The sequence below is a fragment of the Artibeus jamaicensis genome, unplaced genomic scaffold (genome assembly GCF_021234435.1).
Source record: "Artibeus jamaicensis isolate MK-2021 breed Jamaican fruit bat unplaced genomic scaffold, CSHL_Jam_final contig_391, whole genome shotgun sequence".
NCBI lineage: Eukaryota > Metazoa > Chordata > Mammalia > Chiroptera > Phyllostomidae > Artibeus > Artibeus jamaicensis.
The window spans coordinates 32130210-32274388 of NW_026521814.1; the positions used below are offsets into that span (position 1 = coordinate 32130210).

At 41.0% G+C, this 144179-nt stretch overlaps 2 protein-coding genes and 1 pseudogene across 5 annotated transcripts; all 3 read left to right on the forward strand.

Annotated features, from left to right (window-relative positions):
- The first annotated feature begins 1024 nt into the window (after nucleotides 1-1024).
- Nucleotides 1025-42583, forward strand: SGO2 (shugoshin 2). 3 transcript variants are annotated; one of them, XM_053665235.1, is made up of 12 exons: nucleotides 1025-1135; nucleotides 7920-8087; nucleotides 8182-8266; nucleotides 8524-8570; nucleotides 9409-9543; nucleotides 11375-11550; nucleotides 12614-12691; nucleotides 18723-18808; nucleotides 22056-22303; nucleotides 23310-26180; nucleotides 28277-28427; nucleotides 41150-42583. In XM_053665235.1, the coding sequence occupies exons 4-12, from the start codon at nucleotides 8537-8539 to the stop codon at nucleotides 41163-41165; spliced, it is 3795 nt and encodes a 1264-aa protein (XP_053521210.1). In that variant the 5' UTR covers nucleotides 1025-1135; nucleotides 7920-8087; nucleotides 8182-8266; nucleotides 8524-8536; the 3' UTR covers nucleotides 41166-42583. The 3 variants fall into 3 exon arrangements, with proteins under 3 accessions (XP_053521210.1, XP_037023478.2, XP_037023480.2); XM_037167583.2 differs by lacking the exon at nucleotides 7920-8087; XM_037167585.2 differs by lacking the exons at nucleotides 7920-8087; nucleotides 8524-8570.
- Nucleotides 4067-4860, forward strand: LOC119065506 (40S ribosomal protein S3a-like; annotated as a pseudogene).
- A 1451-nt stretch (nucleotides 42584-44034) lies between the features above and the next one.
- On the forward strand, nucleotides 44035-113359 carry AOX1 (aldehyde oxidase 1). 2 transcript variants are annotated; one of them, XM_037167574.2, is made up of 35 exons: nucleotides 44035-44453; nucleotides 52302-52359; nucleotides 54219-54315; nucleotides 57272-57380; nucleotides 58891-59017; nucleotides 59341-59402; nucleotides 60300-60389; nucleotides 61107-61187; nucleotides 61762-61906; nucleotides 62605-62697; nucleotides 63483-63634; nucleotides 63820-63913; nucleotides 65744-65853; nucleotides 67244-67428; nucleotides 68380-68542; nucleotides 70120-70212; nucleotides 74444-74613; nucleotides 74925-75051; nucleotides 77789-77911; nucleotides 81606-81702; nucleotides 87505-87629; nucleotides 89324-89457; nucleotides 90341-90428; nucleotides 94467-94553; nucleotides 95378-95569; nucleotides 97250-97477; nucleotides 102177-102272; nucleotides 104120-104248; nucleotides 104925-104999; nucleotides 106890-106942; nucleotides 108180-108294; nucleotides 109934-109999; nucleotides 111030-111218; nucleotides 111708-111875; nucleotides 112804-113359. In XM_037167574.2, the coding sequence occupies exons 1-35, from the start codon at nucleotides 44409-44411 to the stop codon at nucleotides 112852-112854; spliced, it is 4017 nt and encodes a 1338-aa protein (XP_037023469.2). In that variant the 5' UTR covers nucleotides 44035-44408; the 3' UTR covers nucleotides 112855-113359. The 2 variants fall into 2 exon arrangements, with proteins under 2 accessions (XP_037023469.2, XP_037023470.2); XM_037167575.2 differs by lacking the exons at nucleotides 108180-108294; nucleotides 111708-111875; nucleotides 112804-113359 and having other exon boundaries at nucleotides 111030-111118.
- The last annotated feature ends 30820 nt before the right edge of the window (nucleotides 113360-144179 follow it).

Below are 144179 nucleotides of genomic sequence, written 5' to 3' on the forward strand. Positions count from 1 at the left end.
AAGTTTAGCGTGATGTGATAGGTGTGCTCAAAAATCACTCATCATGAAATGGGCTAATGTGTTGAAAAAGTCTTCAAAAAAATTCACTGAAGCCAATGCAGGCTCTCACAACAAGGCCAGCTGGTACACTGATGCAGATGGGTTCCTAGAACACTCACCTGGCAGCAGAACCTGTACTACAAGGAGCCGGCCGGCCCTCCAGAAGACAATCCGGAGTTGTTTTGGGTCCCGTCTGGTATATATACACAAACTACATACACATACATAAAATTTTTAACTTCTACCTCTGATTGCTCTGTCTCCCTTTTTCCATTTGTTTTGCTTTTGAAGTTATAGCTACAAAATAAGCTGGGAAGAAAGCAATATTAATGTACTTGAACAAAGGGATCTGTTGACTGCAACCATCATAGAAATATATTGGATGCTGTTATTAACCCCCATTTTACAAATGAGGAAACTACAAATAACATATTACACAGAACACATATTACATGTGTGCATCGCATTACATGCATGTGTAGTTTGGGTACAATGGAAAAAGCCATTCTTGTCTATTTAGCTGAAACAGACCGTTAATAACACCTAAATATTGATGAGATCCGTGATTTTGAACGAAACTTCATTGTTGCTTTTTCCCCCACAAAGTTAAAAGAAAAATGGAGTGAGCTTTTAAGTGAAAACGGTTTTGGCATCATAAGGCAAAGACACAAGAAATGGTAAGATGTGGGCGGGCAGTCTCACAGCTGTGTCACAAACAACAAAAACTTCTCAACCTACTTTAGGTGGCTGTCAAGCCTTTTAGACATCTGGTTGATGGAGGTGATTCCCTCAAGGGATCGTTTCCCTTTTCATCAGCCCATCAGAGGACCGCGCAAAGACCCATTTTGAACCCGCTGGGCTTCCCTTCCCCTAGGCTGGGTCCGCCGGGCATTCCTGGCCACGCCCCCACCCGGCCCGTGTTGTCCCGCCCTTTCCACCTCCCACTTCCTGGAAACGTCTCTTTCTTAAGACGCCTTCTTGGGACCTGATTGGCTTAGGTGGCAACCGCTAACGGCTTTGGAATTTAAACCCGAGCTTCGGCCGCGGGCGCGGAGCTTCGGGAGCTTGGTGGTGGTCCCACCACGCTGAGAAAGCGGTAAGTCCAGGAGCTGTGACTTTTGGTGTGGTGGTCCTCTGTCTGGCACCATCCGCGCCTTTCCTGGGCCGAACCTCCTGCGGTTGCCTTTCTGAGTCTTGGGTCGGCCGAGCCCCGCGCGACCCGCGGTCACGCCCACTCTCCGCCTTACGGCTTTCCAACCCGCGGCCTCAGGCCCGGAGCTGCGGCCTCGTTTGAGGGGTACCCATTTTGCATCTAAGTCGCAGCCTCTTGTCCCTGGGATTTGAACGTGCAGCGGCTGGCTGAAGGGGGTTAGCCGCCAGTTAGAAGGTCAGCTCCCAGAAGGAAGGGATTTCTGTCGCTGCGACTGCTCTACCGCCCGATTGTAGAACAGTACGTAGTTGTGAGCGCTCAATAAATATATGCTGAATGAACCTTAGAGGCCGCTTTACCTAAAGGAGCCCTGTCCTTCGAAGCGCTCGTTCAGAAGGGAGGCTAGCTGAAGGGCAGGAGCGATGGGAGTCTAGGAAGAACTAGAACTTGAACTGAGTCTTGCTGTACATACAGGTAGTATTTCTGTAGGGAATAGGGACAATGATTTTTGTGGATGAGGGATCCAATTCAGGAAGATTGGATGTGGAACTGAGTATTTCTGACTTACAGATAGCTGAGATGCTGGCCAAACAAGAGCTACAGAGTAATAGTAATTAGATGATGATAGTGAGTGTTGTCTGTTTGCCAGATCCAATACTAGGCACTGTATATATATTGGTCCATTTATTCCCCAGAATGATGTTCCCTTATTTTTATATAATTTTTTAAGTCTGGAAATCGAGACTTAGAGATATTAAGGTCACATAGCTATGAAATGTTGCAACTGAGACTCCAACATAGTCCAGCCACAATCTATAATACCTCAGTCTCTGTACGAGTTATTAATGTGCAAGGTGACAGGGCAGTGTTAAGGAAGGCTCACTGATTTCTGCCATGGGCATTTGAGTGGGTGAGTGATAGTGCCATTTATTGATTAAGGAACTAAGAACCAATTTATTGGGGTGGACTGTTAAGCTGTGGTTTCCTGAATAGTAAAATGAGATTTGATCTTTCTGACTGGGTTTTTTTGGAAATGGACTAGATTTCTCTGTTAGGATCTTTTTAAGGTGTGCAAATGCAGCAATTTGCAGAGAGTTTCTGTGTGTGCCTGTGTTCTACTATTTATAATGGATGGTGATCTTTGATTTTGCATAAAGTTTCTTTTGAGTCTTCACTAAGGAAAGTTCCAGGTTAATTTCTTCCCCTTTGAGAAATTTCTTGTAAAACAATCTTACCATTATTTACTTGATATTTTTCAACATCTGCTCAACACTTTCAAAGGAAACTGATTCCAATATTGGGAAGTTTTTACTATTAAAATCTTTTTTTTATCTATAGCCATTTCTTCAACAAATGTTTATTCTGTAAGCTGCTATGTGCTAGACACTCTACTAGGCATTGAGGGTATAGAAACAAACAAATTTAACAAAAATCTACCCTATTTTTGCGTGTATAATGCATTCCTGTGTATAGTACGCATCCACATTTTAGTACTAATATGCAATTTTCGTATAACTTGCATTATTCATGGGAATTGGTACCACCACCACATAATGAGCATCCTTATTTTTCCCTTAAAAATCTTGGCAAAAAAGTGTACATTATACACAACAAAATGCGGTATGCCTCATAGAACTTACCTTTTTGTAGGAGAAGACAGGCAATAAATTAAATAAGAAAATTGTGTAATTTTACTTTGGACATTAAGTCAATGATGAAAAAGAAAACAAGAAGTGAAATAGGGTCAGGTGAGCAATTTTAAATAGTTTGGTCTGGGAAGGCTCACGGAGAAAGTGACATTTGAGCAAAGACTTGAAATAAACAAATTATGTGATTATTTGAAAGAAGAGTGAGACAAAGGGAAAAAAGGAATACAAAGGTTCTGCAGTGGGAGCTTGCCAAGGTGGCCAGTGTGGCTGGAGCTTAGTGTGCAGAAGAAAAAGTTATAGAGGTCAGAGAGGTGCTGATGGAAAATTGGGGAATGGGAGAAGAAGCAAGTTGTGTAGTGCTTTACAGGCCATTGCAAGGGTTATGACACTCCCATGTGAGCCATGGCAGGGTTTTTTAACAGAGGAGTAAATGAATTTACTTAAGTTTTAAAAGGATCATTTCAGTAGAAATAGTGGAAAGTGGCTCTATGGCAATGTTGTGAAAGTCAGATCAGCATGGCTGATGATAGAGTAGATAGGGGATGTGAAAAAAGAGGTTTCTGACCTGAACAACTAGAAGGTTGGAGTTAGCCAGTAAGTGAGATTGAGAGAACACAGTCGAGTGGGTTTGGTTGAGGATGGGGGTTAATTAGGACTTGTTAAATTTGAGGTGCATATTAGCCATCCATGTTGGAGAGGAGGTGTAGGCAACTGGATTAAAAAGTCTGGAGTTGATTGGGGATATAAATTTGCAGTTATCAGCATTTAGATTTAAAAGCCAGGATACTGTATAATAGCCCCAAGAGTATATATGTAGATAGAAAATAGAAGAGACTCGAGGACTGAGCTCTGGGACACTGTAAAAGTAAGAGGTTCCAATAGCTGAAGAATAAGCAGCAGAAGAGACTTAGAAGAAGTGGTTAATAAGAAAGGAGAAAACACAGAAGAATGTGTTTTAGAAGCCAGCTGAAGAAAGTATTTCAAGGAGAGAAAGTTCTGATATTAAATACTGCATATAGATCAAGTGAAATGAGAAATGAACATTGACTAGTGTATTTGATTTAGCAACACAGCAATTTAATTATTTTAATGATCAATTTGTATATAGTAGTGGTGAAAGCAAAAACTTGTTTGAAGTGGATCAAGAGAATGGAAGGGAATGAACTGGAGAGAGCAAGACAACTTTTTAAAGGAGTTTTGTAGCCCTTTTGGCTCTCTGAGCAGCATCATGGTGGTGGGCAAGAACAAGCACCTGACAAAAGGTGACAAAAAAGGGAGCAAAGAAGGGAGAAAGTGGTTGATCCATTTTCTAAGAAAGATTGATATGATGTGAAATCACCAGCTAAGTTCAATATAAAAAATTTTGGAAAAACACTAGTCACGAGAACTCAAGAAACCAAAATCTCACTGGATGGTCTGAAGGGCTGTGTATTTGAAGTGGGCCTAGCTGATGTGCAGAATGATGAAGTTACATTTAGAAAATACGGGCTAATTACTGAGGATGCTCAGGGCAAAAACTGCCTGACTGATTTCCATGGCATGGATCTTACCCATGACAAAATGTGCTCCATGCTCAAAAAATGGCAGAATATGATTGAAGCTCATGTTGATATCAAGATTATTGATGGGTATTTGCTTCATCTGTTCTGTGTTGGTTTTACTAAAAAACACAGCAATCAGATTTGGAAGACCTCTTATTATGCTCAAGATCAACAGGTCCACCAAATACAGAAGATAATGATGGAAATCATGATTCGAGAGGTGCAGACAAATGACTTGAAAGAAGTGGTCAATAAATTGATCCCAGATAGCATTAGTACAGACATAGAAAAGGCTTGCCAATCTGTTTATCCACTTTATGATAGAAAAGTCAAAATGCTAAAGAAACCCAAGTCTGAATTGGGAAAACTCTTAGAGTTTCATGGTGAAGGTAACAGTTCTGGAGAAGCTACTGGGGAAAAGACAGGCACTAAAGTTGAACAACCTGGTGGATAGGAGCCCCCAGTGCAAGAATCTGTTTAAATTCAGATATTTAATGGTGACAAATAAACAGGCCTATTTGTGATAAAAATAAATAAAGGAGTTTTGTAGTAAAGGGATACAAATAGGACAGTAACATTCCAGAATCAAGAGATCACTTGTATTTTCTTAAATGTTTTATTTTCATGCATTTACACATGTCAGTCCTTTTTCTGGAATACCCTTTCTAATATTGATACCTGACAAAGTCTTTGTTTTTAAGACTTACTCATTCAACAAATATTAACTATGTTTATGTTATTTTACAGGCACTGTTCTATGATTTGAGCAACATATCAGTGAATAGGACAGAACTTATGGAGCTTAAAATGGGGAACTCAAACTCTAGTTAGGGAAGACAGACAATAATTAAATTCTATAGTATACTAGATAGTGATTTAAATGCTGTGGGAACCATCAAAACTCCCCATTCCCACAACCCTGTCTTGTTCGCTTAGTTTGTTTTTTAGATTCAATTTTTGATATGCATTCATTGCCATTTTATTTTTCATAGTTTTTTATCTTTTTCTTAAATAAGTCCCTTTAACATTTCATATAATAATGGTTTGATAATGATGACTCCTTTAGTTTTTTCTTGTTTGGGAAGCTCTTTATCTGCCCTTTGATTCTAAATGATATTTTTGCCGGGTAGAACAAAGGGCAGGTTGTAGGTGCCTGCTTTTCATGACTTTGAATACTTCTTGCCCATCCCTGCTAGCCTGCAAAGTTTCTTTTGAGAAATCAGACAGTCTTATGGGAACTCACCTGTAGGTAAATAACTCCTTTTCTCTTGTCGCTTTTAAGATTCTCTCTTTATCTTTAACCTTTGGCATTTTAGTTACGATGTGTCTTGGAGTGGGCCTCTTTGCAAATGTCTTGTTTGGGATTCTCTGTGCTTCCTAGACTTGCATGTCTATTTCCTTCACCAAATTAGGGAAGTTTTCTTTCATTATTTTTTCAAATAGATTTCCAATTTCTTGATGTTTCTCTTTTCCTTCTGGCAAACCTATGATGCGAATTATGGAACCCTTGAAGTTGTCCCAGAGCCTACTTACATTATCCTCAGTTTTTTGGATTTTTTTTCTTATTGTTGTTCTGATTGGTTGTCAGATCAGAGGTGGGAAAATAGGTGAAGATGTAAGGGGATTAAAAAGTACAAACTGGTAGTTACAGAATAGCCATGGGGATGTAAAATACAGTGTAGGAAATGGAGTAGCCAATGAGCTTATAGACATGACCCGTGGGCGTGAACAATGGTGTGGGGATTGCCTGAGGGGGTGTGGAGTACTGGGTGGAGGGGGACAATGGAGGAAAAATTGGAACAACCATAATAGCATACTCAATAAAATATAATTTAAAAAATAAATGTTATGAGGAGAAAATAGAGAAGTGGAAGAGTTATCAGATATTCTGAGGGAAGGAGCTACAATTTTGCATGGCCTCACTGAGAAGATGACTTTTGAACAAAGACTTGAGGGCGAAGAATGAATGAGCCATTTGTGTATCTGGAGGAAGAGGTTTCTCTGTAAAGAATAACCAGTACAAAGGACCTGAGGTTGAAGAATGCCTGACATATGCCAGAAGTAGGAAGGTCTTTGTGGCCAGTGTGTCCTGAAAGGAATGGGCTAAGGGAGAGAAGGAGGAGTTCAAAATTAGAGAAATAGGAAGAAGAGGAAATGGCAAAGGGATTTCTAGACCATTGTAAGGACTTTTTTTTTTTAACTCTGAGAGAAATGGGAACCATTGAGGAGTTTTAGACTGTGTAGTCCAATAAATACATGACAGTGAGGGCAAAGGTGAAAGTAAGGGGATAAGAGGCTATTGCCATAATTCAGGTGAGATATGTTAGTGCCTTGTTCTAAGTTGGTGGCATTGGAGGTACAGAAAAAGTGGTCAGATTCTGAATGTATTATGAAGGTAGATTGGGGTGTGAGATTTTTGGCCAGTGCAACTGGAAGGATGGAGTTGCCATTAACTGAAATGGGACAGCTCTGAGTGAAGCAGGTTTGGACAGTTTAAGTTTGCTATGCTTGGTTTACTTATCCAAATGGAATTGCAAGTAGACAACTGTGACTCCAGGGAAATTCAGGAAAGAGATCCAAACTGAGGATTTTTGAGTTCTTGGCCAGGTGTTTTAGCCATGACCGTGAAGTCCCTGAAGTCGCCAAAGGAGTGAGTGTAGATAAAGAAGCAATCCAAGGAGAGAACCTATTATAACTTGGGAGAATTTGTAAGAGACTGAAAAGGAGCAGCTGGTTAGGTAGGGAGAAAAAAACCCAGGAGTCTGGTGTCCTGTATGCTAAAGTTTTTGAGGAGGAAGAAGATATTAACCATATCAAATGCTGCTGATATATCAAGTTAGGTGAGGACTGAGAATTGACCATTAGATTCAGCAGTGTGAGAGTCACTAGAAAGTTTGGTGAAAGCAGTTTTGGTGGGGAAGTCAGAGTAAAAGCCTGAGTGAAGTAGGTTGGCAAGGGAACTGGAAATTGTGAGTATAGACTGTTCTTTCAAGGAGTTTTTGCTATAAAGGGCTACAGAGAAATGCAGTGGCAGTCTGAGGATGAAGCGGGAACAAGTGAGGGTTTTTTAAGATGAGGGAGTAGCAGGATGTCTGTATGTTGATAGGAATGATCCAGTGGAGAAGGAAAAAAATCGATAGAGGAGGGAGTTGTTGAAGTGATGCCTTTGAGGAGGCAGGAAGGCATGAGGTCCAGTATAGGGACCTCTGTCTAAGTAAGGCGAGCTTGGCCTTAGATGGAAGGACAGACAGATAGTTCACCCATCATAATGTGAGAGAGGACAAATGGACGAATACAGATGATGGGTTTTGAGATAGTCCTCTACAGGTTGCTTCAGTGCCCTTGGAGAGCAATAATGAGTAAGGATAAGAAGTTATCCGCTCTTAAGAGGAGTGACCCAGGAGAGTTGACATTGACAATAGCACTGATGGGTAAGGGGGGGTCTTGGAGACTAATAACATTACATTCAAGGCTAAGGATTTTTTTAGGGAAATAGGGAACGAATGGTCTCCAAGTATGAACTCGGTGCCATCCTTCCAGAGGGAGGGCTATGGGAGAAAAAAGAGCCACTGCCTGAAAGGACTGCGGAATCCACATCATCCTGGGAGAGGCTGGTTCACGAAGATGAGAGGACTGCTCAGGGAAGAGACTGAGGCTAGAGGTTTTGATCGATTGTGAGTTCCAGAGGACTTCACGAGTTGGGCAAGCGTGAGATATGGAGACTATTCATTTCCTATGACCGAGGTAAAAAAATTACCACAAACTGGGTGGCTTAAAACAACAAAAATTTATTTTCTCACAGTTCTGGAGGCCAGAAGTCCAAACTCGGTATCACTGAGCTGAAATCAAGGGGACTGTGGGCTGCATTCATTCCAGAAGCTCTAAAGGTGAATTCATTCCTTGCTTCTTTCAGCTGCTGATGGATGCCGGCAATCCTTGGCTTCTGGCCACATCACTCCAATCTCTGCCTCTTTCTTGTAAGGGCATCTACCACTGGGGGCATTTGGGCCTACCCAGATAATCCAGGATAATCTCCCCATCATTAAATCCTCCATCACATCTGTAAAGACCCCTTTTCTACATTAGATTTACAACCTGGATCAGGACCCATTGTCTTTAGCTGACCATTTTTTACCCACTGCAGGACCAAAGAAGGGATGTTCAGAGCTGGAGAAGGATTAGGTGAGGGAGGTAAGAGTGACCTGTTGGTCTGAGGGTTCCTGTGGTGATTGACAAGAGGGCAGAGTGAGATTAGTCCTGTGGACTCAGTAGGTAGTTCGTGGTGGAGAGGCTGAGTATTGGGGGTTGGCCAGTGCAAGTGACAGGGACTCTTCCAGATCTCTGCAGATGGAGGCAAGGGAGCTTGGGGAAGGCGATGGGGGCTCGGGGGTTGGTCTTGTCCAAGGACATGGCTCCACATCTGTTGTATTTTCTAAGTAAAATCTTTTCTGATCCTTTTTTTCCAGTTCAGGCAGTTAATCACTTTCTATACATTGTATATTATAGTCATTATTCTTGTCATAATGTGATTATCTTCATGTTTTCACTATTAGACTTTAAAGTCAAATGGACCATAACTCTAATAGACAAATAGAGGAATTTAAGATTTCCCGCCTTCTCCTCCAACCTCACCCCTGAAATATGATTAGGCATATCTCTAAGGTTACTCTTTGTACCTTGTATCAACCAGTGCCTGTACCCACATTGGATTATGCATTCTTAAACAACGGTTCCTCTTTTCTGTCCCCAGCCTAGTCTAGATCCTGGCATGTTGATATAATACAGGTTTAAATGGAAAAAAATAATTTACCTTTTTTGGATTCTACTTCAAACCATTTTTTATTACATTCATACTTTCAAATTTTATATGAAGGATTTTATAAATACTAATGTGTAGACAGATTATATGACTTGTCATGATTGTTATTTTTAGAATGTATCAGTTATACTTTTTTCCTTTATTAATCAATGCTATAACTACCTGCCTGCCTTCCTGCCTGCCTTCCTTCCTTTTCTTTTTTTTCTCCAGTGATGGAGTACCCAGTGACAGAAGGTGGATCACTTCCTTCCTCAGGAATTAAGAAACATGGGAAAGACAAAAGAATGTCAAAGACTGCTAAGTTGAATGTTTCTCTTGCCTCCAAAATCAAGACAAAAATAATAAGTAAGTGCCATTGGTTTTAAAGTATGCTCACATTTTTACTTTTCCCTGGAGAATTGATAGAGTATTTGGTACTTTATTTTATCAAGTACAGAAAATGACTAAATGACTTTTTGTGAACTTACACTTCCCCCCCTTTCAGTCCTTCCTATTACCTTCAGCTCTTTTTAGTTGAGTGGTTATGATGATTTGCCTTCGGTGGTGACACCTGAATTTTCAGCAGTGAGCCTGGTACAGTGTAAGGCAGTTAGTTACCTTCTGTACCGGAAGGACAGTACCAGTGTGACATTCCTGGAAAAGAGCTAATAAGTGGTAGATCTTTTTGGCATGCTATAGCGATGGGATGATGGGTAATCTAGAGGTCGTTGGCCCAGATAGGGTGCTGTAGTGTGTGATTTTATATAGCCAAAACTCATGATGAGGGCACTGAGCACTTTAAAGATGGAGTTTCATGGACTCTGGACTTAACATGTCAGAAGGGCAAAAAAATTTTTTAAAGAAAGTAAGAAAAAGAAAAGTAAAGAAATGGGGAAAACTCCCTAAGACAATTTTTTAAAACTTTTGAAAATTATTTCAGTGGTTCACACCCATCTTAGCAGGAGCAGGGAAGTGTTTTCCTGATGATAAAGCAGCTGCAGAGGGTAACTGCCTGGTGAAATAGCCAAACCTTCTGAGTTTCTTCAAATTAAAATGTTACTCCTACCGAGGTATCTAAGGCCATGTGGTATATTAGACCACCCCCTACGGTGGCTGTTTCCTGTTGTCTTGGTAGGACCTTCGCACACCCACTGTTATGAAGGAGTATACTGAGGCTGAGGACTGCAGCGGGAAAGCTATCGTCCTTTAGCTTATGGAAGCCCTCAACTGGTTCTAGTCTCTCCATTCGCTATGTCAGAGGGAGGTGCCTGTCTGAAACGACTGTCTCTGTGCCAGAGATAAAGTGCTTTTTTAGGACCCTGTTTTTTAGCTGCCTGGTCTTTCCCTGACTATTTTAAAAATATTATTACTTTTATAAACACTCTTACATACACTGTACTTTTATTCAGTGGCATGTGAATCAGTTATGAAAATAAGAAAATGCTCCAAGTGTACAAAAGGAGCACACTATAGTTAAGGTGAGATTTACCAAGGAATTCACATTACATTTTTTTGCTAAACATAGGAAGTATTTCTGATTTAAATTATGTTTACATAGGGCTTGCAAAGAGAGGGGGCCATGTTCAGATTGTAATGGATGCCCACATATAAGAGGTAGGATTTGAGATGGAGGCAAAGTGCCCCATAGGGTTTAGATGGTCTATCCAACATTATACTAAGTATGCTCCCTTTCACTAAAAGTTTTGAAAAATGGACTTTGGGAGATTTAACTAATTTGTTCAATTCTGGAGCCACAGAAACTGGCTTTAAATTTCTCAGATTGGCCACCCTAATTTCTATGGAACATTTCCAGTTAGAGTTGCAGGATCAGCCTCTGCATTCTACCTGCTAGTCAAAGGCAAAAAGGAAGGTAGGGTAGCAGGTATCAGAGATGCAGTTTTTGTGATTGATCTAATTATCTAGAGTGCTGCATCTATAGAAGAGTCCCCTTAAGCCTAACTCTGTATTCACAAACATTCTGCATTTCTCATAACTTTTACCTATCTATCTAGCTCTTATTTTCTTCACTTCCAAACTCTACATTTTTTTCAAAACTCCATCTGTATTGTCATTTTCTTCTAAACTTCAGTTAAAACTTATAAAGTGAAATGCATTTTGTCTAAAATGGTTTTATTAAGGAATGTGAAAATTTACTAAGGTATAAGTTCAACATTAACTATTAAAAATTTTTTTACAGACAATTCTTCTATTTTCAAAATATCTTTAAAGCACAACAACAGGGCACTAGCTCAGGCTCTTAGTAGAGAGAAAGAGAATTCTCGAAGAATTACAACTGAAAAGATGTTATTGCAAAAAGAAGTGGAAAAACTGAATTTTGAGAACACATTTCTTCGCCTAAAGCTAAATAATTTGGTATGGAAACTACATTGTGTTTGAATTCTAAATTATAACTAAAATCTTAACTGTATTATTATAGAAGCTCTAAAAAATGTTTTTCAGCACTCCAGTTGTGAAAAATTATTGAAAGAGCATACCATGTTCATGGGCAAACTGTAATAAAATCGGTGCTTAACGCTACATTCTAGATGTGTGGGTGCGGCTCCGCAGACCTGGATAATAAATCCCTTGATTAACCTTTGATTGCCTATCATAAGCAGAGCTTTGTGCATTAATACATGTTAACAAGATGGGCTCCTCCATCTTATTAAAATTCACTTCTCCAGTGAATTGAAAGGAAGGGCATTCCCAGAGTGTCTACATTCCTTTAGTCTCAGCATTTCGCTGGCTACAAACCAAAGAGAATGGAGGTTGTAGTCATTGCTTTTCCTTCCAATTTCCACCTCTGTCCATAGACAAGGCACTAAGATCCAGTAATTAGCTAGGCTGCAACTATACGACCAGCTCTAAAATTAGTAGAAATTAATTTAAAAATGCAAAAATGAACTATTACACTTGAGGGTTAAATTCCTGTGGCTGACAAACATATTATACTTGCCTTGTGATATGTATTATTATTATTATTAGAAGGTAGAAAAATGTTTGTAGAAAATTTATGATTGAGAGTTTAAAAGCATTCATAATGTGTGTGTGTGTGTATCTACTTAAACTATGTAGTATAGTACCTTTTTTGTTTTAATCTTTAGAGGGGAAGGGAAAGAGAGAGGGAGAGGAATATCAATGTATGGTTGCCTCTCCTATGTCCCCTGATGGGAACTGGTCTGCAACCCAGGCATGTGCCCTGACTGGGAATCGAACCGCAATTCTTTGATTCACAGGCCTGCGCTCAGTCCACTGAGCTACACGAGCCAGGGCTTATAGTACCTTTTAAGTCAGTGTGGTTTCAGTTTTGGCCCAGTGTTATCTCATTTATTTTCTAAGTCTTGTCAACTGATTATATTCATATTCATGAATGTATGGTATAATAAACTCCAAATCTTAATTGATTAAAGGGGTCTTTCTTTTTGTACTTACACAGAATAGGAAGCTAATAGAAATAGAAGCACACGTGAACAATAACTTGATAACTGCAATTGAAATGAGCACTCTTTCTGAGGTAAGAAAAAATACGTGTAAGTAGTGCGGTTTTTTAGCACTCCTGAGAATGATGGACGTTAGTTAAGTGGCATCAGGATTAGAGATGCATATCTTAAACTTTGTGCAAAGGAATGATGATAATATTAATATTAACCAGCTAACAGAACATTATCATTTGGTATAATTGCTTATTGAAACTTTCCTATAACAATTAGGTTTTGATTAAAAGTACCACAGGATTAGACAGCGCAGCAGAACATAATGACCCCTAAACACACTACAAAACATGAAAGACATTAGTAGAAAGGTATTATTTCAAGTTAGGAAATAATTTGTATTAGTAAAAAAAATGAACAGGCGGCTCTCCCTCTCAGGGAGCACACCGCTCCTTCCCCTTCCCTCCCTTCTTCCCCTTCCCTCCCTTCTTCCCCTGCCCTCCCTTCTGCCCCTGCCCTCCCTTCTGCCCCCTCCCTCCCTTCTTCCCCTGCCCTCCCTTCTTCCCCTGCCCTCCCTCCTTCCCCTGCCCTCCCCTCCCTCCCTTCCCCTTCCCTCCCTCCTTCCCCTTCCCTCCCTTCTTCCCCTGCCCTCCCTCCTTCCCCTGCCCTCCCTCCTTCCCCTTCCCTCCCTCCTTCCCCTTCCCTCCCTCCTTCCCCTGCCCTCCCTCCTTCCCCTGCCCTCCCTCCTTCCCCCTCCCTCCCTCCTTCCCCTGCCCTCCCTTCTTCCCCTCCCTCCCTTCTTCCCCTTCCCTCCTCTTCCCCCCTCCCCTTCCCCTCCCTCCCTTCTTCCCCTTCCCTCCCTTCTTCCCCTTCCCTCCCTTCCCCCTGCCTCCCTTTCCCCTCCCTCCCTTCTTCCCCTTCCCTCCCTCCTTCCCCTTCCCTCCCTCCTTCCCCTTCCCTCCCTTCTGCCCCTTCCCTCCCTCCTTCCCCCTTCCCTCCCTTCTTCCCCCTCCCTCCCTTCTCCCCCTCCCCCCTCCCTCCCCTTCCCTCCCTCCTTCCCCCTCCCTCCCTCCTTCCCCCTCCCTCCCTCCTTCCCCTTCCCTCCCTCCTTCCCCTGCCCTCCCTCCTTCCCCTGCCCTCCCTTCTGCCCCTTCCCTCCCTTCTTCCCCCTCCCTCCCTTCTTCCCCTTCCCTCCCTTCTTCCCCCCCTGCCGGGCGCATCACCTCAGCTTCTCTCTCCTGAGCTCCTGGGCCCTTCTTTTGTCCTGTAACTTGTTTCCAGAGTCCACACAGCCCAGCTGGTGCACTTGCAGCACCGTGGTACCTTTCTAAATAACCTTTCTCTTATAATTTGAAAAAAAGAAAGGGAAGATGGGCATAATTGAAAAACAATTAGGGAAAATATAGAGGAAGATCCTACTTTATACCATTCTCTAAAATAAATGCTAGATGGATTTAAATGTAAGAAAAGGAAACCATATAAAATGAGAATAAATTACAAATGAATTCACATTAGGTAGGAGAGGCCTTTCTGTACCCAGAAACATAGAAACCATAATGGAAGTTATTAATGGGTTTTTCTCAAAGAAATTTTTAGAAGCTAAAAATAGTAAAGACAAAAAGGTGTTACAGATGGGGAAAATTAAACATGTGCCAGATAAAGCATTAATATTAATAGTTTAAAAGCTTTTATAATCTAGCTTAAGGAAAATAAAATCAATAAAAAATCAGGAAGGGAGAAAGACCAAATGTTAATGAAATTAACTCAATTATCTAAATAAGGAAAATAATTTTTGAAGGAATAACTAATGAGAAGGCAAAATATATAATAGATAAATGAAGAAAGGTCAGTGAAGTATCAATTGTAGATAAATTTCTTGATAGCTTCTGGAGGCAGTTTGGTGCTTCAGAGGGTGGCTTGTATATGAGATTGCCTATTACATCACAGCTCTGCTACTTCCTAGTTCTGTGACCTTGTCCTCAAACTCTTTAAACCTCAGTGTCCTCATCTGCATGGTGTGAATAATGGAGAGTTAGTGTAAGAGTTAAATTTGGCTAGCATGTGTTCTGGCAATAGAATGAGTACAATAAATGTCAGCTCTCATTACTTTTAATTGTGTGTGTATTTTCCTGTATTTTCTAAATTTTCTGCAAATTACCCTTTTAAAAACTTATAAAAGCCATTTATAAATCTCTTAAATGCATAGTCTTTGCTATAAGAAGATGTGAACTCTTTCAACCTATGTAGTCAATGTTTAGCTCCTTTGTCAGAATTTTTTATAAAAACTAGCCAAAGAATAGGTATTTTATTGTGTAATGTAATCCACATTTGGATGAAGAAAGGATTTGTGGGAATGTCCCTGTGGAATAATGTTTACAGGAGGGGTAATTACTAGCCTCATAAGTTTGACACCTAGGACAGCCAGTGAGCAAAAGTGTTGTGCCTTACACATTTAGCACCTCCTAAGGAAAAGAGATACTTTTCACTCAGTGGGTGGGTAGAGGGAGTCAGGGAAAAAAGCAAGCTTTGTTTTTGCTAATCAGCTCGCAGGGCTGAATTGAATTGCCCTGAATAAATCACTAAGATTAGAGTCAGATATAGCACTGGGGAATGTCAAGTCCACAGATATTAACTTAGAGAGTAGGAGAAGGAAGCTAATTGGCAAGATATGGAAGGGTGGAGGGTCATACTATACACATCTGAAGGAACTTTGAAGAACAGAGAGCCAAAAAAACATTACTCAACTATTCATTATGAGTTATGTGATTTAAAGCTCCTTCCCTCCATTGTCTCTAAAAAACCTTTAGTAGAGTCAATGTTTCTAGTAAAGTCAGTGTTCTCAGAAGCTTTTTGTATGCTTCTCTTGGGAGAACTATAAGAAGGGCTGAGATCAGCATCCAGACTTAGGAAAAGTAAATAACAGAGGGTAAGTAAATGCAGAAGATGAAGGATGAAGAGACAACATATAACTCGGGTGTCTACTTTCTTGGACTTGTTGGATTTTTAAAAGATTTTATTATTTATTTTTAGAGAGGGGAAGGGAGGGAAAAATAGAAGGAGAGAAACATCAGTGTGTGGTTGCCTCTTGCATGCCCCCATCCAGGGACCTGACTGGAAATCAAACCTGTGACCTTTTGATTTGCAGGCTAGCACTCAATCCACTGAACCATACCAGCCAGGGCAGTGAGGTTTTTTTTTGAAGTTTTCTTTGCGTATAGTCTGTACGCATTCATAAAAGTGATACATATACTAAACTCATTTTAAAAATTTGTATCTTTTCCTCTACTCTGAAAAACTGACAAAAGAATTATTTTTTCTTTAAAGGTTTCATAGAATTTTTCTGTGAAACCATGTGGACCTGGATATTTCGTGGTGGAAGTGGTTGTCCTTTGTTAACTTTATTTCTTCTATGAATATTGGTTTGTTTAGGAAACCTCTTTTTATTCAATTATATTTCCTTAGAAAATTTTCTCTTCATCCATCTTTTCAAATTGATTTGCATAGAGTTGACCAAGTAATTTGTTTTCATTTCTTCTGTATTATATAATTACCCCAATTGACTAATTTTATGTATTTGGGTTTTTTTTAAATCAATCGTGGGACTTAATTTTGAGTTCTATTTTGATATCTCAAACTTATTTTTGCTTTTATCTTCAACAGTAAGTCCTTCTGCTTGTCTGTGGTTTATCTTATTGTTACCTTTCTCACTTTGAGGCAAATGCTTATTTGTTTTTCATTCTTTCGTACCTGTAGGTAAGGTGTCATTCCTCTTACAGTGCTCCCCGGATTTTTGTCTGTGTCTTTAGTGTGGAGAAGGTCGACTGTGCTGTGTCTGCATGTGCTTTTCTTTGAGCTTGTCTTTGGGAATTCACTCCCCTTGAATATGCAGGTGGATTTCTTTTGCCAAGTTCGGGGCATTTGCAGCACTGTTTCTCCAAAACACTTTGGCCTGCCCTCTTTGACATTATGTTTTTGTTATAGTCCCACAAATCTCTGATCCTCTGTTAATTTTTTCCCGTCTCTTATCTCTTGCTCAGACTGGGTACTTTTTATTGTTCTCTCTTCAAGTTCACAAACCCTCCCCCCTTCCCCACTCTCGTTCATGCCTTCTCTACTTTGCTGCTGAAATTTTACTTTATTCTAATTATATTTTAATTTAATTTATTTATTATAGTTTTTTAAAGTATTTTATTTCTTTTTTTTATCTTTAGAGAGAGGGGAAAGGAATGAGAAAGAGAGGGAGAGAAACAGCAATGTGTGGTTGCCTGACTGGGAATCGAACCGGTACCCTTTGGTTCGCAGCCCATGCTCAATCCAGTGAGCTACACCAGCCAGGGCTATTAATTATAGTCTTAAATTTCCATTCTGTTGTTCTTTACATTTCCCATTTATTTGCTAAGACTTTGTTTCTTTGCCAAGATGCCTCTTTTGTTGTTGTGAGCGTGTTAGTAGTTGCCTGTTGAGGCATTTTTATGATAACTGCTTTAAAATCCTTGTTATGTAATCCCAACATCTGTGCCACCTTGGTGCTGGTGTCTGTTGATTGCCGTTTTACATTCAAATTTAGATTGTTTTCCTAATTTGGTATGGTGAGTTATCTCTAATATATCTTGAACATTTTAGGTATGATGTTATGAGACTCCAGATCATATTTAAACCTCCGTTTCAGCAGGTTTCCTTTGACACTATGCCTGTGGTAAAGGGAAATGCCACCTGCTGCCAAGTGGGGGTCGAAGTTTAGGTTCCCTACTCAGTCTGTGTTGACACCTGGGCAGGAAGGGGTGTCTTCTAACTGAGGGGTGGGGCTAGGAAGTCAGGCTGGTACCAGCCAGTGCTTCAGGACGTTTATGGTCTCTGCTGACCCCAAGACTGGGGGACACTTGAAGGTGGAGGTTGTTACCATTGTAGAGTAGTGACAATCCTGGCGCTCTACTAGATCTAGTCTGTCACCACACTGGAGGATAAGGAGGGGGGCTCCTTGTTATTAAGAAACATGAGTGGAAGTTCAGAGTCCTCATGTGTTCTTCACTAATACTGCTGGGTGGGGTGGTGGGGGAGAGGTCTGGGCTCGTTGCCACCAGATACCCGAGCCCTCCCTTGGCCTTAGCTGGCAGTACCCCTGGTTTGGACAAAGGTTACTTTATGTATGGCCTGGTAAATGCAGATGCCTAAGGCTCTCCATCTGGCTCTTGCACCTATGTCAAAAGTTAATTGACCAATTATGTGTGGATCTATTTCTGAACTATTCCATTTCGCTGATCTATTTGTCTTTTTTATTTTTAAAATTTTGTATTTCAGTATATTTGTATGTTTTTATGCTAATACTATGTTGTCTCAATTACCACAACCCTTCAACTTTTTCTTCTATTTTGTAGTTATTTTAGCTACTCTAGGTCCTTTGCATTTCCATGTGAATTTAAAAATTAGCTTGTTGATTTGGTCATACTTGTTTCTATTGCAGCTTACCACTGCAATAAGAAAACAGGGTTATGTGTTGCCTAATTTTGTGATCCTTACTAAATAATTAAAACGTGTCCTGAAAACATCGAAAATTTAGCAAATATAGATAAACAAAAATTTTAAAGCTACATTAAAATTACCCAGACTTTGAATTTTAAAAGACCATTTAAAAATGTATATTATAAAAATCCAATAACATATGACATAGTACTTATGTAGACATGAGTGTATTTCATATACAGTTGACCTTTGAACAGTGTGGAGTGCAGGGTTTAGGGGTGCAAACCCCACTGTCAAAATCCATGTATCAGTTAAATTGGCCCTACGCCCAGCCACAAATTAAAAACACTGTATGTGTAGAGATGTCATATATATGTAGTTATACAAATGTGTATTTATTCATACACATAGGAGAAAGTTCAGGAGGTTGTATACCTAAATATTAGTGGCAATTATCTTTGAATGGCATGGTTAAGGATGAACTGTGTTTAACCTCATCACACTATTCTCACCAAGCTATTAAAGACTAATGTAAGATTTGTTTTATTACTATTGTTATTCTTGTATAATTGATGCTTTAATAACAAACATGATTTAATGAGATTCAAAGTTTTGTTCCTTTTCATTTTCTGTGGGTTTTTTTTTCCAAAATAGTTCCATCAGAGTCCTTTTGTACTGCCAGCCAGCAAGAATAAACATGTCAATAAACAGTGCAAGTCGATGCGTCTTCCATTTGCAAGGTAATTGCTTCAAAATTTGGTTAAATATTAACTTGCACACTTCTACCTAAGTTGTACTTTGAAAATTTTTAATTTGGTTTGCTTCCTTGAAAAATAGAAAAGCTTTTAAAAATAAATAATGAAAAATAAAAATAAAAATAAATAATAACATTGTACCAATAAAAAGAAATTGAAGACATAATATAATAGAGTTCAGTTTTACATTTTAAAATAAAATTCAGCTTTTCCATACATTCTAGAGGAGGAGGCACAGATGGACCTTTAGTTACATGAGTTTAAATTACATTGGCTCAGAGTACTTAAATTTGTATATAACACAATAATTTTTGTGTGTGTTATGTAATGTTTGAGTTTCATTAACTTGGAGTTGTCTACTAAGGTAGGAATCAGATGGATTGTAGTATCTTGCTCAGATAGTAAATCCAGGGCTCCAAGGAAACTTCCCCTCATTCAGTCACTAAGTTCATCCCTGGATCCTACCGCTCTATTTCTTTTCTTTCTTTTCCCTCCAGTCCACTGGCCTCATGTTTTCTGCTGGCTAAATCTGATAATTTTTTCTACATTTATTAACTTTCATACCGACCAAGCTTTAAAATTAATTTCATTGTTGTTCTTCTCTTGACTTTGATTAACTTGAGTATAAGCTGCATAGTAAACACCTTATTTCAAACTTGTCATGTTAAAGACAGTCTCTGAGGTCTATAGAGGTAAAATGACTCAATAAATTAATAGCACTGACCAATATCCTCTTCCTCTTAGTGTTCTTTTGGTTATGTCACTTAAAGGTTTATTGCTTTTATTTAAGTGCACAAGTAAATACATTTATATATGTTGAACGCTATTTGTTCCATAGTAGAAAAATTTTCTACGTACTACGTTGCTTTCTATTCTTTGTAATTTGTTTCATTGTTTTGCATATTACACTGTATTAGCACCACATTGCACCAATACCTTTTAATTGCTGAAAATAATATATTTTGCTGTCTTGTAGTTACTTTAATTCTTTTTCAAGAATATTTGGCTGTCATTATGCACATATCATTTGATAAAACACACAAATCAAGTGTCAACTTGCCCTCTGTAATACTGCATTGTACTTTTAAGTGTATTTTTGTTTTCAGTTACATATCTGTTTTCAATTACATACCTGTTAGACAAGTGCAAAAATCTTTATAGAGTGTGGTTAATTTTTATAAGTGAACACTGTCATACAACCAATACCTAGACCAAGAAACGAAATATTGCCAGTAGGACCTCAAATACCCTTTGGACTTTCTAGTCACTACTCACCACCCACTCAAGGATAATATTGCCCTGACTTCTACATCATAGATAATTAATTTTGCCTAGATTTTAACCTCATACAATGAAATCATACAGTATATATGAATTTTGTCTCTGGTTTCCTTTTCTCAGCATTGTGTTTGTGAGATTCATCTGTATCAGTGAATGTAGTCATCAATCAGTTGTTCTCATTGCTGTATAGTATTCCATTGAATGATTATACCATAACTTCTCCATCTTTCTGATGATGAGCATTTACTTTTTCTCTAGGTTTGGTCTATTACAAGTAGTGCTGCTATGTATATACCTTTTAAGAGGTATATACACATTTCTGTTGGATATGTACCTAGGAGAGAACTACTTTGTTTAAATGTAGTATTTGGCTTTAGAAGAAACTGCCAGTTTTCTAAAAGGTTTATACCAATTTACATTTCTAACAGCAATATATAAGAATTCCTCTTGCTCTGTACCTCTATTTGTTTTTGTCTGTTTTTTTCACTTTAGCCATTTTGGGGATGTCTACTGGTATTACATTGAGGTTTTCATTTCAATATTCCTGATAATTAGTGAATTTAAGCATCTGTTTATTTTTTATTAGATTGTTAAATGGGTTTTTTTTTAACTTTATTATAATATTTTTCCTTTCACATTTAGGTCTTCAGTCTACCTAGAATCGGGCATATTGTGAGGGAAGAGTCATAATATATTTTTTTCATGTGTAAATCTCATGGCCTTACCCCATTTGTTTAGAAAAGCTCGTCCTTTCCCTGCTTCATTGCAGTGTCATCTGGATCCCAAGTCTTGTGGCTGCATGTGTGTGCATGTTTCTAAACTCGCTGCTCTAACTCTTGGTATTTGATAGTGTGAATCTCCATTTTACTTATTTATGTTTTTGTTTATGAATATTTTCTTGCCTCTTTGCATTTCCATGTGAATTTTAGAATCAACTTGTTACTTCACATCATGCACATATACATCTACACATTCTCTTATGGAATTTTGATTGGGAGTAAAATACTCATATTAATGGAAAAAAAGAGAAAAGTAGTATCTTCTCAATAACACAGAAAAGGCATTTGATAAACTTCAATAGCCATTTTTGAAAAAACTTTCAGCAGACTAGGAGTACCAGGGTTAATCCAAAAAAGAAAATATGCAAAACCCAAGAGCAAGCATTTGAATAATGGGAACATGATAACAATTCCCTAAGTTTCTCCTAAAGCCAAATACTATATCTAAACCCAGTAATTCTACAACAGAACTGTGTACATACATTTCAGAAGGCTTATACATAGCAGCACTACTTTAATAGACCAATACTAGAAAATATCACTGTTATTTGGGTTCATTTGCTCGCCCCCTCATACTTTCTTTGATGTTACTATTTATTCTTTGAATTCAAGAAGGTAGTTTGTCAAATTGCCAGTTATTCATGTGGGTTTCTGTCCTTTCCAGCTCCCTCCCGTCCCCTCTCACACAGATTGAACTACTCTAGGAACATGGCTTGTTTATATGGATGTCTTTGCAAACAGCAAACTTCATTTCACACATAAATTTACAGATGATTATACTCGTTTGAAACCAGAGTAAGAGTTTTGAGTATCCCATAGAATTAACTGTAGGAAAACTACAGATATTATATATGAATATTTAAGAGTATATTTGAACTTTACTTAAACGTTTCATTATTATTATCCTAATAGCCCACCCAGTGTTTATATCAGTTATCCCCTTTTGGGGCCTCTGGGGCTATGAAGATAAGCATTCTTGTTTTACCCGAAGTTCTGCGCTATTAGATACTGTCTTCTTCATGCCACCTGTAATTGTCCTCATTGAACACAAAAAGGTACCAGAGGGGATTTGTGGCTGGATCTTAAATAAGTGGGATCTGCAAAGAACTGTCCACGTGGTTTTCTAAATAATGTTTGTAAAATACAAATTTTTCATTCCCACTTGCCTTTAGGGTTCCATTAACTTCAAATGATGACGATGATGATGATGATGATGAAGAAGAAGACAAAGAGAAAATGCAGTGTGACAACAACATTATATCAAGCATGTCATCTGATGTTCCTTCTTCAGTATCAACAAGGCAGTCTTTATCAACTCAGTATAATTTGGAATTGTTATGTCCTACAGAAAATAACCAAAATGTTTGTGATTTAGACAATTCAGAACATATTTCTTCCATTGTTGACATACTTCCCAAAGGTGAGATTTTTTTTTTTAATTTTATTTTGAGTGTCAGTATTTAAAATAGTTTACATTCATCAGATTTTCTTCTTGATGGCCATGGTATATAAACAGTTAATAAGTTAGATCTTTCATGTTTCAGATTTTGCTGACTTCTATTTTTATACTGCTGGTGAAAATTTTAATTTAAAAGTAAATATGCTGAGAAATGTCAGATCCACAGTGACCTGGTACTGTTACTCTGGAAGCAATATTTAGAAATGTATCAGCCTAAAGAGCTTTTCTTGGTATATTAGCTTATGAATCAAAAGATGCCATATTAGTTTCATATATTAGTTTTATTTTCTCCTGTTCATAGTTATGAAAATTGTGGGCCTAGATAGATGTAGTGCTTTTTCAAAATAATAACCAATTAGTGGTAAAGCAAAAACTTGAGTGTGCATAATGGTTGAATGAGAGAAAATGATGACACATTTTATTTACATGGTATTTCAAAATAATAATTGTGCGGTGTAGCCTGACATGTATTTGTCACAGATTTTCCAACTGGGATATGGAATTATAACTATATTAAATTTAGAGCTTGAGTTACTTTTCTATTTTAAAAATTTAATTTATTAAATTATATATAATTTACAGAAACTTAGCTGTCTGCTGATAGCCTTCTGACTGTAGTTCTTATCAGAGTTATCACTCTTACTCGGGGTCATTTGCTGGCCTCCTCCCACTTTAGAAATATATGTTAATGGCTCTCCTGTCAGCTCCACTCCACTCTATTGTGGGGGCCAAAGCAGAGTGAGTCCTCAGTGTATATTTTACACAGATACAAATGTGGAATGTGACTCGCGACTATTCTCATCATTTCTGTTTTATTTTCTATCAGCATAAATTCTTTATAAGTATCTGAACAGGATACATTGTTGGAAATCCTCTCCGTGAAACAGCTTGATTTCTAATCTAATTTATTTAAAATAATGAACCCATCATTACTTGTTTCTGAATTTTCTTTCCCGTTATTTTACAGAAAGCTATTCTCACTCAGACCAAAGTTCCAAGAGTTCCCTAATGGGTGAGATGAAAAATTCCCAGCCTATCAGCCACAGAAAGGAGAAGCAGTCTCTTAGTAACATAACTAAAAGGAAAAGGCATGCATCATTTCTGGAATCAAATAATCCTTCTTCAGATAATCCTTGTGTGACAGATTTAGATCAACAAGGGATTTCAAATGCAAAATTAAATTGGAATAATGAGATAAATGATCATACTAATGAAATGAATATTCAAATGCAAGGAAACACACAGTGCCTTCCTGACTCATCTGAGTCTGCCAGTGAGCCTACTCCACAGTGCATGAACCAAGTTCAGAGTCATGATGACTTTCAATGGCAGAAAACTGTGTATGATGCCGACATGGATTTAACTGCTAGTGAAGTAAGCCAAATTGTTACAGTTTCAAAAGGCACTAAAAATAAATGTAATAAAACATCGAATGACTGTGGAATCAAAACTTTTAGAAAAGTGAAAGATTCAAGCTCTGACAAAAAGAGAATAAGATCAAAGAAACAGATTAAAAATAGTTCAGAAATGAATATAGAGAAAAAGATTGAAAATAAACCAGAAAAAAGATCTGTTGGCCTGAATGGCAACAGGGATTCAGAAGATCCAAATTTTATCTTCCGTACTGAACAGTTGACTCAGTTGAATATACCGAGGACAATAAACCTTCACAATGACTTTGATCAAGATGACAAACAAAACACAGAGGATGGTGAGAAGAAAAGAGTACCTGCAACAGATGAGCAAGAGGAAACATGCTCTTTCTCCCAAAGTTCACATAAATTCCAGCAGGAAAGTAAGTTTAATACGGGTCAAAGTTCTCTAGCTTGTAATAAAAATAAAGCTTCTAGACAGACATTTGTGATTCATAAATTAGAAGAAGGTCACTTATTCCTAAATCAAAAGGATAAAGAAACCATTTCTGAAAACCTAGAAGTCACAGGTGAATTTCAAATAGCCAATCTCGCCACCAAACATAATGGAAATTTTTGTGATTTCGAGACCCAAAATATGTTGGATTTGAAAAAACATGTCATTGATACACAACCTGTTCAGCAAAATGAATCAAAAATAAATAAGCTTAGACAGAAAGTAAATCGGAAGACACAAATAATTTCTGAAATGGAACAAATATACAGGGATAAGGATAAAGATGAGCATGGCCCAGAAAAATGTAGCTTTTCCATCCAACCCCAAGAGGATAAAGAAATCATCTCTGGAAACCTAGAAAATCCAAGTGAGTTTCAAACACCTGCCCTTTCTACCAAAAATAGTGAAATCCTATATGATTATGAGACTCAAAATATTTTGAGGGTGAAAAAGCATGTCCAAGATATACAAACTGCTTGTCAAAATGAAACAAAAATAGATAAGAAGCTTAGGCAAAAGGTATGTCGGAGGACAAAAATAATTTCCGAAATCAACCAACTATATGAGCATAATGACAAAGACAGGCATGACCCAGAAAAGGGTAACTTGTTTTCTTTAATCCACAAAGATCAAGGGATCATTCCTGAAAACCTAGAGGACTCAGAGTTTCAGGTAGCTGATCCTTCCACCAGAGGTAATAGGAACCTCTGTGGTTATGAGACTGAAAACATGTTGGGGGAGAAAAAGCGTGTTATGAATATGCCACCTGCAAAGCAAAATGAATCAAAAATAAGTAAGAGGCTCAGGGATAAGGGAAGTCAGAAAACAGAAATAATTTTAGAAACAAGCCAAATAAATGAGTCTAATAACAAAGGTGTACATGACTCAGAGAAAGGTAACAACTTTTCCCTCACCCAAAAGGATAAAGAAAGTATTTCTGAAAACTCAGAAGTCACAAATGAATTTCAAACAGCTTATCTTTCTACCAAAGATAGTGGAAATTTATATTATGAGACCCCGAATATGTCAAATTTGAAAAACCATGTAACTGATATGCAACCTGCTCAGCAAAATGATTCAAAAACAAATAAGAAGCTTAGGCAGAAAGTGAATCGAAAGACACAAATAATTTCGGAAATGAACCAGATATACAGAGATAATGATGAAGAAGTGCATGGCCTAGAAAACTACACAAGAGATTGCAGTTTTAAAATGAGTGAGTCTAAACAGAGACTTGGATGCCAAGGTATTATCAGTGGATACTGTATTGAAATCAATAGTAATGAAAAAGAAAATTGTGAGCAAATTTTAAATCCTTATAAACAAGTTAAAAAGCGTGGGAAAAAATCATCAGGCAAGACAAAGGACATTTTGGCAGAAGGTAAAAACAAACCTATTTTTCAGTTAGAGTCTTTACAGACATCTCTCTCCTTAGAATCAGGTTTAAAATATGTTACTAATGAAACAGATTCTGATTCTGGAAACCAAATGGAAGCACCTAAAAATATAACTCTGAATAAAAAGAGAGATGACCCCTTTGCAGAAGTGCAAAAAGGAAAGTGCCAAGTGAAAAGAATAAGTAAAAAGACATCCCAGTCAAAGAAAAGGAAGACGTTCATAGCTCCTTCTCCAGATAGCCATGAAGTAATGCAGATATCTGACCCCAGTCAGAGAGTATCAGTTGAAACTGACCAAGCTGACGAGAGCAAAGAATTGGAAAATCAGAAAATTAAGCCAGACTTTTATCCAAAAGTGTTTAATTCTTTATCTCAGATATATTCACCCAACATACAAGATTCTTTCCTTAACAGTGTTCATGAGGGTTCAAGACCTTTGCATATTTCTTCTAGTAAAAATCTGAGAATGAAAGAAAATTTCACCCAGGATTGCTCGCCAGTCTTCCAAGTAAGTGATATACAGAAGACAACAGGGATAAAATTTAAAGTCACCGAGAGAACACAAATATCAGGTAGGCCAATACTTGAAGCAACCAAGCTTTAAAAGTGGGGTTTTTTTTTTTCACTTAACTAGTGAAGTATTACCTGTTATAATTGATATTTTTATGGAATTTAAAAACTGTTTAACTATAGCTTGATCTATAGAGAATATGAAGGAATTTAAATAAAGCTTAATATTTTGGAAAGAACAGTGAGACTGTCTTGAACACTTAACAACCTAAGAAACAGATTGGCCTTTCCCAATCTGTTTTTGTCATTAGGCAGATATTTTCCTTTTTCATATGTTTGAAGGAAGTTGAGTGTTTTAAATATATATAGTAAGGAATTGTGCTGGATTGATTTTATTGAAAACAATTGCAAGATTCCTTAGGCTGGGACTTTTATGACAGTATATATTTAATGTGATTAAAGGTGTTTATTCTAGTTGTTTTAGAGGATTAAAAATAAACAATACCAACTCCCTTTGTTCAGGGTACATGTATGTAAAAGTTACAAATACAGTGGTAAATGTTGGAAAGGCTTTAATGCAAGCACACGTGTTATGCCAAGGGATGTAATGGGAAGTAATTGTGACTGGAGGAGCCTGCAAAGACATTATAAAATAGGTAGCATCTTAGACCCTAAAGGATAGGTAGGATTTTTACCTTACTGTTTTCTTCTTATTTTCTCCCAGTTATTAATGCCATAACACTCAAGGCAGAAAATTTAAAGCAGAGAATCAGAAAATAGCAGGAAAAACAATCACCCAGAACAACTGCAGTCAACATTTTGGTTTATATGTACAGATTTTAAATCATACTCTGTAAAACATTATTTATCTCACATTTTTTCTTAACACTGGATCCTATGGGTATTCCTTTATTACTAGAAATTTTTGTAATGGGAGCCTAACATTTTACTATATGTGTGTAGAACACAGGGATTTTTCTCGTTTTATTTAAAAATTGCTGATATATATCCCTGTATAAGTTCAACGTGTAGAGCATGATGGTTTGATGTACACATGCTGTGAAATGATGACCACAATAGGTTCAGCGAGCATGCATCATCTCATATAGGGACAACCGAAGACAGAAGAAAAAAAAGTTTTCTCCCTGTGATAAGAACTCTTGGGGTTCACTCACTTAATAATTTTCCTGTATATCATATGGCAGTGTTAACTAGAGTCATCATGTTGTACGTTATACCCCTAGTACTTACTTATTTATTTTGTAACTAGAAGTTTGTACCTTTTGACGAATTTCCCCTCCTCTTAACCCCCCTGCCTCAGGTAGCCGTAAGTCTTACCTTGTTCTGTGAGTTTGATTGGTTTTTTGTTTGTTTTGTTGTAAGATTCCACATATAAGCGAGATCATACAATATTTGGTTTTCTCAGTTTGACTTATTTCACTTAGCATAGTATCTTTAAAGTCCATCTCTTGTCACAAATGGTAGGATTTCCTCTGTTTTTGTCTGGCCAAATAATACTTCATTGTTTTATATACCATGACTTGTCCCATTCATCCATCTATGGACACTTGGGCTGTTTCACGCCCTGGCTATTGTAAATAATGCTGTTATGAACATGAGGGTGCAGATATCCTTTCCAGTTAGAGGACACTAGGATTTTGATGGATAAGGCTATTCCGGGTAAAAGGAATTCTGAAGCAAAAGAAAAACAAAAGTTCAGAGTGACAGGACATGTTAGAGGACATGATCCATCTTTCGTTCTCTGTTCTGTGTGGTATCTACCTTTCACAGAGTGGCCAAGCGATGACACATGTCTAGTAAATGCAGTAATCCGTGCGGTTCTGTGAATAGAGTTAAACCATGAAGAATTTTTCTCAGCCAACATGATTTCAGAATTAAAATGTGGGCTCCTTTGACTGTTTCAAATTTTAAGTGTCTTTTTCTCATTATGGCTGGATAATAATTTACAAATAATTGATTGTAAATAATTGTAGTGATTTACAAATAATTATAGTGCTACTATTGTAATTAAAATTCTGACTTGATTATTGTTAAGTTTAAAAATTTGCTACCAGTGATTAGCATACCACTAAATGTCCCCTATCTATTTCTATATCTCTATGTTTATAAATATTCATGAAAATAATATTCTTTTCAGGTGGTAGAACACTACAGGACTTGACAAATACCAATTTTGTTTCAAAAAACACTATTAAATTTGAAAATAATTCAGAAGATCTGTCTGTAGAGCAGCCAAGCCGAAGAAGAAGGTGCACTCCTCTCCATTTCAAGGAGCCAAGTCTCAGAGAGTAAGTATTTCAATCATATTAAAGTAATCTTAGTGTGATATTATAAAATATATACTTAAAAAATCCTTCCTGAATTAGTATTTGAGCACTTCTGAGTATCAATAAAACATGTATTATTCACATGTAATAACCACAATGTAATCTGAGTAAGATTTGAAGAATGTCTTTTATTCTTTGAACAGTTTTTTCTGAAAGTGTTGCCTGTGATTTGCAAACCACTATATATGTTATTCTCATTTATATATTTTCTACCTTGTTCCCCAGAAGTGTTTTTCAAAGTGGTTTTTATGTCCTTTCACCCAACATATCTCAATGAAGAAAAAAAATAGTACTTCCTCCATTTACCCATCCCTCAGGTTCAGTGGTTATCAATATTTTGCCATATTTACTTCATTTATCTTTTTTTTCTTGTACCATTTTTAAAGCAAATATTGGGTCATTTGATTCCTAAAACAATTCTGTATATATCTCTAATGTGTTTTACTCAAAATTTTACTTTTTAAAAGAATTAATGAAGCAGCTTGGTTTCTAGAACCTAATCATTTGGGATGTATTTTCAGGAGGATAGAGAAAAATATTCTTAAATTTTCTTTTTCAATTGATTTTGTGTTTGCTTCTTCTATAAAATAAAAGATGTGATGGTTTTGACAGGTTTTTTAAAACAGTAGCCAGCACATGGTAGCAATACAAGAGAAGGTGAAAGAAAAACAAATGAAAAGTTTAATAAAGGACTGAGAGCTTTTTAAAAAAACAACTCATGAACTATGGTTTACCACAATTTCATCCATTTGAGGTATATACAATTCAGAGATTTTTAGTATATTTGCAGATATGCACAAGACCTCATATTACTTTGAGCACATCCTTACTTTCTGACCCATAAGATGTTCCAGGCACAGATATTTTTTTTTTGTTCTAGTCCCCAAATCAGGCACTTCTTCAAAGACGCTGATCTCTTTGATTGAATAATTTTGTTTAAAAAACAGAACCTGAGTCCTAGGTATACTCACTGCTTATATTTTGTTGTATTAGTTATCAAATGCTGCATGATATAGTATTATCATAAACCTAATACCTTTAAACAATATATATGTGTTATTGCTCCATTTCTGTGGGCCAGGAATCTGGACCTAGCTTAGTTGGGTTCTCTGATTGGTGTCTCACAAAGCTGAAGTCATGGTGTTGTTCATGCTGCTTCTCACCTGGAGGCTCTGTTGGAGGAATAATTTGCTTCTAAGGTCATGTGATTGTTGGCAGAATTCATTTCCTTGTAGTTTCATGACAGGGGGCCCCAGCTTCTTGCTGTGGGCTGAAGGCCACCACCAACTCCCAGAGGGCACCCTCAGCTCCTTGCCACATGGGCTTCCCAACATGGCCACTTACCCCAAGCTAGCTAGAGAGTATCTAGAACAAATCCTGTAGCAAGGTGGAGTCTTCTATAATAAACTGTAATTACAGAAGTGAGACATCTCATCACCTTTGCCACACTATATTGTTAGATGCAAATCACAGCTCCTGTCATATTCAAGGAGAGGGGATTATACAAGGGCAGGAATACTAATAGGCAGGGCTCATGGCAGGAGGAAGGTCCTCCTGAGAGTCTGCCTATTAGTGATAAACCTGGCTCTCATGATCTATAATATATTTACTTATTTGTTCTTTTTCTAGCATACACTATATAAAGTAGTTTCAAAATTGATAACCCATATTCCCGTGAGGAACATATTTACTACTAAATTATAACATTTAGGTATAGTTCTCTTTGTCTTAGGTTACTTCTTTTCTTACCAACCCTTTAAATGTAATTATGTTTATTCCTTTTGTAATGTAGGTACATATGTTATTGTTTACATTCCAATTTCCCCTCCCACATTGGAGTGACATTTACTGGGGTTACAAGTCAGAGCTATACAAAATGGTATAGGCAGAGAAGGATCAACTCCTTTCATCCCTGCTACCCCATTTCCACTTTCCTTTGCTTCTAACCTATTTCACCCACTCTTGTGGGTCACCAGTTTCTTTAGTTTCTGGTTTATTCTTTCTCTATTTCTTTTCCACAAATAATTAGATATACATATCAACATCCCTTTTTTTCTTACATAAAGGTAGTATGCTATTCTGTTGGGCTTCATATTTTTTAATTTTTTATATTTTTAAATATATTTTGATTACGCCATTACAGTTGTTCTATTCCCCCCTTCATTCCCCTCCACCCTGCACACCCCACCCCCACCATTCCCCCCCTTTAGTTTATGACCATGTGTCTCAAGTTCTTTAGATTCTATATTTCCCATACTATTCTTGCCCTCCTCCTATCTATTTTCTGCCTACCATCTACACTACTTATTCTCTGTACCTTCTCCCCCCTTCTCCTCTCACTCCCCTGTTGCTAACCCTCCATGTGATCTCCATTTCTATGGTTCCACTCCTGATCTAGCTGTCCACTTAGTTTTCTTTTGTTTTAGGTGTGGTTGTTAATAACTGTGAGTTTGCAGTCCTTTCACTGTTCATATTTTTTATCTTCTTTTTCTTAGATAAATCCCTTTAACATTTCATATAATAAGGGCTTGGTGATGATGAACTCCTTTAACTTGACCTTATCTGAGAAGTGCTTTATCTGCCCTTCCATTCTAAATGAAAGCTTTGCTGGATAGAGCAATCTTGGTTGTAGGTCTTTGGATTTCGTGACTTGGAATAATTCTTCCCAGCCCATTCTTGCCTGTAAGGTCTCTTTTGAGAAATCAGCTGACAGTCTGATGGGGACTCCTTTGTAGGTGACTGTCCCCTTATCTCTTGCTGCTTCTAGGATTCTCTCCTTCATTTTAATCTTGGTTAATGTAATTATGGTGTACCTTGGTGTGTTCCTTCTTTGGGACTCTGAGCTTCCTGGATCTCCTGGAAGTCTATTTCTTTTGACAGATTGGGGACGTTCTCTTTTATTATTTGTTCAAATAAGGTTTCCACTCGTGACCGTTCCTCTTCCCCTTCTGGTACCCCTATAATTCGGATGTTGGAATGTTTAAAGATGTCCTGGAGGTTCCTAAGCCTCTCCTCATTTTTTTGAATTCTTGTTTCTTCATTCTTTTCTTTTTTTAAATTTTTTTATTGATTATGCTGTTACAGTTGTTCTATTCCCCCCTTTCATTCCCCTCCACCCTACCCCCCCATCCCCACCATTACCCCCCCTTTAGTTTATGACCATGTGTCTCAAGTCCTTTAGATTCTATATTTCCCATGCTATTCTTGCCCCCCATCTATTTTCTATCTACTGTCTATGCTACTTATTTTCTGTACCTTCTCCCCCCTTCTCCTCCTCCCACTCCCCTGTTGCTAACCCTCCTTGAGATCTTCATTTCTATGTTTCCACTCCTGATCTAGCTGTCCTTTTAGTTTGCTTTTGTTTTAGGTGTGGTTGTTAATAACTGTGCGTTTGTTGTCCTTTCACTGTTCATGTTTCTTTAACTTCTTTTTCTTAGATAAGTCCCTTTAACATTTCATATAATAAGGGCTTGGTGATGATGAACTCCTTGAACTTGATCTTATCTGAGAAGCACTTTATCTGTCCTTCCATTCTAAATGAAAGTTTTGCTGGATAGAGCAATCTTGGTTGTAGGTCTTTGGTTTTCATGACTTGGAATACCTCTTTCCAGCCCCTTCTTGCCTGTAAGGTCTCTTTTGAGAAATCTGCTGACAGTCTGATGGGGACTTCTTTGTAGGTGACTGTCCCCTTAGCTCTTGCTGCTTCTAGGATTCTCTCCTTCATTTTAATCTTGGCTAATGTAATTATGATGTGCCTTGGTATGTTCCTTCTTGGGTCCAACTTCTTTGGGACTCTCTGAGCTTCCTGGATTTCCTGGAAGTCTATTTCCTTTGCCAGATTGGGGAAATTCTCCTTTATTATTTGTTCAAATAAGTTTTCCACTGGTGGCTGTGCCTTTCCCCCTTCTGGTACCCCTATAATTCGGATATTGGAGCGTTTAAAGATGTCCTGGAGGTTCCTAAGACTCTCCTCATTTCTTTGAATTCTTGCTTCTTGACTCTTTTCTGTTTGGCCATTATTTGCTTTCTTCTGGTCCACTCCATTGATTTGAGTCCCAGTTTCCTTTTCATTGCTATTGGTGTCCTGTGCAATTCCATTCATTTCAATTAGTTTCGCCTTCATATATTTGTCTAATTTGTGGCTATAATCAACCAGTTCTGTGAGGATCCTGATTTAAATTGTGCGTCTGAGAGTTTTGCTATTTCTTCATCGCTTAGATCTATGGGCTCTGGGGCTTTGAGATCTTCTTGCGCCATTTTTGGTCTGTTCACGCCCTTTAAGTGTGAGAAGCGGCGCCTTGGACTCCCAGGTCGCTGGGTTGTGGGGCTGTATGTGGGGGCGTGGTCAGAGCGGGGAAATGGCGACCCCCTCTGCTGTTTCTCACAGCTGGGTAAGGAGCAGCACCTTAGGTGGTTCACCTGGGCCACTCAGAGTCGCTGGGTTATGACGCTGTATGTGGAGGTGGGGTCAGAGCAGGGAAATGGCGGCGCCCTCCACGGCCGCTTGCCGCGGGGACCCGCCCGGCCCCGGTCCAACCGCCCACTCCCTCGCCTGTCCACCCTCGCACAAATGCGCGACCTCAGTCAACACGCAGCCCCGCTACCCCGTTGTCTCCCCCGCGGTCGCTCGCTCGCTCGCTCGCTCGGTCGCTCACTAGGTCCAACCCTGCGCCTGGATTCCGCGTGCCTGAGTTCATCTGACCGAGTCCTCCTGTGCAACCCCACTTCACCAGCCGCTGGTTTCGCCCCTTACCGGTCAGGCTGAAGAATTTGTTGTTAACGGACTTCCGAAAAGTTCAATTTTCCGTGTTCTGGCTGTGTTTTCTGTTGCTAATATTTAGTTGTCTCTAAATTTGGTTGTGTGAGAAGGCACGGCACATCCACCTATGCCTCCATCTTGGCGAAGTCTCTTCATTCTTTTCTGGTTGAGTGTTTCTTCCTTCTGGTCTACTCCATTGATTTGAGTCCCAGTTCCCTTCCCATCACTATTGGTTCCCTGTGCATTTCCTTTCATTTCACTTAGTTTAGCCTTCATTTGTTCATCTAATTTGCTACCAAAATCAACCAGTTCTGTGAGCATCTTGATCACCAGTGTTTTGAACTGTGCATCTGGTGGGTTGGCTATCTCTTGGTCTCTTAGAAGTATTGGCTCTGGGGCTTTGAGCTGTTCTTCTTCTTGAGCCATAATGTTTTGGTCTGTTCACACCTGTTATGTATGAGGGGTGGAGCTTTAGGTGTTCACCAGGGCAGGCGACCCAGTCGCTGGGTTGTGAGGCTATATGTGGGAGCAGGGTCAGAGAGGGACAATGGTGTTTGTTCTGCTCTGTGAGATTTTGGTCTCCTCTGCTGCTTCCCGCAAGCAAATTAGGCCCTTCTGGTACTAGTCCCCTGGTGTGTGGGCTTCTGCACCCTCCAGGACCCCGTGGGTCTCTCCAATGAACTCTCTGTGAGCCTGGGAGCCTCTCCTGACACCTCAACCCCCAAAAGTTTTTCCAATTGGTGCTTTTAGGCTTTAATTCCCATCACTGGGCCCCTGGTTTGCACGGTCTGTCTCACTGCTCTCTCCTTTGCCTGGTTTATCTGAGTGTGAATGTGTGACCAGGGTCAGCCAGCCACCTTGCATCCTCACTAGGTCCACCCGTTGCAATCCCACTCCTGGGATCTGCCAACTGACGCTTGGGCTCCTGGGTCAGTCTGGCCACTTTTTCCTGTGCAACCTCGCTCTGCGAACGCTTACTCTGCCCCTCTTACCAGTCTGGCTGAATGGTTCATTATTGTCCAACTTCTGTATAGTTCAATTTTCTGTCTGATTTGGTTGTGTTTTTATTACTAAATCTTTGTTGTCTTTAAACTTGGTTGTGTGAGGAGGCACAGTGTTTCCACCTATGCCTCCATCTTGGCCGGGGGTCCATATTTTTTATTTAACAGCTTGTTCTGGAAATCACTTCATATCAATTCATAGAGATTTTTCTCATTCTTTTTTACAGCCAAATAATGCTTAATTGTGTACAGATGTACTATAGTTTACTCAATCATTCTTATTTGTGCACATTTAGGTTTTTCTAATATTTTGCAATTATAAATAATGCTACATTGAATAATCTTGTGCAGGTATCTTTTCATATTCTTAGGGGTGTGTCTTCAGGGTCAATTCCTAAAAGTAGGATTGCAAAGATGAAAAATAAGCATATATGTAGTTTTGTTAGGCATCGCTACACTGCCCTCCAGAGGCTACTACCAAATTGTATTCCCACCACCTGTGTGTGGCCCTGTTTTTCCACAGTCTAATCAACAGAATGTGATATCATATTTTAATTTTTTTGCCAGTCTGATAGGCTGGCAAAAAATGGTAAGAAATGGTATCTCAGTGTTTTATTTACATTTCTCTGTAAGTGAGTTTAAATCTTTTTCTTGTGCTTTGGGGCCATTGTGTCATTTTTCGGTCTGTTCATATTTTTTTCCTATTTTTAATTGGTTTTTTGATCTTTGTCCCTCATTTATTAGGAATTCCATATATATTAGTGTTATTAGCCCTTGTGCTGTGTATAGCCAGTATTTTTTAAGTTATAAATTATCTTCTGACTTGTTTCTTAATTATGTAAATTTTTTACTTTTTTATTTTTTTAATATATTTTATTGATTATGCTATTACAGTTGTCCCATTTCCCCTCCTTTATTCCCCTCCACCCTGCACACCCCCTCCCATCTGCATTCCCCCCCTTTAGTTCATGTCCATGGGTCATACATATAAATTCTTTGGCTTCTACATTTCCTATACTATTCTTAACCTCCCCCTGTCTATTTTCTACCATTTATGCTACTTATTCTCTGTACCTTTTACTCCCTCTTCCCCTCCTTCTCTCCCTCTGATAACCCTCCATGTGATCTCTTTCTGTGATTCTGTTCCTGTTCTAGTTGTTTTCTTTGTTTGTTTGTTTGTTTGTTTAGGTTCAATTGTTAATAGCTGTGAGTCTGTTGTCCACCCACTAGATGTCAGTAGCACATGCCCATATCTAACAGTCGAAAATGTCTCTGTACATTACACAGTGTTATCTGGAGGGCAAATTGAAAAGCAGTGCTCTAGCTTGTTGGTATTTTTATTGTGATTGCATTGAATTTATCCATTAATTTAGAGAGAACTAACATTTCTGTATTGAATTGTGCCATATAAGAACAGGAATTATCTTTCTACTTGATTCAAGTCTTCTTTTGTATCTTTTAGAAATGTTTTGAAGTTTTCCTCAATAGGTTTTACACATTTCTTGTTGAATTTATGCATAGGTATTCAGTCTTCCTTGTTTCTTTTGTAAATGGATGTGTAAATTGGACGTGTAAATCATGCTCAGTGTTTGTTGTTTGTGGGTATGAAGGCTGTTGAGTTCTGTTTAAGTTTATAACTTGCTCCTTAACTAACTTCTTTTATTCCCTATGTCATTGATTCTCTGTAGTTTTCTAGGCATACTATAATATCATTTGAGAAGAGAATTTTAATTCTTCTTTACCTGTTCATATGCCTCTAATTGATTTCTCTTCCCTAATTGCATTGGCTAATACCTCAAGTACAGTGTTGAATAGTTGAAGAAATAGTGGGCATTCTTGTCTTGTTCTTGACTTGAATAGAAATATTTCTACTGTCTCATTAAAATACTAGCTTTAATATTAAGGTACATATATGTAATTTATCATATGAAGAAAGTATTCCTCAATGTCTGTTGAGTCTGAATCATGAATGAATGTTGAATTCTGTCAAAGGCTTTTTCAACATCACTGAAAAAATACATATGCTTTATTTCCTTAGATTTATTAACATGATATATAATGATACATTTTCTAATATTGAACCAACCTTGCATTTCTGGAATAAATCTCACTTGGTTATGATATATGTTTCTTATAATGTGATATGGATTTGCTTTTGTAACTGTGCTTTGAGCACATGGAATATTCCCTTCAGAGTGTAGAGTTTGATATATATCCATGAGATTTACCCTATTAGCCTTGGCTGAGTAGCTCAGTTGGTTACAATGTCATCCCAATACGCAACACCAAGGTTGCAGGTTCCATCCCCAGTCAGGATACATATAAGAATCAATCAATGAATGCATAAATATGTAGAACAAAAAAATCGATATCTCTCATCAATTAAAAAAATTAAAATTAAAAGAAAGATTTACCCTACTGATTATGTTGTTTTGATCTTCTATCTCCTTTTTTTGTCTACTTTATCTGTCTTGTACTAAGAGTAGTTAGTATATTAACTACTAAGAGTACTAAGAGTATATTAAAATCTATTACTGTGTTTCTATCTGTCTTCATGAATCTCCTATAGTTTTTGCTTCATAAACATAGTTGCTCTGCTATTTGGTATATAAATACCATAATTAGTTTATATTCATTGTAGACTATGCCATTTGCTAGTAAAATGTCCTCTGTTATGTTGTTAAATTTGATATAATTAATTAAATTATATCAAATTACCCAAGGCAATGGTATCATATTGGCTCTGAAGAGGGGTATAGAGAAGGGAAAGAGAACTTCTCTTTAGCTCCCCATTTACATCAAATGCCTTATGTGACACCATATGTATGTCTCTCATCCCAAAAACATATATAAAGAATAAATATAACAACACTTCTTGCAACATTATATACTAGGTTTTCATGAGGTCTCTCCAGAAAAAGTCCAACCATTGTTAATATAACGAGAACAGTTTGCATGACATTGATGCAGCCTGGCAGCCAAGGACAGTGGACTGCAATGCACATACCTAACTATACTTAATCTGAGGGGGTGGCAGATACTATTAAGTGAGCATGCGTACTGTGTGGCCATCACATTCAAAATGACTGAGCAAGTACAGCAGTGAATCTGCATCAAATTCTGCATTACGCTTGAACATTCCTCCTTGGAAACTATTTGGATGATTCAAAAGCCCTCAGCTATGGGCAGCTGGTGTTTGGCAGCTTCATCACAACCACACACCCGTTCATGCATCACATCTCGTGTAGAATTTTGGGTGCAATAAATGACCCAGGTTACCCTGCCCCCCTACAGTCCAGATTTAGTGCCTAATGACTTCTGGCTCTTTCCCAAAACTGAAATCACCTTTGAAAGAGAAGAGATTTCAGACCATCAGTGAGATTCATGAAAATACAACAGAGCAGCTGCTGGTGATTGGGAGAAGTGCGTGAGGTTCCAAGGTGCCTACTTTGAAGGGGGTCATTGTCCTAAGTACAATGTTTCTTGTATCTTGTATCTTCTTCAATAAATGTCTATTTTTCATATTACATGGCTGGATACTTTCAGACAGACCTTGTAGATTAACCCTCTTGCTGAAAAAGTAAAATTACTGAAAAAAATATTAAACAAAAAAATTAAAATCCCCAAATGCATCTATTAACTAGTAGGGAAGTTAAAAAGCTCAGATTAGCAACTGAATGAGGGTTGGAAGCCAGAAAGGTAAGTGGAGCCTGAAACTGGTTTTTGTCTGAAGGCCTTTGCCTAAGCATTGGATTTACGGACTGAGGGGGTGGGGACAGAAGGCAGATTCTAGGGTTTAGCTAAAATGAAGAGTCTGTAGTTGATCTCCTTTCGTAAAATTGAGCTACTCTCAAATAGAAAAGCAAACTAAAAATAACCTTCCTACCAACTTTTTTAAGCCCTTGGAAATAACTCTGGTGTTGAATGGAAAAGCAAAAGAAATCTTCTGAGAATTCATAAACAAAATCAAACCCTCATTTATTGCAGCTGTAATTTATAATATCTGGAACTCACAAAAAAACACAAGCTGAGAATTTAATATTAGCCCATGATTTGTAGTGCCCCCTGTTGTCTGTTAGAAGCAAATGCAAATATTTTATAGAGGAGCCTCCCACCCCCATCTCAGTCCACAACACATTTTCCACAGGTAAAGTTGCGAGGAAAATGAAACAGCTAGCTCACAGCGAAAAGCACTCAAGGGAACAAGACACCAGCAAAAGCAACTAATAGCAAAATCAGATGCAGAATATATATATAATAGGAATGTTCAGGGTAAAAACTAAAATCTTTCCCACTAAGATAAGGAACAACACAAGTTTGTCCATTTTCACCACTTCTATTCTAGACACAGCAGTCAGACAAGAAAAGGAAATAAAAGGCATCCAAATTAGAAAAGAGAAAACAAAACTGTTATTGTTTATGATGACATGATAGTGTACATAGAAAATCCTATAGACTCCACAAAAAAAACTGTTCGACCTAATAAATGAATTTGGCAAAACAGCGGGATACAAAGTCAATATTCAGAAATCCAAGGCATTTTTGTATACCAACAATGAAACATCAGAAACAGAAATCAGGAAAAAATCACATTTGATATAGCAACAAGAAAAATAAAATACCTAGCAATAAACCTAACCAAGAAGGTAAGAGACCAGTGCTCAGAAAACTACACAACACTGAAGGAAGACACAAACAAATAGGAACATATACCGTGTTCATGGATCGGAAGAATTAACATCAAAATGTCCATACTACCCAAAGCAATTTATAGATTCAATGCAATACCTATTGAAGTACCAGTGGCATATTTCACAGATATAGAACAAGCACTTCAAAAATTTCTATGGAACCATAAATGACCTCAAATAGCTGCTGCAATTTTGAGAAAGAAGAGCAAAGTAGGAGGGATCACAATACCTGATATCAAACTGTGTTACAAGACCACTGTTAATCAGAACAGCCTGGTACTGGCATAAGAACAGACACATAGACCAATGGGACAGAACAGAGAGCCCAGAAATAAACCCAAGTTTCTATAGCCAATTAATATTCGACAAAGGGGGCAGCAACATAAAATGGACTAAAAATAGCCTCTTCAACAAATGGTGTTGGGAGAGCTGGACAGCTGCATGCAAAAAAAATGAAACTCAAGCACCAACTTACACCATACACCAAAATAAATTCAAGGTGGATAAAAGATGTAAATATAAGTCATGACACCATTAAAGTCCTAGAGGAGAACATAGACAGGAAAATCTCAGATATTCCACGCAGCAGTATTTTCACTGATATGTCCCCTAAAGCAAGGGACATAAAGGAAAGAATAAACAAATGGGATCTCATCAAAATAAAAATCTGCATGGCTAAAGAAAGCAGTATTAAAATGAAAAGAGAACCAACCGTATAAGAAAACATTTGCCAGTGATACCTCGGACAAGGGCTTGATCTCCAAAATATATAAAGAACTCACATGACTCCACTCTGAAAAGACAAGCAGCCCAATTAAAAAATGGACAAAGGACTTGAACAGGAGGACATACAGAGGGTCCAGAGACATATGAAAAGATGCTCAGTATCACTGGCTATCAGAAACATGCAAATTAAAACCACAATGAGATACCACTTCACACTGTTCAGAATGGCCATCATAAACAGAGCAACAAACAACATGTTGGAGAGGTTGTGGAGAAAAGGGAACCCTAGTGCACTGTTGGTGGGATTGCAGACTGGTACAACCATTATGGAAAACAGTATGGAATTTCCTCAGAAAACTAAAACTGAAACTGCCTTTTGACCCAGCAGTTCTACTGCTGGGCTTATATCCTAAGAACTCTGAAACACCAATCCAAAAGAACCTATGCACCCCTATGTTCATAGCAGCACAATTTATAATAGCCAAGTGCTGGAAGCAATCTAAGTGCCCATCAGTAAATGAATGAATCAAAAACTATAGTACATTTACATAATGGAATTCTATGCAGCAGAAAGAAAGAAGGAGCTCCTACCCTTTGTGACAGCCTGGATGGAACTGGAGAGCATTATGCTAAGTGAAATAAGCCAGGTGGTGAAAGACAAATACCATATGGTCTCACCTTTAACAGGAGCCTAATAAACCAAATAAGCAAGCAAAATATAGCCAAAGACACTGAAATTGAGAACAGGTTGACAGTGACCAGAGGAGAGAGTGGAGGGGGTTATAGGGGAAAAGGGTGAAGGGTTTACAGGAACAAAGGACGTGTGGACAATAACAAGTGGGGGAACAGGGGAGGGGGAGGTGGGGAGGGCTGGGGTAGTGGGTGGTGGGAGGAAAAGGTAGAAAACTGTACTTAAGCAACAATAAAAATGTTAAAAAATAAAAAGATTTACGTAAGTACAAATGGAAAAAAGAATGTTCAATTTTTCAGTAAAGGAAAGGCTTGAAAATAAGTAAAGGTATTTAGTGAAGAAAGTTACATAAATGCATCTACAGAATGATTCTATTGCTATAAAGATCAAACACACATTGTACAGGTGGTTAAAACTAAAGAAAAGAAAGCAAGGGAATCATTAACACAATATAGGACAGTGGTTTCTTGGAGGATAAGAGGGCTGTAATCAGAAATGTGCTGATATTTCTTAACTTAGGTGCTGTATACTTCAGGATTTTTTAATAGCTTTAAAATTATACATTTTTATATATTGTATATGCTAAAGCTTATAGTTAAAAGGAAACTTGTAGTAAAATGTAATATATAAACCTGTTAATTAATTTTTCTTAAATTTTATTTATCATTCCCATTATCAGAGTGTTTCAGATACATGGCAAAACATGTTTTGAAAAAATTTCTACTAGTATAATGCAGCAAATTTTTTTCCATGCTTCACAGCAAAAGAATTTGTTTTGGGTTATTACTAATGTTCTCCTTTTTTCTACTTTGCAGCAAGATGAGAAGATGAGGTGAATTTATGGATTCTGGATTTTCTGAATTCTGAAACCATAACGAGTCAAACAGAAATAACTGGGAGAGGAAGAAATACATGATGAAAAGTTTGGGTTATTTTTTTCTTCTTCTGCCTTTTCATGGAGTGCTGACTTACTCATTTTCTTTTTTTTTATGTTTAGATATATGTGCATTAAATAGCTGTTTTGTAATATTACATTTTACTACAAAATTTAAAATCATCTTGGTTATCCTGTAACTTCCTGTTCATTCAGCTTTTCAGCCTACTAGACTTGAACTAAACAATATCTGTTAACTTTTAACCAAATAAAATGTATTGTAAATACTCTCGCAGTGGTTATCTTGTTATATATCGAGCTAACTTGTGTAGTTTTGTTTTTAAACTATTCAATATATGTGAACACCGTTAGGATTTTAGAAGTCTCCTCTGCCCTGGCCAGCTCCTACTTTCAGAATTACTTGGGCAGTACTTAGATGTCAGGTTCTGCATTACCTTTGTTATGTGTAATCTGATGACTTGGCTGAAGGGTTAACCTTTCACACTTTTGAATTTGGTTTCTATAATTTTATTTTACAGATTGCTACTAGTCTAGTAAAATAATAAATCCTATTCATACCCGAGATCAGTGAACATGGCCTATTGTATATGCAAATGACTAGTCAAATTCTATTCTGCCCAGATGAAAAGCTTTCTTGGACAATATCTGACAACTGAAAGGGTGAGCCCAGAAATCTGCATTTTTAGCAAACATTTTTGATAATTCTGGGACAGATGTCCTTGTACTAAACTTTGAGAAAAGCTGCTGTAGGCGTATAGAGCCCACAAAGCGTACTCAAAATATCAACAGTGTGGGTTGAATGGGGGCCAGAGAGTTTTTTTTAAACGAACAATGGACACAGTGGCGAAGAGCCTGGAGCCCTGGCAGTGTTTGTTCCCGTTCCTGTGTGTGCTTTCGGTACTTTCAGCCTCTGCATCTCTCGGACTCTTTCTCCTGGATTATATTTGTTCTTATTGATTCTTTCTATTTTTTTCTCCTTTCTGTAGGATTTGTCTTTTCTTCTCTTCCCCTTCCTATGCAAATTATTTTCCGTATTATGCAGTCAGATTTATCAATCTTTTGTTGCTGGTGGAATTCGGTCACAGTAAGCAACAATTTTTCTGTTCCCAGATTATAAACATATTTCCCTGTGGCTTCATTTTGTTTTTTATAATTAAATTTCTGATTCACATAGATTTTGTCCAATTGTATGTTGTGAGCTATGAATGCAATTTTGACCTTTTTCCAACTGACTTTGCATTAATGAAAAAGTCCATGTTTTCCAATACTGGTTTGAAATGTCACCTTTTTTTAAAGTTGTATTCCTGTGTGCACTAAAATTTATTTCTCAATTCTCTGTCTAGTCTGTCTTTTTTTGCCCCACTAATATACTCTTTAAATTATAGAAACTTTAAGGGAATTTCAAAGTACCTCTTGTAAGTTTTACACATTCCTTGATAGATTTATGCCTCGGTATTTTATCTTTTTTTCTCGGTAATATATATGGCGTCTTCTCTTTGATTCTTCTCATTGGTTATTGTTTGCATGTGTAAAGAATTGATTTCTCCATGTTAATTACTATGTTATTGTTTGTAGTATTTTCTAAACATATCTCTTGAAACCAAGCTAGCTTTACCTCTTGTTTTCCCTCAATTCTTACGCTGCTCTTTGGTTTCTCTTGTCTAATTGCATGGCTGTTGCCTTGGGTAAATTTTAAAGAAATAGAAGGAAGAGTGGATTTTCATGCCTATTGTTGCTGATTTTCCTGGGAATGCCTCTGGTTTTACCAGAGATGCTGGGTATATTTATAATCACATTAAAGTATTTATAAATTGTTATTTGTTGAGTGCTTTTTAAGAAAATCAAAGTGTTGCATTTTGTCAAGTGATTTTTGGCATTGATGGAGATTATATTAGTTAGAGGCCAGCCAATGGACAGTTACTTTATAAATTGTTAACCATGTACTAGAGAACTGACAAGAACTGGAAAGGGAACAGGGGCCAGTGGAGAGAATCACAGAGGAAGTAACTGCAGGAAGCACCAACCACCTCTGGGGCTGAGGGAACAGAGAGGAAAGGGTGGAATTGAAACACAAAGGCTTGGAGTAAGAGTGCCAGCACTCTGGGGAAGGTGTGCAGCTTGTTGGTACTGTCTCCCTGGAATGCTAGGTAGAACAGGACTGGTCCCAGGATGTTTTGGGGCCAACTGTTCCCGCTGCAGTAGTTGTCCTGCCCACACGAACCATTTCTGTGGTGGTGCTCACAGGAATAGGATGCAAGCAGGAGGTTGGATATTTCTCCCTCCTCCTCTAAATTTCCAGTGTGGTGTATGTAAAGCAAGTCTGGAAAATAACTAGTTCTGTTCCATTCGAACTTTTAAAAGGTATTACAGCACAGATTTCAAAAACATAACGATAGACCTAAAAAGTTAACTGTGGTGAATTCTAAGTTGTTAGCCTACAGGTGATTTTTATTTTTATGCTTTTCAGCATTTTCCAAGTTTTTAAAAAGTTCCCCAAGATGTTTTACATCTCTTGATATTTGCCAGATAAACTTTGTGTTATTTACTAAGTAAACAGTGAATAATGATAAATCTTCTTAAAAGTTTATTTCCACATTAAGATAGCTCTTGATTTTGAAAATAAACGTAAAATTACTTATAAAATTACTTATAAAGTGGTAAAACTATTTGTTGTCCTTGAGCTCCTGTCCTGTACAGTTAGAATAAATGTGGGTGTTTATTAACTGCAAACGGTGCAGGAGTGCAGTGGGCGTGGCGGGAGGGGAAGTACAAAAAACAAACCAAAAAAAAAACCACTTTCCCCGGACTGGAAATCTGGCTGGGAAGCCACGTAAAATATGTAATGTGACTGGGCGACCAAAGAGGCCGTCACAGGACCTGCGGGACCGGCTAAGAGGCAGGACAGTGGGGGGGACGCTAAGCTCCACCTGCGAAGAGTGAAAGGGATCTGCGCCATTGACTTCAGAGCAGATAGTGCGCGCCAGGGATGTCCTAACATCCTGGAAGGCGCTGGCAGAACTTTTGGATCTTTCTTAATCAGGACTTTCTCCATCCGGCTCCACTGGACTTCCAGCTCCAGCAGTTGCGTCTCATTTGCCCAGTCAGCGTCGTTGGGTCCTGAGTGCCAGAGATCCCTCGGAGCCCTGAGTCCCACCAAGGAACGCCCTTGTGTCGCCACCATGGACGGGGCGGCGGAGCTGCTCTTCTACGTGAACGGCCGCAAGGTGAGCGCTCCGGGCCTCAGGGAACCACAGGGAGGGGCTCCTGCCAGGTCGCCCTCATGCTTAGAGAGCTAATTGCACACAGGGGGCTTGTGTTTTGCAAGCGGATTTGCTTGTGCACCCCCACCTCTACCCCTGGGGTAGGTAAAGCATGAGTATTTAGGAACTGCCCGGGATCTTTGGACCCTCGCTTTCCTGACGTTCAGCCCCCTCTCTGTCCAGGATGCACTGGCCGTTACCTCCCCACCCCACCCTGTAAACAAGAAAAGAAAGCTATTCTTAATCCGTCAAGGTCAACACTCCAAAATCTCCCCTCCCTCCTCCCTACCCTCCTACCTCCAATGGAAAGGAGAATGTGTTTCCATGTGCTTGGATGTGCAGGGAGCAGTTTAGAATTGGGACAGGACCGTGGAGTTGAACTAACTTCAAATCACTGCTATAATTTCTCAGATAACAAAATTATAACTTTCTGAAAGCACAGATAGTTCTTGGCAGAGCTGAGCCAATGTCAAGCTCTGGGAACATGGTCTTCACTAAGTCCACTGCTGGCTTGGCATGGCAGGGTCTCTGTGCTCCCAGAAGCCAAACAATGTCAACACTGGCAACGCAAAGAACCTCTGGGACAGTTCCAAAGAATGTCCATGATGGGGAAGCAAAGCCCCTGGGCAACATTCAAAACACCTTTCCTATCCCCCTTGTCCCCCACCCCACACAACCTTAGACTCTGCTCACTCTTAAGGTTGTCCCAGCATATTGGCACCATTTTGCAAGGAGGGGACTGAAGCGGGAAGGGTAAGAGGCTTCCTTAACAGCTGACAGCCAAACTGTGCTACTTGCCTTTGCACTGCCAGCGCCTTCACAGCCACCTGTGATCCCTACACCTGGGTCACAGAAGCCACAGCACTTTCCCTGACCGGCACAAGGGACTCACTGAGAGCTAAGGTCAAGGGTCAGCGCCTCCCACTGTGAGACCTGTTCTAAGCCCTGAACTTAATTTAGCATTTGTGGTTAAAGAGGACAGCTCCCCCACCCACTTCATGCTACCCAAGGTCTAGGCCCCTTAAAGCCTGCCTCTGCCCCTGCTCTCCACTTTCCCCGTGGACACGGTGAGCCTGATTTTCCTGATCTGTGATGGCAGCTGTCAGGATCCCCGACAGGACTGCTGTGAGAGTGATGTATGACAATGGAGCCAAGTATTAACATGATGTCACTTTTTCTTCTTTCACATAACTGAATGGTATATAGTTAGTGCAACCCTGGCCTTTTTGTTGAAACAAGCAGGGGTTTGATTTTGGCTCTAACTTTTATGGAGACACTGTAATCTCTGAGAACCTCGGCTCCTCTGTTAAAAGGGAATAATACTACTTAGTTCACAGAGTGATAACGAGTACTGAGTCAGGTTTTTGTTAAGGGTCTACTTTAAACCAGGCAGTATCCCCAGCTCAAGGGACAGCAGAGCACAGAAATGACAAAGTTCCTGCCTGTGTATAGTTTATATTGTGCTGGCAGATAGACAACAAACATACAAATAAGTGGAAATGTATAAGGGCAGGCAATGAGTGATAAGTGCTAGGATAACAAATAAAGCAAAGTGAGGGGACAGAATGGGCAGGAGCTGATACTCTAGGCGGGAGGGATGTTGCGGCCTCTTTCAGAGGATGACATTCGAGCAGGGACCAGCCTGGAGTAAGGAGCAAGCCCCGCCTGTAAACATCTGGAGGGAGAGTGTTTTAGAGGGAGTAGAGGTGCACAGGTCCTCCCACAGGAGGATGTCTGTGTGTTTAGGGGATGGCCGGGAGGTTTGTGGGGCTGTAGATTGGCCAGGGGTCAGGTTACGATGGCTTTGGAGGCAGTGGTAAGGGTTTTAGTGAAGTGAGGAACAGATATTTGAGCCTGCTTCCTCCTCCCCACCCCAGCCCCCCTTCCCTGGCTCCCAAACAAACTGGTGTAGGGTTTTATCATAATGGCTACTGAAGTGTGTGCTTTGTTGATTTTTAAAAATAGATGAGCTGATTCTTATCTATGGGTTTGATTTATGAGCCAAATGTCCTTAGATCATTTGGAAAGTACACAGTAGGGATGTTAATTTTGCAATTACCCTGTTAAAAGAAATCATGGCAACCTTTCCCTTTCCTTCCCCTCTCAATATCTGTTGAGTGTGTGCTTTAATCCTGGCAAACCAGCCCGATTGCCACATGGACAGCATTAGAATAAAGTTTCTGGTTCAGAGGGGAGAGGTTGTTGAGAAAGGTGTGAGAGAGAAACCGCCAGGGAAGACGGCCCTTGGAGTCTAGCATAACCTCTAGGACTAAAAACTTGCCCTTGAAAGGAACCTTAGAAATCAATTAGGCAATTCCAGTTGATGTCATTGGCCTGTGGTCTGTGTTTTTGGTGAAATCCCCCCAAATCTCCAAAAGATGTCACTGGACAGGGTCTAAGGCCATTGCTCATTGGTCAGAGATTTAGTTGCAGAAAGATTTCTGGTCTGACTTGCTCTTCCAAGGCCCCCAGAACAGGTGTCCTAGTTGACATGGAGTTTGAGGGGGGAAGAGCCCATGAATCAATTATGCCCTGAATGCTACTCTCCAATACAGCTCTGGACTGAAACATGTCATTCTACATGGCAGTGAGGTACAGAGATTGAAGGTGTGGGCTTTGAAAGTAGTTAGACATGGGTCTGAATCCTGCCCTGTCTGCTCTGCCACTCAGCAGCGCTGGAGCCTCAGGCAAGTTGCTTAATATCTCCGAGTGTCAATTTTCCTCTCTGCAAAATAGAGCTAATAACAGTACATTCTTCCATGAACTGGAGATGAAGATTAAATTCCATGGAGAGTGGTTAGCAAGCTACTTGGCACCCAGTTAAGCACTTGATAATGATTTATAATATCTGGACTGGAAAATAATCTGCTTCATGCATATAGCCAGAACCTGCCCACAAGTATCAAGGGGGCTGGAAAGTAGTCTTTTATTTGCTCAACAAAAGGTACAGCCTTGATACCAATATCAGAATCTGGGCAGATCTGTCCATTGGCCAGTGTTTTCTGGGGTTTTGGTTTAGAGGGCTGGGAGAGGACATTCTGGGCTGCTGGGATGGCTGTGGTGATTCAGAGAAAAGTGGAGGGGGTGGAGGCAGCTTAGGCAGAAATTAAAACAAATTTGAAAACAACCTGAAGCTCAGGCAGAAGTGTCCTCACTGGCTGTCCCCTCGGACCTCCTCCTCTGCTCTAATGCTGCTTATTGTTCTTCTCCACTAACAGTGACAGTGTGGAACCTCCTTCCTCCCTCTTCTGCTCACCAGCCTTGTCCTTTCTCACGTACCGCTCTCCCTTCCTTGTTGCCATTCTTCTGCCTGCTTGCTCTCTCCCCCTAATCTCCTTTCTCTTTCTACTTTCTGCCTCTGTCTTGGATCTGGCAAGGCCCCCTCAGCCTTGCACAGAGGAAAGTGATTCTCAACCCCGTGCAGTGTGAACTTGAAATCTCCCAAAGGGCTGGTGGGGGTACAGAAGGGCAGGTGCTGTTCTTGCAAACCCAAGTCTCTCCTGAGACAGGAAATGTGATGACCCTGCCCTGAGAACTGGTATCATCTCTCCAAACCAGAGTCAGTGAGAGTAGCTCTCTTTCTCATTCCCTCCCCACACCCAGCCACTGTCTTGGTCCTGACCTCCCTGTTTACCTCCAGCACATTACATGCCTCCTCCTCCCTCCTCCAAACATGCTGTCCCCAAATCAAGGAAATTAAACATATTTCAAGCCAGCAACACTTTGAGCCAGACTCCAGTATTTTGAAACATCTGGAACAAGTACCCAAACAAGCTAGGTCTGCTGCTTCCATTAATTTTTTCCAAAAATATACAAATATGCCTCAAGCCTAAAATACTGTTCTTTGCTCTCTAGGCTACCCAGATCTGTCTCTCCACTAAAATTGGGCTGCAGTGGATTTGCTGTCTTGTGTATTAATTAGAATTAGTTTCAGCTACATGTGGCACAGATTCAAAACTAACAGTTGTTCAAACAAGATTGATCCTTTTTTTTATTTTTAAAGAAAGGATATCTGGAGATAGACATTGCAGGGCTGGCTGGTCCAGAAGCTTTAGTATCATCTGGGACCCAGGTTCCTTCTTTCTTTCTCCTCTGCTATTGTTAATAGGTTGCCTTATAGTCTAAAATGACTGCTGGGCTTCCAGCCATTTCATCCCTATTCCAGGCAGCTGGAAAGAAGAAAGGAAGAATGCATGCTGGGATAGTCAACCAGCAGTTTCTGCCACCATTATTGGTGCTTCTCTCCTTGTCTTTCTATTCTTTTGTTCAGATGTCCCAGCCTGTGAGAAATCATCTCTTCCTCTTTAGTGTTCTCCTAGCAAATTGTACATATCATGTCCAAGTTATTCATTTAAATTATTTAACATTTATTATACAAGCATTCAGCTCAGTGTTTGACACAAAGAATAACAGAAGGTGGTCTTTCTTGGGGATAAAAAGAAGCTTACACATCACAAATAATTATGTTGTGGGGTAAAACATTCTGTGAAAGATATTTGGACATTGGCTGTGGGAGCACAGAAGAGGACGGCTACCTGGAGCAACGTGGGCAGGGGTAGCAGATGGCAGTGCCCCCCAACAGAAGAGAATGTTTGAGCAGGGCTTTGAATGGCATACAAAATTCTGTCAAGCTAGAAGAAACAGAGGACTTTCAGGACCGAAAAGATTCTATATATGCACATGTAGCAAAGCATAAAAGTCTGTCTGTGCACTGCTGGGATTGGCTGGTTCTCCCATGTGAGCGAAGTTCAAGATGCATGAGTTAAGGGGCAGCAAGATCATGGGCATTTTATCAAAGAGGCCTTGTAGGCTATTCCAAGATGTTTGAACCTCTTCTTGTATTCTAGGTACTTTTGAATGTAAATTTATCTAAGATCCACTCAGTGTGCTCATTAAAGATGCACATTTTCTGGTTTCCTCTCCCAGAAGTTCTGATTCCATAAGGTTTCATTTTAACAAGTACCTGAGTGAACCAGCATGTCAGTTTGGCAGCCAGGAGCCTGTGTTGAATTTAGGCAGATACAGGAGATGATCAGACTTGGGTTTTAGAAAGGTTACTCTGGTACTGGTGGAGAAGGGGACAGCATGGGTACCAAGAATGGAGGTAGGGGGCCTGTTAGGCAGCTGGTATGATTGTTCAGGCAAAAGGAAACAAGGATTGATGTCAGGGAGTTGCCATAGAACTGAAGCATGTTTAGAGAGTCATTTTGGAAGAATAAGTGGCAGAACTTGGTGACCCTGATTGTGGCAGATCAAAAGAGAGAAAAAGTTAAAAATAAGTAAGGTTTCTGATCTTAGATGACCTAAGCAGATAGTGAAGCTATTGAAACAAGTTAGGGAAGAAGTAAAATAAGGAGTTCTACTTGAGGGTCAGTTAAGTATGGGAAGCCTGGGGTACTCCCTGTATTACTATTTTGTAGACTCCTGACTAGGGCATGTATCTGACCTTGGTGATTGGTACACGTCTCTCTTTGCCAGGCGTATGGCCACTTAGAATGAAGGATGAGGAGGCATCCATAGAATAAGCATATGTCTCCTCCCCATCTACTTCCCAGAAGGGACAATTAGTGAAACATGGTACAAGAGGAACTTTACTTCTGAAATTGTGTAGCAAATTGTACTTTTATTTGTGAATAGAAAATAAACCAAAATTTTTACTCAAAAAAGACAAAACTTGATCGCTTTGGAAAACATAACCGGTGGTGACATTTCATTTATGCCTTCCGTCGTTTGCCCCATTCTATTGCTCTGCCGCCATGCTGCACACGCAGACTTGCTTCTCCAGGGTGTCCTTGCTTACACATCTTTGTATCACTTGGCATACATGTTTTATTTCTTCTTTTTTTAATTTCAGGGCCATGGTTGATTGTGATCTCTTTCTGGAAAGTTTGAACATGATAAGTAAATGAGTCTTTAATATAAAAAAAACTATCAATTTCTAGGAGGCCATTCTATTCCAGCAGTATCTCCCTCTTTGTCTACTCTCCCCCCCTTTACCTCGTTCTTTTCTACTAATGTCTTTTCCATTACTCACTTCAGACTTCTTGCAGAACGTGGACAAGAGTTACTAGTGTTCTTATTAGAAACAACCACTGCCTTAGAGTGCAGTGAACAGTGATGGTTCAGCACCAAGGACAGTGGCAGAGTGGTGGTGGGGCCCAAAATACAGAATTTACACTTTTTAAAAAAAATTCTCCCTTTTTAATTCTTTTTGACACTATTACACATGTCCTGATTTCTCCCCTCTTCCCCACCTCCACCCAGCCCCTGCCCCCACCTTCCCTCTGGCCATTACCACACTGTTGTCTGTGTCTGTGGGTTATGCATGTATGTTCTTTGGCCAATACCTTCACCTTCTTTCATCCAGTCCATCCCTCCCTTCTCCCCTCTGACAGCTGTCAGTCTCTCCCATGTATTCATGCCTCTGTTTCTATTTTGTTCGTCAGTTTATTTTGTTTATTAGATTCCCCATATACATGAAATCATATGGTATTTATCTTTCTCTGGCTGACTTCTGTCACTTAGCATAGTAACCTCTAGGCCCATCCATGCTGTTGCACAATGTAAGATTTCCTTTTTTATGGCCATGTAGTACTCCATTGTATAAATATACCATAGGTTTTTTTTAATTACTTATCTACTGATGGGCACTTGGGTGTTTCCAGATCTCAGCTATTGTAAATAACACTGCTACCCAGCAATTCCACTGTTGGGATTATACCCTAAGAACCCTGAAACACCAATTCAAAAGAACCTATGCACCCCAATGTTCATAGCAGCACTATTTACAATAGCCAAGTGTTGGAAGCAACCTAAGGGCCTATCTAAAAACTATGGTACACTTTACACGATGAAATACTATGCAGCAGAAAGAAACAAGGAGCTCTCCTGCACTTTACAACAGCATGGATAGATTTGGAGAACATACACTTAGTGAAATAAGCCAGGTGGTGAAAGACAAATACCATATAATCTCACCTATAGGTTAAACCTAATCAACAAAACAAACAAGCAAGCAAAATATAACCAGAGATATTGAAATTAAGAACAAACTGACAGTAACTAGAGGGGAGGTAGAAGGGGACAATAGGGATAAAGGGGGAAAGGTTTTCAGGAACATGTATGAAGGACACATGGACGAAACCAAAGGAGGGTAGGATCAAGGATGGGAAGTAGGGATGGGATGAGGGAAAGTGGGGGGGGGGGAATGGAGACAACTGTACTTGAACAACAATAAAAAATGTGAAAAATAAATTAATAATGCTGCTATGAACATAGGGGTGCCTATATTGTTTGAGTTAGTATTCTAGTGTTCTTAGGAAATATTCCCAGAAGTGGGTTTGCTGGGTCATAAAGCAGTTCCATTTTTAATTTTTTGAGGAACTTCCATACTGTTTTCCACAGTGACTGAACCAGTCTGCATTCCCACCAACAGTGCACTAGGATTCCCTTTTCTCCACATCCTTGCCAGCACTTCTTATTTGTTGATTTATTGATGATAGCCATTCTGGCAGGTGCAAGGTGATATCTCATTGTGGTTTTAATTTGCAACTCTTCAGTGATTAGTGATGTTGAGCATCCTTTCATAGGTCTATTGGCCATCTGTGTGTCCTCTTTGGAGAATAGACTTTACACTTAGATGGGGTGATTTGTATACCACGGATGTTCCTTAAACATTAAATGCAATATCAAATATAAAAATGAGTTAATCAATGTGCATTTTCATCAAATTGACATAAGTCTGCTAATAGAAAATGACAACTAATTCTCTCAAATTTTTGTACATAACTCTTCTTTTTTATTCCGGTACAGGTGATAGAAAAAAACGTTGATCCTGAAACAATGCTGTTACCATATCTGAGAAAGAAGCGTATCCTTTCTTTTGCTTTCTGTTTGTGTCAGGCGTAGGAGGCTCTGACATCCCCAATAAGTGGTATTTCAAATATCTTTTCAAGACACACGCAGTGATATTCTCTACTATTGTGGTTTTATGTGCTTCTTGGAGAAAGTCCTACATCTTCGTTTTATAGACAGTATGCAGATGTAACAGGCAGAAGAACTAAGTTCTTTCCAATCTCTGTTTTGGCACTTAGTATAGTATTTTATAAATGGAGAAGCTAGCAATGAGAGTCAAAACAATGGATGTTAAAAGGGCTTAATTAAGCATCCTTTAGAATTAAGAGTCACAATATTGGCATTCTGTCTTTGAGGACTAATCATTATGCCCATCAGAAAAGGAGAGTCCCGAAATCTCCTGAAATGAACATAAAAGAACAAGGGAGAAATTAAACCCGAGAATGTTAGCTTAGAAAAACTTTCTAAATAAAAGTCATGTAAGGAATGAAGTCTAAGACTGCTTAGGCATGAACTCCAGAGGGCTTCTGGAGTTCCATAGACCCCATTAAATCATATACAAAATTATGTGACGATGAGGGTTTGTACATTTTATTTCTCCTGGAAAGAGTGAAATTCCCAAGAGAATTCTCAAAAAGCCTCAACAACTATATTCTGGGAGTCATTTAAGACCTTTAGACATAAAAACAATGAAGACTGACTTCCTGGTTATCAATAGTATGAATGTGTACCATTTTAGACTTAGTTCTCTTGGGAGTAAAAGAAAATCCTCAATAGCAATAAACAAGATAGAAGAGAGAAGTTTATTCCTTTCTCATTATGTTAGTTCAGGTTCTCTGGGAATCAGAGACCAAAACATGGGATTAAATGTGTAAGAGCTTTATTTAAAGAAATGCCTGAGTACAAGGAAGCAGGGAGGGAGCGAGCGACAGCTGGAGTGATGGGTTGCAAAGTGCAGCCGCTGGGTTTCTTGGTCAGTTACCCTCCCTGTTGAAGGCGGTGTGTGAGGCACATTCTTGTGAATGTCATACTCACATAAAGGAATCCCAGAGGTAGGTAGATCGGGCTGGTAAAGCCGCGTCACAGTGTAATCAGGGAACCAAGCTCCTTACATCTTGCCACTACACCCCGCTCAGCATGCAGCTTTCTCCTCGTGGTCAGAAATGACTACTGAGGTCCAGCCATCATTTCTGAATTCCAACAAATAGGAAGAAGCGAGGAATGAAGAAGCAGGCAGGATTCTCCTTTTGAGGACGTTTCACTCCTGAAAGTCACACACAACACCTACGCTTACATCCCATTGACCACCATCGCTAATGACCCCATCTAGCTGCAGAGGAGGCTTGAAAAATATATTTTTTTATTTCTGGGAAATGTGTGTAGCTAAAAATGCAGGTTTCTATTACCAAGGAAGAATGAGCAAACAGATATTTGGGAACAACCAGCAGCTTCTACCACCAGGAAGCACAGAAGTATGGCAAACAGGGGTAATATGACAGAAATATTTCAAGAATTTTTTACAAGTTGACATTTTACTTAGTACATCATCAAAGACACAGATAAGGTTGAGAACAAATGTAGCATATACTCATACTTTCAAATACTTCAGCCCTTGTATGTCCTTTTCTGAGTTTGGCCCAATTTTTGGCAACCTGAAGTTCAGTTGTTTTGAAAGGGAGGAGACTAGTTATAACACACAAATGGAAATGGGGAATTTACAAGATTCTAAAGAGCAGCTAAGACATACATACATCATTTGATAATTACGTACTGATTTAACTACATGTTTAAGTCTTTGATAATGTCTCCTAAACTCAGGCTATTCTGGAAAGAGAACTGTGGAAAACACATTCGCCTTAACTGTGCTTTTCCTAGTCCGACTCACAGGAACTAAGTATGGCTGTGGAGGGGGCGGCTGTGGGGCCTGCACAGTGATGATATCACGATATAACCCCGTCACCAAGAAGATAAGGTACCTCGCAGCAAAGTGCAGATGTGGTTGAAATTCTGTAGTTTTAAACCTTATTTTATTCCTTTATTTGGTAAACATGCATTGAGCACCTACTATGTGACAGGAGCTGTGCTAGGCACTGGGGATACAGTGATGATTAAGATAAACATTATCTGAAGAATATAAATGGATTATTAAAACCGTGCCATCAGTGAGGATGATGTACAGTCAAGGAAGCCCCTGTTGAAAGTTAAAGGGCTCTCTGACTCCGTGTGCTGAAATGGCAGGAAAGGACAAGGTGTCCTCTCACTCTGATATTCCCGCTCCAAGCTGCTGATGGTCTCCCTGCTCCCACCCTTGACCCCATAGAGTGCACCCTCCATACGTCACTCAGAGAAACCCGTTCCAAGTATAAGTCGGATCACAACACTGTCCTACTGAAAAATCGCCAATGGCTTCCCATTACCTTTAACCTCTTTCATGTTTGATATTTATTCTTCTTCACATTCACCAAGTGTCTTAGATCTGTGGGTTTACGGTTTATGTCTTCTATCAGCTTTGGAAACTTTTTAAGCCATTATCTCTTCAAATATTCATTCTCTCTGTCCCCTTCCCTCCCTGACTCACCCTTCTTTGGGGACTCCAGCTATGCACATGTTAGACCATTTACCTCATGTCACAGCTCTCAGGTGAGGACAAAGGATCTGAGCACTGGGGAGGGTTCAGGGATCAGCCTGTGTTCCACAGCCAAGCCCCTGCTTCCCGAACTCTGGGACATCTCTCCCAGCTTTGCAGCCTGGCTGCCCACTTTTTTTGGTCACCGGGGAGTTCTTCTTGCTCTCCCGTTTCACTTTCTGTGCTTTGGGAAATCTCCTGAAGCCATGCCACCTGTCTTTAGCCTCTGGAGGGTGGCCGGCCAGCTGCCCTGCACTCAGTGCAACCTGAGGGCCCCTGGTGTTCTCAGCGGCCCCCCGCTCTCCCCAAGTCTTCCTTGTCTGAGGACCAGTTTGCCTGGAGAGCTTCTTTCAGCACCCACTCCCTGCCCTCGGCATTCAGTGAAGTCTGGTGGGGAAGAGTTTGGGCATAGTGAGTCCAGATTTGTATTTTTATTTGTTCCATCAGCCCACACGTAGCAATTAAAAGTTTGCTGAAAGTTGGTCTGGTTCCTCCCTACTTCTGACTGCGGCGGGTTCCTTCTCCCCTGTCCATTTCAGTGAGAGATGAGAATAGCTGTATCTCCTCTCTCTTACGAAGGGCTTGTAATTAACATCCTACACATCTCATTAATTTTTTAAAACATAAAGCTTATAAGACTGGTTAAGGTTTTTAGAAAGAGTGAAAGGTCTCTTACCACTTTCTACATCTGAACTGCAAAATCTGTTGTCTTTGAATCAATATTCGAACGCCTGTCCCTCCAGCCCTTTACCATTCCCTACCTTGTTCCTGCCCGCCTCTCAGCCTGGAATCTGTCACTCCCCCAGTGTGCACAGGGCTCCAGCCTCGCTGGCCTTTCCGTCCTTCACTCTGTCCTTGCACGTTTGAAGCTCATTTCTGCCTCAGGGCCTGTACTTGTCCCTCTGCCTGGAATGTTTTTGCCTGCAACCTTTCATGTCTGATTCCTTCACATCATTCAGGTTTCAGCAAAAATGTTACATTCTCAGCCCTCCCTGATCACCCCCTAATAGCAATCCCCCCCTTACCTCTGCAATTCCCAGTTCCCTTAGTCTATATTAATTAATGTGTAGCACTTCTCACCATCTCAATTTATGTATGTAAGTATGTATTGTCTGTGCACATAGGTATTGCCTACCTTCCCTTCACTAAAATATTCACTCTACACAGGAAGGGATTTTATCCAATGAATCCTAGCATGAATCCAAGCATCTGGAACTCTGCCTGGCACATAGTAGGCACTTAATACATATTTACATTTATTTATAAGTGAATAATGTCTTTTTCATCTTTCTTTTGTGTGTGTATATATAGAAGCATACTGCATATAACTATTTAGAAACCTGTATATTTTGCTTAACTTCTCATGAATATCTTTTGAAAATAATAAATATAATTTTAATGGTTGCATATGTTCCATTGCTTGAGTGCACCAAAATCAGTCCCCCATATAGATTATTTTTAGTTGTTCATCATTATAAGCAGTGTGTCAGTGATGTGTGTGTGTGTGTGTGTGTGTGTGTGTAAAGGACCATTTATAATACATCCATAGAGAGGGAATTTCAGGGTAAAAGAGTGTTTGCATCTGAAAGGTTTTTTTACTTTCCAGTGAAATGTCTCCCAGGAGAGCTCTATTCTATCAACTTACACTTTTATTCAACAGTACAGGAGTTTCATTGTTCCAAACCTTTGGCAATAATGCATATTATAACTTTTTAAAATATTTATAATTTTCTTTGATAGAAATGGTGTTTCTCATTGCTTAATTTGAATTGCTATTGGTTATTTTGAAGTTAAACGTACGTTTCATTTATAGTTCTGTTTGGTGAATGAAAACAGTCTAGGAGTCATTTCGGGATGGACATTTTCAAGCAGTAGTTTTGTGGGATTAGGGAGGGAGTTCTGCATCCCACATCCTATGTCTTCTTCTGGAGCAGTTTCAAATGCAGTGTCCCCCGACCGATCCCTGGCTCGGCACCTGCCTGGAAGATGGAATATGCTCTAGAGAGGAGAGTGCCAGTCAGGCTGTCATTCGAGGGAACACAAAAAATTAATGGAAACTGTTCTGGAGTTAGAATTGGAAGGTGGAATTGAATCCTGCCTGCCACTACAGCTGTGTCCCTGAGCAAATCACTCTGACCCTCTGATTCTACTTTTGTAAAACGAATGTGAGTTAAGGGTAAAATTTGTGCGCAAAGCTTGGGACATTATACAAACCCTACCATACTGGAGGTGCTCAGTGAATGTTTGGCCCCCTTCCCCATTGGATACAGTGTCATTTGTGCTTTTCTTCTGCCTTCTGAAGACACTACCCAGCCAACGCCTGTCTGATCCCCGTGTGTTCCGTGTACGGTGCTGCCGTCACAACGGTGGAAGGCATAGGGAGCACCAAGACCAGGATTCATCCTGTTCAGGTGAGGGTGGGCTTCGAAGACCATTAATGTGAGGACGAGCCCCCGAGATGAACACGGTAGAGTAGTCTGGGCCCTGCTGCTCCGTCAGCCAACAGACAAAACCAAGCAGGAACCAGGAGTGAAACCAGGGCTGTGTGGATGTTTCGTGACTGACTTAGAAAAATGTTGCCAAAGACTAGAGGACTTTCTCTAAAAACAAACAATAGCAGCAAGAAAAAAGCTGCCATCACTGGGTTTGTTTTCTATGTTCTGCTTACATGGGACCCATTCATTATTCACCTTACACCTTCCAACCTTCCAAAGAAATGAGAGCCATGGGCATTGAGGAATATAATTTTTTTAATAAAGTAGAAAATACCATGATTTTAAAGCTGAATAAAAATCTCAGCTACCCAAAAGATTTGTTCAATTTAGGGCTTGTTTAGAAGACAGGCAATAGGAATTGTCAGTGAATGTTGCAGCTTTTCTTCCAAGGCAGCACCTTCTTAGAACTTTGCCTCAAGTGAAAGGGCACCTGTAACTCCTGGGCCTTTCAGTCTTTTATACATTTGCCAAAAGAATGCTGTTTGCAACACGTTTTTACCTCAGTTGATGAGGGTCACTGATAAGGAGAGGACTGAAGAGGGAAAAGATTGGGGTGACCTAGAAAATGGCCAAACTTCAAATTCTCTGGACTTGAAGGAATCTTGGGTTCTGTTTATGTTCTGTAAAACTTACTACCTGGAGGGCGTGAATTCTGCCTGCATACCCTTGTGAGACATCGCTATTCACAGGCATGAAAACACATTTTCATTTAGTAACTGCTGCTAAGCTCCTGGTGGCGATGTAGCGAGAAGATAGCTTCCAAAGTGAGGTTGCACCTTTGAAGTTAGATTCCCAGGAGAACATGCTGGGAGCAGAAAGAGTTGGAAGAAAAATAAGGGCAGTGTTTCCTTCTCAATTGTTTTCAGGGTCAAGTACTGGTGCTTTGTAAACAAAGTTCTGTGTGCTGAAGCATCAGGGCGGCAGTGGGTAGATAAAGGGACTCAGGAAGTACTTGGGGTTTGTTTTATTGTTACTGTTTGTTTGGGGTTTCCACCCTCAACTTGAGTATAATTCAGTTAATTTCTCTGAAAAACTTCCAGGAAGTAACCTTTATCTCAGTGATTTCTTTTCGGGACTACAAAGGGAAACCACCTGGGAATCTTTAAAAAGTATACATCTGTGTTGCACCCCTGGAGGTTCTCAGCCAGTTAGTCTTGGGTGCTGCTTTTGGAAATATTTCTGCTCCCCCTGGTGTTCAGAAGGCTGAAAACCTTGGATGAAGCTCCAAAGCTGGGGAGGACCAGTAATCACGGCCACCCAGCCCAAGAAGGGGAGACGTCTGGGAGGAAAAGGATTTTCGGGGGCCTCTTCTCCCACCTTTCTGTGCACACAATTTGCCTGGTCACCTCGTTAAAATGCAGGTCGTGACTCAGTAGCTCTGGGGTGGAGGCCAGGATTCTGCACTTCTGACTTTCTGTGCTTCCAGGAGAGGATCGCCAAGTGCCACGGCACCCAGTGCGGGTTCTGCACCCCTGGGATGGTGATGTCCATGTACACGCTGCTCAGGAACCATCCTGATCCCACTCTGGATCAGTTAACCGACGCCCTTGGTGGTAGGTTCTGCGTGTGTGTGCTTTTAGTTTTAAACAATGATTGTGGCAATGATGAACGTGACTCGTGGACACAGACCACGCGCCACGCGCTGCATGAAGTGCTACGTAAAGATGATCTCACTTACTCTTTGCAATAACAACTTTAAATGTCAACCAAACATTCCAGGTTACTGATGAAAAAAATCTGCCTTTGTCAATTCAGTGGACTGAAATGTCAGTTAAATAGGGCTTCCCTCCAGGGTGGGGCCCTTATTTCCATCATGCACTTGGCAGTCTGTGCCTCTCTTTAGCCTTGATTAACAGAGGTGGGGTTTCTCCTTTAGGTAACCTGTGCCGTTGCACTGGATACAGGCCCATAATTGATGCATGCAAGACCTTCTGTAATGTGAGTAGAAAGAAACATATTGTTGAGTATGTTTTTTCCCCAGTGAAATAAAACACTAGGGATTGCCCGGTGTGATTAGGAGAACAGCCATTTGTACAGATTCAGAGCTACTTCTTTTCTCAAGGTCTGCAATTGTTTGTTATCTGACCTGGGGCAGGGCACTTACCCTCACTCCCTGGGCTTGCGCCGGCAGGCACATGGACACGGGCTGTGGGTCACCGTTCCCGAGCCAGACGCCCTGGCACTCACTCCCGCGGCCCCTGTGCAGAGCCTGCCGCTCACGCGGTGCTGGAGCTGCCTGTCCGCCCTTCATCAGGCCTCGGTCTGCCTGATGAGAGAAGCTCTGTATCTCCAGAGCCGGGCACCATTCACCAATTAAATAACCACTCAGCCAGTATTTGTCGAATGAGTAGATGGACAAACAATCATGAAATGAGGGACATAGATTGCCCTTTGGAAGGTGAACTATGAAATCAGTACACCATTAACAAGAACAGAGTAATAATAATGCATGTTAATGTTTAGTATTAATAAAATACTAAATATTAATGTTAAAAATAAATCATTGTTAACATTTGTTGCTGTGTGCCAGACCTTGTCATATGATCTTTAAATTATGGTGACAACAGTAATACCCTGCTGTGTACTTGAAATTTGCCGAGAGAATAGACTTAGTGTTCTCCCACACACACACACATGCAATGGTAATTATGTGAGGTACTAAATGTGCTAATTAACCTAATTGTGGTGATTATTTAATAAAAATCTATATGTCAAATGACCACATTGTATACTTTAAATGTATGCAATTTTATTTATCAATTATACTTCAATAAAGCGGAAAATTCTTAGTAGAATCAGAATAAATTCTCGGTTTCTTGTTTTTTCACCCACTAGACTTCTGGCTGCTGTCAAAGTAAAGAAAATGGGGCTTGCTGTTTGAACCAAGGGATAAATGGGTCACCCGAAGTTGAGGAGGGAGACGAGGTCAGTGAAATATAAATTTTCTGTAAGGGTTTCCCAGGACATAATCAGAGACACACTGACTTTTAGGAAGAGTGAAAGGTTGCAATGTTAGTTTGAGGTGTGTCCTCTCTCCCATTCTCACTCCATCTCTGTTCCCCGCTCCCCCCGCAAAAAATCCAATCCTGACAACTTCATTCCCCATTCCAGATATTACTCTTGTTCAAAGAACAGCAAACTATAGGAGAGAAAACACATTGATACCTTAGTGTTTCTTAGTTTTTAAAAAGGCCTCCTTCAGGTCTTTTTACAAGGGCCAGAAGAAGCAAAGTGGAGATGTTAGGGAGATGAAATAACAGGTGGGAGCTTGGGGACATGTTCCTGTTCTCAGCTGGGCCTGGGCTGCTGCCTGCCTGCTCTGCTCTTCCCAGGCTCCAGAGAGAATGTTGAGGGACTGCGGGGTTTTGGAGACTCACTGACATCCGCACCACATGCTAAAGACCAGGTGTCTTAGAGCCCTTGACTCAGCTCAGAGATTATGGCTGGACTTTTTTTTGGTCTGTCTCTGTTCTGTGTGTCTCTCTTTCTCTGGCCTCATCCCACAAAGGATTTGAAGTACACTAGTTAAGGGTGTCGGGATGGCCGAGTGGTCTAAGGCGCCAGACTCAAGCTTTGCTTCTGTAAAGTTCACTAGTTAGAACTGACTGATGACAATAACTTTTGGTACTTTCTCTTTTTAAGACAAGTCAAAAACTTTTCTCAGAAGAGGAGTTTCTGCCATTGGATCCAACTCAGGAATTGATTTTTCCTCCCGAGCTAATGGTAAGTTAAGGCAAAGTTGCGTTCACCTAGAGGAATGTGTGGTGAAGTGGTAGAAAGTGTATTTGCTTACAGATCCTCTCAAAGGCTGATTGGCAAACAGGTGATATCCACCTGTCATACTTAGTTCAAGGTCTAACGAGTTTGGGCCAATGCAGAGACGGGGGAGTACACATGAAGTCACCTTGAGGAGACAGTTGAATGTAAGAAGCAGTTTGATGAACTGACATCAAAACATTTGTACATTTATACATGTTTTCTACTGGAAGTAGAAAGTGTATTCTTCCACAGAATGTTTTGACAAAATTAAGCATGTTAAAATATTTTCAAATATTGAAATGAATTCCTTTGAGTTATAAAATGCCTCACCAAAAAGAGGCATTGGGACAGTCCCCAGAAGGAGTAAAATATTGTCATATTTTTATTCTGGTTCCTAGCAAAGCTGTACTTTTAGGTCATTTTTATTTTATTTCTTATAGCATCTCTATTTCTTTTCTCTGTGCCTGCAAAGATAGAGCAAAAAGACGTGAAAATATTGTCATAAAATAATCTCAAGTCCCTACTGGCTTTTCAATAGACAATGGCTGAGAAACAACCACAAAGGACCAGAGTTTTTCGTGGTGATAGAATGACATGGATTTCCCCAGTGACCCTGAAGGAACTTCTGGAAGCTAAAGTCAAGTATCCCCAGGCCCCCGTCATCATGGGGAACACCTCTACAGGTATGCAGGACACCAAGGACCTCATATGAGGAAACCTGGGAAAAGTGTGTTTCGGAAAAGAACCTCATATGTGCAAGCCTCAGGAAAATGAGCCTGATTCTGCCTTGACTTCCTCAGCCCTGCGGGGAACACTGTCACAAACTCCCATTACATAAGTCGAGTCCCATTGCCCCTGATGGGAGCAGTGCCAGAGCTGCCCCCAGGAGGCCTGCCTCACAACCAATCAGGAGCAGCAGTTCGATGACAGCTGTTGTCTTTCCCTGTGGAGACCAATCAGGGGCTCGTATTTGAAATGGCTCTTTGTTTTCTCTCTCACTGTATCTTAGTAGTTAGTTATAGGCAGTTAGCTGCAGTTCTGGGGTCTTTCTATTTTATCTACTGTAAACTCAGTTTGACTGCCTGCTTCTTTGAAGAGTCTCCTGGAGTTCTCCCCACAAGAATTTTGAGTAGGCCACAAGTTGTCTTGGATTCATCAGCCAAGTTTTAAGGCTGACAAGCCCAAAGGGTCCCCCAGTGCAGTGAAAATTCATCTGGCTATTCCCTCTGTGCATGCGTGACTTGGCGATGAACAGACCAGTAGAAAGATATGTGGTTTTCATATATTTAAAGACATCAGTTTTAATAACAACTTCAAAATTAACAAGGCAGTTATCCCCCTTTGTCCTAGTCTTCTTTTTTTTTTTTTTCTAATCCTTCAGGGCCTGAAGTAAAGTTTAAAGGCGTCTTTCACCCAGTCATCATTTCTCCTGATAGAATTGAAGAACTGAATGTTGTGAACTATGCATATAATGGTGAGTTCTCAAGGCCCCTGTTTTCTTAGTTAAAATGCATTAATTTATCGTGTTTGCCCAGCAAATAACCAGAAAAAAGAATTATTCCTAATTGTAATATACAGAGAGTCTCTTCTTATTAGAATGATAGCACTCTGGAGGAGGCTCAGGATTCTCTATAATTACATGAGATACTAATAGTCTGAGCAGTCACATTTTTACTGAATAACTTTGTGCACCGTACCAGAGAAATGTAGCTACTATTCAGTAAAGGGCACTGTGCTAAGTGCTGGACAGAAGATAAGCATGAATAGAACACTGTCTTTGCTCTCCAGAAGCACCGTAGTAAGCAAAGCAAGTGTATGCATTAAGTAGCTTCCAGACCGTTTTTTTCTTTTTCATTCTGATAAGGAAACTGATGGAATGGCAATGATGAGAAGCAATAAAAATGTGAGGTTGGGGCCTGGTTCTGAAGTTTAATTCTTGACTATGTCACATATTAGCTGGAAAAACTTACTCTGTTTCTTAATCTGTGAAATAGAGATAATATCTCAATAGCTTGTTAGGACTCAAGATTCAGTGGAGCATTCACTATAGTGCTTGACCCAGTGAGCATCCAGAACATTTAGCCACCATCAGAACATTCCCCACCAGCACCGCTCCCATGGCCAACACCTTCATCACCACCAATGATCAGGGCAGCACAAATCCAGCATGAAGCTTCCGAATCTGTAATCTGAAAACGGATGCACATTTCCAGGTCGGCAGTGATCACATCGTATTATTTACAGATAATTTCATTTCAGGGCTGACCTTAGGTGCCGGCCTCAGCCTGGCTCAGGTAGAGGACATCCTGGCTGATGCGGTCCTGAAGCTCCCAGAGGAGAAGACACAAACATACCAGGCTCTCCTGAAGCACCTGCGGACTCTGGCTGGCTCTCAGATCAGGAACATGGCTGTACGTATTTGATGACAGTGCCTGGTGTGTGTTGTTTAAAGACTGTCCCTAACAATCATAACATTTTCATTCTTTTGGAACAAGCAAAAAGAATAGTTCTCCAAAGTCTCTCTTAATTCTTATTTTATCTCTTGTGTTTTTATAATTACACAACTGGAGTGAAAATAACTCATTATTTTAAAAAGTCTTTAGGGGGCCACATCGTGAGCAGACATCTAGATTCAGATCTAAATCCTATCCTGGCTGTGGGCAACTGTACCCTCAACTTGCTATCGAAACGTAAGTGACAGCTCCCTCCTGAGGGTTGTTAAATGTGCTCCTTCCACCCTTTGTCTCTCTGGGATGCAGGAAGCCCAGTTTTGAAAACAGCTATTCTTTATACTCTCAATAATTCTGTCTGCCTTTCTGGATGCTGGAAAGTTGGTCAGTCTGGCCCTGATTCTACACACTTCCAATGTCTTCATCTCTTCCTTTCTGAGGACCAGGGCCAGATATTTTCCCATACTGGTCACCCGACATTGACTGCACTTGGGTCAGTAGTGTCCAGATATGATCCCAGCAGTGGAGAGAACTACAGGCTCTTGAGAACAACTGGGTCCTTTGCTGGAGACATTCATTCCCCAGGCGACCAGGAGAATGCTGGCACCCACACCGTGCAGGGTGCTCGCACCTAGTCTGTCATGGACGGAAGCCTCCAGACCTTTTCCTATCATACGATGGCTGGGCTTATTTTATCGGTATTTACTTGAGCTTTGTTTTTGAAACTAACCTCCGGACTTTTCATTTCTTTCTTTTTTCCTTTTTTTAAAGATTTTATTTATTTACTTTTAGAGAGGGAGAAAGAGGGAAACATCAATGTGTGGTTGCCCCTCATGTACCCCATACTGGACAAGTGGCCTACAGCCCAGGCATGTGCCCAACTAGTAATCAAGCCAGCGACTCTTTGGCCAGCTCTGAGTCCACTGAGCCATACCAGCCGGGGCCTTTTAATTTATTTCTTATTCCACCTTGGTCAGCAATTATTAGATGTGGGGGATGATGAAGACTGTTGTCATACAGCCTGAACCCACGGGGGTTGAGGAGATAAATAACCACAAACTTCAACTGTATGTACTGTAACTTTTGCAGAAGACATATGTGCCTGTTAGATAGCCTGGAACGGAACAATCTGTGCCTGCAGCACCTCCCTAAGTTTGCAAAACGTCCTTGAGCTGTATCTAACCCACCCTATAAAATAAACGCGGAGCCCACGTTCAGGGCTTATTGTCTCTCCATCAGAGGACGATGTCCCACCTGGTCCCTGCTTTTCCCTGAACTGTCTGTGTCATGTCTTTTCTAATCTCCTGTTGCTCCCACTCGGGTACCCCCAATCCACACTGGTTGCAGCAATTAGGAAATTCTAATTGGTCCTGTATAAATCTGGTTTTTTTTAATTTTAAAATAGGGACTATCTTTCTATTATCTACACTATTAAATACCTACTCTTCATATCATTGAAACCACAAAATTATCCTAAAGAGGAAGATTTGCATTCAGAAATATTAATTTATGTAGCATCCCTTTAAAATCACATATTGAGAAAGAGGTCTGTGATGTGACTGTAAAAATCAAAAGCTTCTTAGCTTTTCTCGCAAAGTCTTATTTTATTATAGCTTTAAACAGTTTCTCCCCCAAATATATTGATTAAAAAACAAATTCTTAAGGTGCTGAGTAAAGATATCACCTCACTACTATAAAAATTCATTAAAGGCAATTTATTATTCATTACTATGCCTAGTAGGGGGTCCCAGTCATAAACACTAAGTGTTTGTTGAATGATTTGATTGGAATATGAGAAGTGGTATTGAAATCTTCTCCCTGTTTACAAAGCTCAAAATAAACTGTGTCGTTCAGGAAGAGGTCCTGGCTATGCTGCTAGATTTGTATTTACAAGCCAAGAAAGAAAAAAAACATGCCATTATGGGGGGAAAGATTTGTTAAGCATAGGAAGAGCACTTCTTTCCCCCAACAATCAGTTTCCTCAGGTATTTGGTGGAATTGTTGCCCAGGTCTGGGGCATTGGACTGTTTGATAGTACAAGTTCCCGGAAGGTGTCGTTTCTGTCCACAGAAGGAGAACGACAGGTTCCTTTAAATGAGCAGTTTCTCAGGAAGTGCCCCAGTGCAGATCTGAAGCCTGAAGAAATCTTGGTCTCAGTGAACATCCCCTACTCCAGGAAGGTGAGCATGGTCCTTTCTTTTTTTTAAATTATATTTTATTCATTATGCTATTACAGTTTCCCCAGGTTTTCCCCCTTTGCCCTCCTCCACCCAGCACCCCCACCCCCTCAGACAATCCCCCCACCATTGTTCATGTCCAGGGGTCATGTTCGTAAGTTCTTTGGCCACTCCATTTCCTATACTGTACTTTATATCCCCATGGCTATTCTGTAACTACTTACCATATTTTGCCGTGTATAATGTGCACCCATGTTTTTGGCCCAAACTTTCAGGAAAAAAAATTTTTCATTTTAATTTTTTAATTCAATTACTTACTTATTTATATTTAGATTCTTGTTTTTTGTATTAGAAGGAAATGTAAGCATTTATTTTTGAACATACTATGGTATAAAAAGTTTTATGTAACAAATACTTACAAAACACAAGAACAGGTACAGGGTATTTCAGGTACTACCCATGTATAATGTGCTTACTGATTTTTCCCTCAAAAATTTGGGCAAAAATGTGTGCATCATGCACAATGAAATATGGTCCTTTTCTTTGTGTTAGGCAATTTCCTACCATTCCTGGAATCAGGAGGCCTTCATCTCCACCCCTCTCTCTCCTGTTCCCCCTCACCCCAAATTCTAATGTTACTTTTTGATTTTCTAATAACCTTTGTGACATGATGCTTTTCTCCAAACAAGACTTGATGCATTATAGAATTGTACACCTGAAATCTGTATAATTTTATTAACTACTGTCACCCCAATAAATTTAATAAGAGAACAAATACATAAGCAAAAACCCCATGGAAATGTATTTCTACCTAAATCTTGGGGTTTGAAAGAAGCTACAAAAAATATATTTGCAATAGAACATAGTGGGGAAAAAAGTGGAGTTAAACTCAAGATTGAATCCTGGTTTCAAGATCTACTGGGACCCTGAACTAATTACTGACTTACTCCAAGCCTTAGGTTCCTCATCTATAAAAAGGGAATAATCAAGCCCAGCCTCGAGCGGGTGTTGGTCTGCTGGAGCTGCCATGACTAAGTGCCACAGAGTGGGTGGCCTAAACAACAGTCACTCTATGACCCTCTCCTCCTTGTGTTTTCACATGATCTTTCCTCAGTTTATGTTTGTGTCTAAACTGTCTTTTCTCACGTGGACACTACCATGTTGAGCTAGTGTTCACCCTAATCACCGCATTTTAACTGAATTGCCTCTTTAAAATCCTGTCTCCAAATGCAGTCACATTCTCAGGTACTGGGAGTTAGGGCTTAAAGGCATCAGCTTTGAGAGGACACCATTCAGCCCCCAACAGAGTGTGGCAAGGATCTGTGAGGCAACATACGTACACTGCCTAGAAACACAGTGTGTCTCTGCATGTGTCGGTTCCTTTCGCTTGCAGTGGGAATTTGTGTCAGCCTTCCGACAAGCCCAGAGGCAACAGAATGCACTCGCAATTGTCAACTCAGGAATGAGAGTCTTTTTTGGAGAAGGGAGTGGCATCATTAGAGAGTTATCCATCTCGTATGGAGGTGTTGGTCCAACCACCATCTGTGCAAAGAATTCCTGCCAGAAGCTCATCGGAAGGTATGACATCATGTCCTTGGACTCCAAGTGACAGAACAGCTTTTTTTTTGATGATGTGCAATTACAAGAGGAAAAATACTTAGTACCTTTTTATTTAATGGTATGGAAATCCAGTATGATTTTATAATTATTTTCATGTCTTGATTTTACTGAATTCCGAAGTGGGAATTGTAGAGTCTGTACATGAGAGAGAGATAGGAAGGGGTATGTCCCAATAGCACATAGATACAGTAAGGAAAATGAGTACATTTACACTATTCATCGAGAGAATAATTTACCATAATGAAAAATAGATTGGGGGAGTTTGTTTTATCATAAATAGTTAAATGTGTTTGCTTACCTGATATTTAATATCTGTAGGTAATCCTACCAGCCAATATTTCTTGAATACTTACTAGGTATCAGTTTATCATTTCCTAAGTAGTAGAGAGTAATAGTTAAAAACATGAGCTCAATTAAGCCAAAATGCTAAGGTTCAAAATCTCAGTTCAGCCCTCACTGATTCTGAGATCTCAGTCCTTACTTAACCCTCTGATAGCTCAGTTTCCTCATCTGTCAAAAGGGGATAAGCATCCCCACCAATAAGACAGTTGAAAGGATTAAATAAATGAATACACTTAAGGAGCTTAGAACAAAACCTGTCTTGCAGTAAACATTCTAGTGACAAAGAGCTCTTAGCTCCTTGGGCTAAGGACATGACACAGTTTGTCATTCTCATGGTCATTGCACAAAGTGAGTTCTACTATTATTTCCCTTTTACAGATGAAGAAGAGGTAGGCCTGAGCTAGAGACCTGAGGGTGGTAGATTGTGGTTTGCACATGGGTTACTGACTTGGAAGCTTGTACTCTTATTTCATGCATTAGGTTGTAGCCATTTGTCTTCCACACTTGATGAGCCTGCGAGGTAATGAGTCCAGTAAGGCAAAGAGTCTTCTTTTTGAACCCTCACAGGCCCTGGAATGAAGAGATGCTGGATGCAGCTTGCAGGCTGGTTCTGGAGGAAGTTTTCCTTCCAGGTTCAGCTCCAGGTGGGAAGGTGGAGTTCAAGAGGACTCTTATCATCAGCTTCCTCTTCAAGTTCTACCTGGGAGTGGCACAGATTTTAAAGAGGATGGTAAATGGAACTGACCTTGTATTAGCTTTTCCTGTATTAGGGGCCGTGGTGGTACCCAAGGTGGAGGTAGCAACTCCCTGCCGAACAGCAAAAAAAAAGCCCAGATTAGAAACACACAGGCTTGCTGGTAACTCTTCAGGCTGTCTGTTGATGGCTTATAAGCCTGGGCAAGGATTGCAAGCAGAGCACAGAGCTACGCAGGATTTTGTTTAGCACTACTCAGGTATTTTGTTTCTGATCCATCGTTTATCCAGGTGGTGTGCAAAAAGCTTGTTAATGATTTGAATATATTTTCCCTCAGTAAAATACTTCTTCCACTTGTCGAGGGTCACCTTTGTGCATTTGGCTTTCTACTCTGCTTCAGCTTTATTTCTCTCACCTGTAAGATGATAATGATGGCAGCCACTCCACAAAGTTATTGTAAAGTGGGCCATCGTAGGAAAGGGGCTTAGTATGGCGCCTAGGGCTTTAGAGGAACATGGTGAAGACCGCCTGGAGACTCGGCAGCAGTAGCAATCGGGTAATCATCCAGGCATTCTCTTGCCTGGTCTCCCTTTTAACAATCTGTTAGTTACAAGATTGTTGGCTTGGGAGGACACAGCTAAAAGAATTTCTCTGAATAAATTTGCTGGACCCAAAAAGAACCTGAGCCATATTAGCCTCGTTAATCCCATGCTACAACCAACTGACTAGAAGCCAATGTGGCATAGAAATTAGTAGTATGATCACTTTAAATAAGAGGAACAAGGCTCTCTCTTATCATTGCTTCTGAGGGTATCTTCTCATTATACATGGGAACAATTAAGAACCAAACCAGTTCTATCAAATTTTTAGAACAAAAGCTTGAAATCACACGAAAGTGACATATTATCACCAGGTAATCGCAAGAGAAAAAATAAAGCCAATTGTAGACTATTCCAGTTAACAGCAAACTAATATAATTTCCTGGGTGAACCAAGTGATATCATTTAAAGCTTCTTGGCTTGTAATCTCATACTTTCAATTCAATTTCCTTGATTCCGTAAAGACTTTGCTGGCTTTAATTTTTTATTTAAAATTCTTAACATAAAAAATAACCACTAGGTATATCGTTCAAACCCTTTGATGAAGACTTACCTGACCTATTTCCCTTAGTTCTAAGAAGTGTTCTTCCTGGGCCCCAGACGCTGTGGCTGGGAGGCAGCCTCTGCGTTTTCCTTTCTCTCCAGGTGGCCGGGGGAGGGTGGGGGCACCGAGCAGTTTCATGCACAATGGTGTGCTTTGGCTCTGACTTTTTCCTGGCTTATGCATTCTATCCCTTTTCATTTTATTTATTTAGCTTCTATCTCTCCGTTTTATCCGTCTTCAATCATTTAGAACTTACATGTGAGAGAATCGTAAGAAACAGAGATGCCTCTTCCTAGTGTGGACCTTCCAGAGCACGTGCCCTGGAGCTCAGGGAGCTGCTGGACCTCAGGGTTCTGAGTCCTTAATAAATGTTAGTTTCAGATTAGGGATGCTGGTTAAGATCCGTGCCAGCCTCCCTCCCACGACCACTTGGGCACATTTTAAGTATCTACAATGGTTCTGCTTTTTAGGATCCTGTTCACTATCCTAGCCTGGAAGACAAGTATGAGAGTGCTTTAGAAGACCTTCATTCTAGACATCACTGGAGTGCAGTTAACTACCAGGTTAGTGGCATTTTTTAATTCAAGGGGCCGGGCTGTAATTCCTTCACGCAGCCATCCCCGCTGACCCCTCAGATGGTCGAGCTTTATAAGCCCGAGCTCCCCTTCTGGTGAACTCACAGTCTAGTGGTAACTAAAATTTCAAAATCCAGGAATCACTGTGACTGAAAACCTAGTTACCAATGGTAAATTCTTTTTAAGTCTGTTTTGATCTTGAAGGCTGTGTGTTTGGTTCTGTGGCCTCATGCGGTGGACGCAAAGGAGCTGGCTAGCTTGCCACAGGCTCCTGCCCTCGGCAGCAGGGAAGTCAGAGAGCAACCGAAGTCCCATTCTGTGTCAGGGCCTTGGGGCTGCTGTGGTTTTATTTTCAGAGGAGCAAAGAAAACAAGCCTTGGAAGGTTATGAAATGAAGTAGTGCTTTTTCAAAAGAGCTGCTAATTTACTTTGTTCGAATATGAATATACTTTGTTCCCCGACCTTCATTCACCTAGTGGTTTTCCTTGTGAGCTGCATTTTAGAGTTGGATCAAACATAGTTTTAAGAGCTATTACGAGCTCTCCAAGGAAAGCTATCAGAGAGAACAGAATTCTCATAACTTTCAAATGGAATTTTCTGCCACAACGTCATAAAAGTGTCACCTGAAGTCATCCTATTGGTGAACTGGATAAGATTCACTGGGGTTTTCCCTGAAATTATTATTAAGAAAGTTTACCTTGAGAGTTTTGTTAAGTCAAGAACGTTGGATATGTGGTTGGACTTTGTTACAAAAGCTTATGGTATGTTGTAATGAACATCAAAGTTCGCCTATACCCTTCGGGTTTCAGGTTTAATATGTTCGAAAATTCAAACACACCGAACTCCACTGAAAATGGTTATTTTGACTGTTAAAAGCAGCTGCCATCTTCCTTGGTGTTCTGCAAAATATGGCAGCTGCAACCTTAAGCTTATAAATGCCTAACCCCAACAATGGAGTAAACCTCAGAAAGGAGTCACGATAAATGAATGGGCATTCAAATCATTCAAAGGAAAGTGATCATCTTCATGCAGTTGACGACATGAAAAGGGACCTTGCTATTCTAGATTGTGAGACAAGGTTTGGGAGCAGCACATCTCCCACACAGCTGAGGCCTGTCTCTGTTTTTCCTGTGTTTTTTCACACCCACAAATATCAGCATCCCTAGAGCACGTCAGCACGCGTGATGAGCGTTGTCGCTCCACGGCAGTTCGTTTACTTTGGAAGCGGTTTGACAGAGCTTCAAGAGATCGGCTGTGTGAGGGACAGCATTCTTCCTTCCAGCGCTTCTCTAGCCACAGAGCGAGCAGCAGCAAGTATCAAGTACAACCTCTTTCACCAGGAGATTCTTCATAGCCGACACCAAAAATACAGTGTAATGCCTTCAGCTGAGATCATCAAGTTTGCATTTGATCTAGGGCAAAGGTACACTTTGGGATATTTCTTCAATCTCTGGGCAGGCCTCACACAGCAAGGCTGCAAAGGCTTTTTTTGGTTTTTCAATGCTAGGTGTTTTATTATTTACAGTAAAGTGCGTTACATCACAGGAAAGTCCCAGGGTCTGTAAAGATACCTACAGATGTGGTTTTTTACTGTCTAAGCTTATGAATTACCTGGAGCTTTGCTCTTCAGGAAGGAAAAATCTTCTAAAACTTAAAAAAAAGGTGTGGACGATCTTTCACTCGAGTGTTGTTCAAGTTCACAGCCCAGCACAGCCTCACAGTGTAGCACCGGGAGGCTACCTTACAGAGGGAGCCGATCCCTACTCTCTGGAGCATGAAAAACCGTAACTAAGAGACTAACAGAGTCCTCACACAGTTTCGGTTTTTTGATCACTGTCTCAGCTCCTCAAAAGAGAGCGAGAAGGACCTGCTGAGAGCGTTGGGTCAGGAGGAAAAGCCCCGAGCTGTGTCTGCAGGGCTGGTGTGTGTCGGGCTGCTTCAAAGCCCTCCTTGTGCCTCAATCCCAATATGAACAATGTTCTCTTCTTTTCTCTATCCACCTACATGGCCTGCTGCCTGCCTTTATTTAATGGTGCTTGGGCCAAGACCTAAATTATTTCTCTTGATAATCTTCTGCTTGCTTCCTTTTGAAGTCAGGGTGACCACATCAACAACCAAAATAAAAAAACAAAACCTTAACCAATATTCTTTTTTTGTGCATTGTATTATAGTCACTACAAAATTAAAGTTTATATTTAAATGAAACAAACACAGATATTAAAACAATCAATGCTTATCAGTGAGTACATATCTTAACTATAAAAGGGTAAATTTTATATGAAATAGGAATAAATTCAGAGCATCCTACATGTGTCTTATGCCAATTGAATTTTGAAAATGACTCTACTTTCCATGTATAATTGTCAGCCAGAACTTGACTGATGTTTTATCTTTTGCCATTTGTATTATGAAAGCAATAGGGTTTTTCCCCTCTTTTCCAAATAACCAATAAGAATGCTGAACACGTTTTCACACTACACATGCCAGTCTTCTCTTCCCTCCTGCTGATCCATCGCAAGCCGAAGGTTTATTCTCTGCCTCCCTCAAGCACATGGGTGGTGAGCAAGGACCCCCTCCTCTGGAATCCCACGAGCGGCAAGAGGGCACTGGAGACGCGTGTGTTCCACAGTTATCGTTACCCAAAGTTCCCGTCATAGGCATGACGGCACGCTTCCATTCACGGTATTTGTTCAATTAAATCCGAATGTTCAGGAAGGAGAAGAAAGCAAAAAGCATCAGTGGGATCCTCGACAGCTAGAGTCTTCTCTTCAGTTCCAGAGCCTCAGGGAGCTTTGGTTGGGTCCGGGGTGGCTTTGACTCTGGAAAGTCGGCTATGCATGGAATGAGATACCACTGTAGGTGGACTCAGGTGTCTTATTCATTGTCAATGTGTACTGCATATGTTTTTCAGCCTGCACATTCTAGTAATCAAATACGAAAGTACTTACTTTTCCCCCTCAGATGCCTTAAATGATATTGCATTGGAAACAGGTCAGCTTCTAAGGCTTCTTTTCGCCCCAGTAAGAGTTTAGGCAGCGTGTGTTCTGCTGGTGATGTGTTCTCTCCCCCCTCCTGCCCGATCACGCGGCCTGGTACTGGGAGGCTCCTCTCAGAGAAAGAGTCCCTGCCTCACCCAGGGCCTGCGTGGCCCATGAACAGATAGGGTGAGAAGGGGAGACCTTCCGGAGCCTTTTCCAGGCCTCACCTTGACTCACCTACTGTATTCCCTTTACCCCCGAGGCTGCCAGAGAAAGCCTCTGGGAGTTTGACCTCGGCCCTAGTTCCAAACACAGTGCTGGTGCAGCGAGTTGTGGCTGGGACCGCCCAGCAGAGCATAGCAGGCAGCTCCTCAGACCCAGAGCTGCCCTCTCCCTTTAAGGGGAGGTCACTTGGTTGGCAATTTTCCCGGAATTTCCATCTCCCGCTCTCCTATCACCAGCCTCCTTAGCTAGCACGGCCTTCACCTCAGTCTCTGAGCTTGGCCTGTGTCATGTTTCTTAACTCCTTCTTTGTTTATAGCTCTCATTTTCTCCCCCCAATAACCAACTGACTAGGAGAGCTGAAATACAGGGGGAGACCATTCTTCTTTGGTCAATGAAACATATTTAAGGTAGTTACAGGACCAGTAGCAAGACACTTTACACCACAGGTCTGTAAGAAAGAAGAGTCTTAGTCAATCATCACCAAAAATGCATCTTCCTTTGGCTTCATTCTTTCATCAGAAGCGATTGAGTCATGAGTTTTGCCAATTATTTCTTAGGCTTTTTCACTCAAAATAGGAAGAAAAGGGCTCTTCTGATTGAAGGCACAGCCTCAACATTTTCTGCAAACACAGTCATGATGGTTGTACTCTCCCACAAAACATGCACCGTGCTTAGATGCAAGCAGTAAAATAATGTTGATAGTGACAATTAAGGAAATACATAAGCATTAGCATTAAGTGACATAATTTTACAGTACCAGAAAGGAAGATTTATATTCATTTACTTATTAGAGATGTGTGTGGTCTATATTCAAGGTGAAGGTGGGGGAAGAGCAACATTGTGGCTATACATCCTTCCAAGTTTCCCTGTTGAATTATCGAAATAAGCTTATGGTGCTGTTAATAGTGATACTTTTCATTTTCAAAAATGTTCTGGTTTAGGTGTAAATTACATAGCTACCAGCTTATAGGAGATGTTTATGATTATAAAAATGATGTTGATTATTGATTAAACAGAATGTAGACCCAAAGCAGCTGCCTCAAGACCCAATTGGCCATCCCATCATGCACCTGTCTGGTATTAAGCATGCCACGGGCGAAGCCATCTACTGTGACGACATGCCTGCTGTGGATAGAGAACTGTTCTTGGCTTTTGTAACAAGTTCAAGAGCTCACGCTAAGATTGTGTAAGTGATAAAGTTCTTACCTGATCGACATCAATGATTGCCTTTTCATCTGAGTCACATTCGTGAAAAGTAATAGAGTGAGCAGGGTGAGCTATTTGTTGGTGACATTCAATGCAGATAGGAGGTAAAATGTAGGATTTAATACAGTTTGTCCATCCATCTATTAACTTCATTGTCTCAGGAGCTTTTCCCCAGTTGTCTGGTAGAGAGCTTATCTCTCCTCCCTCCTGTCTCACTCTCCGATTGGGCCGGTCCCCTCACTCCCAGGGCTGTGGCTGCTCTGAGGGCCCTGCTCTTCATGCCCTGTCCAGGTCTATCGATCTATCAGAAGCACTCAGCCTGCCAGGTGTGGTGGACATCATGACAGAGGAGCATCTTGAAGGCGTGAACTCCTTCCGCTTCTTGACCAAACCTGAGAAACTTCTGGGGTCAGAGGAGGTACCGCATTTTTTCTTTTTTTTGTTTTGATAATAACTCACCTTTACTCATCTACTCATACCAAGCATTTTTACAGGCATTTTTTTACATTGGATTATTTATGTCTGTCCTTGTGCATGGAAATAATGCTGTGCAAAATAAGTTAAAGCAGTTGACTCCTGCCCTCAGAAATGCAAAAATATGCAAAGAAGCAGGGGTATACGCATTTTCCCAGATCCACACTTCAGCAAGCCAGAGCACACTGATCGAATATTTACACGACACACAAGCATTACAGTTAATAATTTTCCTACTAAGGCTCAGAGATCCGCAATAATCAGTAACCTCTGTAAGCAAACGTATGTCACTTTAATAGAATGATTATATGTGAAATCTCTGGTAAAAGTACATGTGTGTGCAGTTATGACTACATTAGTTATATATTTAAAAGATAGAGACGAGGGATTCCTGGGGGACCCCCGAATGGTTGGTGTTCTCATGGCTCGTAGTCATTGCTTATTGGTCTGACATCTGGCCGTGTTCCATTACCATGTCCACACGCTCTGTGCCCTCATGTGCAGGAAACTTTTCAGGATCGATCGCCAGTCACTTTTTGTGGGTTCTTCCCTCACTCTCTGCATCCTGGGGTGGCTCTCAGTTATTCCCTGCTCTCATTTACTAGGATTCAGCTCTGTCTTGGCCCCTTAATTGTCATTTTTGTGGGTGGACAGGAAAATAGACCCATCTCGTGGCACCCACACTAAGGTGCAGCACGGAGCCTGGCTTCCCTCAGCACGTGCTCCAGCAGGGGTGGGGAGCTAGGGCTGATCACCTGCCTGTCCCACGGGACTGCAAACCATTATGTCAGCCGAGGGCAACGAATGCACGCAGCCTAAGGTCTGGAGGCTGCAAGAGGGTAGCTGAATCCAGCCTTCGTTTGCTCATTCACTTGGCAAATTGACTCTTCCTTCAAGTGTAAGCTCCACATCAGCAGGCATTTTTTAAGTGAGCACCTACTGGGACTGCTCGCTGCAGCTGAACAAGACCTGTGTGGTCCTTGCCCTTGTAGAGCTTAGTCTAGAGGAGAAGGCAAAGTGGGCCTTTGATGAACTTTCTACCTTGTGGCAAGCTTATTTATTTATATCTATGCCTTATATATTTCCCCTACCTGGTAAAAGTCCTGGAATGAGGCCCCATGTCTGATTCACCTGTATTTTCCACACATCGCTCCCCTCCATGAAGCAGGGTAAATGAGTAGATGAACAATCTTAGCATTGTTGCTATTTGAAAGTTTCAAATGATTAAAACTTTGGTTCAACTACCGTATCCTTAGTTATCAGAAAATACAGCAAAGGCGTTTCAGCAGGTTCTGTGCAGAACTCGGGCGTCTCAGTTTGGTGTTCACCCAAAAGAGCTTCATCATTTGAAACAGCCCCTCCCTCCTCTGGCTCATGCTGGCAGACTTCATTGATAAATATGACAATTTGATGACTGAGAGTCTCAAGTCAAGGTTGAAACTTCTCCACAACATCATAATGTGGCCAGTGAGAATCGTGGCCTTTGCATAAGGCCATGTGAACTAAAGAAAGGAAGCCATTCCAGCCTGCAGGAGAGTGCTACTCTTTGAGGTGTGGGTATGTTGACTGTGAGCCTCTGGGGGCGGGGGCTGTGTGTGTCCATGTGCCAGGTCACAGAGGCACAGCCAGACATTCATGCAGAGCAGAGAACAGGGCCATTGTAAAGGAGTGCTTTTGTCAGCCTTGTTCCTTTCCAAACATTTGCCTGTAGCACGTCACACCCTTTTAAATTCTTTCCACTGTAAACATTTCAAACATGCACAAAAGTAGAGATTCAACAGTTGTCAACATTTTGCCATTCTTGTTTCCTTTATCTCCTCATGGCCCCCACCCTCCCATACCCAATAAATATACTGTGTGTGTGTGTGTGTGTGTGTGTGTGTGTGTGTGTGTTCTCAATTTAACTTTTGTAATTGTGACCATAGTGTAAGGTGGGAGAGAGAACAAAACGGCCATGGTGATTCTTCCAGTCCTGAGTGTTTCACCTTTCTGGAGCCTTGATTTGGTTTTTTTCCCACCGACTTTGTGTTCTTGTCCCCATGTCAGCTTCTTAGGCAGCCTCCCCCTCCCCAGCTGCAGGTGGAATGATGAACGTTCTGTGCTTGGTGCGCCTTGGCTGGCCCAGTCTCATGTCTCTTCCTAAAAAGCCTGTGTTTGACCTCGGTTCGGGGCAGAGAGTTGCTCTCCAGCAGTGTTGCATTATTGCTCTCTCTCTCTCCTTCCTCTCTGGATGAGACAGGTGATAACCTGGTCCTCCCTGTCTGTGAAGGCAAAAGCCACCTCTCAGAAAGGCCCTGCTCCTGGTGTGACAGGCACAGGCCAAGCCAAGGACTGGCTGTTGTAGGCCAGCTGGCCTTTGAACAGCTCTGTAGGCGGGGCCTCAATGGAGCCCGAGTCTGCTGTACAGGAGGCAGTGCCACTCTGGCCTCTTTGGCTACCGCTGCCAATGATGCAGCAGAAAAACAACAAACCTCCCCAGTGCCTGGGGGCAGCAGGCCAACTCTGACAAAAGTATGATCCTGCCAGAGCCTCGGTTAGCCACTGCGTTGTGGTGAAGACACGTGTGAAGGGGTTATTTACTGTGTGCCTAGCTCTGTGCTAGGAGGAAGGAGAAAAGTGAAGGAGAGGAGAGGACCAGGTGTCTTTGCTTCTTGAAAACAAAGGTCTTTTCTGTGTTGCAGGTATTCTGCGTGGGTCAGCTGGTCTGTGCCGTGATTGCAGAGTCTGAGGTTCAGGCAAGGAGAGCTGCGAAGCTAGTGAGGATTGTCTACCAAGATTTGGAGCCTGTGATCCTAACCATTGAGGTAATGGGTTCAAGGGTGGGGCCAGAAGAGCAAGTTTCAGTGGTACATCAGTAAAAATGCTCTTGGCTTCAGTAACAGGAAAGAAAATATGACTCAAAGTGGCTTCCAAACCATGGGCCTTATTGGCCCCAAACTGTAGGGTCCAGCTGAAGTAAGGCCTACCTGAGTGTGGTTGGTAGGATATTAATATGGGTATAATAATTTATAGTTTTAATTTTAACATTTCACCTAAAATGTCATATTGTGTCCTTGAGTGTGATATTGTTATGTTACAGAATCACGTGCTTATGATTTTGCAATAAAAGATTTTGTAATAAAACTCTTTTTTTATTACAAATAAAATACAGGGCCTCTCTGGGCCCTGTGTATCAGTATCAGCAAGAAAGCTGATCTTCCGCCCCTTCTCCCTGCTGCCCACAGTACAGGCTTAGTCTGCTTTGGTCACAGGGATGACATGATATGAGCTTCCCACTCGTATCCCAGGAGCAAAAGAGAGGACCATTGTCCCAACATTCCATGAGTCCCAAAATCCAGCCTCATTGGGCCACTCAGCCACATAGCCACCTTTGAGTTAGTGACTCTCCAGGGGAATGGAGGAGCCACTGTCACTCCCGGGGGTCAGAGTTCTTTCACATGCCTGGGCTGCCCAGGGGAGTGGTGGAGCCCTAAGCAGAAAGCTGAGTGCCGTATGGAAGAGGACCCGTGAGAGGGATGCTGCGTGGGCAACCAGCAGCGTCCCGGAGAGGATGCACACCCTGCAACTCTGTGCGGCAGGTCCTTGGAAAACACTGTTTCATTCCACATTGTTTTGTGATCATGTTGATGAGATGCCTTAGAAATGTGACCCGTGTTTCCATCGTCACATAACCTATGGTCCACTCGGTTTAGTTATACGTCATTTTGTCACAGTTCCAGGACCCTGACAGTGTTCAGTGAGGACTTCCTGTATTCACCTTCACCCTGGGCACACAGTCAGAGCCAACGAGATGCTCTAGAAAGCAGACATTGGAGACACTATTGTTAGATCCGCTCATGTACATCTTCAGTTAGTATGAGAAATAGATCCTATGATGCCTACAGATATTTTGGTGGCTTAAACAAATTGGAGAATTGCATTTTCTATCCTGCTTTTTATAAAGGAGCTTGAAATTTTAAAAGGTTTTAAAGCTTATCTCCTTGTAATGATACAGTGTTCTGCATAAATTCATTGGTTCTTATAAATCACTAAACAATAAAATCATGGAAGTTGGGGAAGCAGCAGGAGCAGATTCCATTCAGCACCCGCAGACTGGGTGGACTCCGGGAGTATGATACTATCTTCCCAGCGTAAAGGATAAGCTGTGCCGCAGGCACTACCCCGCCCTGAGGCAGAACATGAAGAAATGACTTGGCCAAGATTCATGTTTCCAGCAAACTTCAGCCTCGAGTGTGTTTCCTATCACACCGATTTGTGCCTATGAGCTCAGCGTTTGTTTCCGCACGATGTCCTCCATGTTTTAAAATTAAAATAAAAAAGTCATGTCAAGAAAACAAAAACATAGAAGTTTAATTGAAGTCAAAGAACGAGTGGGCCTTCCGAAGTTCCCCGGCCACTTTCAAGTGCAGACCTCTTGTTTCCTCCGCAGGCCGCTGCACTCGCGTGTTGCCTGCTCTCCTTCCTGTAATATACTCCTTCTCCGGCCTTTCGTTTGAGTTAGAATTACTTCTTCATAAGAAATTATTCACATAATGCTTCGTCAAAAATTTTTTCTTGTACTCCTTGGCCCAATACCAGTGGCTTAGTGTCTTCCCTCCACCTTCCAGCCAAACAAAATTCCAGTTTAACAAATAGATAGTATTTTCTTTCTGTCCTCCCCAACTCTAATGAACAGACCTTTAGTCGTCTGCCAGGGAATACCAGCATCAAATCCTAAACTTCAACATCGTGGAGCAGAGCTACCTCGTGTTTTTATCAGAGGTTAAGCTCTCCAGGGTCAATCGACTAGATTACAGTGGGTTTAATCAAAGCCATTTATAACAGGGAAATATGCCCAGCTCCCTACACATGAAAGTTCTTTTTATCACTTTCCTAGCCAGAAAATATTCAAGAAATTGGCTCAAAGTTACTAGAAGAGCAAGCAGCAGTGACATAAAAAATGATTAAACCATTAAAAATAGGATTTTATAAAATTTCTATTTTCAACCTGGAATATTCAAGTCTTAGATTAATGAGAAAATCCATGAATTGATTCCAGTGGAAAAGTGTGTTATCAATCAAAATAGGATAAAAACAAATGTATTTCTGTCACTAATCTCTAAGTTTTAACCTAGCTTATGCTTTTTAGAGTATTTAATAGTTTGAACAGAAAAACTCTTGGCTCAAAGGGTCAGGCTAGTGATCATGGTGAGAAAAAAAATGTGCTTGACCAGAATCTCTCATCAGCCATCATGGTCAACAACAATAGCTGATTCCCACACAGAGCTCATTACGTAGTCACATAGTCCTAAGCAGGTTTCCTACATTAACTCACTAAATGCTCACAACAATCCTGTAAGATTAAAACTGTTATTATCCCCATTCTGATGAGGAAACTAAAACACAAGTTTGCCCAAGGCCACACAGCTGGTCAGTGATAAAGAAGCAGTCAAGAAACACTGCATCAAAGAACCTGGGCCCACAGTGGTAAAAACAAGTCAACCCCTTTCCAGTGGAGGAAATGGCAAGATCACATTAGGCCACCCCTCTCAGCTATGTTGATAGACACGTACTGGTGTGGCTGTAGGGACCCAGAGTTAGGAGAATCCCCAAGTGCCAGCAGATTGGAATTCCACGTGTGGGCGATAATCCATGGGAGGGAGTGGCATGTCACACTGACCAGCTGACAACAGGGATGACAGCAGGATAAATTCCTAAGGATTTGTGAGAAAACCAACCTAGATGATTATAGCTGCATCCCAGGCTATGTGTCCCCACTATGGTTCCCCTTCGCTGGGCACCGGGGGAAGCCAGTAAGAAGCCATATATAAGTGGGTTTGTGGTACCCATGCTGCACTTGTAAGGGAATGTTTCTTTCAAAGCTGAAGGTTCCAGGTGCTCTCCTGCCCTGTGCAAATGCTACCCTAATGTCCCCAAAGGAGGAGAACGGGGCTGGCAGGCAGGACTGCCATGATCTGTACAATTAGTGTCTACAGCTAGCACTGACTGAGCACTGAGTATATACCGTGTAAGCTCTTTACCTGCCTTGCTTCATTTTATCCTCTCCACCCCTACTGGAGCTCTGTGCACAATTACACCTCCATTTTGACAGATGAGGCTCAAAGAGCTGGCGTAATAGACCCACAGTCAACAGCTAGTAAATGGAAAAAATGGACACTGCTCCAAGTTGTTCCAGAGCCCTCACTCTGTGTGGCCTTGGCTGCATAGAATGGGTTGTGCAATTAAGAGAATAATCTGCCTGCAAGATATGAGTTCCATTCTGGGACCAAGTAGGTGCCAGGTTTTTTCTGAGCATATTCTCTTACTTTGGACCAAATAAGGACTTCTGCATTTGCTCTGTGGGGGGTCTCTCTGAAGCCTGGCCCTTAGTGCAGCTCTGCAGGCTTGCTGGACATGCTTGGGGCTCCAGAGCCAGAGGACAGGTGCTGCCCAGACTCAGACGATGCCACTGCTCGTGGCTGCTGCCCAGGCGGCCTCACTTTTCTGTTCTCTTTCTAGGAAGCTATCCAACACAACTCCTTCTTTGAGCCAGAAAGGAAACTGGAATATGGAAATGTCGATGAAGCATTTAAAGTGGTTGATCAAATTGTTGAAGGTAAAACTACCTGAAAAAAATGACAATAGGGGAACCCACCCTGAAAGGCTTCTGAGCACGTCTGCTTTAATGTTGCTCCTCAGGCACGGGCACCTCAAGCCCAAATGCATTTCCCTCAGTGGTGTGTGTGTGTGCACGCGTGTGCGTGTGTGTGCACAGCAGGGAGGCACCATGAGAGGCCTTGGCCCTGGCAGCCGCCATTAGTGACCACTTGCCCTGAATGGAAATTAGAATATAGAAATGTGATGAAGCATTTAAAGTGGTCGATCAAATTACTGAAGATAAAACTACCTGGAAAAAATGATGAAAGGGAAGCAGTTGTGGCCATTGTTGTTATATAAATGTTTTCTCTTTTTCTGTTCACATCCACGTTGCAGGTGGGGAACCGGGCCCAGACTGACTAGGGAACACGGCCACAGCCATACACCAGCCACTAAGTGACAAAGCTGGTTGTGGAAATAATGGCTTTTTTTTAAAAAATGACTTTCGAAGCCCGTGTTTCTTTCTCTTTAATCCTTTTCTGATTTTGCCCTCCCTCCCTTCCTCTTTCCTTGCAACCCTCCCTCCCTCCCCTTCTCCTTCTCTCCCCTCTCTCCAGACTTCCTTCCAGTACATACACAGGCATATCTCAGAGGTATTGTGGCTTTGGTCGCAGACCAGTGCAAGGAAGTGAGTTGTCATCTTTTTGCTGATCAAGGGTCTCATCTTCAGTGGGTCTGTATATGGATAAAATAATACTGATCTCAAAGATCCATTATGAAGATTATAAGAGATAATAATGTGTGCTTGGCTCATAGTAAGAGACTCAGAACTATGAGCAATAATTATTAGGTTAAGGTGATTTTGTTGTTCTCCTCTAGGTTACCTAGTATTGAGCTAACATGCTGGCAGGTGTGCATTCAGCAAAGCCAGTGGATCCCGGCTTTCTCACTATAAGATGTGTATGAAATTCCCCTGTGCCCCATTCTGGGGATTCTGGAGTTAGAGGATCCAGGGTACCCCGGAAATCTGTTATTGACCAGTTTTAACAGTGCTCCAGGTGATTCTTAGGAATAAAATGTGGTAAACACTCCAAGGGTGAGTTTGTTTTGTGGGGCAGAAGAGGGAGCATATTTAGCATAGAGAGCCCATGGTATGATCATCTTGGAAGTATCAGTATTTAGGGGCGCTCTTCCATTGGTACCACAGTACATTTTTGTGTAAGGGTTTAATTCCTGTGTTTTCCCTGCCCTCTTCTTTCATTGTTTAATTCAATTTGGCAATTTATTCAATCTATCTTTTAATTGAATTTTCACTTGATACCTGCATCATACCCTGTTAAGGAGTATAAAAATGACACAGAAAGGTTTAAAGGGACTTTTAAGTTGTCATTCTCTTAGCTCACTAATTTGAGGTTTGTTTGTTTTTCTCACTCTGTGATTGTCATTTGGATTAAGAAGTTCTGACTACTTGTTTCAATATAAGATAATTGAAGGGAATTATCACAACAGCCCTTTATCTGCCCCTTAGGAAAATAGGTGCTCCAAGAAAAAAGAATACTTAAAAGATAAAATATGTGGAGCATTATATCAAGTCTCCAACTGTGTTCCTGAAGGAAGTGACATTCTTGTTTGTGAAGACAGATGTCAGCCCTCTCTAACCCTGGTGTCACCAGCATTCAGGGACACTGTTTACAAATGAGCCAGCTGAGGCCAGAGAGGCATGTGATTGACCAGGAATCAAATATATCTAAGTTTTCCAACTCTGAAGTTCACATGTTCTCTTCTCTACACTAAGCTGCTTCTCATTTATCTCTTTAAAATTTCATTAGCTGGGATGGGCTTTACGCTGGGGAGGGAGATGGCAATCTGTGTGGCAGGATTTTCGAGAGCCCGGGGAGCCCGGGAACTGAGATTATCTCCCCCACAGCCTGTCCTGTTGGGCATCCTACAGATAAAGTCCTTCATATCTTAACAGCTTTTCCTTCTTTAAGGGCCCCTTATTAAAATGTAAATATGCCTGGAGGAATCATTCCTAAATCCATACTGGGATAAAATTTTATCTCAGGGATTAGTTGAACAAATTGGTTTCCAACCTAGAGTGTTCAGAGCAACACCCTAGGGCAAAGAGGGGCACCATGGTGGGGGGCTGTGGTGAGGGGGGCAGCACAACATAACGGGGCTCTAGAACATGCCTACCTGACAGGTTTAAGCAGAAACAGCTCTTTCTGATATATTTTTACTTCTGTATTTTTTAAAAAGATTTTGTTTATCTTCAGAGGGGAAGGTAAGGAGAAAGGGAGAGAAATATCAATGTATGGTTGCCTCATACGCGTCCCCTGCTGGGAACTGGCCTGCAACCTAGGCATGTGCCCTGACTGGGAACCGAGCCACCAAAGTCCTTTGGTTTGCAGGCCCATGCTCAGTCCACTGAGCTATGCCAGCCAGGGCAGTTCTGTATTTTTTTTAATGAAGCAAATATTTAACAAGATAAATCGAGTGGCTGGGTGTAATTATTACCATTGCAAACCATGAATTTGAGCCCACTGATAAGTGGGGTTTTCAATGTATAGTCTTTGATAAAAGCTTAAATTGAAATTGAGATCAGAGTGCTTGACATTTAATTTTTCTATTTTATAAATGAAGCAGAACTTGTTCATTCTTCTGTACCCTTTCTTTACTCAGATTTTGGGTAAGATAGGAAGTCCAGACTCCAATACAAAAGATCTCCTTGGGTATCTTCCTCACACAATATACAAGTCACTATTATTTGGTACATTTTTAATTTTTGAAAGTTCTGCCTCCCACCTAGCATGATGGCTGTCATAGTTGTGTTCTGTTTGTTTGTTTTTTCACCTCTGTTTTTGTTTTTGCCTCAGACTTCCAAAGTGTTTCTTGAACATTTTTTAGAATTCCATTTTGATATATCAGTAGTGAGGGATTTGTTTTTGTTTATAACTATTTTACAATCAGTGATTAGTTCTCATCCACATTAACTGTTTATAGATTTTTGAAAGTGGTGACAAGAACGTAGGCAACTAGTATATAGAACTTTCATCCTCATGACATTTTCTGGACAGCTACCACCTGGGTATGGTATGGAATATTCTTTATTCCTTTGGCCCAGACATACTTTTTCTTAATTATAATATAATTGTCTTAAAAAATATTCTCTACATACACTGAGAACCACATGAAACAATGTTGTGATTTTGCTTCAAACACAATTTAGAAAATTCAAGAGAAAAGGAAATTCTATTGTGTTTACCTCTATTTTTATTCTTTCCATTGCTCTCTTGCCTTCCTGATGTTCCAAGATCTTTTTTTTTTAATCACTTCCTATCTACTTCAAGACCTTTCCTTAGCCATTTGTTATTTTCGGAGAGATTTTTTGAAGACAAACTCCCTTAGTTTTCCTTCCTCTGAGGTGTCTTGATTTCTTTTTTCATTCCTGAAGGATACTTTCACTGAATATAGAATTCCAAGTTGACAGGTCCTGTAGCACTTGAAGAAAGATGTTGTACCAGTTCCTCTGGCCTCTGTGGTTTCTGACAGGAAATCTGCTGTCTTTTGAAGTATTTCTCTCTGATAGGTGAAGTAATGTTTTCTCTCATTGCTTTCAAGATTTGACTTTGTGTTTAGTTTTCAAAAGTTTAGCTGTGATGTCTTAGCATGAATTTCTTTGCTTTATCCCTTTGGGACTTACTCTGTTTCTTGAATCTTCAGGCTTATGGCTTTTACCAGGTTTGGGAAATTTTCAGTTATTATTTGTTCAAATGTTTGACTTCAGCGACACAAATTTTTTATCTTTTATTTTAGCCACACAGGTTCCCTAGGCTCTGTTCACTTTCTTTTCAGTCTATTTCTCTCTAGTATTTAGGCTGGGAAATTTCTATTGTTCTATATTCTTGTCCATTGATAATTTCCTCTGTTCACTCTGTTCTGTAGTTGAGTTCATCGATGGAGCCTCTTACATTTTGTTTGTTATAGTTCTAAAATTGTCATTTGGATCTTTATATGTCTTCTGTTTCTTTGTAGAGATTTTAAATTTTTTTCATTTATTTTAAGTGTTCATGTCAATACTCATTGAAGCATTTTTTATGATGGCTGCTTTAAAATCCTTGTCAGATCATTTCATGGTCTGTGTCATCTCAGTGTTGGAAGCTGTTGTCTTTCCTCATTCAAGTTGAGTTCTTGGTATGGAGAGTGATTTTTTATTCTGTCCTGGTAATTTAGGGTATTATGTTATAAGACTCTGGATCTTACTTAAGTCTTCTATTTTACCAGAACTCCTCTGACCCTGCGTTGGTGGGGAAAATGGGGGTGGGGGTCGGGCAGCATGATGTTTTGTTATTGGCCAGGGTGGAAGTCTAGTTTTCCCATATGGTCTCCACTGACAACAGCCCAACAGAGGGTTTTGGGCACCTCATTGAAACCTGATAAGGGTGGAAGCCTGGGCTCTTCAGTCAACTTTTGAAGATAAAGACAGGTCCGTAGTTTTTTTCTGTAGTGTTTCACTGGAGTAGAGTAGTTTTTTATATAAAAGCTTTTTGTCTTGGTAGGCTTCTCCTTTGCTGGGCCTTTCTTTAGGGAAGATAGACTTTTCTTGGGAATTTTTAAAAAAGGTTTTTAAAATTTATTCTTAGAGAAGAAGGGAGGAAGAAAGAAAAGGAGAGCAACATTGATGTGTGAGAGAAACATTGATGAGTTGCCTCTCACACATGCCCTCACTGGGGCATAGGACCACAACCCAGGCATGTGCCCTGACTGGAAATCAAACCCAATACCTTTTGCTTTATGGGCCAATACCCAACCCACTGAGCTATATCAGTGAGGGCTTGGAACATTTTTTTCTGTCTTTGCCTGCTAATATTTATGGATTTCTGGCTACTCTGGTACCAAATATAAGCTACATGAAACAAAACAACAGCATAACCCACTGAATTCACCATTGCATCTTTCCTTGGGTCCCAAAGTCCCTAGGTGGTCTGCCCTCTCTTTTGTATCTTTGACATTCTTCTTATGTTTCTTTTTTTATTTTATTTAGTTATTTTTCAAGTACAGTTTTTTGTCTATTTCTCCCATCCCAGCCCCCCCGCCCCGTGCTCCCCACCTCCCTCCCATTTCCTCCCCCCCAGTCCTCATCCCTGTGTCTTTTATACTTGTTCCTCAAAATCCCTCCCCTTTTTTCCCCTTAAATTCCCTTCCCTCTCCCCTCTGGTCACTGCCCACTTGTTCTCTATTTCGGTGTCTTTGTTTTTATTCTCTTTGCTTGTTTGTTTTGTTGTTTAGCTTCCTGTTAAAGGTGAGATCATATGGTATTTGTCTTCCAATGCCTGGTCTATTTCACTCAGCATAATGCTTTCCAGTTCCATCCATGTTGTTGCAAAGGGTAGTAGCTCCTTCTTTCTCTCTGCTGCATAGAATTCCATTGTGTATATGTACTACAATTTTTTATTATGTTTCTTTTATATGTAATATTCATGGTTATTAGCAGAAGGAACAGAGAAACATGCATCTATGCCATCTTGTCTTAGAACTAGAAGTCTCCTTGTCATACTATTTTGACTCTATACACCTTTCCCTAGGACTATGTGATCCACTGTATTGGCAGATATGACAGGTTCCTCTACAGAACTTTACTTCACATAAAGTTGCAGGTATAATGAAAGCTAATGGTTATCATTTGTGGCCCTTCACCATGCAGCCTACTGTCCCAGCAGAAGTACTGTAAGTGGACTTTCTCCATAATGAGAAAACAGCTAGGGGATGCTACCTGTCCTGTCTGACAGCCTTCTTGATTCTGGCGTATTTTCCTCTAAAGGTGAAATACATCTGGGAGGTCAGGAGCATTTCTATATGGAAACCCAAAGCGTGCTTGCTGTTCCCAAAAGAGAGGATCAAGAAATGGACATCTATGTGTCCACACAGTATCCCAGAGGCATACAGGTAACATGGGGCCTTTGTGGAAAGAATGTAGCTTAATGGTTTTTGCCTGCAAAATACACCAAAAGCAATTAGAGACAAAAACACCATTCTAGAAACTGAAGGAATTTGGAGTACTAATAACCATATCCATTTGGGTATTAATAACCATATAATTTTAAAGCTTTTAAGTGTTTTTAGAGTAGAGGCCTTCTGTTTGTGGATCTGTAACTAAAACAGTTACAGAATCAGCAGGTCTCTTTTGCTATACGTTTGACGCTGTTAAGAATACAAAAGAAGCGATGAATTAGCACTGAAACCGTTGAATGATAGTATAGGAAAGTTGTTCAGAGGAGAAATCCTGAGAGTTCACATCACAAAGAGCATTTTTCCTTTTCTTCTATTGTGTCTAAATGAAATGATGAATGTTAACTAAACCCATCGTGGTAATCACTTTACAGTATACATAAATCAAACCACCATGCTGTATACCTTAAACTTATACAGTAGTATATGTTAATTATTTCTCAATAAAACTGGAAAAAGGAATAAAAAAAAAAGAGGAAGGTCCATCCTACAAAGTTGACAGTATGCAACTCACATGAAGCAGTTAGGAAACCACACTGGGGAGATGACAACCTGGCATAAATCGGCTAAGTCAGAATTTACAAACATGGGAGGATTAAGAGAACACAGGGCTGCTAAGAGCTAGAGTCCTCCAGAAAGTCCCTTGAAGATCAAGTCTTAAGTTTGGATTTATACTGAAATGAGGTTTGTCTAGATGGTGAGAGAGATACCATTTCCAGACAATTCCACACCAAGATCAAATACTACTCATTCATTCATTCATTCATTCATGCAAATGTATGTCCCTTCCGCAAATATTTATGCCTATATACCAGGAAGCATGCATGTAAGAAAGAAAAAATAGTACAAGGACTGTCCAAGCTGGAATGGAGGATGCACTTTTGGGGTGGCTAGTTTAGGCATCAGGGTGAAAGCAAAGGGGTCTGGATTCAATAGGTCATAAAGAGCAGGGTTATTACCAGAACAAGTAGGAATGTGGGACTGTGGAGAATGAGACCTTTGTAAGGTTGAAACATTAAGAAGGGTGAGGCAAACTCCATTCCAGTCCTATTCTGCTCCTTACTTCCTATGTGACGTTGGGTCCATCACTTCATCCCTCTTGGTTGGACTCCCTATCTGTAAAAACACTAGGATAGCAAAAAAAAAAAAAAAAAAAAGAGCAAGACCTGCATCCAGGGAAGACCTACTGGCCAACTATAGCAGTAATCCAAATGGGAGGTGAAAAGAGTGCATTTTCCAGTGGAGAACAGTGGCGTGCAGGGAAAAGACTCAATCTGAAAGAGATTTGGAAGGCCACAGAACCTCCCTGCTTCAAGAAACACATCCCTAGGGATTAGTGTGAAAAATGTGCTTTGTGTAAATGAGTAGTTCGTGGGGAAAATTTATTTTAAAAATTTAGCACAGAGTACACTACTCAATCCTAATGATAGTTTTGGTGATGTCATTGTAGCTAAAATACCATTGAGATCAGCATGGATACACACTGAGGTTTTTGGAAATTGCCCTGTTATTTAGCATAACCACACAATTTGTGTATCACGTACAACATTGTAGAATTAAAACATGTAAGCGCTGTCTCAGCTCCCTTGCTGTTAATGTGTCAGATTAATGAGGACTGTTCTCGTTCATAGGACATAGTTGCTTCAGTCTTGAAGCTCCCAGCTAACAAGGTCATGTGTCATGTAAAGCGTGTTGGTGGGGCCTTCGGGGGGAAGGTGTTCAGAACTGGCATCATGGCAGCCATCGCCGCATTTGCAGCAAACAAGTAAGTGGAGAAAATAAAATGAGGTCTTGCTGAATATTAGCAATATCAGAATTAAGGAGGAAAAATTTCAGTCAAAGTTATTTAAAATCTCATAGAATATACACATACACAAAACAAGCTGTCAGTTATTACAACTTTTTATCTTTTATTGTCAAACTGCATACAATAAGGGCCAAAATAAGAATCAGTTACCAAAAAGAATAAAAGCCCCAGTGAAAATTCTATAATACCTGGAGAGTAGACAGAAACAGGACAGAGGTTATGTATCCATAGCACCTGTGTGCATGTGTGTGTGCCCCTGATTTAAATAGAGATTTTGCTCTTGTTATGCTTCTCTTTGTGTATATTAGCTTATATTACCATTTTTCTTCAAGAATCTCAAAATATTTCCATAGGAAATTGTCTTTGGAGCAGGTACCCATAGAAGGCTCAGTTTCTTTGCTGAGTAATATGAGTCATTTCCTCTATCCCATGATACAAAAACACCTTGTTTGCACACTCGTTGGAGCTGGGCGCACTTGCACACCTATCCAGTCAACACCACCTGGATTCCTCCATCTGTAACCAGTCTCTAATTCGGCCTTTGGACTATTTGCCTATAGGGGAGGTTGTTATCACAGTGGGAAATACCCCCAAAGCAATACTCTGGGGCCTCTGGCACCCGCGAGTCTCCCTCCCATAAGCAGTGAATGCCAGCAATTGCGCCCTGACCGAAGACAGGGGAGGCCACTGTGTGTGCCGGAGATCAGCACAGCCTGAGTTCAGGGAGTAGTTCTGCTGTTCTGTGATGTGTGTGGATGCTACTCAAGGTGCCATTAGGGGCTAAACCCCACATAATACCTACATGGTAAAACAGTTCACCACCCAATCTTTTCTGTTTTAGACATGGCCGTGCTGTCCGCTGCATCCTGGAACGAGGAGAAGACATGTTAATAACTGCAGGCCGCCATCCTTACCTTGGAAAGTACAAAGTGAGCAGAAGAAGGGAAGGGGAGGATTCCTGTTGTAAATACAACATTTCCAAAAATGCAGAGGGCAGCACTCGGCTACTCTCTAATGGGCAATAACAATGAGCAAATCAACAAATTGTGCTTCTGTTTAACTTTCTATTCCTTGGGCTAATTGCTTAATTACTGGCTGGTAAAATGAAGCTTTTCTGCTTGGCTCAGAGATGAGTTTGTGAAAAGCTAGCTGGTACTGGCTGCTACAGAGTGATTAACTAGAAAACATATGAGTATATAGGTCCATAAAAGTAGATATGATAATCATGCTATAAAAGACATAAAAAGAATGATTCCTATAAAAATGATGTTTTGTAAAATTATAATTATCTGCCAACACATTCCTCATTTTAACTGCATCAGAATAATTTGTAAAACTCTGTCCCAGAAAATGTTCGTAGCACAAAATAATAATAATAATTATTATTATTATTTGCTTTATAAGAATTAAGTTTACCTGGCAGAGTGAGCTAATGGCTCTAACAAACAACTAAAAAACCTCAGGGATCTAAACCTTTATTGTGTTAATTCGTGCCCCAGTAACAGCTAAATGTGAATCAGTGGGGGTGGGAGGAGGAGGGAGGAGAAGAGAGGATCTGCCTCACCAAGCCGTGCGGCGACTCCGGCTTCCCCTCTTCCCCTGGGACTGCACTGTTGAATGCAGAAGTCACTGGGCACCTGTGCCTATATTTAACATTAAATTTACTCAATTAAGTGAAATTAAAAATTTAGTTCCACAGTTGCATTAGCTATATATCAACTGCTCAAGAACCCCATGTGGCTAATGGCTGCCATATTGGACATGCAGATATAGAATATCACAGAAGGTTCTGTTGGATAGTACTGCCCTAGGGACTCCGAGTCCTCTACTGGGTCTTCTGCAGAAGGCAGCAGACAAGGGAAGAGAGGGAGCATAAAAGTGTCATGTGGGAGGTATTTTAGTCACCAGGCGTGTAAGTGGTGGACCTAGCTTCTATCCACAGTTAATGGCCAGAACTTTGCCACCTAACTGCAAAGGAGGCTGGGAAATGTAGCCTTCCTCTGTGCCCAGGATGAAAGACAACATGGTTTGTGAAACACATAGCTTCATTTCTACCACAACTGGTGTGCCTGCACACATCTTTTTAGACAATAATAAATGTATCTCTTCAGTGCACATTTATTCTAGCTAATATTTAATTTTGGTTTAGTTCAACAAAGATTTATTGCAGTAAGTTTTGTTCTGAATGAGATTACATTTCAGTGATTGAGAGGGACATAAGTCACATATGAAGTCACTATGAAAGCATAATAATCTCAGGTCAAAAGATGAGGCACACATAGTAAAACTGTGGGGAGAGATAAACATGAGTTGGCATATGTGCAGGAGGCTTCTTAGAAAAGGTAAAACATAAATGACCTTCAAGAAAGGATAGGCAGAAAGAAGGTATACCAGGTGGTATGAATACTAAAAGCAAGAATGCAGAATTGGGATGAACATGGCATTTTTGACAGGGGCAGGAGTGAGGGGAGCATGAGAACACAGAGGGCTTGCTGAAGAGCAATGGGAAATGATTTGTTGGGCTATGTGATGCCAGACTGAGAGGGGCCCAAGAATCCCAGGATGAGGGCTTAAGCTTGATCTCGTAAGAAAGAGTGAAACTGGGTAGATCCTTGACCAGTCAAGTGCCCTAACCAAACATGAGTCCATGGGGAAGAGTAACATCACGGCAGCGGGCAGGATGGCTTAGGGAGGAGAGAGGGCGGAGGCAGGTGGACCACTAGGAGGAAGCTGACACAGTCAGACACGAAGCAGTTGAAGTCTGAGCTACATAATAAGAGGTAGAAGAAGAGATTTTATTGTGTAAAGAGCCATCATTGTGTAAAATCAAATAGAATTTGGTGACACACTTGGCAAAACACAATGCAGAATAAAACCATACACATGACTTGGAAGTATTTAGTAGACAGAGCCAAGTTGGAAGGAGGAGCCAGTCTGGAGAGACAGTGATGAGTTCGTTTGTGTAAGTTTTGGGCAGGAAGTGACAAATGTCCTTCACTACTAAGGGACTTTATTAAAAGGACTACATTATAATTATAGAAGTCATCAGCATAGTGGAGATTAAAAAATGAAAAAATAATGTTTTCTAATGAAGGGTGGTGTGAGAACAAGGGATAATACTAATGGGTTAATACCATTAATATTAATTTATATTTAGAGCACTCTGTTTCAGTCACTTGCCTACGATTTTCCATGCACCACCATATTTATTGCCATTTCACAGACGGTCAGAGGTTGTGGGGCTTGCCTCAGGTACAGAGCAGGTTAAGTAGCAAAGCCAGGCCTCAACCTCAAACTGCTGGAATTCGTAGGCCATGCCCTTGGTTTGATTTCGGTTCCATTCAATAGCAGTCATTACAGGGAACTTCAATAAGTTCAGAGATATTAAAGCAGTGCACAGACCAAAAACAGGAATACTGGGCATATCTTAAAAGCAACACCAGGAAGATATTCATTTAAAAGACCTTCAGCAACACCAAATGCTGCTGAGTATGCTGACTGGCGATGGCCCTGTGAGAGAAATGTGCAGAGTACGTGCTGAGCAGGCACCAGGTTGGAAGATTAGGAGAAGACCTAATCTTCAACTTAGGAGATTTGAAGATGAGGAGAGATGTGAGGGTGGGAGCCATACTTCAAGGGTGGCAAGAATGGGGGCTCGACAAATACATCATTGCTTTGCTTTACAAGGAGAAAAAAGGATTAAATAGTAGTGATGGGTTAAACAGGAAGAGTTTCTATTTATTTCACTTTTTTATCTTTTTTTTACCCTTCCTTTTTTCCTTTTTCATTATTATTTTTAGTTGTGGCAAAATACACACAACATAAAATGTACTATCTTACTCATTTTTAAGTGTGTGTTTCAGTGGCATTATTCACATTGTTGCCCAGTTGTCACCACCATCCAACTCTGAAGTTCTGCCCATCTCGTAAAACTGAAGCTCTGCACCCATGAAGCAGTAACTCCCCTACTTCTCTCAACAGCCCCTGGCAACCACCATTCTACTTTCTGTCTCTATACATTTGACTATTCATATAAATGGAATCACAGTATTTGTTCTTTTGTGACTGGCTTATATCACTTAACATAATGTCCTTAAAGGTCATATGCACTGTAGCATGTGTCAAAATTTTCTTCCTTCTTAAGGCTTAATACTATTGCGTTGTATGTATATGCCACATTTTGTCTATCCATTCATCCACTGATAGACACTTGAGTTACTACTACCCCTCAGCTATTATGAGTAATGCTGCTATAAACATAGGTGTACAAATATCTCTTTGAGATCCTGCCCTCAGCTCTTTTAGATAAATACTGAGATGTGGGATTGCGGGATCACATGGTAGTTCTACTTTAATTTTTTGAAGAACTGCCATACTGTTTTCAATAGCAGATACATTACTTTACATTCCCACCAATCGTGCACAAAAGTTCCAATTTCACTGAATCCTCACAAACACCTAGTTTCTGCTGTTTTTATAGTAGCCATACTAATGGATGTGAGGTGGTATACTGTGGTTTTGATTTGTATTTTTCTAATGATTAGTAATGTTAGACATTTTTTCTTGTGCTTACTGGACCTTTGTATATCTTTGGAGAAATATCTCTTCAAGTCCTTGGTCCACTTTTTAATCAGATTGTTTTTTATTGTTGTGTTGAGTTCTTTATACATCCTGAATATTAACCTTTTCACAGACACATGATTGGCAGATATTTTCTCCCATTCTCTGGGTTGCCATTTCACTCTGTCGATTATCTCCTTTGATACACAGAAGTTTTTTATTTTGATGTAGCCAGTTTATTTTTTCTTTTGTTACCTTTGCTTTCGGTGTCATATCCAAGAAATCATTACCAAGTCCAATGTCATGAAGCTTTTGGCCTATGTGTAGAGGATTCACAAGTGACAAAGCACGCTTTAGAGAGCCTTGGCCCCCAGCACTAGCATCAAAGGTCAATTCTCCTCCTGCAGGCTGGAGTCATGAACGACGGCAGAATCTTGGCCCTGGATATGGAGCATTACAGCAATGGAGGCACCACCCTGGATGAGTCATTGCTTGTAAGTGTTTTCAGGAGCAAGTTCACATTCTTAAAAGTGTTACATAAAATGGTTGAATTCACAAAATGCTCAATAGCTAAACAATATTTAATTATAAAAGCATAAAGTCTCTCATTGTAGGGTAGCCGCATGTTGCCAGTGTCCCCAGAGTGAGCCCGAAGGTCTTAGCCAGGTCTGATCTGCATCCATGTGTTATTTCTATGTTTCCTATACTTATAGCTCTTGTCTCTAAGGTGCAAGCCTTGGACCTCAGCCTCAGCCCCACTGACATTTTGGACAGATAATTCTTCGCTGTGGGGGCGCCCTGTGCATGGTGGGGTGGGTGGCAGCATTCCTTGCCTCTCCCCAGCAGATATCAGCAGCACAGCTACCCTCCAGTCTCAGCAACCAAAAGTGTCTCCAGACATTGCCAAATTCTCAGGGGAAAAAGGCAAATTACCCAGAGGAGAACCAATCATTAGACCAAATGCCAAAACACTTTTTCCTGTTATCTAGGATATTATTTATATTCATTATATTCTAGAGATTAAGTGGTTAGGGCTTATGAATGCTCCACGGGCTTTTGGATATGTTTGAAATCTGGGCAAAATGTACTTGCTCTAAAATATTAAAATTTTAAAAAGATTTCAAAAGAAAAGTTATTCAAATCCTTAAATATTATTTTACAGCAAAAAAATGCATTTAAATTGAGACATGGGTCTAGTTTAAGCATGTTTGATGTGACTGAGAGAGAGTCGGTCATTCCTGGCCAGGTTTTGGTCTGAAGTCTCAGGGTGATAAAACAGATAGAGAAGTCTCCTCACATCAACTCTGGATTTCCCCAGGTGTTAGAAATGGGAATTCTGAAAATGGAAAATTGTTACAAGTTTCCCAACCTGCGCTGCCGAGGGCGGACGTGCAGAACCAACCTTCCATCCAACACAGCTTTTCGTGGGTTCGGCTTTCCTCAGACAGGGCTGATCATCGAATCCTGCATCACAGACGTCGCAGCCAAGTGTGGGTTGCCCCCCGAGAAGGTAACACTACATTAGTCCCATTCACAAAAGATACCAAACTTTAGAGGTGAGAGGGGCATTGGGAGCCATTTATGCTGAGAAATGCGAGGCCCGTATGGACTAAATGATTTGCTCCAAGGAACCCAACTCACTCCTCTCACTCAGGCTCCTTCTCAAAAATCCTGGGGACGAGAAGATGTTGAAGAGTGAGCATTGTATTCTAATCTGTTTAGTGAGAAATCTCCATTGGTTGGGGGTATAACTGCCACAAGTTGTCATACCCTTCCTTCCCCTGCTTCCTTAACATCTCAGGCCGCTGTCCTAAAGTTTCAGCCACCTCAGTCACTACGATGGTCTTCCTTCAGTTCTTTGTCCCAACTCCATCATTCACAAGCTCTGTGTTCTTCCTTGCACCCGTTCTACCCAAGGACCCTAGAATGGAGGTACAGTGCGGGGCATGGTGTGCTGTCTCACCCCTTCTCCCCTCTGCCTTCTGCTGCAGCTTTGGGGGCAGAGAGGAAGAGACAGAAGAAAACAGGCAGCATCTCCTCACGTGACTCCTCCCAGCAAGCTCTCTGTCCTCTCCTTGATTCAATGTAGCCACTTCTTAAGGATATTGTCTCTGGGTTCCATTTCTGCCAGTTCTTGTGAAAACCAACAGTCCTCTGTGAGGAGGAGTTTGAGCTCACCTGCCCTCCAGCTGGCCCCTCACGCAGCATCCCCTGATACCCACGCCTCTGAGTCCTAGGTGCAGAAGTCCTTTAGAAAGCCCTCGTCCTCCATTCATCGCTGTGACCACAGGCAGGAGCCATCTTCTTCATGTCTCTTGAACTTCTAGGGGATCCTTGCCTCTCCCTTCCTGCTCGTCTCCCCGTAGCCTCTCTCCCAGATGCTCTGTCACATTTGATAGCCGTAGGGAAGAAAATGAGATAATGACCCCCCTTATCCCCAAGGAAGGTTGGAGGAAAGAATAGCCACCCTTAAAAACACAACACTGCCTCGCCCATTTCCAGTCATCTCTTCGTAATAATCTGGGAATTTTAGGTGGGGGATGAGGAGACTGTAGGTCTGTAATGGCCTCTGTCAGCACGAGGAGATGCCTGGTCTCAACTGCTGAGTGTTCTCGACTGCGAATGTGAAGTACTTGACCCTTTGTTCTCAGCCATGACTCTTAATCTCCAGTTCTGGGAATTCAGGAGAATTCTTCTCAGGGGTAGACATCCTGGGGTAGAATCTTTTAATTTGTTCTTCATCCTAGTTATGGATTTTATTTAAACAGGCTTTCATATTTTCCCACTTAGAAGTAAAGGATTTTCTTTTGCCACAGCATCTGATTCATGTAGATCACATTGCCTGGAAATTAAATGCAGGATTACCTTTCAACAGTTATTCACAAACATCCAGTATTAAGAGTCTACAATGTACCTGCACTGGGTTGAGTTGTATAAGAAACACGAGGAAAAGATCCTTCCCTTAAACTTACACAGCAGCAGCATGGAAGGCCTGGGAGTGCGGACATTTGATAGAGGCTTTGAGTAGAAGAAGAGAGTATTTCACACTGGGAAAGGCTTCGGTGAGGTGTGTGTTGAACTCAGTCTGGGCCTTCCAGGATGAGCAGATTCCGACTAGGGGAACAGTGGATGGAAAAGTCTGTCTGCCGAGTCTCCCCACCCACCCTCTTCATCTCCTTTTTTAAAATAGGTCCGAATGATAAACATGTACAAGGAAATTGATCAGACACCCTACAAACAAGAGATTAATACCAAGAACCTGATGCAGTGTTGGAAAGAATGCATGGCCATGTCTTCCTACTCCCTGAGGAAAGCAGCTGTGGAAAAATTTAACTCAGAGAATTACTGGAAGAAGAAGGGGCTGGCCATGGTTCCCGTGAAGTACCCTGTTGGCCTTGGCTCGCGAGCTGCTGGTCAGGTCAGTTCTCCAAACAGATGAATCAAAAGGCGTCCAGGAAACTTTCCATTAAGGTGAATTAGCCATGTGGTTGCAGTCCTTGGCGGCTGAACTTTGCCAAAGTTGTGCTCAAACTAGCTTTTCTCCAGAGGAGACGAGAGCCCAAGTTCCCAGGGTTGGTGACAAGCATCCTTCCTGGGAAACTGAGAGATGTGATTCCTGTTCCTGGCCCTGGCATTAAGCAGCTGAGTCGACTCACTCTGGGCCCCAGGTTTCTCAAAGATACAGTAGGAAGGTGGGGCCACCGATGGCCCAGGCTCCTCTCTCACCTCCTCCAGAAGCTGCACGTCTGCACGTGTGATGGAAACAGGAAGCTGCAGGGTGCTTGGTGGCCCTCCCCTGTCTGGTGGGTTAGGGTAAACTAAACCCCCCAAACTAATTCATTTAAATCATTTTTAAAGCACAGTTTTAGGAATTTGTTCACTTCATAGCCATTAAAGCTGTGAAGGGGAACACTGAAAATCTGTTCTCATAGTTTAATTTCTTCGACTGATTAAATACACTCCCTGCTTGGTTGCTGAATCTCACTTACTGTTTCCACCTCTTCATTCTCGAATGAATCTTACCCAGAACGGCTGATGAAGGACTGATCTCTCCTAGCTCATCGTACCGCAGTGATATGGGACTCTCATTATCTATGTTCTTACATATGCATGTATACATATAGGTACATATATGCAGGTAAGATGGCAAAGCTTCAAAACGATTGCCACTCCCCTTTGCAGAATGCAGGCCTTTGGCTGAGCCGTGGTGAAGATGTGGCAGGTGTGTTGAGTGGTGACAGAAGGGGGGTACACGGGGGTGGAGCTGGGAGGGGTACTAAGGGCTGAGATGGATGTTGGGAGAGTAGAGGCGAGGCGACCAAGGGAAGCAGGTGGGAAGGTCCTTGCCTCATTCTCACAGCCATCCGTTCGCCCACCCATCCTGGGTCGGCTGTGGTGTCATCGGTAGAAGGTTTCATGCAGTTTTTGTTGCAGGTGGATCAGCTCAGAGGAGCAGTGTAACAATTCGAGTGGTGATCTTATTAGAGCCACCCCATCCCCTGCCTGTTTGTGATGGCACAAACAAGACTCACTTAGTCATCCGCACCCATTTTACCCAGATGAGAGAGACAGTCAAGAAGCTGTGGTTGAGGAATAAAGGCAAAAAACAAGGTTATTCAAAAGAAAGGAAGAGGGAAAAATTACCACTAAAGAAAAAGAAAAAAGATAGCTGGCAGGGAATCTTGGCATGCAGATTTGGGTAAACTGATTTGCTGGCAGCTAGCAGAGTCCGTCTGGGCTGTTGCTGAGCAGCCTGGCTAGGATCACAGGGAAAACAGTCTCCACCGTTTACGGACGGTACGGACATACTTGGGCATTAGGCTGCGGCAGGCATGGCAACTGTCGCTATTTCATGGTTGCCGTTATTTAATGTGGTAGAACACGGTGTATCTCATTCCCCTAATCAGAAATTTCTCAAAAAAGTAATGATGATTACTGAGCACCTATTATGTTGTAAATACTTTTAGATTTTGTTGTTAGTCAATCCTCAGGGCAATCTATAAGGTTTGTGACCTTATCTTAATGATGAGAAACTGAGGCTCAGAGAGCTTAAATCACTTGCCCAAGTCTTGCAGCTGGTGAGAGGAGAGGCCAGGGCTAAAACTCAGGTCTGGGAGGCCCCAGAGACTGTCCTTTCTCACCTACCTCTACCTGCCCCTTCACGGAGCCTTACAGTGAGATTCAGCATAGCAAGGAAGAAACCAGACAACAGCCAGTGGTACAAGTTCATTCTCAAGGGCTACTGAGAAGCTCCCCTGCCAGCTACCAGCCCCTCCCACCCTTCCTTGGAAATTAGCCAGCTTCCATGTTTAAAACATTTGCTTTAGGGCTGAATCAGAGAATTTGAGATCAGTCAAGCTGCTTCATGGATGCCAAATGCTGAAAGACTATTCTGAAGCAAATCTAAGAGAGGCGGGAACTAGAAACGGTGTTTGAGCACCTTCTGTAAATAAGGCCCCAGGCTGGGTGATTTGTAATTTCCCACTTGATTGAACCCCTATCCGCTGGGTAGGTGTGATTCTGTTTTATAAACTGAAGGCCGTAGAAGTTTGCTGTCTTTCCCAAGGACAGGCAGACTGTTGGGAAACAGAGCCAATGGTCTTTGTCATTCCGTGCCCCTGCTCTCCCAACATGCTTCACCTACTTTTTTTTTAATTCCTCAGCAAGAACATCAAAGGACACACAGTATCTAATTAACCTCTATTCCCAGCATCCTAGGATGGAACCTGGCACAGAGTAGGAACTCAAATGTTTGAACGGCTGAGACATTTGGGAATCTGTGGGACCAAAGCAAACTTCTCACCAATACCAGCAGTCATTGCTTAAAGATTTGAATTTCACAGGCTAAGTCCCCAGTTTACACTGTAGAACCATCTGTTCTAACGCTCCAGTTGTGCCTATTTCATAGATGAAGCTTTGCGGGATTATCTTCTGTGGCGCTAACAATGAACTACCCGGTGGTACCACTTAACTGAACCAAATTTGACATTTTAAATGGTCCCAGAGAGACTGCAGCAGCACATGGACCAAAGCACTCAGAGGTCTCTGATAGAAATGCTGATAGACATACAGGCAAAGAGCCATGGCCAAGAGGGTTACACAATGTAAGACGTGCACAATTCACTGTAATCGTCACTCAATCATATGTGCCAGCTACAAATTTTACTCACACCTTCTGGAACGCTAGCTGAGGAAGGACACCAGATACAGAGGCTACAGGCTTAAGAAACAGATCGAATGGCTATGCCGTGGCAAATTCACTTATCAAACTTTTATTGAGCACTTACTATGTGTGCAATGCTACGTGGCATTCCGAGGGATGCCTTAGGGCCGTGGTTTTTCCTCTCAGGGGCTCGCACTCCAGCAGAGAGCACAGTGAAGTGCCATAGAATGGAGCCCAGAAGCAGCCACAGCAGCTGGCGTCAGATGGCATCCAGTGCACAACCCGAGGGCCATCAGCTCTGGGGTCTCTGTAGAAAATGCCACTCCTTATCTTGCTTGTCTTGAGAACAAATGGCCAAAGCACAAGGCAGTGTTTCCAGGAGTGATGTGTCAACAGGCAGTAAAACATATTCTGCTACATCTTCCCAAGTCCTTGGTCTGATTATAATGGCTACAGTGCTTTCCTTAAGGTTCTAAAATTCTCCCTTGGGCTGTGAGTGTACATGCCTTTATCTTTGGAGACAGGGTACGCCTGTGTCCCTACTTCCCCAATACATCTATGGTTTACACCTGTGACCAAGTGAATAGAATCCATTTTCACTGTCGAAGTGCCTTACTTGGAGAGGCAGAGGCTGTTGCTTGCCATTCGCTGGAGAATGCAGACCCTCAGATGGTAAAAAAAAAAAAAGAGGCAGTTCTCCAAGTCTGACCTGTGGCCCACAGGTGGCTGTGGGCAGAGGTCTATCTAGGAATGCGGTCCTTTCCTTGGGACGTATCTGGTGATTGACATATGAGCCCATCAACTTTGGTTTATGCCCAGGATTGTTTATAAGTAATCTCAGTAGGTAATAAAGGCTTACTGAGATTTTAGCTGTATTAAATGGAAATTAGCTTGTCACTAGAATTTTCTGAAAACCCTGCCTTTACAAACCCTGGATAACTATGCCACTCTGGATCGACGCTCAGATATTTAGAAACCCAGCTGATGGGGCTTCCAGTGACCCTTGGCCGCTCCAGACCACGTCTGTGGGGTCAGCGCTTCCCAGCGGAGCAGCTGCACAAGTGTGCCTTGCAGGCCTTCCTGAACCGCAGCGTTAGAAGCATTTTCTTCTGACCATATGCTGTTACTATTGCTCTTACACTGGAGACTCAAACTGAAGAAGCCTCCTTGTTTTCTGCAGTTTCCTGAGAGCTCCATACTCCCTAGTTTAGCATGAGCAGACTTGCAAGATGGCATATTCTTGTTAGTTGTAAAACATGTTTAGCTTAGACTTTGGATGCTTCTGATTACAGCGGGCTTTAATTCTGTTAGCAGCTTGGTTCCTTCTGGACCCCTCTGGATTGCTGCACAGTTAGATGAGATTACTTCCAAGTTCCGTTTCATCTAAAGCTCTGCAGTTCAGTGCCAAGATGATTTAGAGTGGGCTTAGCTCATTTTGCAGTGAAAAAATTAATGTCTGTCTGCTTCATCTTAGTTGGATTTTCATATTTTCTTCTCTGTAACAACCTACAACTGTGGGACTGTGTGTTCACATAAATATTGTTCTCTCTGTTTCCTAAACTATCTACTGTAGATTTAACCTTGCATATTAAAACTGACACCCACCTCCCAAGAAAAACTCCAAACCTAAATTTTGCTCCACCCATGTCGAGGTATCCTTGAAAGGTACCAGTGAGCTCGAATGTCCCAGTGAGGAAATAATAGCTTAAGGAGCAGAGTCCTGCCCCAGACTCAAAGCTACCCAGCAGCGATCTGGCCTCTTGTGGTTGGTCATGAGGTGCCCCAACATTGCCCTGGCTTTGCTCAGCGCTCTCAGGGCGACAGAGAAAGTGTCCGTGTATGTTTTGGCAGAAGACGGAAGGGAGGGGATCATTTCCAGGGAAAGTGTGTAATCGACAAGACATGCAATAATATCATTCCAAAAGATCATGGAAACTGTATCTTTTTTGCGCAGGCTGCTGCCCTGGTTCACATTTATCTAGACGGGTCTGTGCTGGTGACTCATGGGGGAATCGAAATGGGGCAGGGGGTCCACACTAAAATGATTCAGGTAAGAATGCAAATAATTGGGTGAGATGGGATGTGTGCTTATAGGTATGTGTATGAACAAGAAACTGTAAATATACATTCTCTGTTCCAAAAAAAAGGAGAGAAGACTTTTGTTTTGACCACTAAAACTGTTAAGCTATAAGCAGAACCTGGATGAACAAGCCAGTTTGTAACTGACCCTCTTAGAAGAATGTGGGTTGTCTGATTGCTAAGCAAGGCTGTATGGTTATTTGCTGCTTTCCTTTAGGTACATTAACAAGTGAGTTGCTTTTTAAAACCTTTGCTGGGCAAGTTCTGAGGTACTATATTGTTTCTGGCTCTTCTATAGGAAAGACTCTAAACAGTTGATGCTATAAATGACATTTGATATTTCTAACCAAACTCTACCAGTTTCCAGTTTAGATTAGCTTTTAGGTATTGTTTCTATTTTGCTAATCACAGTAGTAATGATCCAGGTTATAAAGCATTTGTAAGAGACAAGTAGTTCTTTTTTAGAGGACCCTACATAATTCCCCCACTTAGCAATAACCACCGTTCTGGGTTCTTTCCCATCTTGACTGCCCGTAACCCCCAAATTGCTCATATGTTGTTTGTATAATTTTGCGTCCTGGTTTTTCACCTGTCCTTACATAGACTGGGCACTTCCTCCTGTCATTAAGAATTCTTTGCACTTACGACTTGTAACGGCTGCATATGGATTATATACAATTCATTTAACTTTCCTCAACTGTTGAACATTTCAGTGAATTTTTTTACGTAAACCTGTGATCAAATCAATGAATATCTTTTTAGAATAGATTCTCAGAAATGGAATTACTGGCCACAGAGTATATCTTTTATCCCACAAATACCTTTATTAAACCAGTTATTGCTTGATCATTTGACATATTCCAAAGCTGTTTTCTGGAAAGTAACCATCATATTGCACCACTAACCAACACTGTATGCTACGGGTTGTTTTAATATTTTAGATGAGTCAACAGTTGAATGACAGTACCTCATTATTGCTTTAATTTGCATTTTTCTGATTAGAGAGATGTTGAATATCTATTTCCTTTTATGATCAGTCACTGGTCGTATCTTTCCCCACTTTGAGGGCGAGATGTCAGTGTTTCCTTCATTGTGCCGCCAGACCTTTATGTCGAAGCTGGTGTATTTTGTGCAGACAATCTTCTGAAAGTCAGTGGTCTAGAAGGACTCCACATGACCATGCTCCTGTCACAGCTATGAACAAATTCTATTCAACTACACTGCTTGCAGGAAAGAGGGGAATTTTGGATCAGCTGGAGTTAGTACCATGATTTTGTTTCCCAGCGCTGAACACAGAGGAAGAACAGAGCAGCCTGCTAAGTCCTTGTGTTGGCCAGCGGCAATGGCACCCTCTGCTGTGACCGCGTGCTGCTGCTGCTGTGACAAGGCCATTGTTCTTTCTCCGAGGTGCTCTTTACCCCGACCACCTCCAGAAATGTGGACGAGACACCTCCTTTCTCACAGGGTCGTCTTTTCTAGCATTTTGCAGAGTGGAGTGTAGGAAAGACCTCTGAGGTATTGATTTCATGATGACGAAGACATGAAGCACTTCTTCCTGCCTTGGCATGGGGCTTCGTTTTCTCTTCCTCATGCTGTTTGTTGCACATGAGACAGTCAAAGCAAAAGAAAGTGTGCTCAGGGCTTGGGGTCCAGACTAGCTACAGGGTTTTTATAAAGAGGAACCTTTTGCGGCTGGAAGAATTTTATGGTCCTGCCCACTGGGCATATCAGGACTTCACACAGATGCTACTATGAGCACGTGCATAGGTCTGTGACTAACCAAAGTATTTGTGGGGGGACCTCTCTTCTAAAACCCAGGTGGTTAGTCGTGAATTAGGAGTGCCACTGTCGGATGTCCACCTGCGTGGAACAAGCACAGAAACCGTCCCTAATGCAAACATCTCCGCAGGTTCTGTGGTGGCGGATCTCAATGGGTTGGCAATAAAGGTGAGAGTCACTGCAGTGGCGTCCACTTCATTAACCCCGTCAGGACCAGCACGCGGGAGGTGCTCAGAAGATACTGAAAATCAATCCAGCTCTCACCTCAGTGGAAACTTCCCTTCCCCAGTCTCCAGCTCAGTCAGCTGGGTAGCACTAGGAGCTCTCCTGAGCCGGAAATGCCACTGCTCATTCTACCTCCCCATGACATTTCACTGGTTAGCAAGTCATTGCAATTCTGTGTAAAAACTTCTCTGTAGAAAGACTCTTCCACTCCCATGTTCTGCTAACGTGGCTGTTCTGCTCAGGCTCACACCTCCTGCCAGGGCCATGGGGGCTCTTGTCTCCACCCTAGTTCTATTGCCTTTTGCCCTGATTTCACGCTGCCTGAGTGAGTGAGATTTCCCACAAGATAAATCTGACCATAGCTCTGTTTAAAAATAGTGCCTGGGGGTTTACCAACAGTTTTTCTGTTCCGTGCTGACCTGCTGGCGTGGCCCCCATCCTGGGCAGCCACACTTCAGCCCTCCCCGCGAGACCTGTCACAGCACCTCCTACGGGATGGGTCTCTTCTCCGTGTTCCTGGGCCTCTGAAATAAGCCTAGAATGGCACATGTCATGTGGCTTTGATATTGGTGTTTGCATGAAATTATAATCAGAATTTTAACTAAAAAATAATCCCTAGGATGCTTGTCAAACTCTCCTAAAGCGCCTTGAACCCATCATCAGCAAGAATCCTCGAGGCACTTGGAAGGACTGGGTGAGAATCTCTTTGTGTTTTATGTTAGAGTAAAGGAGAGGCAAGTGGAAGAGATGCATGTGAATGAACTGACAACAGAAAGGGCACTTTTAACAGGTACTTCAGTGGCATAGGGACAAGCAGAGGCCCTTGGGCTCTCAGCATACGGAATTCGCATCATAGTCTGTTGAGAGAAAACCCTGTTGTAGAAAAAAATGTTTGTTTCTCCAGAACTCTTTTTTAAAAATGTTTTAATATATTAGTTTTTTTATTTTAAATATCTTCACTGAGGTATAACTGACATCCAACAAACTGCACACATTTAAATGTACAATTTGATGAGTTTTGACGGATATGTACATACATGCAACCATCGTCACAGTTAATGAACATATCCATCACCCCCAAAAGATTCCTAATGTTCCTTTGTAATCATCCCCACTTCTCCCTCCCTCCCACGCCCACCCCACCATCTGCACACATATGGATCTGCTTTTTGTCACTAACAGATCAATTTGCTTTGTCTACAGTTTTATAAAAATTAAATCATACAGTATAAATTTTTTACAACACAGTGATTTGACATTTATGTAACTTTGAAGAGACCACTCAATAAATCTAGTACCTATGTGACACCATACATACTCAGTTATTACAACACAACTGACTGTACTCCCTATCAGAATCTTTATTTTAAGTAAGAACTAATTAATGTTTCTCCCTGTAGAACCTATGTATTTTCTGGATAATAGCTGTAAGTTCTTTTGCTCTCCTTCTTTGGGTTCCACTCTTCCTAAAGTGGGGAAAAACACTTCCCATTTCTTCTTTTATAAAGCTAAAAAGCACATAAGCACTTATATAGAAACAGAAAAGCAAGCTATTGGGTGTATATTCAGCCAATAGTTGGAATGGAATGAAAATACTCAACTGCTTCCTTTGAGCTACTTATGATGTAGCTGGAAGAGAAAACACACAGTCTAAATTCAACTAGCAAGTTTTTAGAGTAATGAGTTCTGAAGTTCCAGATGATACAGAATGGACAGCAGGAAAGGCTGAGGGTGGGTGCCATGCTGACTCTTCTAGAATGTCACATTAAAAAGCATTGGTCTGGAGGAAATAACATCTGGGAAGTATTACTTAGAAATGGTTCCTTATAGACCACGGAGTTAGGACTCATTCTATAACTCATATTTATGGGGGCTTTCAGTCCGTTGGGGGCACATTTATTTCTGCTCTCTGCCCTGTGCTGCCTGGACCCAGGATGGCTAGAGAAACACCATCTCCCAGGGGCGAGGTGCAGCGCAAGGGGGCCAGTCATCCACCAGGGCGGAAGCTGCCATTCAGCCCACTTTCCTTGCTAATGGTTGCACTTCACATATTTCCTTTCTCAGACTTAGGGGCTTGGACCTAACCCCCATTTTTTCACTTATTAGCCAACTGTGTGCCCTGCACAGTCAGGAGAAACTTTTGTTTTAAATGGTACAATTTTGCAAAATATTTATTACCCCTTTTCTGTGACTATTACAGATACATGATGTAAAAATTAAACATCCAACCCCCCATTGTTTCTGGAAATGTTTTATGTTAATAGGCTTAGTCTTTCCATATAACTGAACGACAATCTTCAAAAGCAGACTATAAGTTGCCCAGCATTGTCCAGGTGATGAGTGTGACATGCCAGGGCATCATTTATCACAGCGGTGACACATTGAGCAAATGCGGTTCCCACACCCAGAGAGCCACGAAGGCCTGTGGAGATGGAGAACACTGCAAGGAATAAACTGATGTTGGGTCTCCCTAGTTATGACCACCGGTAACTTCGTTTAGCATGTACTAAAGTTAAAGTTGAAGTTGGAAGTGGTTCTTCCTTTAAACATCCTTGTTGTGTCACGTGGTATCCTTCTTTCACAGGCGCAGGCTGCTTTTCATGAAAGCATCAGTCTCTCGGCCACCGGATACTTCAGGTAAATGGTCCTTCCCCCCACAGGCTGTGGGAAGTAGCAGTGGCACCTGGAGGAAGAGTTACACTTCTGTTTGCAATTTTGGAACCAATTGATTTCATACCTTCTAGTGACCCGCTGTTATAAAGAACATTTAGCTGCTCCTTAATCCAAATGTCCAGAAAGCCTTTTATTGGGAAAAATAATCATGCAAATAAAATATGGCTGAATTGATGATTCAGGTTCTACCGTAGAACCCTCTAGATACACACTCAGTGGGGTTAGGGCAGGGCACAAACAGGGACTCAGAGCAGTGGCTGACCTTTTGTTGAAAGCTCAGCATATCCCTTATGTTAGGAAACAAAAATTTAAAAATGCAAATCAAACACATAATAAGATAAACACGATTTATAGTTTCTAGACTGGCCAAAGATAAGAAATTTGACAGTAACAATGTGTTAACAAGATGTGGACAAGTGGAACTCACTTATTTTGGGAAACAAAGTTCCTAACTATTTCAATGCAGAGTGAAGGCCAATAGAGAGCAGGGCGATACAGAGTCTTACCTGCCTTGGCACTTTGCCTGTGCTCAGGGCACTGGCCGGCTGTCAGGAGGAAGCCCCGGGAGCATTTTTAATGGCCACCTCCTGGCTGGAGGAGAGAGGAGAAAAGGGTAGAAAGTGCCGGCAAGCTGCTGGCCTGTGCTTCTCTTTCACCATGCTGTTCATTCGGTGTCCTTCGAGATGAGTCAACAGTGGGCAATCTGGGACGTGGGAGTAGTCTCAAAGCAGGAGAGACACAGCAAGGGGCCTGATCCCTCACACCTGGTGGCTGAGTCCTGGAGCCAGAAAGACAAATAAACAGGCCAGTATGAACCTTTGAAGCAGTGTTTTGTGTAAAAAGCAGGTGGAATTCCCCAGTCTGATGACATAGGATTACCTGCCTCAATATTAGCCCAGAGCAATAGGATGGGTAATCATTACTGTCAACAGTCAACTCCCACACATGAGGAGTCATTGATAGGGAACCACTGGATGTTTTCATCAGAGAAAACAAACTTAATACGAAGGAAGTAAAGGCTGATTTATTCAGCACCTTCACTGCACGTATTATGCACTGGCACATCTCAGTACAAGTCTACTCCTCCGGTTTGCAGTGCACACACATAGGCTCAGCTCCTAAAGGACCTGTTCAGTCATCACAGTCTTCAATTAGGAGACCATCACATAACCACACTCCTCAGGAATCCTCTTTCCTCCAGGGGTTACGAGGCATCCATGAACTGGGAGACAGGCGAAGGCCAAATGTTTGAATACTTTGTTTTTGGAGCTGCCTGTTCTGAGGTTGAAATAGACTGCCTGACAGGAGCTCACAAGGTCAGTACCAGTGGGAAGGTGTTCAGGCCACACTCTAGGTCCTCTGAAACCCCACATACCCCGTGTCCCTGAGCACCCCGGACGCACCGTGTGTTTGGCCTGAAGGTACTTTCTATGTGTCCCCAGAAGGAAGTAGAAGCTCAACCTTGGTGCTATGGTTGCTTCCATGGAAAACAACCAGTGGCCTCTCCTCTTTATTTCCCTGACCCTTTTAAATAGCGTAAGGAAAGAAATCACTTCCAGGAAGAAACAGCCTAAAGGGAGCTTCCATGTAGACTGTTGGGACAACTGGGTATGGTGACCACATTTGTGAAATACCATCATGTGATATTCTTGAAGGATTTCATAAGTACCTATAATCTGCTAGCAAGACACAAGCCACGGTCCACAGTCTTTTATAACCTAATGTTGGAGTGGCAGACTCCATACATTATCTATTGTATCTCTGCCATTATCTCTGCCATTTCCTATTGGTCACGTAAACCAACCCTGGTAAAGTACAGGAGGCGGCTACATAAGGCTCCATCCTTATGATACCTGGATGTGGAGTCATCATGGGTCATCTCACAGGCTGGCAGCCACAACCTAAAACTGGTCTCTGCAGCCCCATCAAAAAACAATGACAAGCAGTAGTCAGTCCACAATCTTAAAAGCAAAATCTTCACTGACCCTGCAGACTTGAGAGCCCCTCCCCTCCCTTCCCTTCCCCTCCAGTCCCCTCCCCTTCAGCTGAGGCCACTTGTGTCTTGGAAGCCCAGCCTTACTAACTGCTGTCAAAGAGAACTTTACATTTCATTGTCTTTAAGCAAGAGAGGCAAGTGCCTGAAGTTTTATTATAGTAGAACATTCTGGATCACTATCTAATTTTCCTAAGAAATATGTCAGATGGAAGTCTTTTATCAAATAAGGACATTTTTTACTTTCCTTTGTTCCATTGATAATTAGAAGTAGAATCTGTTATGATTCTACTATTATGAGACCAAGATGTCACATACAGGAAGGCACGGACTTGCTGGAGCGCAGAGGCGTTACCGCCAGCCCAGCTGGGCCCACCGTATTCCTCTGCATTTGTACTTTACCAGAAAATTTTAGTCACCAAGTTTCAATGTTAGATTTATTCCCTCTTCTGCTCTAAAAATGAAAAATCTAGAACAGATGACAATTGAGAGACTTTTTTTTGGCTGATGCACCCTGAGTCCTGTGACTCTCAGTATAAACATCCAGCAGCCAGTTGGACTCTGGATGTTGGGTTGTATGGTTGCCACAAAGTTTTGTAACAAGGATCACGAGAGCCATGGATGTTTTCTGTTTTCTGTGTCATATTTTATGTCTGTTGTAGTGGATTAAACTCAGTATGTTACATCACTCAGCTGAAATCAGAGTCAAGAAAATATTTTTCTCTCCTGTTGTTTCCAATAAAAACAAGCAGTGCTTAAGCTGGTTAAGAGTCTTCGTATAACTCTGAGATTTATACATCATAAACCTTGTGACATAAGATATTGCTTCTCTCTCCTGAAATATAATGTGGCCCAAAGAAAGGTTCTATCTCAATGCCATCCTGGCAGGAACTGTTTCTCAGTTTTATTTCCCTAAGTTGTGTGTTCACCACAGTAAACATTTTTATTTTTTCTCTTACTAGAACATCAGAACAGACATTGTTATGGATATTGGCCATAGTATAAATCCAGCCATTGACATAGGCCAGGTATGTGGACCTGATTTGCCTCCCTTCCCACTTGTAACAGCCAAAACTGCTATGGGGATCTTTGGGGAGAATATTCCATCTCACTTATTCATCACCTTACTTTCCTATTCCTGTGGAAAAGCCGGAATCTTTCTATTCAGGCCAGCCATGGAACACATCGCTTGCTGTTTAAAGGAGTGAAGGAAACACAGGTGTTTTAGGTAGCATTTGAAGAAACATACGGTCTGTGACTGGGGAGCTTGAATGGGCGACTAAGCTTGAGAGGACAGAGTGAGCCCCACACATTTAGGAGAGAAGTAAGATGTAGCGCCAAGTGCTAAGCCCTGGGCATATGATGGTCTTTAGCTTCAAGGAGTTTGAAATTGGGATAATAAACATCAAATAAGTGCAGCAGTAGTGACTGGATGGGTAGCCTCGTTTGCCCACAGGCTTTTTTAATTTAAATTTGAAGTGAATGACAGGATTGAAAAATCACAAGCTATTTTACATAAATATTCAAAGGTCTAGACACCGAAGAACTGGAGCATTTCAAAGCTGCTCGGAAGCTTAGAGAACACACAGTTCAAACTCTTTATGTTACAAGTGCGGAAACTGAGTCCAGAGATGTGAAGGCCAGTCAGCTGGCGAGCAAGGGTGTCAGGATGGGATGACGGTTCTGTGCGGGGCCCTGAGAGCGTTCCTGGTGTGCTGAGGGCTGCGGGTGCATCAGTCTGCGGCAGAGTCGTCTGGGAGAAGAAAGAAGGGCAGTTGAGCCAACAGGCTTTCCGAGCCCTCTTCCAGAGAACCCTTGACATTCTCACATGGAGCTGCGAATTCAACTCAAGGCCTTTGACTTTGAACTTAACACCCCTTAGGTGTTTAGAAATGCTTTTAGGTAAACTTGTAAGTAAGCTTTCCAAGATATTGTCCAAGACATGCTGAAAACCCTCTTATGCTGTATTTTAAAAATTCAGACAAACAGCATGAAGCTGATGCTACTGTTGACTGTATTTTCTCACACATGGAAATTCTAATTTTTTTTTTGCCTCAGATTGAAGGTGCATTTATTCAAGGCATGGGACTTTATACAATCGAGGAGCTAAGTTACTCTCCTCAGGGTGTCCTATACACTCGCGGTCCAGACCAGTATAAAATCCCCACCATCTGTGACATCCCCACGGAGTTCCACATTTCTTTGTTGCCTCCATCTCAAACCTCGAATACTCTGTATTCATCTAAGGTAAGTTATGCTCTCTGAACACATTTATGTGGCACTCGTGCAGGGCGGGAAGGGCTACATTCCTCTCTTGGTGGTTTGTGCTTTTTACCAGGACTGTAGAAGACAAAGCCTTACTCAACATTTTAACTATAAATAATTTGACAATATTATAAAATTTTTTAAAATACTCTAAATCTTGGAGCCTAACACAAACTACAGTGGCCATCAGGTTGCAAGAGATTTTTTTTCCTGGCAATAATCATTTGCATGCCTGTATCTCCTTTTTATACTTAGGATCATTTCCTTACACTAGAATTCAAAGAATTCTAGAATATTGGGAATATTGGGTTTAAGTAGGAAATTTAAAGGAATACGTTACATACATAGTATTTCATACTGTATACATGTACATATATACTTATAGAAGCATATATGCATGTATATACATATATACGCAGAGAGGAGGGGTGCAGAGAGAGCCATCATCTAGTTCACTTGTTCCCCTCCAAGGGCATGGGAGAGTCCGGGATCTTCCTGGGGAGCTCGGTGTTCTTTGCCATCCATGACGCCGTGAACGCAGCCCGGCGGGAGCGAGGCCTGTTGGGACCACTGAAGCTCAATAGTCCACTGACCCCGGAGAAGATTAGAATGGCCTGTGAAGATAAGTTCACAAAAATGGTATGTTCAGCTCATAAAGTTATGATTTTTTTGTCCCCCATCCTTGTGGTCAAGTTTTATTAATCCACCATGATGGTTTTCCATGGAGGAAAAGGTGACAAGAATCCAGAGGGCATTTGAGCAAAAGAGCAAGCAGAGTGACCCTAGAGTTGCCTTTTTCCATCAGCCTGGCCTTGCGTGGCCTGCAGTGGGGCTCCGTTCTGTAGCACTTGAAAAAAGGTTTATTTTTGTGTCATCAGTCCTGTGTTCCTCCCTTGTTCGGTTTTCTCCCCAGGACACATCGGACCTCAGCAGAAGTTCAGGAACTGTGCCCTGAGCCAAAGACATGGGCCGCTCCAACAGTCTCGCTCAGGCCGCCCCAGCAGAGCACCGGCACGTGTGCAGTTTCAAATTTGAGTTGCGCGCACTCAGAGGGCCCTTCCCCAGCCCCAGAGGCAGGAAACCCACCTACATCCACACCCTGCTAGGCAAACATTTCAACTCTCCATGGTCATTTTCAGTGGCACGAATTTTAAATATGGAGGGAATTCATGTTGTTCCCAGTGATCGCTCTGACAATAAACAAGTTATTTCTTGATTATTTCTGTATTGAAGGGAGAGCCCCTCACCATACCTCCTCACAGACTGGGGCACCCTGTATAGCTTGTCCTAACCCCACAAATCACCTCTTCACTCGGAGAAACGCAAACCGCTTCCACTTTTCATTTGTCCCTCTTCACGATGGCGTGATGGCTCTCGTAGCTGCTCTGCCCCACCCGACCCCCGAGTCCTCTCCCGGACTCCTCCGTGTTCCTCGTGTTGTCATTGCCAGACCTCTCTGGGTCCTGGTTGGCCTCTGCGTGCTTTTTGCCTTATTTTATGTTCTGCTGTTTTTCACCTGTCGCAAATGTTTTCCAAATGCAAACGTAAATTTGTCCTTTTCTTCTAGATTCCAAGAGACAAACCTGGATCCTATGTTCCTTGGAATATTCCCATATGAGTCAAGTGCAAACTTCTGGAGAAAATCCGGTGACTCTTCCAAGATGGCAGTCCATCCAGTTTCTGTGCTATCAGACACTAGGCCTGAGAGATAACTTTTCACAGTTCAGAAATCATTTCACAGAGTATTACTCTTATATGATGCTGATTTTAAATGTTCCATTTAGATTTTGATAGGTATGCTTAAGCAATTTAGAAATCATATTTTAAATGGCATAAATGCTAAGTGGTTTCCTCTAGAAGATATTCTCCATTACCCTGTCCTTTAAACCTGTCCAGCTGAATGGGAGAGAAGACTTGGATGTGATTCACAGCTGGCTTGTCTCCACCAATAGAAATCATACTGTCTAGTGAAAAGCAATTTTCTAAATAATTTTATTAGTAATGTGAGCTCTAAAGGATATTCACTTTTTACTATATATGCTTTTCTATATTTTAGTTTTCAAAAATAGGCATTAGTTTTGTAACAAAACAAATTAATAAACAAACACTTTAATACCTAGAAATGTGCCTAAATTTATTGCATCTATACGGTTATCTCCATTTCACTGCCTAAAGAACGTTTTTGTTGCTGACTGTAAGAAATTTTATGTTGGTGGGTAAGCCCTCGGGCAGGGAGAAGTATGTGTTGTGTAAGAATGAGACCGAGATTCCGAAGTGACCTAAGGGAGGAGGAAACTGGAGTTAGGGGAGGAAGGCGGGGTCCTCAGAGGGTTGAGAGCACAGAGACAGGATTTGATCAGAACACACTCAGAGCAGGCCCCGGTCCCCCCACCCCGGGCTGCCCTCTCTCCAGCTGTCCGCCCCCCCCACCCCACCCCACCCCCCGCTGGAGCACATGGGCAAGTATCCTGGGCGGACCCAGCAGCGGGGACTTCTGTAGGGCTTCACAACTGTCCGCCAATTACTTTAGCATAACGTCTCTTCTAAGAAGTCAAATGAAGTTGTTTTCTTTGTGAACAGAAGAAAGGTAAGTTTTCCACGTTGTTATTTCTAAATTTATGCAAAGAAAGAAACCATGGTAGAAAGTAGGTGTTCAGGTGGCCAGTGTGTGAGCTGGCAATTTGCCCAACGACTGTGACAAACCCGTATCGGTTTGTATTTGTAGTTTTCTGGGGAGAAAGGGAGAAAGCCAGAGAGTGAGAGCAGGAGAAGCCTGTACAGGAGAGAGAACCTACTTGCAAAGGGTGTTAGGATTCCTAGATGGCAAGCACTTCATTATATTGATGCCTGCAGACTACACTTTGTAACTGTATTTGTATTCACGTAAGTGTTAGGCGTAGCTGCTCTTTATTACAATTTTCTTCATCTCTTCCTCCCCACTGTCTTTTTGAACCATCACTAACACGACACAAAAAACACACACAAGTGTAAAACCTTCAGGTCATTTGCAAATAATAATAAAATTTTGACCTGCAAAAATAGAAGGGAAATCATCCCGGAAAGCTAGGAATAAATTTTGGTAAGTTTACATTTTAACATGTTTCTTCTTTAAGCAAAGATTCTTAAATCAGTAAAAAGAAGGAGCAAAAATAATTTTCTGGTCCCACTTTTGTTTTCAGTTCTTGAGATTTCACTAAAATAGAATCCAGGGATGGAATGTGCTCCTGGCTTTTCACTGTCTTTGACCTTGAGCCTGAAGGGGAACCCTGTATCAATGTTTTCAGCACCACTGGCCAAGAGGAAGTCCAGGCTGACACTGAACTGTCTGTGCAAAGGAATGGAGGCCAGCACGGTTACATAACTTACCCAAGATCACTCAGCTAGCATGCCTGAGAGGAGCCTTGCTCTTCATCTGTCTGCTCCCAAAGCTGCATTCTTTCCTCTGGGCCCTGTTCTCCTAAGGAGGTAGCAAGTCTCACAGAATCTTTTCACTAACAGGAAGTGCCAGTGGGTCATTCCAGTGTTTTCCTGTGGGTGCCGAAATAATACTACTTCTCTGCTGCTGCCAAGGTTTTGTTCTCTTAACTTTGCAAATGCAAGTAAAGATCAAAGAACATGTTTTGCAGGTAGCAGTGAGAATTAAAACCCTTTTATTCAACTGTGCAAACTCAAAAACATTTAACTATTTTTTACTAAGTTCATAACTATTCTATATTTCATAACCTTTTATTATTCACCCAAAACCAGAGTTGTGTTAGAATGCAAATTCTTGCTGGCTTATCTTCTGAAACACAGCTGAACACTTGTCCTACTGAAATAAAAACCCAATATACAATACAGTGTTACGTAATTTTATAATTGCAAAAAGTGATGTTTGATCACCTCAGGCAAACAAGATCAACAAACACATCCTAAATGTCTCCTAACCCTTCAGAAATACTGAGCTAAGTAAAGCTGCTTCATCCTGTAAAATCATTTCCTCTGCACAAGTCATTGAGAGAGACTCAATAGTTTTATTGTTCTACCTGAAGGAAAACTGTGTCCTTTCGTTTGTTTGGGAAAGCAAAGCAAGTACGAAACTAGAAACTTTGCAATCTTTCTTGCATGTACATACCTTTTTCTTCTATCACACTTCATAGCAAAAATTTTGATTTGGCTTCTGTGCACAAAGACATGGAAAGGGGATAACTCACACTGTCTTGGTTCCTATAATAAAACGAGAAAAACAAGGCTGCACAGTCTATGTTTGGTCTGTATAAATAAGCATGCTGCTAATTTTAGCCAGAAAAAAATACTTTTGTGACTTGGATATTTGAATTTGGCATGCTATGTAACAGTCTTTAATCAAGACTATGTATGTTGAGTATCCCCCATACTCAGTTATAAACTCTTTGGGACTAAGGATTGTGTCTTGTTCCAAAACTACCTCCCACACAGGAAGGAACTGGCGTGTGATGAAGGTTGCTGGCAGACCACTGGGCCAGAGGCCGGGGGCAGGAACATCACACGCCCATTTGTCCTTCTGGCCCCATGAAGCCCCTCACACCATCAGACGCACACGGCAGGCATGTTAGTATCAGGGCTGAGTTTGTACAGGATTTTTTAACTCATGTACTGAAGATGCATTAATTAAAAATGTCCCAAAGTGAATGAAACAATAGGTAACCCCCCACATACATTAGAACAGGAAACGAGAAGTAGAAAAGCTGGAGCTGTCTTTATGGACAGAAGAACTTACAATAAATCCCTACAATTTAATTTTTTCTCTTAGTGGTAGCAGAATGAAGGAGAGAACAAAATAAAAGCTGACAGTCTCAATGTCTATGGTCATGGTTGACTCCAAGGTATGCCCCTGAAGTTAAGTCCTGGATTGACTGAGGACTTCCTCTCCCAGCTACCTCAGTGGAATCTCTTCTCAGAAAGCTTCTCTTAGCATCTTCAATGTGAATAAATCACAGAACTTCCATCCAGAATCTGACAGGCTTGCGCTGCCTTTAGCAGTACCAATCAGAAGCCTCCGTTTCCTTTTTAAGAGCTTCCTACCCCTCAGCTTTCAGGCTGGATCCTCTGTGTTCTTTCTTCCAGAAAAGAATTGCTGAAGGCCACAGTACCCAGTGCTGGTCCGTTACTCCCAAGTATGGTGATGAGCATCTATGCTCACCTAAGACACCAGAGAGCAATTAACGAGAACCTTGGGTGGTGAGTCATGAACCTCTTACGCAGCAGAATGAGATGTTAACAAGAGGAACAGGGATGCTTGAATGTTTCCTTCCAAGGAATTCAGCCAAAGGGCTTGACAAAGATTGATTTGCTGACCTTTATGATCCATGCCTCTCCAGCAATGCTGGCAAGTATTATCCACCCCTATTTAGCATGAGGGGAAACTGAGGCAGGCAGCCAAAAGTAAAGTGAATTTTCCATATGACTCTTACATTCTTGGCACAGTACCAATTGTTTCTGGTCATTTCAGTGTAGTGTATGTTTGAGTAGCATTTGCTTATTGAAACAGACCTTGCATGGGTGACATGATGCAATTGCAATGTCACCAGAATGGTGTTTGGAAATATTAGGAATTTTAAAATCTTTTAATAAAAAATCTTTTAATTATGTGCTTAGAACTAGCCAAAAGAAGCAATGACCTTTTGGTTTGTTTATATTTTTTGTTGAGGCTATTGCTGCTACAGTTTTTATTTATGTATATTATTAATGCTTATGAAATCATAGACTCTTAGGAATTAGGAAAAAATCACTTATGACTCATAAATTTGCAATCATTTGAAACGCCTTAAGACTTTTAAAGGGCTTTTTCCCTTTCTGTCCTTTGGAAACTTTTAAATTCTTGCTAAGTTATATCTATGTCCTCTATCCTTTCAAAATACTCTTCAACTTTTATTCTATTATTTGCAAATATGATAAACCTTCTCTCTGTAGGTAAACTGTTGATTAAACTATTGCACAAAATAAGCCAAGTGGAGACCTATGAGAAAATTGATCAACACTGTTGACATCAAATTATCATCCAACTCAGTTACAAAGCTGTCTGTGGTATCGTGCATTTACATTTCTCCCTCTCCTCCACAGAGTGAGCGCAGACACGGTCAAGCACCTTGTGGAATCCCCACGCACTATGTCCATGATACTGATTAGTTTCTCAGTCTAGAAATCATTTCTCAAAAGAAAATGAGGTTGGTTTTCTTGAATACCCAGGCTCCTCTTAGGGACCAGTGCTTTAGACCCTCTCATCAATAACTTATTCCAGAAAATATCCAGAAAGATGCCTGAGAACAAGGTTTACTGCATCTAAATCCATCTTTTTGAAAATCAGGATCAATGGTTGCCTCTCTCTACTGTTCTAACACTGCTTTGGTGTTCTGCAATGTCTCAAAGAGATTACTGATTTTGGTTTCACAATCTCATCTACAAATTATCTCAGAGGTCGTAGGACATAATTCGCTTGGATTGATCTGAGCACTTGAACAAATTATAGAGGCTAAGTGCTCTCTTAAAATTTCCTGCTATCATGAGCTTCAAGTCTTTCTGGTGCTTTTAGTTTACCAAGCATGCCTTTGGTAAGAAATACGGAAGCAAAAATTAGAATAAGACAGTTCTGCCTTCTCTCTGGCATTTGTTAATATTACTCTGTCTCCATGGAGCTGTATGTTTGTTCTCTTTTTGATGCCTTTCACGGTTACAGTATATTCCACAGAACACATCTCTCTCCGGTGTTCACGCCAACTTGACACTGCTCTGTGCCACACTTTTGCCTTCATCAATAGTTTGTCCTATCGCTTCTATCATCAGTTGCTGATCAGAGAGCAATCTAGTTATAGACCCCTGCCCAACTCCTTACTTCTTCCACATTTATATTGACATTCTCCAAATTTCATTTCTTAGAGATTCCTGTGCATTTTAGGCTATATTTCCTTTTTACAGTTCCTGGTAAGTAGAAGAGGGTCAATCATTGCCCTGTGCTTTCTGAAATTGGCTTTTCATAATGCTAAAGCCCTAAATAAAAAACATCTGGCACTTTTCTTCTTTTCTTATTAAAAACCCAAAGATGTTATCCCCAAATGTTCTATGACGTTCAGATCTCAAGCTATGTGGTTAGCTTGATGGCCATTCCCCTCATTTATTCCTCTCACTTTTGAGCCATGAAAGAACCTTTTAGGCCCTCTTCCTCAGAAGAGGTAAATTTCTGAAGCCAAGGTAATTGAAGCATCCCTTCCCAGCTACATCTTTCCGTGTTACACGTTTGTGGTTTGCTTTAGGGAAGACCCTTCCATACCATTTGTTGGACCAAGTGGCCTGTGTTGTTCAACGGCCCCTGCCCCTCACCACCAGAAGCTAAGTGTTGGGTGCACTGGTAGGTGGAGTTGGAAGTATGAAGACATCGTATATTGGGGCTGCAGAGGATGCTGAGAAGAGTGTTCAGAGGAAGTAGGGTTCCATAGCCAGAGGTAGAAGTCTCAGCATTTTGCTAAAACCTGAGGAGCTACAAGGAAATATCAAAAGCCAAGAAAGGCCAAGGATCAAAGAGTCAGGTGAGAAAACAAAACAGCAAGTTAGCAAACCAGTGGCCCATGGTGTGAAGTATGAGAGAGTCATATGTGAACTTCTGTTTGTTTCTCTTTAAGCTCTCACTCAAATGGTCTCTACCCCTTCTTTCCTGTGGGGATTCTTGGCATCCACTCAAGTTATGTTTTAGGATAATATGGTTTCTCCCTCCTATGTCAGTTTTCTCTTTAACATTGCCAGAGAAAACACCCATTAGTCAGTCTCATCCCCTTAGGTTTTCACTAAAACCTGTTCTCTATTAGACAACAGTAGCATCATTCTACAAAAATACAAGTTCTCTATATCCCCCACTGCCCATGTTTTAATACCGAGACACTACCATAACAGCTAACTTCACCGAGTACTTTCTATATAGTACTAGGCACTATACTGTGGTAGGTACTGTGTACCAATTGTGCTGAAGGTAAAACTGAATACAGAATGGTTAAGTTACCTCCCAAGATCACATCACTAGCAAGTGGAAGAGTCAGAATTTGAGCCCAGAGAATCTTGTTTTAGAATCCATGTTCCGAACCACTTTGTCCAAATCTGTTTATTTTCCTGAGAACATTTACATTGTTATTTTTCTTAGAGAATTATCAGGACCTCCTGTATGATTATTACCTCCCCAAAAATTAGTGTCCTCTTTTGTTTCATATTTTAGAGTATGATCTATGTAAGTTTTCTAATTGCCTTACTTCTCAGAGTTAGCCCGTGCCTTTCTGTAAACATCAGTTGAGTGTTAGTGTCTTCTGAGCAGTATGACTGAGGTTCTCACCCTCAGGGAAAATCAGTTCAAACCAAGGGGTCTGATTTAGGGCCAATTAATGTCTTTAAGGGGACCACAAATGTTGAACATTTTATGTAAAATGTGAGTTTATTCACATGTGATTTTAAGTGTATATTCACAGAACTGTCAGTTCTCAAAGAATCTATGACTCCTTCTTACAAAAGGGAGAATCAGTGACCTGAAGAGACACAGAAATAATTATAACAGAGTGACATCCTGACTAGACCTTGGAGCCATGCCCCCACCCATCCTTCCTCATCTTTGTAAGAGACAATCCCTCTATCAGGGTCAGTTTTTCCATTGTTATAACATTTTTAATACCCCTTAGTGAAGAACTATAGAGTGAAGAACTATAAAGGATCTGAGGTTTCACCCTACTTACAAGCTAACAAGCTAGCCTGACACAATTTGATGGAGGCTAACAGAAGACATAAGACTCCTGGGTAAAGACAAAGGACTTTATCATTTACAAAGAGGACTTGCATATTTGGTAGAATGATACTACAATAGTATAGCTAGAGTAGTGGCATTACGGCAGCTGCTGAAGCCCCACTTCCCATGAGGCAATGCACAGAGGGTCAGATGACACCTGGATGTGCAGTGGGTTATGTTATAAGACAGGCATCCTAAGGTCGGGGAACTCCAATCTTTTATAATGGGTAATAAGCCTCCCAGAAGGTGATACTGTCTTTATTACATTTCACAGTAAAAATTCTTGATAATTCTTCCACAGAGTGACACTGTCTTTATCTTCCAAGGCTGTTCACTACACCAACATCCTTGAAAAGTTAGTCTGGAACTAAAGCAGCCAATGTCCCTGTTCATAAGATGGGCATATCTCCAGCTCGCGACCTGTTCCCCTTGCAGCGTTTCCTCTGTCCTTTGTCCTTTCTCTTCATCCATTTCTCGCCCTGCACCCTTCCTCAGAGTATACCTCAGAAAAGTCTAAGTGTCTTCTGAAGACACTGGTTCGAGCTAGAAAAACTACTGGGGTTTTTGTTTACGATTCTTTTTTGGAAGCAAGGGGAGGGAGACATGCCAAGGGCAGGGAAGTGTCCTGTGGGTTGAAACAGTGTGTATTTCTGTCTACCCGGGGAATTTGTGCCGCTGTACTGCATGCAGACCCCTTGTGGAGAGCGGGGAAAGTTTTAGTCCTGTGAATATGAAACAACTAACAGCTGCTGAGCCAGCACTTCGGGATGAAACAGCACAGCATCACACCCATTACGTGGAATTGGTTTTCAAGGAAAGCACACTATTGTACATTACAGACTTAGAGGTTTACAATTTTTCCCATCTCAGTGACAGTAACTAGATAGTTTTCTCAGAAATACAGACAGGTAGCACCTTAATGGCTTTTTGAAGGTGACGGTTATAGAACAGCATATCCTAAATGAAATGGATTAGGCCATCTTCCTTACATATAGCTTTGTGATTGGGAAAATCAGAGAAGAGACTATTTCTCACACTGTCATTTCTGCAGCACATTTGCGGAGTCCTAGCCAAAGTGAGACATTTGGGGAAATAAATGCCTGTGTCCTCTCTGGGCGTGATTCTATCTGTGATTAGTACTGATGGTCTCTGGAGAGGAGAGGGGAGGCGCGGCCATCTTTCATGTGTGTGGCAGCGACAGCTACCGAGCAACCTAGAGCATCCATGGAGCGTTAATTTCAGACCCCCTTCCTCCTGCTATCTCTAGCCTCCCCCCAAAGAAAACCAATGGGAAGTAGCTGAGAAGGACTATATGAAATCATGAATTCAAAAAGTACAATTTTCTCTGCAAAGATATAACTTACAAACTGCTGAAGTTATACATGCAGAGATGTTTGGATCCCTAAATTGTTAAAGACTGTGGAGAAGGGAGACGGCGTCAGGATGATGCCAAAAGTGTCCACAGGAAAGATTGAAGAATGGAGACTAGATAGCCTTGTAAACAAAATCAACATGAATAATCCATGTAAAACACTTGTTTTCATGCCCAGCGGTTGTAAATATTAGCATTACTATTTACCTGAGCTGCAGAAGCAAGACAAATTGCTATATGATCTACTTATTTATTTGTGCATTCATTTTTAAATTCATTCATTCATTATTTATTGAAAATAAGTGTTATAGAATCTAGGTGCCTTTTATTGTTGCTTATATTTCATTTTCAGTTTCCTCATGAACCCAAAGATTACATTCTATAATCAGCTAGAATGCTGGGTCAAATAAGCACAGAGAAAAGGTTTGGGCCAGACCCCCAGGCTGAAATGGGGGGAGGGCTCACAGATTCTGCAGAAGGAAGAGTGCTTTCTCAGAGCCAGTCCTTGGGGCTCAGTGGCAGCTGGGGGGCTATCAATCTAACTCAGGAGGCTCTGGGGCCTCCAAGCTTTTCAGTCCTTTCTGGGGCAGCCTGCATTCCACACCTGTCTTTGGACGGTTGTTATAGGGGTTAGATGCATTAATGAATGGGAAGCACTGGACTGTGGCAGACTATAAGGAAATTGTAATTGTTATTAATAATAAGCAATGCAAACTTGTGTTTTATAAGCATGAACTCCACTATCAGAGTGCATATCTTCAAATTCTGATTCATCTATTCTCTAGCTGTATACTTTGATAAATTACTTAACCTTTCTAAGCCTCTGTTTCCTTACCTGTAAAAGAAGGTTATGATTGTGAGTATTAAATTATGTCATGTTTGTAAAGTACAAAACAGGCCTCGCATACCCTTAGTGCTCAATAAAACTCCTGTTACAATTACTACGGCTATTACCACTGGTACTACTACTACTGCCGTTGTTATTAGTATTATTATTATTACCTCTCATGGTATTTTACAGCTGCAGAGTTCCCTAATTTTACCATCCTTATTTTCTTCCTTAGAGTTCATCTTGTTGCCAAATGAATAGGGAAGGGAAATGTTGTTTGGATCAAGAAGAAAAGAAGCCTGACTTCAAAACTAATGTGTCTTCCCTTTTCTCTCACCTTTCAGCTGCAGATTTTCATACTCGGTCTCAGTACATCCTGTCACTGTGTCATGATGAACCTGACTAACAGAGCTTGGGGTGCTGGTCAAGAAGCTTGTGGAAGTTCTGAAAGCATTTTTTCTCTCAATCCTTCTATTCCTTTCTCTTCATTCTCTCCATTGACTCTCAGCCACTGCAAACCCAAGTCTTCTGGGAGAAAGGGATCCCCCAGGCTGAGCCTACAGGAAATAGAAACTAGTCAAAGATGGTACCAGCACGGTGATACCACTTTTGGCAAGAGAGGACCCAGCTCAAGTTCCAGCCCTGAAACTTTCTAGCTCAAGTTTAACTTCCTCCTTGATGTAATTGGGAAAATATGTCAAGGAAGTTATTGGGGTAATACTTCCCAATACATATTGGGAAGACAAAATGATACACATAAATGATGTACATTTAGGCCCATTGTTTACGCATAGTGACAAGCACATAGCAGTTACTCAGTAAATGCCAGCTTTTTCCAATAGCTGATATTCAGAATTGCCCTTAGAATGAATCTTAGCAAGCAATAGCTCTACAAAGGCATAGAAATTAGAGAGTGTCCAGGGAATTAAAAATTTCTGCACACATACTTTTTGGTGCAGCAATTCCACTGCCAGGAATCTGCCCTAGGGAACTAATCAGATAGGTCAAAGATGTATGGTATCTAGGGATACTTGTCACAATGCTATTGATAACAACAAAACTGAGAAACAACAGGAGTGTTCAACAACAGGGGGTTGCTTAAGCAAGTCATCGCACACCCATATGAGTGGGACTTCAGCTGTCTTGAAAAATCTTTTCCGCATGATATTGAAAGAATTCAAAGTAAAAACTATTTTAAAGTAAAAAATGTAAAAATTGAATACTCTGATACCAAATTTGTAGAAAACATTATTTATATATACCATATAAGCACATATACACAGGGCAAGAATAAATATAGAAGGAAATACACATAATGTTAATGGTAGTTTCTTTGCACAGTTGGTTATAAATTTTATTTTCTAGATTTTATAGCAGCTCTACATGATTTTTTACATGAACACACATTAATTTTATAATGGCATTTATTTTAAAAGTTTAATCAAAAAGAATTTTCTATGGATGATACAGTAGTTACAGCAGAAAGAGAAATGCCTCTGCAAACCAAGTTGGTGTCTAGTTCACCCTGGAAAAGGGAGGGGAAACCTAAAGAGTGGCATGGCTGCTTACTTAGTGGTAAGTAATCATCCTGCTTTCCAAATATCACTGCCTGGGCCAGCCTGCCACTAACATTTACAAGGCCCAAAGCAGCAGTACAAACAGAAGATTCCTCATTCTCTTCCCACCCAGCATCAATGCCATCACAGAATGGACACCCAGCTCACATGTCCAAGCTCTGTCCATCCCCCAAACACCCTCGGGCCTGGTGTGAATTCTGAATTGCACATCTGCTCTCTCAAGGAGGAGGGACCAGAACAGAGGTTACGTGGGCCCTGGAAGTGGTTTTAGGGCTTTTGGGGCAGGGAATTCTGAGGTCATGGGTGCCCACAGCTTGTGGCTAGAAGACTGGCTGTGAGAAGCATCATGCTAGGGGTACTTACTGGCTGAGAGTGGAATGTCCCTGTGATTCTGAGGACTCTTTGACCCTTGGGGAGGGTATGACATGAGGAGGCCAAAGATGGGACCCAGAGCAGAGTCCTAGTAACCAGAGGCCTCAGGAAAAAGATGGGAGTGGACTCCTTCAAACCACATGTGATGATTCCATCATCGGTGAAAGTATAATTAAGAATGAACTCCAGGATGACAGCTCGTGTGCATAAAAAATGACGTTTCAGAAGATGTAATAAAGAGCTCAATGTAACCATTACTCATTCTTCAGCTATAATTTTCCCTTCATCTCCTCTCTGTAGAGCATCCTCTATTCAAGTTTAGTTCATGTTAGAACTGGAAACTGAGTGGTGAATTTCCCTGCAACCATAGCAGCCAATAGACAGAGTTGGATTTAGTGGTTCCCTGGGCCAGCTCTGTTTTAGAAAGCCATTTCTTATTTGATATGAGATCTGCTCTCTAATTCTCACACACGGGGTGATATTGGGCAAGTTGGTGCCTCATCTGTGAGACAGCCTTTCCCACAGATGCAGCCAGCTCTCATCCCCACTCATCCTCCTCAACTACTTTCTAGCTAAGTTCTTTTCATGAACTTTCTTCACTCAATGCCTTAGCCATTCCTGAGATTCCAGGAAACATTTCCATAAATGATTCCCAAGTCCCTTTCTACTGTGGCTCCCTTGTGAGCTTTTCTTCCTTCTTTTATCTAATCTGAGTCCATTGTTACCCCCACTCTTACTCCACTGAACCAGTTATTGGTACCACTAGTTTTTGTTTTTCTTCCAAACACATATCCCTAATTAGAGGATGATTGTAACAGGCACCAGCCCTTGAGCTCACCTGCTGCCTTTCCTCTGCTCTCACACTGTCCTGGTCCAGACCATCTTCTTTTACACTGAGATTATGGCAACAGGGTCTCCTTTCTTCCAACACTTCCCATACAACCCAACCAGGGCAGCATGCCCCAATATCCCAGAATTTCTTAGGAAGCTTTTAAAAATGGAATTGCCTGAGATTTCCTCAATTTTACTGAATTGGAATCTCCTGTGGTATGACCCAGGAATAGCTCCAAATCTCTACAAACCTCCCCAGATGACAAATGCAGTTCAGTCTGCAGGTCTGGGTTTTGGGACCACTGCATACTGCAGTCAAACTAATCTTCTGGAAATGTTAGAAATGTCCGAAAAGCTGCATGGTTCCCACTGGCCCCAAATACCATGTCCAACCTGAAGGCTGCCTTTCTATGATCTGGTCTGACCTGCCTCTCCCCCCGTCTCCATCTAGTCTCTCCTCTGTAGTCCAGGCCACCTTATGGACTTCTTTCTAACTGCTTATGAATAGCCTCGCACTTGAATCTGCACTGGAACCATTCCCTCCTCACCCCTCTTCCAAGAAGCCGCTGCAAGCACTTGCTCCAATCCATGGTGCTTCAAACTAGAGAAACTCAGTACTTGGCTGTGAATGAATGACCATAATGCTTATCAACCCTTTACTTTGTTCTGATCAAAAGATTAAAACATTAATGCTTTTTCTTAAGGTTTATAACGACTCATGTGAAAATAAAGAATTTCAGACTTTGGAGCCAACACAGGAACATATATTTCCACCTGAATTAATGGTATGTTCTTTCTCTCCTGATTTACTTCTCTTTTTGGGCTGACAGTGAGGGAATAAACAGTCCCATCAGTTCGTCCCCAGTTAATTCTTTCCAGCATCTTTTATTCAGATATCTAACCTGGTTGTCAAAAGACGACGTATTCAAGGCAGAATACACTCTTCCTTATAACTCCTTTCTCTAGTTTTCCTTCCATTAAAAATAAAGCCAAGGTGGAAAAGGATATAAACTGTATCTTGAAAAATTCTACTTCAACGTATTAATTGGCTTAATATCAATTTGCCCCTGTGGGCATCTCTGCACTACTGTCATCCCCAGGAACGCGTGAAAGGCCTTTTTCCTCCCAGGACCTGTCCCCTGAGTCAACCGCCTTGTCCTTAACCTTTCACCTAATGGAATTCCTCTCCCTTTGTGCCCAGGGCAGGGCAGTAACAAAGTCTATTCTGGCGCACAAGCGTCTTTATTAAATCCAAGGAAAATCCAGGGTGCAACCCGTAAGCACATGAGAACTGTTACCCACTCCTTATCTTACTTACCTGATAGCTTGTCATAGGTTAGAATCATCTAATGGCCTTCTTTCTTCTATTTTTTAAATTGCTCCTCCAGCCATCCCTTCAACTCACTTATAATTGCTTCACAGACTTCTGTTGGGAGCTTCCCAAATGTCAGCACCAAGCTAGACACTTGAGATACAGAAATGACACACCACGTGTCCCTCAGGCACTTACAGCCAAATGGTGGAGTCAGACAGCAGTGCCAGTGACAATTAACAATAAAATGTGAAGAGGGTTATAAATAAGACCTGTGAACCAGGATCTGTATGTAGAGCAGAGAACAAGAGGTGGGATAGGTAGGCCTGCAGAGAGATCTCCACAGAGATAAGCTTGAATTATAAGAGAAGTGATCGGGAAGTGGGAAGGAGGATAACTGGACATGGAGAGGGAATTCTAGGCAAAGCAAAAATCACCGCATGGGTCTGTGGCTTTGCATAACTTGGAACTTTAACTAGGAAACAAGTAATTTCAAATGACTAGGGCATAGCATGTTGGAGGGATAACTGTAACCTCACCCCTATCTCATAGCGAGGCTAGAAAAAGAGGAGAAGGCCAGATCCTGAGGGACCTTTTATACAGATGTAAAGAATGTGAAATTTCTTTGTACAGGTAATGAAGAGACAAACGTTAAAAAAAATTTGATAAAGGATACAATTTTGAAAGTTCACTCTGGTTGTTGTATGGAGTAAAGATTGAAAGGGGACACAAGTGAATGCAGGGTGACAGATAGGTGTCACAGCAGCCCAGGAGAAGGACAATGGCATCGGGATTAGGGTGCTGGTGTGGAAGGGAACAACAGGTAGGAGAACTGTTAAGAGGCAAAATCAATAGGGCTTAGTGGTAGATTGGAGGGTCAGGAGTAACTCCTTGGCTTTGAACTTGCTCAATGAGAAACAAAGTTAGGGATACTGGAGTAGAACCATCTTTGAGAAGAGAGATCAGAAATTTGGATTTTCATATACTAGTTTGAAATCCTCTGAAGAAACTCAAAGGGGAGTATCCAATAGGTAGTTGCAAGCTCAGGGAGAGTTCAGGGTCGAGTGTATATAGTTACAAGTTATTTGAATTAAAGCCATAGGTACTGATGCAAGCATAGCTGAGAAGTAATCCTGGATATAAACTTCAAGGAATTCCAACAGTTAATGAATAGGTGGATAGATGAGTAGACCTGGGAGACTGAGGACAAGAGGCTACAGAGGGGACATACATAACAAAAAACTGGGATATTTCAGAAGCAATGAAGAGAATGTTCTGAGAAGCAGAGAGTGGTAAAATACACCAAGTATTGTTGAGAGATTGAGGAGGATGAGAACTGAAAATAATGACAGAGACAGCAGTGCTAACCCACACAAAGCAGAGAAGGAGTGTGTTGAGGAGAAAGTGGGAAGAGAAAAACAGCCAGTTAGGGGGGAAAGTGCTTTACAAAATTGGCTGAAGGAGAGAATAGAGAGGGCAGTAGCTAGGATCGAAGAGTTTAAGTTTTGTCTTCTTTACTGGTGGAAGAAGCCTGAATATTGATGAGATGAATACAAGTAAAAGAAAGATGCTGAATACTTAAGAAATGGAAGGGTGGGGTCTAAAGCATTGATTGAGAAACTCCTTCTCTATTTCTTTCAGAAACTTGTAACTAAAAAATTCCATCCAGGTCACGGGGCGGGGCATTAAAAATTTTTTTTTAATTCCATCCAAGTCTGGAGGAGAATCTCCCTGTGCCCCCAGAACTCTGTCCTTCTCCTGTAGGGTATTGTCTGACCAATGATGATGAGGAAAGTGTGGTTGTTCACCATTGTGTCACTGTTGCCTACCATGGCAATTCTCAATTTTTTGGTCTCAGTACCACTTATACTCTTAAAAATTATTAAAAACCCTATGCTGCTGGCCACTTACACCCTGAGCTCAGTTGCTTAGAGCATTGTCCCAATATGCCAAGGTTGCAGGTTCAATCTTCAGTCAGGGCACATATAAGAAACAACCAATGAATGCATAAATAAGTGGAATGAAAACGGTGTTTCTCTTTCTCTCTTCCTCTCTCTCTCTCTCTCTCAAAGCAACAAATTAAAAAGTTTTAAAAATTATTAAGAACCCTAAAAATCTTTTGTTTACATGGTTTCTACCCATTGTTAAAGAGAAAACCACAGGCCCAAAATGGTGTCACTTGTACTAAAAACCCCTGACCTAGATTTAATACCTGATCTAAATTGCAGCTTCAGCACCTCCCAGAAAAATAACCTTAACCAACCAGTCTGGAATTTCCAGTCCAACACCAGCAAGGTAATCTCACCCCCAGAGAAAGAAGAGGCAATCAGCATGATAAAAACCCTTCCTCTTCTCTCATTCCTATGTCCCCAAAATAATCCAGTTGTTATTTTGTCAACAGCTCCCTTACCCCACCCTTCTTCCTATTAAAACCTGCCTGATTCATAAATCGAATAATAAAGCCAATTAGATCTTCAAATTTACTCAGTTGAATTTTGTTTGTTTTTTAACACTATTGACATTTGCAGTGTTTGAGATTAAACCTGGGAAATATTTTAAACTTTATTTATTTATTTATTTATTTATTTGAAAATAATGTGAATGAGCCCATTACCCCTTAGTATAAAGAACATCTGGTTTATGAAGAATAACTGTACTTTCCAAAGAAAAATCAGGGAGAAAGCGGCATTGTTTTACAATTTCTGCAAATCTTTTGAACACTGGCTTAAAAGAAAACAGCTTTAATTGCTTATCTCAGCCAGTCGCAATGCCACACGTGTTGCTGCCCAGACTGTCCTCAGAACCACTAGCCTAACCTAATGGGAGGCACATACGAATTATTTTTTTTTAATTTTTTTAACTTTTTTTATTGATTATGCCATTACATTTGCTCTATTCCCCCCCTCCATTCCCCTCCACCCTGCATACCCCTCCCCCACCATTTCCCCCTTTAGTTCATGAACACGTGTCTCAAATTCTTTAGATTCTGTATTTCCCCTACTATTCTTACCCTCCCCCCTATCTATTTTCTATCTACTGTCTATGCTACTTATTCTCTGTGCCTTCTCCCTCCTTCTCCTTCTCCCACTCCCCTGTTGCTAACTCTCCATGAGATCTTCATTTCTATGTTTCTGCTCCTGATCTAGCTGTCCTCTTAGTTTGTTTTTGTTTTAGGTGTGGTTCTTAATAACTGTGAGTTTGCTGTCCTTTCACTGTTCATCTTTTTTATCTTCTTTTTCTTAGATAAGTCCCTTTAACATTTCATATAATAAGGGCTTGGTGATGATGAACTCCTTGAATTTGGTCTTATCTGAGAAGCACTTTATCTGTCCTTCCATTCTAAATGAAAACTTTGCTGGGTAGAGCAATCTTGGTTGTAGGTCTTTGGTTTTCATGACTTGGAATACCTCTTTCCAGACCCTTCTTGCCTGTAAGGTGTCTTTTGAGAAATCAGCTGACAGTCTGATGGGAACTCCTTTGTAGGTGACTGTCCCCTTAGCTCTTGCTGCTTCTAGGATTCTCTCTATTTTAATTTTGGCTAATGTAATGATGATGTGCCTTGGTGTGTTCCTTCTTGGGTCCAACTTCTTTGGGACTCTCTGAGCTTCCTGGATTTCTTGGAAGTCTATTTCCTTTGCCAGCTTGGGGAAATTCTCCTTTATTATTTGTTCAAATAAGTTTTCCACTGGTGGCTGTGCCTTTCCCCCTTCTGGTTCCCCTATAATTCGGATGTTGGAACGTTTAAAGATGTCTTGGAGGTTCCTAAGCTTCTCCTCATTTTTCTGAATTCTTATTTCTTCATTCTTTTCTGTTTGATCATTTTTTTCTTCCTTCTGGTCCACTCCCTTGATTTGAGTCCCAATTTTCTTTCCATTACTACTGGTTTCCTTTGTATTACCATTCATTTCAATTAGTTTAACTTCCATATGTTTCTCTAATTTGTGACTAAAATCAACCAGTTCTGTAAGGATCCTGATAATCAGTGTTTTGAACTGTGCATCTGAAAGACTGGCTATTTCTTCAGCGCTTAGATCTATCGGTTCTGGGGCTCTGAGTTGTCCTAGAGCCATTTTTGGTCTATTCGTGCTGTTAAGTAAGCGGAGCGAAGCCTTAGTTGTTTACCAGGACGGGGAGACCCAGGTCGCTGGTTTGTGACGCTGTGTGTGGGGGCGTGGTCAGAGAAGGAGCAATGGCGGTCCTCTCCCCTAGCTCAGCTCATCCAGTCACACCACACACCTCGGGCTTGTTTATCCGATCTGAATTGTGCGAGGCTGCTGTCCCGCGCAGGCTTCCCTTCTCACTGGTTTCTCCGCGGGTAAATGCGCAACCGACCGACCCGCCACGCCTCTTCCCTGTGCGCTCCCGTAGCTAGCTCGCTCGCAATCAGCGCCTTCGGCTGCTTGCGGGCGCACCACACACCACCCAGGAATTTTTTCTTGCTAACCTGCTCCGCTGCTGGCTTAGCTCCTCGTACCTGTCCAGCTGAGTATCTAGTTGTCCTTTGGACTCCGTATTGTCAATTTTCCGTGTGGCTTGGTTGTGACTGCTGTTAAAAATAGTTGTTCTTAGATTTGGTTGTGCACAGAGGCAAGGTGGTTCCTCCACCTACGTCTCCATCTTGGCGGAAGTCTCCGAATTATTTTTTTAACTGGCGCTTTTAATTGATTCTCAGGGACTCCCATGTCTCTGTCATTCATTCCAACAAAACACATAACTTAAGGCAACATGTATAGAATCCTCATGGTAAAGAAATTCTCACTTAGCCAATCTGCCTTCATTTGTACTCAGCTAAGCAGCTTCCACCACGATTTTTGTTCAATGTTGAAATTATTTTCTTGTTACCAGACCCAAGTTCATGTGTATAATGCTTTAAAAAGCCAACACTCAAAATATCAAGAGTTTGGAGGAAGGAAAGGTTTATTGACCAAGAAGGCACCAACAGGGATGGGAGACTTAGTGGTGCCTCAAATCCATCTTGCTCACTGGACTAGGCTAGGTTAAGGGTTTTTAGGGGGTAAGGGAACATGTTCTTGGAAGTGCTGGTGGGATGAATTTTAATTAGAGGACCTTAGAACTTGGCCATTTATGATAAGAGGCATGTAGTGCTGGAGCCCAAACCAGGGAACTGCTTTGTGTTTGTCATAGTCCAAAACCACCCAGAGGACATGCTGTTTATTACTCAAATTTTGGAGAGTGGACCGACAATAGTGGGTCAGTGTTCACCCCTCTCCAGTCTCAAGCTCCTTATAAGGGGTCCCAGACAAAGGCAGCACAGGCCTAGGTTGCACAAACCTACGTGTGGCCCAGGGCTACATTTCCTCAGTGTGTTTGTGCAGCAAGAAGCAGTCAAAAAGACAAGAAGCCACCCCAAAAAAGAGATAAGAAAGGAGTTCCAATCCATTCCCAAAACAGTCCACATTCCTTCTGGCCAATGGCTCCCTAGCCAGCCCTCCTCACAGGTGGTGGGAGAGCACATACTGACCCCACAGGGCATCAGTGCTGGATCTTCCTGGGCAACAGACCCTTCACTCCTGAAAGTGTTCCAGTGTTTGAATTCGGGTAACATTCCAGTCCTTTTGTTCCACCAGTGTGGGGGTGAGGGGAAGTGGGATTCTGTGTGTGTGTGTGTGTGTGTGTGTAACTTTGATTCTGGGAGCAACTGAGGGTCAAAGTTCTCTCCTCTGGGCATGCTTCAGCTGCATGACATGACACTTTGGTCTGTTGTCTCTAAAAAGTAACTCAGTATATTGTTAAACAGGATGGGGCTATTGAGAGCTGGTTCTGTGGTTACACAATGTGGAATGATTTATTGGAAATTCCACCCAAAGTTCTGCCCTTTCGATGGCTCCCACAGAGAACAAAATAGTGTTGCATAAAATATTTCTACAGAGGTATCATAAAATTTAATTTCAAACAAATTAAGCAATTCAATTCCCTTGAGAAATAGTTCCTTTATTTATTATTAACCAGTGGAAGTTGTTTAAACCATGCTTTTTTCCAGATGCATGGAACCATTTCAGTTTCGGAGGACTCTGGGCAGGGAGCCTGGTTCCCTTGGGTTCATGGTCTTGTTTACATGAACTATCTGTGTCACCTTGACCAGAGGTCACTTGCTCTCTTTGGGCCTCATTGTTATTTTCTTCTATGAAACTAGACTAGTGGTTCTCATACTTACTCATGTGAAGGAGAGATCAGAAGCCAATAGTCAGAAGTACCGTATTCTCTGTGGAACACCATAAAATAATGGCACATTTAGTTAGACTGAAAGAAATAGGATCACTATGACTGCGTTTTATAAGATCCCTGCACTGGATTAAAGCTGGGAGCACAGAAGTCCATTAAGTGGAAGAGAAAGCCTAGTCAACTATTTGCAAATTACCCTCAAAAATATTTATTTCATAGTTGTTCATTCCTTCTTATTGTCAGCCATCACTTGTGCCATTAGTTTTAGACAAATGGGTAGAAGGAAACCTTTAAAGAAATTCTGCCCATTAACTACTTCTGCTAATTGAGAAAAGTCTAGTTTTCAACTGTAGCTGTGAAATGCCTCACCCTGGCTTGAGAAACAATGATATGTGAGAAGAAAGTCCCCGAGGGCTTTTAAAATCTCACACTCTAGGCTTTAACCACATTTCTGTGGTTCAGTAAAACAACCAGCCTTACCTCACAGAAATACAGCCTCTGAGAGCTAAAAAGAGCTTCTAGTCGAATCCCTAATTTGCAGATGAAGTCAGGCCTAGAGAGGTTCTAAGGCTTTCCTAAATTCACGGGCTACCTAGTGGCCAGACTGGGCCTAGACTGGGCCAGACTGGGCCAGACTGGGTCATTTGTTTCTTGGCGTGCTCAGTGTTTTTCTGCTCTCTAATCCTGCCTGATAAGAAATAGAATATGCACCGCAGCGCACATATAGTTAACTCTCTGTCAGTGTTCTATCATCATTTGTAACTTAGCCAACAATTATTTCTTCACTTGAGAAATCTCATCCCTGGCACATAAGATCCTTATTTGTTTATAACTTAAGATTTAATTAAAATCCACTTTGGGTTTTTTTTTAAGTTAGAAGAGATGGAAAAATAAATATGCAGAGAAGTGATTTTAATTGTGAATTGATGAGGCCACTGTTCTACAAGTATCTGTCTTTGTTTTGTTACCCATGGCAGGCTCCATTCGATCTGCTCAGTTTGCGCATGAAGTCCACGTGTTTTGTCACTGACATCAGCTTTAAGTCTGCATTTATCTAGCACAGAGAAGGGCAGAAAATCCCCCCCAAATTTCTGATTTTCCATAGAGAGAGAACTACCCGGATCACCCTAATAACCCTAAATGACCTTCTAGAATTGAAAATGGAAGACCCCAAAGCTACTCCTGTAGTGGGAAGCACTTCTGTTGGTGACAGCAAAGAGGTGTCAGTTCTCACTTCCTATAATGAAAATGGAAATTAGTGAAAGAAGATGTCATAGCATATACTGAAAAATCAAAATACATACCTGGTGATTTGAGCTCACCCTTTGCCCAATGAACAGCCAGTTTGTTATATAATTAATACCTCTGACTCCTAAAGACCAATTTGGCATCTCATTCCAACTCGAGATTGAAGTTGACAACAAGCCTTATTTGTCAGGGTTTGATTTCATTTGCTTATCAGGCTGTAATAATTGCTTCCAGGCCATCGTGTTATTTGCAACACAAAATCTAGCTGATTTCTTTCCTATTGATGATAATTCTTTGATCTTTTTGGGCCTGATACAAAGTTTAAGGAAGTTTTCTATCCAATTACTATTTCTCCTGCAAGGATTTTGAAATTATTTGTAGAGACTAGCACAAAAGAAGGTGTATTCTCTTTTATCATAACAAGGTTCTTATGTTGCAGCTGGTTCTGCTAAAGAAAACTAAGGCTATTTGACACCAATCAAATCCCTGGATCATGAGGATGGAGGAAATCATATTTCGCAATGTAATGCTAACGCCTTCTGATCTTTTAAAAAGTATATCTTCTAAATTCAGAAAATCCTGGTAAAAATTGTACATCCTCTCAATTTCTTGCACATAGCTGGGGCTCAACCAATGTTTGTCGATTCACCCAGAAATTCATTTCAGCTATTTCTAATCACCTCCATCAATCAAGGAGAACTTACTGTTTCTTGCTTCCAGCAGCAGATGAGAACAGTTACCATATCCTCAGTTAAATAGCTCACGGCATTTTCCCAGGCCGAAGCAATCACCATGTATTTCTCTAGTTTCCCTTCTCCAACTCAGCAGACCCAATTTTTTTTTTTTTTGTAATTAACAAAGCTTGTTGAACAAAAATTTAATTTTGTGTACAAATGAGGATATTATAACATCTAAGAGGTAGTAAATGAAGGGGGAGCCATAAAATGTTCACGTTTACACAGAATGTGATCAGGGAAATTTTGTACTTTCTCTCAATTAAGGAAAATTTAATACAGGCTTTTTAAAAATTGTTGTTCTATTATAGATGTCTCAATTTCCCCCCATTGCTTTTCCCTGCCCCACCTAAACCCTGACTCCCACAGTCAATCCCCACCCTGTTGTCCATGTCCATGGGTCACTGATACTTGTTCCTTGACTAGACACTTCCCCTTCTTTCCTCCTTTATCCCCCTTCCCCCTCCCCTCTGGTCCCTGTCAGTCTGTTTCCGTTTCCATGTCTCTGGTTCTATTTTGTTCTTTTGTTTTGTTCATTAGATTCCTCTTATAAGTAAGGTATCATATGGTATTTGTCTTTAACTGCCTAGCTTATTTCACTTAGCATAATGCTCTCCAGTTCCAGTCATGCTGTCGCAAAGGGTAGGAGCTCCTTCTTTCTTTCTGCTGTGTAGTAATCCATTGAGGAGATGTACCACAGCTTTTGATCCACTCATTTACTGATGGGCACTTAGGCTATTTCCAGTACTTGGCTATTATAAATTGCACTGCTATGAACATAGGGGTGCACAGGTTCTTTTGAATTGGTGTTTCAGGATTCTTAGGCTATAATCCAGCAGTGGAATCACTGGATCAAAAGACAGTTCCATTTTTAGTTTTCTGTGGAAATTCCATACTGTTTTCCACAGTGGCTGCATCAGTCTGCATTCCCACCAACAGTGCACTAGGGTCCCTTTTCCTCACAGCCTCACCAGCACTTGTTGTTTGTTGCCTTGTTTATGATGGTCATTCTGACTGATGTGAGGTGGTATCTCATTGTGGTTTTAATTTCATTGTGGTTTTAATTTGCATCTCTCTGATGGCTAGTGATGTTGAGCATCCTTTCATATACATGTGGGCTCTCTGTCTTCCCTGGAGAAGTGTCTATTCAGGTCCTTTGCCCATTTTTTAATTGTATTGTTTGTCTTCCTGGTGCTGAGTTGTATGAATTCTGTATATACTTTGGAGAGCAAACCTTCATCTGAGGTATCATTGGCAAATATATTTTCCCATATAGTTGGTTCCCTTTTCACTTTGCCATGCAGAAGCTTTTTACTTTGATGTAGTCCCATTTGGTTTTTTCTATTTTTTAATATATTTAATTGATTATGCCATTACAGTTGTCCTATTTACCCCCTTTATTCCCTTCCACTCTGCACACCCCCTCCCCCAACATTACCTCCCTTTAGTTCATGTCCGTGTGTCATAAGTTCTTTAGCTTCTACATTTCCTGCACCACTCTTGCCCTTCCCCTGTCTATTTTCTCCCCGCTATCTATGCTACTTATTCTCTGTACCTTCTCCCCCCTTCTCCTCCTCCCACTCCCCTGTTGCTAACCCTCCATGTCATCTCCATTTCTATGGTTCCACTCCTGATCTACCTGTCCACTTAGTTTTCTTTTGTTTTGGGTGTGGTTTTTAATAACTGTGAGTTTTCTGTCTTTTCACTGTTGATATTTTTTATCTTCTTTTTCTTAGATAAGTCCCTTTAACATTTCATATAATAAGGGCTTAGTGATGATAAACTCCTTGAACTTGACCTTATCTGAGAAGCACTTTATCTGCCCTTCCATTCTAAATGAAAGCTTTGCTGGATAGAGCAATCTTGGATGTAGGTCTTTGGATTTCATGACTTGGAATACTTCTTTCCAGCCCCTTCTTGCCTGTAAGGTCTCTTTTGAGAAATCAGCTGACAGTCTGATGGGAACTCCTTTGTAGGTGACTGTCCCCTTATTTCTTGCTGCTTGTAGGATTCTCTCCTTCATTTTAATCTTGGCTAATGTAATTATGATGTGCCTTGGTGTGTTCCTTCTTGGGCCCGCCTTCTTTGGGACTCTCTGAGCTTCCTGTATTTCCTCTGTCAGATTGGGAAAGTTCTCCTATATTATTTGTTCAAATAAGTTTTTCACTTGTTGCTCTTCCTCTTCCCCTTCTGGTACCCTTATAATTCAGGTGTTGGAATGTTTAAAGATGTCCTGGAGGTTCCTAAGCCTCTCCTCATTTTTTTGAATTCTTGTTTCTTTATTCTTTTCTGTTTAGTCATTTTTTTCTTCCTTCTGGTCCACTCCATTGATTTGAGTCCCAGTTTTTTTTTCCTTTACTATTGGTTCCCTGTGCATTTTCCTTCATTTCATTTAGTGTAGCCTTCATTTTTCCATCCAATTTATGACCAAAATCAACCAGTTCTGTGAGCATCCTGGTCACCAGTATTTTGAATTGTGCATTCAAGAGGTTGGCTATCTTTTTGTTGCTTAGAAGTATTGGCTCTGGGGCTTTGATCTGTTCTTCTATTTGAGTTACGATGTTTTGGTCTGTTTGCACCCACTACATATGAGGAGCAGAGCCTTAGGTGTTCACCAGGGTGGGTCAACCCAGTCACTGGGTTGTGACACTATATGTGGGGGTGGGATCAGAGAGGGAACAATGGCATTTGTTCTGCTCTTTCTCAGATTTCGGACCCCTCTGCCGCTTCCCACAAGCAAGTTGGGCTCTTCTGTTGCTGGTTCCCGGGTGGGTGGGCTTGTGTACATCCTAGGACCCTGCGGATCTCTCCAATGAACTCTCCTGTGAGGCTGGGAGCCTATCCCAGCATCTCAATCCCCAAAAGTGTTTTCAGTCAGTGCTGAAATCAGGTGCTTTTAAGGCTTTATTCCCCATTGCTGGGGCCCTGGGTTGCATGGTCTGTCTCGCTGCCCTTTTTTTTTTTTTTTTGGCCTGTTTTATCTGTGCACGAATGTGTGTCCACGGTCAGCCAAACACCTTGCACATTTCACTGGGTTTTTTGCTTGTTTCCTTCCTGCACCCAATTCTGCTAACCACCGCCTCTTCCTGCTGGGACCCCTCTCTCTGAAGGCTGCCAATTCCTCCCCTCTTACTGGCCATTTTTGTTTGTTGTTGTTGGACTTTGCTACAGTTCAGTTTTCTGACTGTTCTGGTTGTGTTTTTGTTTCTAAATCTTTGTTATCCTTAAATTTGATTGTGTAAGGAGGTACAGTATTTCCACCTACGCCTCCATCTTGGCCCCCCATTTGTTTATTCTTTCCTTCATTTCCCTCACTATAGAAGATACATTGGCAAAATGTATTGCTGCATGGGATATCTGAAATTTTACTGCCTTCATTCCTCTAGAATTTTTATGGTCTCATGGCTTATGTTTAAGCCTTTTATCCATTTTGAGTTTATTCTGTTGTGTGGTGTAAGTCAGTGGTTTAGTTTCTTTTTTTTTTTTGCATGTACCATCCCAGTCCTTCCAAAACCATTTGTTGAAGAAGCTATTTTTACTCCAATTTATGGTCTTGCCCCCTCTGTCAAATATGAATTGACCATAAAGATATGTGTTATTTTCTGGGCTCTCTGTTCTGTTCCATTGATCTATGTGTCTGTTCTTATGCCAGTACCAGACTGTTTTGATTACGGTGGCCTTGTAATATAGTTTGATGTCAGGTATAGTGATCCCTCCTACCTTGTTCTTCTTTCTCAAGACTGCTGAGACTATTCAGGGTCATTTTTGGTTCCATGTAAATTTTTGAAATATTTGTTCTAACTGTGAAATACGTCATTAGTATTTTGATAGGGATTGCATTGAATCTATGGATTGCTTTAGGTAATATGGACATTTTAATGATGTTAATTCTTCCATTCCATGAACACAATATATGCTTCCATAGCAGACCCAATTTCAGTGGCTGTCCAAAAGGCATTCAACGAGGAGAGGCATAAAATTATTTTTTAACAATTTAAGATTTAATTCTTTGTATCAATATTACTCTGAAAAGTACAGGTGGAATAAAATCATTTAAAATACCCATTTGTTTATTAATTTGATAGTCATTAAACATTTATCATGTGTCAAGCACTAGGCTGTATGCTGATAAATCAAGCCAGCTGAAGAAATACATTATTTCTTTCCTAGGAACTGATAGTATTGTGGGAAACATAAATGGATACAAAGATAATTACAGAGTGATGTGATGTGCGCTAGCTGGCACCAACAATTTCTTTTATCCATGGAATCTCCCTTCACAATCTAAGGGATGTTTTCAAAATTGTACTGTTTGGGGATTAGCTCCGTTGTAGTAATGTTTTATTTTAATTAAGGAGAATTGGGGATTTTTAAGAAAAGGCAAAAATAACCATTTAAGATGCTGCACATTAATTTTTAAAGCTAGATATAAAATTGCAAGCACTAAGTAAAATAATATCTTATGTTTTTATGTTCTCTGTAATATTGTTTCCCTTTTTTCTATTTATAAATCTGTTTGACTTTGATAATAAGAAAATAATAGGGTTTTTTAATGATTCTCTCTGTGTTAAAGAAATGTACTGGTGAGAAATGTATGATAAGAGCATGAGCAATGCTCGGAAAATTTCTTCTCTTTTCTGTTATTACTATAGTCCTTTGAATAACTGAAAAATTGCAGTTGACACACAGAAAACCCCATCTGTTAGTGTTGCTGATTTCACCTGTGATTGCAATGCTGCTGACTCAACTTCATGGTTCTGGCTCTTTGTCTGAGAGATTAATTTATCTCTCAATGTTTATATGCTTTGCCTTTGAACTTAGATTATGTCATAGTAAACATCCTTTGAAGTCTTACATAAATAGCTGTTTCATTATCTCAAAGGGCAGAGACCTCTGTGTACATGTGTTCAATGTCAAATCACAGTCATATTAAAATAAGTCAAATAAATTTATGTTCTAAGTTCACTGCGCAGTAAAAAGCCACAGAAAGGTGGACATTTGGACACAGACACTATGAGTTATCTTCCTTCTAGATGAACCCATAGACATCTCAGCTGGGGTACTTGTTCTAAATGATCCTACTTGGTAAGCAAAACAGAACCTTATTGAAGAAAATTCTGCCCCCAAATAAATTCATCAGTCATATCTACTTAAGAGGATGAAAATAAAATGAACCAAATCCAATCCTTAGTACATCTTAGTTCCAAGATGTACTAAAAGGAACCTTTATTTTAAACGAGGTTCGAGGGCTTTCTGAATGGCAGTGGAGTAGGTAGATGTTGCACTCAACTCCTCCCAGGACCAAACTGGAATTACAATTAAAATATATAAAAATAACCCTGAATAACTAACTAAAGACTAGCTGAAGAAGAGTCTTTTAACCAAGGATTTAGAGAAGAAGCCACATAGAGACTGGGAGGAAGGGCAGAGACATGAAAAAGGCTGAGCCTGCTCCCACTGGTAGTAGCTGAAGTTCCAGAGGGTTATCTCAGCTGCAGGGAATCCCCCTAAGAAGAATAGGACCTAAATCCCACATTAAAATCTAACTATGAAAAGCAGTGGGGTTTCTGGCCACCAAGGAGTGGTGGAATCCACTGGACATATAGGCATCCACATTGTAAAGGCATTGTGAACAGCCAATCCACAAAAATTTCACATTCTAAAGGCATTATAAAGGGCCGATCCACAAAAATTTTCATTCACAGCAACTCACCCAGAGCTCTAGTGGAGGGAAGAACTGAAAAACACACAAAGAAATGAGGCTAAACTGAAAAACACACAAAGAAATGAGGCTAAATAACGTATTACTAAACAATGAATGGGTTAACAATGAGATCAAGGAAGAAATCAAAAGATACCATGAAACAAATGAAAATGAGAACACAACAACCCAAAATCTATGAGACACAGCAAAAGCAGTCCTAAGAGGGAAATTCATAGCATGAGAAGCCTACCTCAGGAAACAAGAAAAAAGCCCAAACAAACCATCTAGCTTTATCCTAAAAGGAACTGGAGAAAAACAACAGACAAAGCCCAAAGTGAGTAGAAGGAAGGAAATAATAAGGATCAGAGTAGAAATCAATAAATAAAAGAGAGTCTGAGAAAATTACAAAAATGCAATGATATCAAGAGCTGGTTCTTTGAAAAATAAACAAGACTGAAGAACCTTTAACCAGACTCATCAACAAAGAAAGAAAGAAGCCCTAAATAAATAAAATCAGAAATGAAATAGAAGAAGTAACAAATGACACCACAGAAATATAAAGGATTGCGAGAAAATATTGCAAACAACTATATGCCAACAAATTAGACAATCTGGAAAAATGGATAAATTCCTAGAAACATACAGTCTTCCAAAACTGAATCAAGAAGAGTCAGAAAATCTGAATAGACAGATTACAACTAGTAAGATTGAAGCAGTAATTATAAAACTCCTGACAAATAAAAGTCTTAGACCATATGACTTCACAGGTGAATTTTACCCAACACAAAGAAGTGCTAACAGCTATCTTTCTCAAACTATTCCAAAAAATTTAAGAGAAGGAAAGACTCCCAAGCTCATTTTATGAGGCCAGCATTATCCTAATTACAAAGAAGTCAAGATCATCCAGTGGAGTAAAGATGGTCTGTTCAACATATGGTGCTAGGAAAATGGGACAGGTGCATGAAAAAAATGAAACTAGACCACCCATTTACACTGTGTACAAGAATAAACTCAAAATGAATAACAAACTTAAATGTAAATGGTGAAACCATAAAAATTCTAGAAGAAAACACAGGCAGTAAAATCTCAGACATCTCTTACAGTAGTGTTTTTGCCAATATGTCTCCTAGGACAAGGGGAAATGAAGGAAAAAATAAACAAATGGGACTATCAAACTGAAAAGCTTCTGCACAGCAAAACAAACCATATGAAAACAAAATGAAAAGGAAATCCGCCAAATAGAAGAACATGTTTGCCAATGCTACTTCTGATAAGGAGTTAATTTCCCAAATATATAAAGAACTTATACAACTCAACAACAGGAAGGCAAACAATGCATTTTAAAAAATGGGTAAAGGACCTGAATAGGCAATTTTCCAAAGAAGACATACAGATGGCCAATAGATATATGGAAAAAATGCTCAACATCACTAATCATCAGTGAAATGCAAGTTAAAACCACAATGAGAGATCACCTCACACCTGCCAGAATGGCCATCATTAATAAATCAATGAACAAATGCTGGCAAGGATGTTGAGAAAAGGAAACCCTAGTGCACTGTTGGTCAGAATGCACACTGGTGCAGCCACCAAAGAAAAAAGTATTCCTCAAAAAATTAAAAAGGAAACTGCCTTTTGACCCAGCGATTCCATTTCTGGGAATGTAGCCTAAGGATCCTGAAACACCAATCAAAAGAACATATGCACCCCTTTGTTCACTGTAGCATCATTTACAACAGCCGAGATCTGGAAACAGCCCAAGTGCCCATCAATAGATGAGTGGATAAAAAAAAAAAAGCTGTTCTACATTTACACAATGGAATACTATGTGGCCATTAAAAAAAAGGAAAACTTACTTTTTGCAATGGCATGGATGGACCTAGAGATAATTATGCTAAGTGAAATAAGCAAGTCAGAGAAAAGCAAATGTCATATTATCTCATCTGTACGTGGAACCTAATGAACAAAATAAACTGATGAACAAAGTAGAAACACAGGCATGAATACATGGAACAGACTGACAGCTGTCAGAGGGGAGGGGAATGGGGGAGAACTGGATGAAATAAGGTGAAGAGATTAGCCAAAGATCATACATGCATAACCCACAGACACAGACAACGGTGTGGTAATGGCCGGAGGGAAGGGGCAGGGGCTGGGTGGAGGTGGGGAAGGGATAAAGTGCAGACATCTGTAATAGTGTTAACAATAAAAATAAAGTTAAAAATAATAATAAAAATGAGAATGGCAAAGTTTATTTCAGATTCTTTTCACACAAGCCTTCCTTAATTTCTGTCCAACTTCCCAAAATTAAAGCATGAGCTCCCTCTGCTGAGTGAATTGGTATGTTGATGAAACAGAATTGAAAACATTTGCACAATGCTAATTTTGCCATAATGGTCTTAGAAATTAGAGTAATTATAAACTACAAAAAATATTTTTCAAAAAATTTATGACTGTTATGTAGGGTGTAATGTAAAGGTAGATAAAAGCAATTTAGAAGGTAAAGATTCTCATAAAAATAAGATTCATTCACTTACATTGTTCACAGCAGTCTTTCCAGATGTTTCAGCCCCAGGCTGAAACATGTGTGTGGCGGACCCACAGACCACACCCCCAGAAACCTGACAGAATATCGCCACGGCTGACATCAGGAGCTGACGCAGTGGTCACCTACTCCTGAACCTGGCCCCAACAATCAGTAGAGGCTGTGACCCCAGCTCCGTTAGGCACCATTATTAATGGTTTTTCCCCATATAACCCATCTCCTGAAAGTCATCGGCAGCCAGGTCTTTGAGCACTGGCTTACCTGTGATTCCAGGATTGGAACCATTACTTCAACTAATAAATCCTTGCTTTCTTGGCTGAAAAAAAAGACTTAGAAACTCATTAGTTGAGATTTTTTTCCTAAGCACTGAGTCCTGGCATGGAGATGCTTTGTAACTGCCATTGATACAATCACCAGGAAGTATTCTCAAGCCCCTGTTCTTACACCTTCCCTATTTATTACCTGGCTTTGGTTCCTCATAGTACTAATATCTAAAATTACATTACTTATTTATTCATTGGTCTTCCACTGCTAGAATGTTGACTTTCTGACAGCAGAGACCTTGTCCGCCCCTAGAACCATGCTTGGCACACAGCAGGTGCAAGGGAGGCAGGCAGGTCAACAGTTACTTATAGAGTCACTTAGGATTATGATTTAATCAAAGAACAATTCAGTACCAATCATAGGAAACTGGATACAAATTTAGTAGGAAGTGAGAGGAAGGAGAGAATTAATGAAAGCATGGTGGAAGAGGTGTGGAATGCACGTTCGACCTTAAAGATGGGAAGTGTTTAGCCAAGTAAGACCACAGAGGGCGGGGCAAGGGGAACCATTGTGCTGGCCACTGGAGATACTTTTATTTTAAGAAAAAGCATGGACCCTGCTCTCATGAATCCTACAGTCTGATGGTGAAAACAGATCTCAAACAAATAATCACACAAATAAACTATAGAATTTCAACTTGGACAAGTGCTGCAAAGGAGAGGCACATGATGTCAGAGGAGCAGATGACAGGATGACCTGACTTTAGTGGAGGTAGAGGAAGGCTTCTCCCAGCTGAGGTCAAAGGACAAGTGGGTGTAACCAGGTAGCGATGGTGAGCACAGGGCATGCCAAGTGCCAGAGACCAGGAGCAGCGCTGTGGCTGGAGAGTGAGGGGAGAGGCAGGTAGACCACACAACACCTGGTAAGGAAGCACAGTCTTTGCCCCAGAAGTAATAAATGGTCCTAATGATTTCAGTAGTTTTTCAAGAATTCCAGGTTATTTTTATTCACTTTTTTCTACTTTTCTGTACTTACGATAGTCTACAAAAAGCATACTACTCAAATAATCAGAAAAATATGCAACATTTGGGAACAAGAAAGGTGGCATTATATGCCCGCTCTAGCCTCCTTTCCCTCATGCCTTATTCTCTTCCAGGTTGACAGAATAGGAAGATGTCGCCCTGTCAGGGCTGTCC

What these genes read in the sequence shown, in the direction of transcription:
- SGO2 (XM_053665235.1), top strand. Translation starts at nt 8,537, where the DNA reads ATGTTCAGAGCTGGAGAAGGATTAGGTGAGGGAG. An exon ending in AGAAGGATTAGGTGAGGGAG is followed by an intron (nt 8,571 to 9,408) that starts GTAAGAGTGACC and finishes TTTTTTCTCCAG; the next exon opens with TGATGGAGTACCCAGTGACA. An exon ending in CGAGAGAACACAAATATCAG is followed by an intron (nt 26,181 to 28,276) that starts GTAGGCCAATAC and finishes TATTCTTTTCAG; the next exon opens with GTGGTAGAACACTACAGGAC.
- AOX1 (XM_037167574.2), top strand. Translation starts at nt 44,409, where the DNA reads ATGGACGGGGCGGCGGAGCTGCTCTTCTACGTGAACGGCCGCAAG. An exon ending in ACATCCCCTACTCCAGGAAG is followed by an intron (nt 65,854 to 67,243) that starts GTGAGCATGGTC and finishes TTTCGCTTGCAG; the next exon opens with TGGGAATTTGTGTCAGCCTT. An exon ending in AACTTCTGGGGTCAGAGGAG is followed by an intron (nt 75,052 to 77,788) that starts GTACCGCATTTT and finishes TCTGTGTTGCAG; the next exon opens with GTATTCTGCGTGGGTCAGCT.